This window comes from Cololabis saira, chromosome 11 (genome assembly GCF_033807715.1).
Source record: "Cololabis saira isolate AMF1-May2022 chromosome 11, fColSai1.1, whole genome shotgun sequence".
NCBI classification, from domain to species: Eukaryota; Metazoa; Chordata; class Actinopteri; order Beloniformes; family Belonidae; genus Cololabis; species Cololabis saira.
The window spans coordinates 24,385,237-24,522,701 of NC_084597.1; the positions used below are offsets into that span (position 1 = coordinate 24,385,237).

The 137,465-nt window shown below is 40.9% G+C and overlaps 1 protein-coding gene across 3 annotated transcripts; it reads right to left on the bottom strand.

Annotated features, from left to right (window-relative positions):
• Window positions 1–10,137: 10,137 nt before the first annotated feature.
• Window positions 10,138–118,568, bottom strand: LOC133455191 (mediator of RNA polymerase II transcription subunit 13-like). 3 transcript variants are annotated; one of them, XM_061734108.1, is made up of 31 exons: window positions 117,162–118,568; window positions 93,279–93,516; window positions 50,027–50,111; window positions 42,692–42,775; window positions 31,968–32,113; window positions 31,031–31,237; window positions 29,212–29,376; window positions 27,515–27,671; window positions 27,312–27,416; window positions 26,094–26,750; window positions 25,750–25,963; window positions 24,533–24,611; window positions 24,308–24,429; window positions 24,002–24,101; window positions 23,644–23,858; window positions 23,304–23,482; window positions 21,217–22,145; window positions 19,872–20,051; window positions 19,559–19,788; window positions 19,227–19,425; window positions 17,928–18,198; window positions 17,599–17,851; window positions 17,326–17,514; window positions 16,987–17,210; window positions 15,844–15,986; window positions 15,549–15,707; window positions 15,200–15,364; window positions 14,859–15,022; window positions 13,032–13,196; window positions 12,729–12,838; window positions 10,138–12,591 (listed from the first exon to the last, which is right to left on the bottom strand). In XM_061734108.1, the coding sequence occupies exons 1-31, from the start codon at window positions 117,231–117,233 to the stop codon at window positions 12,459–12,461; spliced, it is 6,339 nt and encodes a 2,112-aa protein (XP_061590092.1). In that variant the 5' UTR covers window positions 117,234–118,568; the 3' UTR covers window positions 10,138–12,458. The 3 variants fall into 3 exon arrangements, with proteins under 3 accessions (XP_061590092.1, XP_061590091.1, XP_061590093.1); XM_061734107.1 differs by having other exon boundaries at window positions 23,644–23,861; XM_061734109.1 differs by lacking the exon at window positions 117,162–118,568 and adding an exon at window positions 117,055–117,157 and having other exon boundaries at window positions 23,644–23,861.
• Window positions 118,569–137,465: the final 18,897 nt, after the last annotated feature.

Below are 137,465 nucleotides of genomic sequence, written 5' to 3' on the forward strand. Positions count from 1 at the left end.
TGTGGGCATGAAAGACATTGCACAATCAGTGAAAAGAAAGTTTGGACGTCATCTCCACCTCTAATCACTCTTTCAAAGTAGGTCTATTTTGTCATCTCGACAAGTTCTGCAGCTTTCAGTTTTATGAATATTAATCTTCAGATTTTCCAATAGTAATAATGTGCACATTCATTTTAACATATTTGACAAATCAAATGCCCATGTCTCCAAATTAAGTGCTTTTTAATGAAAATAACTAATTTACAATGCGGTAATTTGTCAAATAATTATTTGTATTATTATTATTTTATTTATTTATTATTATTCTTTTTTTAAATGTCAAATAAATGTAAAATAATAATTATATACATATATATATATATATATATATATATATATATATATATATATATATATATATATATATATATATATATATATATATTAAATTAAATAAAAAAGAAAACATTCAATCACCAGCAGTACAGTACAGAACAGGCCGTCACTACAGAAAACACTGCAGTTGCTAGGCACCGTAGCAGAAGTGTATAATTAGCAGTGTTAGTAGTTTTCCATCGGTGTATGAAACATTGAAATTCAGAGGGATTCATTCGCAGGTGTGCCGTTGTTGGCTCGCTTTTTTATGTATTTTTTTTCAGCAGCTTCAAACATGTCTAAGCCTGTCGTAGCTGTCAACTTGAACCTACGCTCCATAATTAGTTCAAATAATTAATGAAATACGTGTAATGAAACAATGAGCATGGAGAGGCCATGTTTTACATCTCAGAGGCGTTGATATGCCTCATTGTGATGCTGAGTGTTGGTTCAAAGCAATTTATTCTGAAAAATTATTTCACAATAAGTAAAAGAAGGTTTGAAATTTCTGAGAGGCAATGATTGGTGACTAATATCTAACAAGCATGTTATTTTGACCATGACTCAGCTTTTTGTAAGACTTGAGAAATGTGAGAACTGTAATTGCTTTGGCCAAATGTACTAAAGCTCCACCTCACACTCACAGTGTTAGCTGTTTTATACCATCTATCTCATGGCCGAGTGACTCTGGTTATGATAACAAAGTCTGAAATTCTCTCAAGCATCATTTTTATATCAAAAAGGAGATACAGTCCAGTTTTATTTGAACAGTGTCCATTTGCAGCAAAAGTCACCTAAAGGCCCTTTACACACAGAGTACAAGCAAAAACGAATGTTCATCTGCAGGCAAAGTAGCCTATAGGTTTGTGTTGTACTTTACTTTCATTTCACCATTTTATTTTCTTGTTACCACAAACATGATATCTCTTTGTTTATTTGGTTGGTTGGTTCTTTGGCTAGTTTTTTTTCACATCACAATCCAGTATGTTTAACAAATGCTGTCAGCTTAAATAATTCAATTCTAATTAAATTATTGGAAGTAAACCTTGATGCAGAAAAAATATATCATTTATGCCCCAAAATAATTTCCCAAAAGACAAAAGTAAGTTAACATTTGAAGGAATTAAAACAAAGGGACATTTGAAACTTTGGACATCCCCGGCACAAAAAGCATATTTAAATACTTAGGCTGGTAGAAAATTTGATTTATTCAGAAGATAAAAACGATACATTTTATTAATCATTTTAGTTATACTGCTATTTCTTTTATGGTTTCAGAATCACAAACAGGCTCTCTGAGGGCAATGGAAGTTAAGAAGCTCTCCAAAAGACAACATGGGCTTTTTTCTGCATTTGCTGACAGTAGCTGAAGTTATGAGATAGCCAGGTGCACCCACAGAAACAACTGTCATTCCTTTGACATTCAGTTCCTGCCATCTCGGCCTTAAGGTAGTCCGCTTTGGACCTTGAGGTGTGTTAAGGATCAATATTCTCTTGTAAAAAACAGACTTTTTATCCCTGAAGCTTATTAATAGATAATTCTATTCTAACAGATGTTCTGTTGTTCCATTTAATCTCCTCTTTCATTACACAATAGATAGAGTGGTGTAACACCCTTCCAGGCTCTCTTGGATCATTTGGACTGTATTTTGCAACCTTTCATGGATTTTGATTTGTTTTTCTACCTGTTGTTCCTCAACTGCAGTAATACTCATCCTGTTAATTATTGCTTAACCCACTGAAAACTGAGAAAACAGCTAACTGGAAAACACTTTGCAATCAATGTACCCTCCACCCTCCCAGACGAGTCCTGACAGTGTCAACAACAGCATTTCAAGTAAATCATTTATTCAATAAGTGTAAGTTTTACTACCATAAAACAAAAAAAATACCCTACAAGTCAGTTATTCTCAAAAATGTGTGTAAGATTTAATTCCTTAGTATTTTTTTAGAGCCTTACACCCCTTAACCCCCCGGCCCCACACTCAGACTTGTTGTATTGCTTGTGGCATACAGTCATCAAGGGGATTAATGTCCTTCAAACTTTTATATCCAGCAAAATGACAGATTGTTTTCCCCCAGGCGTTTTGATGTGTGCATGAGAGGAGCATGCAGAGAACGCTTTGAAGTCTGCATAGCTTTTATCTTCCTCTATTTACGCTGGCTAAAGTGTTAAGTGGGGGTCTCATTTGGGTTGAAGGATGTAATACCCTCCAACGACAGATTTACAGGAAGGGAAATTGCAAACTCTGTGGCTTTTAACAAAAACTATTTATGCAAATGGCGGCTAGAGATGGAGAGCACTCCCATAAAAAAAAAAAAAAAAGACAGAAAAAAACAGATGTTTCAAAACTGGCAGCCTTGCTGAGCTGGCAGATGTTCTGTCACTTGAGCAGGGGCCCTTCAAAACAAATAAACAAAAAAATCTGTTGATGGCTCTTTTCGCTGAGTTGTGCTAAGAAGTGCACTGCCACAGAAGCATCCAGGAGGTGGCCGAGGATTTGCTTGGCTGGACATGGTCAACCAGAGGAGAAAATGAGCTCTGATGACTTACCACTGAGATACTCTGTTTATGTGACCAAAAGAGACACTAAGATTTCTCCTTCTTGAATATAAATTCAAATATAAAATGGAGAGTCAACAATGTATGAACACTCAATCATTAATTTGTAAAATTAATTAATTAATTCATTAATAAGTACAGTTAAGGCGTTAGTGAGTTTCGTTAAAGGTGTATTTTGCTGGAATTAGAGAGATCCCCTATAATAAATGGACAGATTTTATATTATATTGTTATTGTACAGAATTCTCTAAAAACAAGATCAATGTGTTTGCAGAAAAATAAGAATATATTTTATCATATATTGTAGAGCTGGTGGCAAAAGTCTATTTACACTTAAAATTAATAATATATATATACATCTATACAATATATGTAGCCTAATTGACATGCCTAGTGGTTCAAATCAGAAGAAATGTTGGGTTTTGAAAATCTTACTGCCTAACCTATCTAAAGCACATTGCACTGTCGTCAGCATAAACCTTGTCACACATCTAATGATAACACAACACATCCCCTCCACTGCTGTGTTCTGGTCAAGCAGATTAATGTGGTTTGAAGGAAAATTCTGAAGTTAAAATAACTCTATTGTTAGATGGTAATGACTGTAAACTCTGTAAAATAACTTGAATTTAAGCTGTTTGAAGTGAGTATAAAATATGCAGCAAAATTACAATTATCAATTTGAGGAAGTGGCCTAAGCTGAAATAAATAATTTTAAAACTTTACAATCTTAATATTTTGCAAAAGGTGAAAAGACACTTATGCTAAGCTGAGCTAAGATTGGCACCTGTAAAATGTGAGGGGAAATTATTTTTTTGTGGAACAATAGACAAACATTCAAGAATATCCTTTGAAATATTGCAACATACTTATAATTATTTATTTTTAGAAATAAACAGGCACGACTTATTGTCATTTCCAAATCAAGACTGCTCAAATATTTCTGATAGCAAAGAAGAAACATCTGGGCCGAGATTTTAAGTAACATAAATAGGATGGATTAGAATCCTGACTGAAATGACCAGGTCACCAGGCTCATTCTAGTCTACACAACTGAAGACACCTTCTTTTTTGTTTTGTTTTGTTTTGTTTTGTTTTGCATTTTGTGTGTTTGCACATTGATAATGAGCCCGGAGTACCCCAAGACATGTACATGACATTTTTACTGAAAACTATACTGGTAGTAGATGGTAGCATCCTGATATCTGTACCACTTGCAGCTCCTGCAGATCCCCAAACTCTCCGTGACCTGCCTGCCTCACCAGAGATCATGCACACAAGACCCACCAAGTTGCCCATCCCCCACATGCCCGCTGCTTAAAGGCTACCATGACAGACACCAGACAAGCAGAAGGTAATTCAAGTAGGGTGTGTGTCATTTTGCCTCTCGCTTTAATCCTTGGAAGATCAGCAGCGGTACAACCATCTACAAAGCAGCGTTAAGCTATGGCCCCCAGCTGCCTCCACTTAAGATGGAGTGGGCATCTCCAAGCGGCACTCTGCCCGGTCAAAGTTATGCCCACAAAGTGTAGACATCTCATGGGTCATCTACAGGGACAGAGCGGTCACGACATTGCCCAGAGATCGACCTCCGCACCGTTTCTGTTGTTTCGTGATTGCTGGGAGACAAACTGGCCAAGTCTTTTAAGATACACATTCACAGGAACACTAAAATTGCAACAGGCATGCTAACAGCGTTCCGTGAAATACTGGAATGAACAGCCAGTTTGGAGAAGTTTGGCATGCACTCATTGTTTCTTTGTGAAATAACAGTTTTGATAATGTTGTTAGGGTTGAAAAATTTAACTTTCTATGCCATCATCTAACTTTTCATGTCATTCATTATCTTTGGTTTATTTTGTTATTGATCAGTAGAGTTTCATATTTTGTGTCAAACACAATATTCATGTCTGAATATTATTTCTCATCTTTTAAATGCATTTAGTGTATCTGCCATCCTCATTTTGTATCATAAATGTGGTCAATGTGTTTTTTTCCAGTTGCGCTTGGCGGATCATGTGTCCAGAACAAAGGACATGTGAAGACAAACGGCTGGTGGTTGTAGTTTAATCTCCTCAGGTGTCACCGGATGTAGTTTATTCCCTTTTCTGGCGGCACCAGATTGGACGAGGGGATGAGCCTCCAGAACCACTCAACCATGAGAGTGGCAAAGTCTAAACCACGCTCTCTCCACCTATAGTATAAACGCTTACGTTAGCCATGTGGTCGTCGTCTTTTTTTCTTTCTAATTTCATCTGATCATAATAATAATAATAATGTTAGACCCTTGATATCAAGTATTCTGTGCAATAAACACTTCTGGTGAATTTTGATCAAATCAGTTCCTCCTTCCAATGTTTGAACATGCAAGCAGATTTTCTGACAATGTCAGTAATGCTTTTGACTAATGTTCCCCTGAGTAAGACAGCAACATCACCTTTTGAACCCTTCAATCAAGGTCTTCCATTAGGTAGTTTGAAATTCCGTCTGTTTGTGTGCATCTAAGTAGATCTACCGTTATAATTATAATGATATTTGGAACCTTTTGTGTTATTCACAATTTCTCAGCTCTGACATCCTGGAATATATTTGATTATTTTCTTTTTAAACATCTATTTTCTGTTTACAATTGTGTACAATATCAACTCGACATAAAATAGTTATAGTACATATTTTATATTAAAAATAAAATACTAAAACATAGCCTAGTGGATACAGAAGTGGACTTGGGTCTGGAGGTGAACAACGGTGGGCCCCCTTTATCCCCCGAATACTCGCTGAGCACCAGAAAAATGGCAGCCCACTGTTCCTAGTGTGACTAGTGATGGGCTAAAAGCAGAGGACTAATTTTGGTGTGTTTCATGAGACACAATATTGACAAATAAAGATTATTATTAATTCAGAACTTTCACTTTATACTTGTTTAAAAGCAACAACAACCTCAGGTCTTCTTGGAAATTTGTCAACAAGTTTTCCTATGAAAGTTTCTCCTGTTTTTCTGGATTGAAACATTGAATACATTTTGACGATTAATGTCTTCAGTGCCTCTAGAGAGACATGTTCAAGTCTCATTGAAGATTAAGCAACATGGCACATATGTTAATTTCTATGCAGATGATACTCAACTATAACTATCCATGAATCCAGATGAACCTGTAGGCCCACTGCGATGAATCGCGTCAAGGTGTGCCAAAGTAATGACGATTAGTAAGAGCCTATTTCCTTAATCTTAGTTTCCTTTCATGGGCGTCTTGGCTCATTTCAAGATAAAGTTAAGAATTCTTCTCAATAAAATTAGATCAAATATCCATCCATCCATCCATCCATTATCTTACCCGCTTTATCCCTTGCGGGGTCACGGGGGTCTGCTGGAGCCTATCCCAGCTCATTTTAGGTGAGAGGCAGGGGTTACACCCTGGACAGGTCACCAGTCCATCACAGGGCCACATATAGACACACAAACCATGCTCACAATCACACTCACGCTCACACCTACGGGCAATTTTAGATCAGATAATACTTTAGTAATCCCTGAAGGGAAATTATAAATTGCTGTAATTATCATTATTCAAGTTTCTTCAAAGATACATTTTAGATAGTTCTGGCTGTGGGCAGGAAGATCTCCTGTAGCAGTTCTATCCCATCCCTGTTATATTAAGGAACTTATAATTCCATATCAATCAAACAAAGCATTTTGTACCCAAACTGCAGGCTGACTTGTGGTTCCTAGAGTTTCTAAAAGTAGGGAGGTAGATTCCACTTTTATCAGACTTTTTATGATATGGCGTAACCAGCTCCCAGTATGTGTTTTAGGAAGCAGACATTATCTCTACTGAAGATTAGTCTCAAAACTTTTCTTTTTCTTTTCATTTTTCACTATTTTTCTGTCATCTCAGACAGGTCATGAATGCTCCCTCCCTGACTCTGACGTTTTTTTTTTACCCTTTTAACTGGGTTTAGTTCCTCTCCACAGTTGCATTTACGCAAACTCCTGTCAAAGCTATAATGTGCCTTTTAGGAACAAAGGCTTTCTGTGTGCATACTATATGATACAGCCCTGGTTTGCAGCGTAGCATATCCCACTGCAAGATTATCAAACCTCACAAAATAACGCTCATTCACAATGACATCTCCGTTTCTTGTCTGATCGAAGCCCTTTGTCTCTGAAGACACCTTTACTGGGAAACCAAATCAATAGTCCCATGTTGGTTCCAAGCATATCCCATTTGAGAATGATGGAGGCTATTGAGCATTTGGCCGTCTTAAATGCTTCAGAAATGTTTTTTTTTGCACTTCCCCACATCTGAGTCTCATTATTTGACTGAGTTTATAGTCTAGTCTAGACACCATCATGTGTGCTTTCTTGATTGTGTCGAATAAATCCAATTAGTCATTGGTCATAAAACTGTGTACTTTATCACTGTGAGCAGAAACTGTTCTAGCTGTTCTGTATATTACATTATGTAGAGACCGTTTGATCTGGGATAGTCTATATTATGCGAAAATGTTTTCACTTCAACTCTCTACTCAGCAAATGATGGAATCTTTTTTCCAACAACGTTGTCATCTGCTTTAGAGCAGCATTGGCAGCAAAACTGTATAAAATGTAATTGCTTTCTAATTGTGTTTGTACTAATGTTATGTCAAGGAAGTCCCTGGCCCTGAATTGTCCAGTCTATAGGCCATTTGGCCCTGAAAAGCACTTGGCAAGCCACATAACAGGTGAATGGCCATGATCTAATAGGCCATCTGTGGAAAACACATTGCAGTCAATTAAGAGTCCACTTCCTCCAGTTGGGATGGCCATTAGACAGGCCCAGCACAACAAGTGACTCTTCAGTGGCTTTTACTCCAATCCTCAATTCATGATGTGCTTGAGCAGTGCGGTCCCTAAAGCACAGTTTTTTTCACTCAATGATTTTATGTGACCCTGATTGTCAAATATAACCTTTTTCATAAGCTCTTTTTCCTTGCATATTATCTCGCATTGTGTCTCACAAAAGAAGCGTATCTCATGTTCTTTTAAGAGGACATGCTTTAGAAGCACAAAATACTCATGCCCTAACCCTCACTCTGAGGACTTTGCTTTGACTTCCTTATATTTATTGTAACCTCTGCTTCCTCAATGGAAGGCATGTCAGTGGGATTGAGTGGATCCTTAAAGTATACCTTCCACCTTCCAACAATGTCACCGGTCAAGGTCAACAGTTCCCCACCCGCACTGTAAACAGTGTTGACAGAGTACTGCTTCCCCTTTCTGAGGCGCCGGAATGGTTTGCCAGAATTTCTTCGAGGCTGACCAAAGTTCCAGACCCGAGTTTTGACTCCTGCGTCAGGAGTCTCACAGGCCAACATGGCCAAATAGGACTACTTCTTCAGTCTGACAGCATACCGTAATCTCACGAACCTACCCCACCACCTGATCTCAGAACCAGAGAAACTTGGGATCTGGACCCATCACAGACTCAACATCATCTTGAAATCTTCATGGAAAGCATGTGACAAATTAAAACTTGCACTTCAACCAGGACGTTAGTCTCATCCTCTATCCTCCTCCTCATCCCAAATCATCAGGCCGGAACTTGTGGATCAGCGTAACAATCCTTCAACAACATTTTCACCCTTGGTCCCACTTTACCTCCCCTCTTTTTCTTTCCGATAGGGGGGAGACAGGATATGCCTAAACCTGTACGGTTGCGACGAACAATTAACCAACCTTACACAACTGATTCTTCTCTCCACTTTTGTCTCTCCCTGCACCACCCATCACAGTACACCTCACAATCCACACTTACACAGATTTGATGAACGCAACACACAGCACTGGGACCCAGAATTATATGTGCTGGCCTTTTCTGTGCATTGCCGTTGGCGTTTTATTTTGAACTGTATTGGTCACTGGACTGGTGCTGGAAGATGCCATTGAGATATCTAACTCAGATCCTAACCCTAACTATCCTTACGAGGGCATTGCTTCGACTGCTTTACATTTATTGTAGCGTAACCATAACCCTGATGTCATCTCAGCGCACACCTTGGCTCTAACCAGGACCCGTCCTGCTTCATTACAACCAGGTTTCAGCTCCCACAACTAATGACTGGTCCTAACAACGTTAGTGATTATTACCAAAGAAGGTCAAGATGAGATAAAAGAAACAAGAAAACATAAAAAACACTCACACATACATTAACAGGAAATCTGTAACTTATTTTGTACTTATTCTAAAATCCTCTAAGCGATACAACGTGCCTGTCAAACTTCAAACGTGCCTCTGGAATTTAATCAGTCCTCATGTGGGCAGGGATGAGTAAAAAAAAAACCCACTTTAAAACCAGACCATCCTGTTGAACAAGTGGAACCGAGGCCTGGTGAATATTTACTCTGTCGCAACATTCATTGTTTTCCTTTGCTCTAATGAACCGTCAATAAACACTAATCTTCCTCAAAGGGTTGCCAATTCCACTTTCAGTCTTATTCACAAAAGAGGTTGTAGTGTTTATTGTAACTGCAAAGCCTGGGAAGTAATTTTCTTGGAAATATGAAAGACAGCTGTTGAAAAACAAGGATCCGTGTCTGTTCACAGGACAGGAGTGTTGAGTGACTTTAGTAAAAGTGTCATCACATCACATCAATCTGAACCTCAATCAGTCGGCACATATCAGCCACTTTCACCAACACTGACATTAAGACTTTTTGACTTTCTCTTGGCACAACACTGAGTCTTTTTTTAGTTTTGCATTGTCATTAGTGAAGTAAATAGGAAAATAAATTAGCAGTGGTTTTATTTTGGGACAAAAGTTTTACTCTTAAATTAAGTATGCAAACATACTGTGGGTGCGAGGTGGAAAATACAATTCTTAAGTGCCTCAATTCTGTATGCATAAACAAATATTGTGTTATTATTGTGTAAATACATGATAGGTTCACGCATATAAAATAAATTAAAATTAAGAATGAAAATAAAACATTTTTAATAAATGAGAATCCATAATTTTCTTTGCAAATCACCAAGATTTTACTCCCTTTAAGCTGAATGTGACATTGAAAGACACTGAAAAATGTTGGATGTGTTTCTGTTGGAAATTCACAATCAAACTGAATATAAATTAAATCGAGGACAAACAAGACTTTGATGACATAAGTCAGTGTAAACATAATTGATTTTCCATTGTTTCTGCTACCTCATTGTCTTCTCCATGAATAAATAAACGCACCAGTGGAGTGAAGTTTGATATCACTGGGTCTTTTCCATGAGTTGCAGCTCAAAAAACACACATGATAACAAAACAGAGACAAAATGTCTGGATTTATATTTAAATACATCCTCGTTACACCGACATCTTTCTGTCTGCATAGTATTGATCTCTTTTTGTTGCAAATCTGCTCTTTTAAATCAAACCATAAAGACACATGTCTTCTGTTTTTAAAAAATGACAGAAAAGCAACATCATTTTCAAGAGTTTTAATAATTTACTAAAAAAAAGAGTGTAAAAGTAACAGATCCCTCCCACTTGAGTGGATCTGTTTGATATTCAAAGTGATGAAAGGTGTAAGAAATTTTTGAACTTTTGAACTTTGAACTGTACATCTGTGTTCACTTACTTTGCATTTGAATCTCTTGGCTGTATTTAAATGGGTTTACACTATATATCAAAAAAGATCAAAGTGAAAACATAAACAAAACTTTGATCAATTACTGAAGCTAGCCAGCATGAAACAGCATGAAACATTACTAAGAAATACAAAGAAAATTAAAATTTAAAATAAAAAAAAGCAACAAAAACACATTTTAACAGTGTATATACAAACATGCGATGATTCAAAGAATGCACAGACTGAGGGAGGCAGAAGAGAGATACCCCTTTTCCACTTAACCGGTTCCAGGGCTGGTTCTGGGCCAGTGCTGGTGCTGATTCACAACTCATTCAACTTGCGAATCAGCTTACGTAAGAGGTTCTTTCCTCTAGCCCAGCAGAGAGTCGGTGCTACCTTGGAACCGTTTTTTCTGCTCCGGAGCCATTTCTTTGTCAGTGGGAACAGAAAGCCCGGTTCGAAACTCGGCACTGGCCCAGAACCAACCCTGGAACCGGTTTGGTGTAAAACGGGTAGAGAGTCCTTTCTAATGTGCGCTTTTACACTAGTACCTACTCAGCGCGACTCGACTCGCCGCGCAAAACAACTGGGTGTCTAAAAACAAACGAGGACAAGGCGAGACGAGGCGTGGCGAGCCGAGTCGCGCTGAGTAGGTACTAGTATAAAAGCGCCATAATAGTTTGCTTGACATCATTTAGGAAAGTCCATGAAATAAAGCATCAATCTTAAATAATTAATAATTACCTTGAAATAGATCAGTCTTTTATTGTCTAAAGTTTTTTTTTCTTTTAACAGAATAGGAACACTTTATAAATATACTGTATACTGTGTCTCCTGCAATTTAAGTTAAGCAATTAAATAAAAAGGTAAAACTTCTGATAAGTGAAAATAAAAAGAACATCTTCTTTGATAAATGTTTATACTGTGCCTATCCCCCCTCTCCCCTTTTCATTAAGTGCCTGCTTGGAAGAGGTAATATTTATGTATGTATATACATTTATGTTGTATATATATATATATATATATATATATATATATATATATATATATATATATATATATATATATATATATATATATATATATATATATATATACATACATATATATATATAAATCTATGATATGATATAATTTGTATAAATATGGCATTTTTACAATTGCATTAAATTGAGACATTTTTATTTCAGCTCCCATGGCAGTTAACCTCAATTGGGAACAAAAAAAAAGGCTTTGCATCTTGTTTTAAATATTAAAAATAAGTATAGATTCTTTGTAAATGTATGCCTTACATTATAAACAACACTTCTTCTCTGGTCAAATATTCTCCGTTGTGTTCGTATCTACAACACTTTGGAAGGTGAGGGGAAAAAAAAAAGTGCCATTATCAAATGCTTCCCCTTTAAAAAAAAAAATGGAAAAAGATTCAGCAACCAGCTGCAAGTCCCGAGAAGCTCAGCAGTGCAGTTCTATACAAAAACATAGAAACATCCTCCATGTAACAAAGCCGCGTGTCTGTGTTGTCATGCTGCTTTGCTGTTTGCGCAATATAGAGCTATGCGGCCCGGCACAGATGTCCCTTTTCACGAGTGTAAAAAGAATCATACAGAGCTTCTCTGTTACTGTCATACACAGATGCTTCAAATGCCACTAAGAGATGCTGCCCATGTGTGATGTGATGATTCTAGTTGGATACATCCGTTTAGCTATCACATACACCACAACAGGCACAGAATTCGTTTAAAGGTACATGCTTCCCAGGGCCTTCGTGATGTCACAATTGATTGACGTCAGTCTTCCTCTTCATTGCACTCCAGCCCTGAAATCATCTCTCCTGCACCTTGGCATTGAATCCGTGCTTTGTGAGGACAAGAGAAGAGCTCTGGCGCTCCCTGGTGGTCAGTAAGAGGCACAGAAAAAGTTAAGGTTTACCATCGGTCCACACCGCTAAAGCATGTTCAGGATGGCATTGTACATCTGGATCAGAACAGCCAGGTGGACCGGCAGGCAGGACTGGCGGTCTTGTGTGGCAGGTGTGCACGTCAGCCAAGAGAGGGCGTTGTACTGCTCCAATACAAACCTTAGAGTGGAAATATGCAATTAAACCAACATGAAACTGATAGGGTTTTCTTCTTTTTTTTTGGTTTTATTTAACCCAAACACACGCACTAATATGACATTTTCACATCAAGTGCTGATTATATATAATGTTTTTACCTGAGCACATCAGAGGTGGTTTTTGAGTCTAAGGGGTGAGGGGCCCTCTTAGTCTTCTCTGATGCTATCTCATCTGACTGTACTATAGAGATGTGATGGTGGAGAGAAGCCTGCGGTGACAAAAACACAAGGGATTAATGTCAAACATTGAAGCTTCTAAGGAAGCAGAGTGCCTCTTCAATCAAACAAAAACTACATTTCTGCATAAATTCTGGATCTGTGCCACAAATGTGCATGTCTATATTTGCGTTAATTTCTCACTCATAAAGGATGCAAGCTTTCCATGTGCAGTATTTTGAATACCTTGAGGAAGAGTGGGCACTGGTTCTCCGCTTGCGGGCAGGAGGCCCAGAACCAGTGAGGAAGTCCATCTGCTTTTGCAGTTGAGATGTAGTAGCCCAGAGCGAGCGGCTGCTGCTTTAGCTCCTCGGGGGGATTGTCCCTGGACAGCAAGCGCTCTCCCTGGCTCTGCAGACACACAACGATGCCATCAAAACAGTTTACCTTCATTGCAAGGCTGTATCATGTATGCACCCATCTACAGCTATATTTCTGAGCATTTTCACTGCAGGATGTCAGTCTTAGAGAACATTTTCATGGTAACGCAAGAAAGAAGTTACAATAAAAAACAATATAACTCTGTATTTTTAAGACACATTGAAAGACATTTCCCGTAGTTAAATACTATTTCGGTAACTGAAAAAGAAGTTTAGGGCTGCATTTGAATCCAGAATCACTTAACGACAGACATCTCTGTGTTAAAACATGCAATCTTTCATCTGGTCTAAAACACTGTGAGCGAAGTACAGGGTGGGTGTTTGGTGAAGTGCAAAATAATTAATTAAGAATAGTATAATATTGGGTTTATTATAAGTGTCTTTCTTTTATTAAATTTAACTGAGCTCAAAGGTATATTCTTTAAAGTTTTACATTTCTTTTGTCACACCTTACTCAGGCATGAACTGTAACATGAACAATTATTTCCTTTTTTTTTTTGTCTGTGACAATGATGTGTGAGCGATTTCGTAGCTGTGGAGCAGGTGGGTTCATTGCTGCAAGTTGCCCATGTTTTATGACTTGCGGTGGAGCAAAAGCTGTCAATGTCTCTCTTCGTCTATGCCTCGCAGACAAATTTCTCAGCATCTATTATAATTGGCAAAAGCATAACTCTGACTTTAGTTTGACGACTTGAAGTGCAGAGTGTAACTAAAGAGCGTAGGGAAGAAGTTCTCATGCTTCAAAGCATGGAGTCAATTTTAAGCTTCAAAAAGTGTCAAAACAACTGTGTAGTTGCTGTGGTAGCGGCTCAAAGAAAGACAAGTGTTGTGTCTACAGGTCATGACTTGTCAGTGGTAAAAGCTAGTTTATACTGTATGTCAACAAACCCGATTTTAATTACAGTACTTTTTCAGATTTTTTTTTTTTTTTTTATTGCTGAGCAAAATAACAGCTTATTTTATTGTTTAAACATGCAATTGCTTCCCCATTTTCTTACGGGCAGTCATTAAAGGAGCTGTATGTAAGAGCAATAATAAAACGAATCATAAAATGACCCCGATATGTCAACAGACATTTAAAAATCATGTTCATTTCAAATACTTATGTCACTGACAACAGCACTCAAGCCAGGATATTCCAGTTTAAAAAGAGGAGTTGCAGCCCTCAACTGATGTTTATGTTGTCATTTTTTGTTTTGGCCTGAAGCTCCACCCTCCTCCTATCTCCCAATCACCAAGTCAGTATTGTTTCTGAAGCTCCACCCTCCACCTATCTCCCAATCACCAAGTCAGTATTGTTTCTGAAGCTCCACCCTCCACCTATCTCCCAATCACCAAGTCAGTATTGTTTCTGAAGCTCCACCCTCCACCTATCTCCCAATCACCAAGTCAGTATTGTTTCGGCATCCGGGTTGCCAGCTCGGCTCTAATTATCGCAGCCATGGCAGCCTACGTTCCTGCTGCATTCTGCAGCCTACCTGGCAACCTCTGGTTGGGGGAGGAGGGGGAGGGTACACGCCGCTCAACAATATTTTGAAAGTGACTGCAGTACCAGTTTTGGTCATTTCTTACAGACGGCTCCTTTAACTTAAAGTAACTGGAGGAAGATTTCCTTCTTCAAGGTCTGACTCACCCTGGTGTGCTGGAAATGTGATCCCATTCCCATCCCGGACGGTGAACCAGGCGAGGGCACAGGCGACGTGTTGGGGGAAGGGTGAAGGTTCCCTGTGATTAGCATCATGTCGTGGCCAATGTCATTCTCCAGCTCATCAGGAAACGGGAGATCAAACATGTCATCTGAAGAAAAAAAACAGAATAGTGAACAGTAGGGAAAATACATTTTAAACACATTCAATCATTAGTTAGTACAAAATCATATTATACTGTATAGACAGTTAGGCTTAGTTTTGTGTTTCTGTCCAATCATAATAATCAACGTTCTTACAACAGCTCAACTTATTCTGCCGTAGTTACCAGTATTGTCCTCTGTAGGGTAGGAGCTGGGTGCCAGCTGGGTGGTGGCAGAAGTTGGGAAGACCAGAATGTGCGTACAGGAAGCATCTTGAGGCGTGTTTAGCTGCGACGTCTGCAAGTTCAAGGCAGTGCTGCGTCCAAACACGGAGCCCATGGTCACCGCATCTGAACATAGAAAATAAGCAGGCAAATGTTTCATTGTAAGAAGCTATGCATGAATAAATATATAGATATGCCATCTGAATGCACAGCAGTGTAACACATTTATATACTTATTCTATGTTTTTGCTTTTGATGCCACTGAGAGAGGTGAGATGACTAAACGTCAGAAAGCAGCCTTGCTACGTACCAGGCATGACCACCAAGGAGCCCTGTGGCTCCATGGCTACCAGGCAGGCACTGAGGATGGCGGGAGACTCCACTGGTGAGATCCCACACATGCGACAAGCATCCTTCAGCTGGCGTCCTATTGAATGGAGGGAGTGTTCTCCAAGGAGGGAGCTCCAGTCTGGTTCAGAGTGACAGTGTGAAGGGTCCGTATGTGAGAAAGCAAATTCATCTGGAGTGAGAACCGGCTTTTCTTTTTTCCAGGAGCCATAAATAAAAGCCAGGACAAGAGACTAAATATATATTGGCTAACTCACCTTTCAGTTCCCCATGGCCCAGTCTGCCTAATCGACCAATGACAATTCTCCATGGCTGTGAGGTCATCTGAATGATACCGATACACCACTCCCACAGTTTCTGAAGGCCCATTTTCCTGGCTGATACCTTGGGGCGCCTTTTTCTGAAGATAAAGCAACAAAACTCCTTGAGCATTACTCCACAGTTACCTAATCCTTTTCGACGCAACCTCTGTCTCCTTCTCTTGGACACGTTCCACTTCCTCACACATAAAAGCAGTTATACTGCATTATCATCCTGATGGACAGAAATATTCCTTTGCCTCAGCTCTTTGACTTCCTTAAGGAACTGGTGTCATAGCCACGTGTCATTTAAGAGTAACAACCAACCCAGAGGTGGGTAGAGTAGCCAAAATCTGTACTCAAGTAAAAGTACTGTTACTTCAGAATAATATGACTCAAGTAGAAGTACAAAGTAGTCATCCAAATAATTACTTGAGTAAAAGTAAAAAAGTACTTGGTGAAAAAACTACTCAAGTACTGAGTAACTGTTGAGTAACGTCAGATTTTTTTTTTTTTAACACAACCATTCAAACAGACAAAAGTACAAAATAATCATCTTCAGGCAAATTAAATCAATAAAATAATAAAATAAATTAAAATTAATAAAAAATAAAAAATAGCTTAAATTAAAATAATCTTAAAGTAAATTCAAGTACTTTAATAAATAATAAAATCAATAAAATAATAACAGAATAAAAAATGAATTAAGCACAAAATGTCAAGCCTTTGTACTATTCTTTTTTAACCAGGCAGAACTAGAACAAACATGAACTCATAGAAACTCTGTGTGTGTTTGAGTTTGTGTAAATGTGACAAAACATGCAAAAACAAACATTTTTCCCAAAGAATCACCCAGTGATGTCATGAGATTGACCCGTACGTGGATAAAAGGGATAAAAGAAAAGTAACAGCTCAACGTAGCCTAATGTAGCGGAGTAAGAGTAACAGTTTCTTCTTCACAAATCTACTCAAGTAAAAGTACAAAGTATAGTGATTAAAAACTACTCCTAAAAGTACAAAATTTCCCAAAACGTACTCAAGTAAATGTAACAGAGTAAATGTAACTCGTTACTACCCACCTCTGAACCAACCATTTCTCACCTGTTGGGAACGTCAACATTGATGATGCAGGTCTCTAAGAGCTCCCCCTGCTGATCAGTGCAGGACACCAGTATCCAGCGCTGGTCATGTGACAGGCAATAGCCCACATAGAGAACATTGTATTTGGGAGGAATTTCTGCCCATATCTCTCCTGGCTCTGGCTGCTTGGGACGAGTCGGGCCGAGAATGAACGGGGGAGAGTAAAGCTGTAGTGGGCTGGGATGCTAAATGGGTGAGGGAAAAAGTTGAAGCAAAGGAGACATGACTTTGAAACACTCCTTTTGTTGCAGAATGATAAGAGTCACTCACGACCAAAGACACTTAAATTTCTTTACTTACCTCTGGACTCTTAAACACTGAACTGGCAGTCGACACTGGGCCAAAGCCAGTGAGAGACTTGATATGTGTGTGCTGGGGTAGCAGTCGCCTGCACTGCGAATAACAGGAGAATGCCAGGGAACGCAGATGTTGCAGGTACAAATGGTTCTCTCCACTTGCTGGCTGGAGAAGATATTGGCACGGCACCACCTGGAGTACAAACACAGGATGGAAAGAGATCAATAGCTCAGTTTAATAACTTGTGGCATAGTGTCAGTTGAAGCATTTTCCTACCTGTAGCACCAGTGCAGATCTCATATTCTCAGGCAAGGTTTGTGCCATCTCTGTGTAGCAGCGAAGAAGCCCAAGCAGCCAGACACTACTGGATTCAACCTCTTCACCCTCCTCCTCTTCTCCCCCTTCATTTCTCCCACCACTTGATGTAATAAAAGCATCCACAATGTAGATTACGATAGCTGGTGGATTTGAATGAGTGTCCACTGAGTCGGCCACAGTCGGGATGCCAATTCTCGACTGCTCAGAGGAGCTAAAAAAGAAAAAAGGTTTATTATAATTGTAGTGGTTGAAACAAGACTTGACATGTGGTCATTTCTTTTCCTTACAGTTCAGCGTTTTCTGCTGGTGCACTGGCTGATGATGTGGAGCTAGAGGGGCCTTTACAATCAGCGGCTGCTCCCTGGCCTGACGTGGCTCCAGTTGGGGTAGAAACGTTTGGGGCACTGGCCGCACCTGAAGGCTGTTCTGCATCAGCAGCAAATGTTTGAGGCTGCCCGGAAGACGCAGACTGAGCCGTGGGTGTGTTGTTAACATGGGGCTGGGCTTTGGGAGGCAACAGAAGACTGCTGTCCAAAGGCAGTGCTGAGAGCTGGGGACCTAAAAAAAAAGGAAAACAGGTAAATTATTGGTATATGGTATAATTTACAAAACAAGGGATCTGTTGGATAAAAAATGTCTGCACATAGTGTATTTCTCTCTTATCATGCCATACATGTCATATTGTGTGGAGGTTTGGGGGAATACGTATAGAACTTATATAGACCCTATAGTTAAACTCCAGAAAAGAGCTGTAATAATAATAAATAAAGTTTCTTATCGTGACAATACGAATAAATTATTTGTAGAGTCATGCATATTAAAATTCATAGATATTGTATATTTAAAAACATTAGACATTTTGTTTCGAGTTAAGAATAATAGCCTTCCTGCTTGTTTTCAGCATTTATTTAAATTAAGAGAAACAAATTATTATTTAAGAAGGCTGTGGGTCTTTGAAAGATGTCGTGTGAGGACTAATGTTAAATATAGATGTGTTTCATTTTTGGGAGTCAAATTATGGAATCAACTTAGTGATGAAGTGAAACTGTGTAAATCTCTGTTGAATTTTAAAAAAATATTGAAAAGTAAAATAATTAAGGATTAATTATTGGATAGGATAAATGGATAAATGATTGGAGTATAATTTGGTTAAGCAGAACAATTTAAAGGGACATTTCTCTTTTTGTTTCTTTTCATATTGCAGATAATCTGGGTTTTCTGTTGGAAAGTACAGGGTAGGCAAATATAAGCTTTGGCTTCAGCCTATTCCTTTTTCGGTTACAGAGTTTATTATTATTTTTTGTGTGAAACTGATGAGTGTAAACTTGTATGAAAGTGTTTTGTCATTTACACACACACACACACACACACACACACACACACACACACACACACACACACACACACACACACACACACACACACACACACACACACACACACACAGTTTGAATTGCAAATACTGTAATGTAACCGAAATAAACAATTCATTCATTCATTCATTAAAATGTTCATACAAGTGCTAACAAAATAAAACAGACTGAATGTGATGAGATAATCACATAAGTCAGCTTGTGTATTCTCACCGAGCTGCTGCTTGCAGGTATAAGCATAGAGTTTAAGTTTGCTGAGGTTGTCGGTGTGCTGCTGTCCAGCCCAAGGTCCAGCCAGCCACTGTTCCACATCCACTTCATCCAGCTTTTCTTGCTCCACTTCCTCCCCGACTCTCAGAAGGCCATCCCTGGACACCTTGGCCAGAGGACGGTGCTTCCCGAGGCGGCATGTCTGGAGAAGATGGAGCCATTCTCTCGTTAGAAAATATATATGTCAACTCCCATTCTGTGCAGAGTTTTAGTTTTAGTGTTCTTTTATCTAAAGGTGGGCAGAATTTTGGCCATTCTCGTAATTTTGACCCTACCTCGTAGACAGCGCTGAGCTCCTGGAAAAAGGATTGGGCTGCAGCTAGCAGGGAGGGACTGTTGGGACACAACACAACATAGGCCACATCCCGCTGCCCTCCATAAGGCTCCAGCAGCAGCTTCTCCCAGAAAGGCAATGCCAACGGGGACAAAGCCAAGAAGTCCCGCTCTCGGTCATAGCCCAGCAGCACAGGGGGAATGGGCAGGGGCTCTGGTGACTCCTCCGAACCTTAAAAACATGAAGATAGTGATATCATTAATGGTTGCATCATTTTCACATCCAGCTAACTTTAGCTTTGAGAGAAAATTCACCATAGGAGCCTCTTCCAGCCATCTTGTGAAACTGCTGCCAGGTCAGTGGGCCCTGTACATGCTGGATGTTTTCCCAGGTCCGTCCTGTCCTCTTCTTCTGGATGGCATCCTGCAGGAATGGCTGCAAAGATAGCAGCATACGAACCATATCCTGCGACGACAACATGCTCATATCCACCACTTTGGCACACACACACACACACACACACACACACACACACACACATGCACAAAGATCACATGAAAAGATGCACAAATGTTAACAAGGTCTTATGTATGAAACAAATAAATAAAATATGCACAAAATGAATCTCGCATGTGGCGTTGTTGGTTAAAAGGAACCCTGGCTATTAAGACATGTAGGTCTTAAAAGATAAATGTTGGTATCAATTATAACAATGTGATATAAAAAACCTTTTTGATGTCTTCGTTTTTATAAAATTTGAAAATATAAATTTAACTCGTAGGTCGCCATTGTTGTTTACATTCTGGGTAGTGACGTCAGACGGTGGCTCCTGCTAACCCCCGTCCACTGTTTTGACACCCAGAAACAGATGAAAACACAGCTAAACAGGTGACGGCGCACCAGAAACACAGATCAAAACACAGCTAAACATTTAAGGTGACGGCGCACCTACAAAAAAGTAAAAAAAAAAAAAAAAAGTGCCGCACCATAAAGCATGAACTATAAAAACACCATAAAACTCAGATAGACTAACCGACCACACGTTTCAACTAGCACGTTGACGAAACGTAGGCGCAGACTTCGCGTCAAATAGGCAAGAACATCTTTATTTAATTTAATGACGCCAGATCTGGCTGGGGTTTTTATTGTAGCATCGGTTATCTGCTAGTTGAAACGTGTGGTCTGTTAGTCTATCTGAGTTTTATGGTGTTTTTATAGTTCATGCTTTATGGTGCAGCACTTTTTTTTTTTTTTTTTTTACTTTTTTGTAGGTGCGCCATCACCTTAATGTTTAGCTGTGTTTTGATCTGTGTTTCTGGTGCGCCGTCACCTGTTTAGCTGTGTTTTCATCCGTTTCTGGGTGTCAAAACAGTGTACGGGGGCCAGCAGGAGCCACCGTCTGACGTCACTACCCAGAATGTAAACAACAATGGCGACCTACATGTTAAATTATATTTTCAAATTTTATAAAAACGAAGACATCAAAAAGGTTTTTTATATCACATTGTTATAATTGATACCAACATTTATCTTTTAAGACCTATATGTCTTAATAGCCAGGGTTCCTTTTAAGAAAGGAAACTGGCCTACATAAAATATTTTATGCAACAAACCAGCTCTGTCAGATTTCACCTCCAGAGGCTGGATCACACTACTTACCGTTAGTATGAGGCCAAGAGTGAAGAGCGCTGCTCCTGACAACAGCTAGATCTACTTTCCCTCCTGTGGGGTTATCCACATACTGCAGCCCCTGCTCCAAAGCGTTGTAACACTCCACGCAGGCATCATTCCCATCCGCCCACTGCTTTTCAGACATCCAGCTTTGGACAAGTGCCCCCTTGCGGCCATGACAGGAGCAACTGAGGGGAAGATGAAGTGATGCCAGGGAGGAAATGGGCTGGGAGCACTGTTCCTGCAAAACCATCATGACTGACGTGGAGGCGGGGACTGCGTCCTCCAGCTGCTTGGCCCTGGAGTCGCGCATAGTTGGGTCCCGTCGACAGAGGGCCAATCTCCTCTCCGCTGCTCGGCCTACTTCAGAGGTCCTACCGAATATATCCAGCTCATCCTCCAGAAAGAGGCCCGTCCCGTGAGCCAGTCGCCTGTTGACGATGGCACTGAAGCCACACATGCAGCGGTACTGATCTTCACAAGTGGAATCTGGGATATACACCCCCACGTCTGCTCCTTTGACGTTCATGTTGCAGGCACAGATGCAGCAGCTGTCAAAGTTGCGGTCCTTGAAGACACTAAGGACGGAGTCTGACAGCAGAAGGACAACGTACAGACTGTGAGCCTCGGGCAGCGAGGGTCCCGGCCGATTTAGGGGCTCTACAGAGCTGAGAGGCAGGCTGGTGGATGGTGTAGAGACCGGTGAGCTGAGTTCAGTGCCGTCCTGCTTGACAGAACCCTGCCCTGAGCTTGCAGCGTTAATCCCTCTTGGGGTACGTGGGGTTCGTGGGGTGGGCACAGAAAAGCGAGGTGTGGCAGGAGATGGGAGGATGCCAGTGGTGGTGCTTACAGAGGCAGTGGTGCCGCTCATTTGGCCGTAGTCCTGGTCTGTGAGGGTGTTGACACTGGGAATGTTTCTGGAAAGCACATACATCAGAAGAAACATACAAAAAAGTAAGACAGAGAATCAAGATAAATCTATCTAGGAAGTAGGGCTGGGCGATATGGCCTTTTATCAATATCTCGATATTTTTAGGCCATGTCATGATACACGATATATATCTCGATATTTTGCCTTAGCCTTGAATTAACACTTTGATGCAAACAATCACACCAGTATGATGATTCTATATCTACATTAAAACATTCTTGTTCATACTGTATTAATATATGCTCATTTTAAACTTTCATGCAAAAAGGGTGAATAAGTCAAATTTACCAAACTGTATTTATTAAACAGTTACTAAGCAGTGAGTGGCACAAACATAAAAAGTTTAATTTCAAAATAGAAAGTGCACGTTGCATCTCTGACTCCCCGTATGAAGAACATCTGCTAAGAACATGTTCTGGTCCTGGTTTTACCTCGTTTTACCAGGATGAGCTGCTCTGAGCAGCAGGGGCCCCTTAGAGCACCTTTATATTAAATTGTAGGTGCAGGGACTGCAATGTTTCATCCTCTCCTCCTTTACTTTGCATCACTTTCACTTATTGTTAGAAATATGACGTCATATAGTCTTGTTTGACTTTGTTTCAATGATAGTGATTGATTTCATGTGGCCACATTTAAGCAACACTAGGTGACGTTTCTCAGTTCTGGAAGAGAAAAGCCTGAATTATTATTATAAGCCGACACCTGCAGCTGGTCGGGGGCCAATGATGATGCACACCTGACAGCACGTGACTGACATGTGTGACAGGGTGCGCTTGTTTTATGTCTCAGAGAAGGAGAGACAAGACGAGAGAGCGAGAAAAGCCTGTAATTTAATGCCCGCTGCTAAAAGCAAAATGCGTGAAAATTTATACTCGAATATGCACGATAGAGTCATTTTGTACATCGCACAGAGTAGAAGCCGAGATACATCGGCTATACTCGATATATCGCCCAGCCCTACTAGGAAGCAGCTCTTAAAGGTCACACAGCTCTTTATGCTCAGACAACGACTTTGACTGATTGACCACGTGGCATTAGGAGCCCTAGGCACCCTCCAATAAACCCTGTCCAGTCTTTTTATATGCTTTATTATACTCACAACTTAAACGAATCCTTCAGAACGCATAACGAATTAGCCACTCACGTGTATCCGTCCTTGGTGAAAGCAGGGTTCGGCGGATGCACGATGGTGGTGAAATGCTCCATTTTGGGCAAGAGGACCCATGATGGACGGTAGTAACACTGATCAGAAAGGTTGAGTTTTGGTAGACTCTGGCTGGGCAGGCAAGGTAGAGGAGCGAACATGGAGGAGTCAATCTGTGGCTGGGCAGAGAAGAAAACATACGTTTGTCATGTTTTGCAAACATCTCTCACAGTTATTGCTCCAGTGAGCAGTTCAGAAGCTCACCTATTTGAAATTACAACACCTACATTTACATTATTGAAGGAGATTGTAGCCACTGAGAGCCGACACCTCTACTCACTTTAACATCATCCTGCCTGGGACTAACCAGGCCCTCCTCCAACTCCATCTTGTATTCGGTGATCTGGGTGGAGGATAATGTTGGCAGGTGGTCAGGCACTCCACTCGGCGCCGAGGGCTCTTGACTCGGGGTGTCCCGGTACGGCGTGATGGGAGAGAAGGCGGGGTGCTGCTCCAGAGAAGGCGGGGTGGGGAACATCCGCTGCAGATCTGCTACTGCTAAATTAGACAGACATGCAGAAGGAGATAGGAGGAGGAGGGCTGTTCAATGTATTTCATATATGATACAACCAAACAGATGTAGACGTCACAGACGGGCATTCTTATTGAGATTTTAACGTGAAATACTCATCACTCACTTGATGGATAAGGTACATTAACTCTCCCTTCTTTCCCCACAGGACGGTCTTCTGTTGACACCAGCAGTTTGGTCGATTGGCCATGGTTCGGGCAAACACTCTACAAGTTATTATGAAAAAGATTAGTTTTAACTTCTATAACATTTTATTCACCAAAATAGTGAAGAATTAAAGACAATGGTTAATCAAACATTATATCAACACCTAATGTTAGTGTCCTTAATTTCACAGAATCAGGAATATGGCTTATGTTTCTGGTTAAGAATTATATTCAATAAATGTAATAAAAAAACTGTGATGTCTTACCCCTAACTCGTCATCATCTTCATCAAATATGTTGTCTAGATCAGCGATGTTGACCACTAGGTCTTTTTCTCTGGTCAGAGAAGGATTAGCTTTAGCTGTGGCATCGTCCTGACTCGAGTCATCTGAAACACACGCAGAACATCATAACAACACTTCCCAAATGCTCAGGAAGAAGTGCACCCAATTTGATATAGATGGTGATGATGTTGGTGATTAGATGCCCACCTGATTTTGGAGCTGAGTTGAATATAGACATTGCATCTTTTCCATCAGGTAGTGAGCCGTTGCTGGTGATCTCATCTCCCTTGAGGATGAATTTGAAGAAAATGTGATTTAAAAAAAATCTACCGGTAAGTTTAATTATATTTCCCCAAAATAAAAAGAGCCCTTTATATGAATATGATGACTTTCAGGCTGCATTTAGTGCAATATTGAATCACTTTGCAGTACATAATATTATGTAAAATTTTGATTTTATTTCATATTTTATGCAATGTGATCACAATTATGTCACAACTTGCATTTTGGAAATGCATTGTATTTTTGTACATACTTTTATCCCCATGAGAGCCCTCAACATATTGGTTTCTAAATATGTAATATTTTACTTACATTTTCTGACCTCTCGTGGGAAGCAGAGACCCAATGTAAGGATGAAACTGGCTCTCAATATTGCTTTCCATTTCTACATAGCATCTAATCCAATCATTTGGTGTGTTTCAACACCCTAACTACCAGCAATTACACTATGCGCTCTCAATCTAGCTGATTTCTACACATCTGGCTCTTGAGCTGCTACTCAGTGCATTTACCAATCAGTCATCAGCTTTGTCTCTCTGCTGTGTATGTTCTGAACAGGCAGGGTGACATATATTCTTATTTCCAAAACTGCGGTGTGCTGTCGAAAAAAAGTTTATCAAGGGGCAAGTGGATAAATCATCAAAACCAAAAAGGCATCAGCTTCTGTCTTCTGCCTTCCCAGCCACTACCCCATACACTGGCAGCATCTGTCACTGGGACAGGAGAGGTTTGACAAAAAGAAAAGACACACCTGAGCTGCTCAAATAACCCTGAACACCAATTTATCAGTCATGAACTGGTCATAAACTCTGATTTTTCATGTCTGCTTGCACCTCTCTGCTAGAGATGAGAAAGGTGGATCTTCCTCATCCTGACTGTTGTCAGGATGAGGGGACACGCCACAAGTGTTGCCATCTCTCATCGTTCCTCAATACGACTGTTTATTTTTCAGAAACAAGTTCTGAGCTCCAACTGACTCAGTGATTTATTTTAATTAAATAAGGAAAATATATGCTATGCCTTTATCAAACACTCAAAGTGTTAAAACTGATGGTGATAACTGTCACATGCAAGCAGCTTTACACTGGTCTTGAACTTTTATTCATTGTTGCATTGGACTCTGAAACAGCGCGCCATCGTACCTTGGCCTTCTTGCTCTGTTCCCGACCTGGACCTTTTGACCTTTTTGAAGTGGAAAAAGTGTACTCAAAGTCTCCTTCCTTAAAGTCATAGGGGTCGTCGCCACTCTCCCGTAGTTTCTCCACACCCGTCTGTTCGAACAGGCCTAAAGTATGGATGTGGTCCCTCAACCTCTCCTCTGAAATTTTAAATCTCTTGTGAGTCTGTGTGTAGAGTCTGGTGGAGATAGAGAAGAAAAGTGAAGCTTTTATTTAATGTCTTGTCTGTCTTTATTAGTCCTTTTCAACTTTACTGTTGTTACTTAGTCCAGTAACAAATGAAGGCAAACATTTCGGCTGTTTCTTACCTCTTGAGCGATGCTCCTTCATTGATTGCCTCTGTTTTCATTTCCTCTGATTTATCAGAAGGGAATTCAGGGGTGCCCGAGTCATTCTTATCAGTTCTAGGAGTCCTGAAACCTCTCCACCATCTGCCCCCGTTCTCCCTCTGCTTCAGGAGAGCTGTGTACACAGCTGTTTCACTGGTAATCACTCCCAGTCCCGAACCTCCATCTGGACACACGGGCACATCCACGGGGGCATCCAGAACCTCTGCGTCGTGCATCTGGGGGTGTGGGCTTAGAGTGGGTGGAAGGGGTGACATCGGGGAATGGAGGAGGGACTCGGGTGGTTTTCGGCCATTGGAGAGCGGCTTGGAATACTTGCAGCTTTGCAGCGAGGCCAGGGGCTCTATGGGTGGCTCGAGTGCAACGAGGCCGCTGATCTGCGGGCCCCCGGGTGAGTCGTGTTCCAAGGGGGTCTCCTGTGTGACGGACAGACGATGGTGGAAGGGAATCACAGCTGGCCTCTTGGACTGTTTGTCCGCCTTATCCGTCTTGTCACTGGTCTTGTGTTTCGGTAGAGAGGCCGGGTATAATGACGGGCCAGAAGACTGCACGAAGTTGACGCTGGTCTGAGTGTTGGCAGTGGATGTGGAAGTCATATTGAGCTTCTGCTGCTTTAACCTGCAACACAGGGAAGTCCTGGTTCTTACTTGCTGCGTTCACAAGACTACCTGTTGCTTTCGGTTCCTTTTGCCAGAACTGAACTGGGCAAAAGAGCCTTTGTTTATTCTGCTCCTTCAGCCTGGAACACATTACAAGATTACTGGAGGCTAACATAGTTAATTTCTCTGAGAAATTTTAAATCTAAATCGAAAATACTTGAGGCCGACTCCATTACATGTACCTGTTTTTTGTGATTTGCTTGCTTTTTTAATTTAATTTTAAATGTATCTTATCTGTTGGTGTTTTCAGTGATTTATAACTATGTGTTGTAATTGCTGCTGCCTATCTTGGCCAGGTCTCCCTTGGAAAAGAGGTTTTTAATCTCAATGGGATTTTCCTGGTTAAATAAAGTTTAAATAAAAATAAAATAAAAAATAAGGAGACACAAACATTTACTTCAAACCTCATCTGGGGGAAAATACCTTTGGAAATGTCAACACATACACCAGCAAGACATCAATTACAGAATCGCAAAAGTAAGAAAATCAAATAAACGTGTTTTATTGAACAGTTTTTTACCTGGAGCACCTGCAGGGCGCTCTTGCTCCCAGATCATTGAAGTTCCAAGTGGTAACGCCATTCGGCAAGTCCTTCCTCTGCGTCAAGTCTGTTGTCTGATTTGGTCTGCAGAGAACAAAGAGAAACCGTGAGGCGACCGGCCTGCACTGGTAATACATGAATAACCACGTCCGGATGAGGAATTAGGCTTGACTTTGACATACATGTGCTGAGCTTGGTTGAGATAGCACTCTCTCCAGGCCTGATGGACCACCTGACACGTCAGCTTCTTATCGGAGTGCTTCGGGCTGATGCTGGTGGTTCCCAGTGTGTTGTCCGGAGTGGGAACACTGGAGATCGAGTTCACAAAGCCACTGTCCGCTAAAGAAGGCAAACGATGGATCAATCACCAAGAACTGTAACATTTTAGCCGTGGGCATATATTTTGGGAGGATTGCAAGGGATTTTTTCTTCGAGGATTGCAAGGGATTTTTTCTTCTTAAACATTTGGGACAGAAAAAACATGAAATCAACCGAGCACTCTCTTTCAGGGGAGGGCTTTTTTTTGAGCAGACACTCTTCTTAACATATAACAAAGCAAATGATGCCTGCCACAGACACTGTGTTACAGTCTCAGACATGGTGTTCTCTTCTTCTTTGGCGCTGCGCACAAGCAGTGAGGTTGGTAACCATGGACGAGTCAGATGGGAAAGGGAAAGAGGAGGGGGCCTATGTGGTTAAGATTTTCTTGGGGAAACTAGAGACTTCAGTAATCAGTCAGCCAAGGAGTTGCAAGACGGGACTCAAATCTGGGACAGCTGTGACGAGGGTTACGTTATACAGCCAAATCCACTATCTGAGCTAACTGGCATCCCAACAGCGGTGGGCTCATTTTTTAATTTTTCCAGTCAAATGAACAAGAGAAAGCAGTTTAAAATCTGCTATACTCTTATATATCAATATTTCCAACCACTGTCATGTATTGATGTTTAACACAATGCAGCATCCTTGATAGCGTAATATGAATGGTTTCTTCGTAAGGTGTAAAAGATCATGTTTATTTTATTTGTTTTTGTTTTCAACTCCACTCTAATGCAATCAATTACAGTTTTTTCATAACATAACTGTTCAAAGAGCTTAAGTGTGTAGAAAAGTTCACAGTTTCCATCCAAAATAAGCAAATAAAAGCCCAGCCTCAGTTCCTCACTAACACATTTTGGGTTTAGAGCTGGTTGATTGTTTTAAAGTACACTGATTAAACCCCTCCCTGGTGTTTTTTCCCTATTACATGATGTATGTGATGTTTACGACAGAGTATTAGGGCCAAACCAAGACAAAAAAAAGGAAATTACGAGAATAAAGTCATAATAATATGAGAATAAAGTTGTATAATTACGAGAATAAAGTCATAATATTTTGAGAATAAAGTCATAATGTTGCGAGAATAAAGTCGTAATAGAATAAAGTCGTAATATTACGAGAATAAAGTTGTAATATTACGAGAATAAAGTCGTAACATTACGAGAATAAAGGCGTAATATTACGAGAATAAAGTCGTAATATTACGAGAATAAAGTCGTAATTTATGAGAATAAAGTCGTAATATTATGAAAATATCATTTATGAGAAATCTTAACAGGAAGAGCAGTCTTCTCCCTGTGTTAAAATTAGGAATATTGAGCATCTTGTGAAGTTATATTTATATATTTATAATATATTTAATATTACGACTTTATTCTCGTAATATTACGACTTTATTCTCGTAATTATACAACTTTATTCTCATATTATTATTACTTTATTCTCGTAATTTCCTTTTTTTTGTCTTGGTTTGGCCCTAATACTCCGTCGTAGATGTTTCACCACAAAGGTACAATAATATTGTGCAGGAATGGTGGTGTATTGCGTGTACATGTATTACCAGAGCACGGCTGCTCAGGTGACGTTGGCGGCGTTAGCGGCACGCTGCAGTGGTTCAGCTCCTTGTTGAGGCCTTGAGCTGCAGGAACAGGGGGAGGCTGTTCCACCGGTAGGTCACCGTGGGTAATCAGCACAAACGCAGCTGGGTAGGTCATCCTTACTCCACCTAAGAAAGAAAAAACGAGAAGAAAAAAAGGAGATTTACAGTTAACGTATGAGCTGATAGGGTGGCTGCAGTTTAAATTAAGCGTTATTGAAATATCAAAATATTAATAAAAACAATAGCAGCTTACACGCAAGTCATAACATTTAAAGCAATACTATGTGTGATACACACAGATAAACAGATAAACGATCATCGGTTTTGTCTAAATGTGATCCCTCTACACTCCTTCTGTTAGTATCGTTTCAAGCTTTCCTATTGAATTGTAAAAGCCACTGGTATCTAGGAATGGGTGATATTTTACCGTTCAGGATAAACCGTCACAAATATTCCCCACGGTAAGAATTTGTCATCTCACGGTAAAAATGATAAATTGAGGAAATGAGCCAGAAAGAAAGAAAGAAATGAGCCAGAAAGAAAGAAAGAAAGAAAGAAATGAGCCTGAAAGAAAGAAAGAAATGGGTCTGAAAGAAAGAAAGAAATGGGTCTGAAAGAAAGAAAGAAAGAAAGAAAGAAAGAAAGAAAGAAAGAAAGAAAGAAAGAAAGAAAGAAAGAAAGAAAGAAAGAAAGAAAGAAAGAAAGAAAGAAAGAAAGAAAGAAAGAAAGAAAGAAATGAGCCTGAAGGAAGGAAGGAAGGAAGGAAGGAAGGAAGGAAGGAAGGAAGGAAGGAAGGAAAGAAAGAAAGAAAGAAATGAGCCTGAAAGAAAGAAAGAAGGAAAGAAAGAAAGAAATGAGCCTGAAAGAAGGAAGGAAAGAAAGAAAGAAAGAAAGAAAGAAAGAAAGAAGAGAAAGAAAGAAAGAAGGAAAGAAATGAGCCTGAAAGAAAGAAAGAAAGAAATTAGCCTGAAGTAAAGAAAGAAAGAAAGAAAGAAAGAAAGAAAGAAAGAAAGAAAGAAAGAAAGAAAGAAAGAAAGAAAGAAATTAGCCTGAAGTAAAGAAAGAAAGAAAGAAAGAAAGAAAGAAAGAAAGAAAGAAAGAAAGAAAGAAAGAAAGAAAGAAAGAAAGAAAGAAAGAAAGAAAGAAAGAAAGAAAGAAAGAAAGAAAGAAAGAAAGAAAGAAAGAAAGAAAGAAAGAAAGAAAGAAAGAAAGAAAGAAAGAGAAAAAGTATTTTTTTTATCGTTATCGGGATAAATGCCAGAAATGATCGTGATACATTTTTTAGTCCATACCGCCCATCCCTACTGGTATCCAAAACAATTTGAATTGTAATCAGGTCAAGCTGATGCCGTGGGATCAGACTGATTAGGCCGTTAGAGAAACTCTCTGAAGTCTGTACCTCAGATTCCCCAATGCTACTCTCCTGCCTTCCAGGCGTTTCCCCTTTTCCACTCTCAGATGTGTTAAAAGGCCGCGAGGATCATTGCAGTCAAAGCATCACACCCAGTAATACCTCTGCTCTAAATGCCTGGGAGTCTTCACAGACTCAAGGTAATCAATGAGATGTTGAACCCTCTCTGCTCGCTTCAGTAGAGCAACATTTCTGCGATCTGAAGTAATTATTCATTCATTACTGTTCACACGCTGAAAGACCTTCAATTTTCTTCACTATATGCTGCTGTTATATGAGGAAAAAACAAAAAAGGAAAGCTTTTTCTGTCGCACACTATATTGTTATTGGATACACTTGGTTTTATGTTTTGAATTGTTTTTCCCTTACCAACAATGACCTCCACTGCTGCATGACTGCTGCGATCATAGACCCGGCCCGCTTCCTCTTTCTCCTTCTCAACACTTCCCTCTTTGTGCTGAATAACCATGGGATAGAAGTAGCTCCACTCCTCCATCAGCTTTCGTGCCGCTGGGTCACTCATCTTGAAGGCCTGACCCGTTAGAGTACCGCTCAGACCATATGGACTCAGGATCACTGCAACAACAAATGAAATTGATAAGATCAAATAAAATCAAATAAAAATAAATTAATAAAAAAAACTGGAAAATGTGACGCAAGAAGAAATTTAAGACATGGAAGGGAGGAAAAAGTAGACAATTCAGCAAATTCAAAGCATTTCCTTAATATTTCTATATTGTGGGACAACTCAGTTGTAGTTTATAACACAGTGGAGCTTGAGTTTGGAGATGAAGTTAATCTTTGAAAAACCAGAACTGATCTTTCTGGATACAAATGAATACATTTACTCAACAACAATACTGAGGCAGTCACTTCATGCTCTTTATTACTTCTGCTTTAAAACTGAAAGAAAAAGGCAATACTTTCAAAAACAAATTAATTTATTGTTTGCACTTAGAATGACGTATTTCTACAATTCACGATTGTGCATGAAATATACCGATAGTGATCATTTAAAAGTTTTTTTCTGTCAGGTCCTCCACTGCCATTTATGTTTTAGATATGTATCTATTCCAAAACACCTCTGAGGGTCTACACAATGTGACAGTGAAAGAAAAATCACAATAAACACACAGTAAAAGATTATATTATCAAGGCTGCTGCAACAGGTTGTCACTATAGCCCAGCGCCAAGAACTAATAATGGACAGTTTATTGTCATTGCAGGATGTATATCTCGTATGGCATTTGATTTTATGTCTGTACAATAAAGTACTAAGAAAAAAAACAACAGTTTGTGGTTTTACCCTGTATTGGTGTGGTGGAGGTCTGCGCAAGGCGGATGTGGTGCTCTGTGATGTGGTACGCAGTCTGGTGCTGGACGATCTCCACGCTCGTGCACACAGTGCTCTCCCCGTGAAGGAAGAAAGAGAAGGAGCATGATAGGTGTTCACTGGGGACAGAATTGGAAGAAAAAAAAGGTAGGAAATATAACCAGAAAAGTACAGAACAAACGTTCAGATAAATGATGCTGTGGAGTGTGTGTTTTGTTTGTAGAACCAGAGTTGATCACAGCTACATGTGGGGAAACATCAGAGCCTCAATTTGTGCAAAGAAAAGGAAAACAAAGCTGCCAATATGATCAGCTGTCTATGCAGGGCCTTAATTGCATGTAAAATATCTAGAACAATCAAATGAAATACAAACTTAAACTTAATTACTGAAATATAAAAACATTGCATGTCTTTTCAATGTTTGGTCTGACAGATACAAGCCGCTTCTTCTCCATATGCCAATTAGAGGAACACACTCGTCTTCTGTCTGTGTACTGTGAGTTATGCTGCCACTGATCTTCTTCATCTGCTCCTTATTGCACGTATAAATACTAATTTAACTTGTGACTGATTGTGGCTGCTGCATCTTAAGAAATGCGATGCTCTCTTTATTACACAATCTGGGCATAGCTCATCACACAGTGCACATTTTTTAATCAAGGAGGAATAATTGTTGGGGCTTTATTGCAACCTATACAGCAGGGGGCGGGCTGGATGTCATTAACTTCCTAGACAGCTTCTGTGATGTATATTTCTAATCTATAAACCTCCCCCTTACTACCTTGGTTTATATATGTATATATATGTATATATATATATATATATATATATATATATGTCAGGATGACAATTAAGTCAGCAGGTACTGTAATCGCCTTGTGATTACCCTGCTGCCTAGGCAATATCCCCTTTGCCCTGAGGGAGTTGAACCTTCATTTGAGCTGTAATGGATCATCAAATTCAATAAAATGGCCAGTTCCACACTCGTAGCTGCCAAAACCCAGTCTTTCTGAGACGCCATTGACCATGACAACCTCCAGATGGCGATGAAAGCACCCGAAGGGAGAGGATGCCAATTTTTTCTGCTTCATGAACATTCCTGATGATCCCAGGTGAAAACATACCCTCTTCACAGCAGGTGGTTTGAGCACAGGTCTACACAATCACAGAGGGAAGAGCACAGCTAAAGTGCATCCGTATGTATGCCTGCGACAAAGTGGCTCTCAAGCACATGCCACCTTCAGTACTACAGGCGCGCACACACACACACACACACACACACACACATGCACACATACACGTATTTGTGGGTACAAACACGGCAGTAGTCCATCATCTCTGCAGTTCACATCTCTACAACACATGAGTCAAAATGCTTTCAATGTCACTGCCCTCCAACCTTGTCCTCGGCACATCATTCCAGCACATGAATAGCTATATATAGCTGCATGGGGAAGCTCAGGGAAACAGCTGCAAGTCAAGGGTACCAGTCTGCTCAGCACATAAACACACACAGACACAACTACCATTAGGGGGGTTCAGAATATTGTTTTTCACTTGCTTCAATTTGATCTGAATCATCTTTCTTTTTCATAAACATAAATAGAAAGCACTGACTTCAAGGTAAGGTGGTACATTTTTAATGAATCTTTTTTTTTTGCGGCTGACTGCTTGAATATTTGGTTTAATTGATCTGAACAGCACTTGCGAAATATAATTTATAAAGCTGTGAAATGAAGAATTGGGTCTAATTCACATCTTCTTCTCATGCTGTTAAGTATATAAGATGTATGACTATCAATCAGTCCTGATGTGTGACTATTACAGAAATAATCTCTTGCTTTGTACCTAACATACTGTATGTGGAACCACATGTAAGTTGAGGGACAGCAAGAAAAAACATGGAGCTGCAAGCTGACCCACCCGGGAGATTGATGCTCCCTGTCCTTTTTCAAAGGGCATTTTCCTGCACAGTAAGCGGGTGTGAGCATGTGGACACACAGGGCTCTTTGCGTCCTCTGGGGCTTTTGTGCAGTCGGCGGACATAAGCGTGTGTGTGTGAAAAAACAGCAGGCAGAGATGTGAGGCAGCTGTGTGCTTGGCTGTACGAGTGCAGGTATTAATAAATGAAGAGGAGTGATGGCTGAGACATGCCTAAGGGCTGACAGTACACGGAAAAAAAAAACTGACCGTGAAGAGGAAGAAAGGAAAGCCAGCAAGAGAAGCAGATTGAGACACAGGGAATTAAGGACATGCATGAGTAAGATTGAGACAAAAAGGGAAACTAGGGGGGGGGGGGATTGAGATGAAATGAAGAAGACAAGGAAAGAAAGACTGAAAAATGACAGCTAAACCAGAGTGTAAGAAAGATGGAGTGAATTATTCAGCGCCACATCGCAACTGCTGCACACATATCGATGAGATCAGAGTTTTAATGGGTAGCTACTGAGCATGATTTTATGGTGAAATCAATCAGGTAATGTATTTACCACTTGTGTACCACCACACCGCTTTAGTTGTGTAGATTTAGGTGAATTTAGTTTAACATCCAGCATTTGTAGCATACGTGTGACATAGATAAGCTACATTATCATAAACATACAGTTACGAGAGACATTGAAAATGCTTGCATGTTTGCTTGTGACATTTATTGAAGCAGGTCTGTGTCGGATTCATGTAACAGTGTGACTTTTCATCCCTCGCAACGCGACGGAGCAGCTAGACAAGCAGCAGGGGAGCTGCTTGCTGTTTCACAGTAAGATGATGAGAATTAACTCTTTTTATTGGGTTGCTCTTGTGTAAAACCTACTGAGAAAAAAAAAAAGAGAAAGAACCAGTAAAACAATCATGGGTTTTAATAGTCAAGGCTTTTTTTTCCCCGGTCAACTGTGAGAATCCAGATAACAGTGCTTAGACAGTAACTAAGTGGGGGTATGATAGCAGTTTTCTCAATTTGGGGGATTAATCAGCTTAATCTGCACCTTAAATGTTCTGTTTGCCACCAGAGGAGCACCAATATGACTCATCCTCTCAGCAACGTGGAGGGACTTTACACTCCTGTAAGCTCTCGTGAACATCAGTTACACACATTGTCTTGAACTGCTCACACTAGCACTGTCACAACTGTTGAATTTATTCGATACAAACAAATCTGACCAAAAACCACCAAACATGCATAATAATGCTCAGGCTTGTGGTGCTACGTGTACACATTCAGCAGTAGACACCGCTGTTAAAGCAACATAATGCAGATGCACTAAGTTTGATGTATTATTCAGCGGCTCCCGGTGGGTGGCTTTAACCAGTGTTGCTATCACAATGTTTGTGCTCAAACACAATAAAAAAAAAAGGTGCCAGGCTCAAGGACACAAACCATGCGCATTCAGGGTTTTCTGCATAAGAAAAAGAAAATTTACCAGGCAATTGAAATTGAAATTAGAACAAGAAAGCCCCCCAAAAAATAAAAACACGAATAATTGTGAACACTTTTCATTCGGCCATTCCCACACAAATGCTGCCAAGTGGAGAAGCCTCAGTAGTTAATCTCAGTAAGATCTATGCTATCACAGGCTTTTACTTCATATCTGCTGCCCTAATTAAAAAACAGGAACATGATCTGGTAGCTGGTCGCTGCTGTGATGCATCACCATCCTCTCTATTGATCCGTGCATTTTCCTCAGCCGTTTCTCACCTGGTATTCGGAGAAATCTGGGGGGAAGTGTATCACATATTTTCCACTTTTTCTCTCTCACAAAAGGGATGTTTCAAAGGAGAAAATGTTAATAACTGGAGCTTTTGTTTCAAACTTTCATTTCACATTTATTAATGAATAAAAGATTAAATTACATTCAACAGTGTAATTCCCTTCGTCGGAAATTAACATTGGGGAATCTCACAGCACAAAAATGTTATGACTTTTAGCTGACATTTCTGTTTTTAGGAGTTAAATAAAGATGTGTCATACCTTTAATTTGCCTGGTTTTACAACATGACATGACAATAAAGAGCATCATGTAACTTCACATTCATCTGAGTAAATGGCATTATTTAATTGTCTCGTGTCTCAGCTCTCCTCACATTATGTGACAAATCTTGCTTTTGAACTGTGTCTTTGTCTTATTTAGTCTCCCTTTAATCATGTATCAAAATCTAATGGTTTTGTCACTCTTCTCTCTCATCTCATGTGGTCCTCTTCTCCTCCCTTTCTCTCTAATCCTACCCGTACACGTTTTATCATTTTGGTTTCAACCTTTACAGTGCTATAACGATCCAAAGTGTCTCTTTTAAATACGTGTATACTCATTAAGGGTGTGCTTTGTTACAAAAACATTTTTTAACCATTAAAAAAAGATCAACTTGACTCCACAATGTAACAACACTCTCCATCTTTAGAAACAGAACACAGCAGCGTCACAGTTTGTGCAGTCCATCAATGAGCCGCTGTGTGAGGTTTTAGCACAACAGCCAACTTCATTAGTGACTGCTGCAGCAGTGTTGTGATGCTTGTTTTCTTTCTGGCAGTCAACAGCCAGCTGCTTCTTAACCATCTTGTCCAACGCTCAATGGATCAAATGAGTATTTTTCTCGTCTGTCCCCGATATAACCAGTCAAAAATCTCAGAAATGTATTACACCATATCTGGTATCTTGCAGCTTCCACTCAGTCTGTTTTCTTGCTCAATCTCACTTTCTCTACAATAATAATAATAATAATAATAAAACAACTATCCGCCTTTTTCTTTCTATAACCACTAGGTTTTCTGTACCTGCAGGCTGGAGCACACAACCACCATGCATGTCCACACACACAGCAATGACCACCAGAGTGATCAATCAATCCAACATGCTTGTTTCTGGAATATGGGAAGAAAGTGGAGTCGTACCCGGAGAAAAGCCACATAAACACATGCAGAACACATGAACTCAAACAGAAAGGACTGAGCTGAGATTTGAATCTTGCTGTCAGAAGACAGTTAAAAAAAACAACCCTCTAACGCCTATCTCAAGCGTTTATTTCTGTATGGTCTCATGGGTTTACATTCTATGAATTTAAAACTAACAATTTTGTTCACAATGCTGAGTTAAGATGAAAAAAAAATGTCTTTGTCACACTCATTCCTACTGAGTCTGAATATTTAACTCTGAAAGCACTAGAGAAAGAAAGAAACACCAAGATCAGTAAAATTGGGTCAGCTGGCATCTTTTTTTTTTACTCAATGACTGCAATTGCTAATTTATTGATGGGTACAGGTGGAAGAAAGGATTTTACAAAACCTCTTCTGTGAGGTTAGGGGAGATTTGCTAGGATTTTTTCTTTTTTTAGAAAAAGGCTGTTTGAACAGGAACAGTGACTTGTTTTTGTTTCAAGGTTCACTAGACTAAAATATTAATATTATTAATGTATGACTTCATGACCATTAGTGAAATGGAATCAGATATATAGAAAGAAAGAAAAAAAACACTGTACACTATTTGGCATACAAAGAATTGACTGAACTAATGAGAGAGACAGTCTCTAATACATCCATTCAGCTGTCTATAGTAATTATTAATTAATGACCCCCTCCTTTCCACCACATTCCCCTGTCCCCACCACACCACCACCCACACCAAGCCTCCTCCTTGCTCTTCCTCTCTCTGATGCCTCGTCTCCCCTGCTCGGTCTGCATCCCTGTAACTCTCACTCGCACGCTCCCTTCAGCGTCTGATGCAATGCGTTACCAACCCAGAGTGCTTTCCTGCCATTCAGACACAAAGAGAGCAGGAGTGCTGCAATGAGGAGGGGAGGGGGATCACTGTGTAATCATCTCCTGGTTGTACCAATCCCCCACTGTTCCCCAGGGACACATACAAGATAAAATGAAGATAAGCCCAACAAAGGCTGCAGTGCCAAGGCGCAGGGGTTGGCACGGCTGTGGGAGTGTGGCATGGATATTAGCACCAAAAGCGACCCCCGTTGGGGATAAAAGGCGCATTTGAAGATAAGACAAAGGAGGTATTGAGGCAGGCGGTCATTGCATGCCTAACTGAGTAATGTTCCCCCCCATAAAAAACACTGATCGCCAGAGACCTGCAGGGGTTGTTAAGACTCACACAACCAACTGTTGGGCAACATTGCGATGCTGAGAAGAGGAGATGCTGTGTGTGTCGGTGTCCTCTGTGAAGATATGTGGAAATATAAAAATTTGCTATGCTTAACTTACACAATTTCATACATGCAAAAGTAGCAGAGAGCTAGGCACCAACATTTCATTTGTGTTTGAGTTTTTGTGAACATTCCTCTGTGTCTCTCCATCTCTCTTTCAATCTTTGCCTTTGGGATGTTCAATAATTCACAGTTAGAAGACCGGGGTAGCCCAGCAGGGGGCGTAGAACATATTCCAACAGTGCTTTTGAAATGATAAGGAATTAAAAAGAAGTATAGGAGTCTCCTACTCCACACACACAAAGCAAAGCATTGCTCTTCACATCTCCACATTGCATTCAACTATTTTGTTGACTTTGTAGTGAGTTTTCTACCAATTTATAAACACTTCTAGTCATTCATGTTTCATTTCCACCTGGGAATTAGTACTATTGACCGTTTAAGGGGATGATATGCGTTATTACATCTCTTTCTGAACTCTCTTCATGGTAGATTTGTGATCGTTTCGCTGTCAAACATCAGGAAGTACAAAATAAATACCCATGGGGAAAAAAAGTTCTCAAAACAAAACAAAAAGTTTAGCGTGGATGTTTGGAAAACAAAGTATTGTTTGATTGAAATTACATTTGATCCAAAGAATAACTTTTAATACTACAAATGTAAACCGCCCATGGTATAATTAAGAGGATTACATCGCAGTTATGTACATTTAATAGGAAAAAGCAGCATGACAGTAAATATTCAAGCACATGGTCACCACTTTGGAAAACTGGAGTTTGACTACAAAACTTTAACTTTTGGTGTCTCAATTCTAGTTTTGACACAAACATATCTCTCATAGACAAACTTTGTAGTGGGACTCCGCTCAGCCCTTCTCTTAACCAGACTCTTTCAAATCTCTTCATCACTGCAAGGGTTTACAATCTCTGGTGTTTACATTTGCTTCCCCATGAGCTCCCAAGAGATCACAGGAGGTGGTTCTTTTTTTTTTTTTTTGTTCCTTGATTGCTGCCTTTCCTCGATAACAATCTAAACTCCTTTCTTGGCCAAAGCTGTTTCAGTGCTGTTTCAGAGCCAGTGTCGTACCCAGAACCAATTCTATTAGTTTTACTGGCTCTAGATCAAGAAAATTAAAAAAAACAACACGTATACCTGTTATAGACATTATAGACATGCTGTGACCACCATATTAAAAAAACAAAACAAAACAAAAAAATAAAACAGATGTACTACTGTATATTTCTTGCTTAATCTAAGAGATAATCATAAAAAAGCAAGCTTTAAAATGGATACGACACGGAAGTGCATGAGCTCATTGAGCTCATTGTTCCACTCATTTTCCTACTGATTAACGCTTTAATAAGGCCATTAAGTGTCTGTGAACGCTAACCTTGAGGCATTCACAATTGCTGTTTTACATACTTAATTGATAAAGGCTTTTGTAGATTTGTTTATAAATATTGTCATGCATTTATTTTAATACCACCAGCTTCTATTAATACATTTGTTTATAAAAATTGACCACGTTGCAGCGTTCAAACTAGCTCCGGCAACATCAAAGATGCTACTGAGAAACCCTCAGGCCAAATCTTCTGTATACAACAATGTAAAACATAATAAAACAGCAATAAAGTTTGCAACAGCCTTACCACACAGCTTTTCTTTTCTCTCCTTACTTGTCATTTGTATCTGTGAGCGTTGTATCATGGTACTGACTGAGTGAACAAACTTTCAGGATTTGCTCAACTGAAAGAACATTATGGCAAGCTCCTAATGAGGAAGACAAACCATTTTTAGCTGGTTTGTGAGAACATGGACAACAGCAACACATTTGATGCAACTTTTCCCAAACATTTTGGAACAAACCTTCCAAACAACATTGCCAAATGAAAGCCAGATGTGCTGAGTTTTTTTTCCATTAAAATGTGGAAATTGTAAAATACATTTTTATTTCGGAGAACATAAAGACATTACATTGACAAATATGTCAGTTTCTCCTGGGGCCTCATCTATAAAGCTTGCTTGCGCAGAAAAAGCGCCTGAAAGTTGCGGAAGCCGCCATCTACGCAAAGCCTCGGATCTAAAAAGAAAAAACTAACCGAAAAATCTGCTTATCTTTACGGCAACTAGGACCCTCCCGTAAGAATTTACTTAAGACACGGGGAACTGGCGAGGCAGGCTGTCAGGTGGTGAAATGAAGCCAGATTCATGTCATACTCTTAATAATGTCATCACATATCACAACATATCAGACTTAATAAAATAGCGCTGATCGTGTCCCTCTGTGTTTGAACCTCAGCGTCAGTCAGGACTCTGCTGCTGCTGCTGCTGCTGCTGGAGCTGCAACCTCCTCTTCACCCACCGCTTTAGGACAGAACAAATGAGGGGCTTCGTAGAGCGTTTAGGGGCTCCACGGAGCCCCTCATTTCTTCCCTAAAGGGACACAGATTTTTTTATATATATAATGAGTTTTACGCACGCGTGAAACCTTTAGGAAACCTTTAGGCTTAGGTGTAAGCCTAAATTAGGGTCCCGCGTTAAAACGACGCAGAGCCTACGGCGTAGGGTACGCAGCGACGCGCACCTTCGCCGTAGGCTCTGCGTTGGTGACGCGGAACCATAAACCTTCCCTGAGCAGGTCTGAGGGGGGACGGGAGGGGAGGAGGGGGAGCGGGGGGTGAAGCGGGGCTGCCGGGCCCTTCGCACAGGGTGTGATTTGCAGTTAATGGCTGATCCTACAGTTAGTTTTTAAACTATAAAAAGTGGAGGGGACAAAAACATGATTTTGAAAAGACGGGGAACATGCCCCCCCCTGTTGCGCCGGGGAACTCACGGCGTTCCGCGCAGCAACGGCGTGCTGCCACTCACTCGCTGTATTTTATACTATTTATTTTTCTACTTTTACTGTGACCACAAAATAATGTCGTTTTCCTGTCCTCCACCTCATCCACAACATCTCAATCTCAGATCTCAGTGAAATTCAGTGGCACGGTGGCTGGAAACATCTCATTCATTCTGAAGCCAAAAAGGCTGCAGGAAGCCACTGCGCATGCTCAGCAGGCTCATTCATATGCAAAAACATACCATTTTTGGTATGAAGTGGGCGTGTAGAGGGCGGGATATGAGGCGGATTCAGCTGCGCAACCTTCCAGCTGGACTGTGATTTATAAAGAGAACCTTACGTGGAAGTCTGCGTGCACGCGGTTTTATAAATCCGGATTTTCTTTTGCGCCCGCCATTTTCGGCTTTTGGATGTACGTGCACTTTTAGTATCAATTCTACGCACTCCATTTTAAATGAGGCCCCAATCCTTAAAGCTTTACCGCTATGATATTCTCTCACTCTTTTCATGAAAGGAAAGGAAGATTGCAACTCGAGGTTAGAGTTTGTGCAGGAAGTTGATGATGTAGATTGTAAGCCAACATGAGGTGATGGTAACACTCTGTGTGCTCGTTAAGATATGTTATCAAATATCTAAAACTCAAACTGGAACGATGAACTTATGCATCTGTAAAAGTTATTCCCTCATTATATGATGGCAGTAGAGAACTTTTGTATTTATCAGAGCATCACGGATTCAGATTTGACATCTTATTCTGGTTTCTTTCTTTATTTCATCACCAAAGCCTGCAGCATAACAGGGCTTTTCTGTACGGAGGTGTCACAATGCTACCAGCTTCTGAAAGTGTCAGACAGCGTGCCTCGCTGAGGGAATTCCAGCTGCTCTCAACGGCTAAACCTGAATTTGCTGCTGCACCTGCGTCAGAAACTTTCCGCAAGTTTCCTGTGCGTCTTTTGCAGCACATGCAAATGACAAAGCAGTTTATAGTTTCCTGTAAAAGCAAAATACAAAGTACATTTCAATAAAAGGGTGTGGAAAAGTGAAATAGAGATTTCTGAAATGAGCCATCTCTCAGCAAAGGGGTTTCCTGAAGTGGTTTCTTCAATGGTCAGCATCTGACCGTCGCTACAGTCTGTTAAAGACGTGATGTAGCATCCTCACCAGCAGGAAAAGCCAAAGTGGGAACTATCATGGCTGAAGCAACAAGTGGAGCTGTCATCACACCCACCCCTCTGTTTCGGTCACTCTGTCTGTCTCCCATGCTGTCAGCACAGCTAGCGCTATGACTCCAACACACGTACACACACTCAGACACAGAAAACAACCCTTCCCTCACCCACAGAGATGTATGAGCTCAGCATCGCTCTCACCTCTGGACACCAGTCACTGCTCTGCTCTTTAACGGTCTCACAGCACCAGTTGGCTGCCAGAACATCACGTAACAAATGTTGGATCACAAGAAGGCCAGTCAATCTGTCTCCATGTGTCACACTTGTAAAAACACACCATCAAGAGTCTCACATGCAATAATGACACACACACACACACACGCGCACGCGCACACGCACGCACACACACACACACACACACACACACACACACACACACACACACACACACACACACACACACACACACACACACACACACACACACACACACACACACACACACACACACACACACACACACACACCCATGTTGCTTTTACCTGTTGCTCAAAGACTTTCCCTCCAGCTCATGTGGCTTGAAGAACCATTTTCCAATTCTGACAAACCCCTTATCCATCAGACACCTGTAGCATTGCAAAGAAGAAGAAAAAGAAGTAAGCATTTGAAAACATCAGTCAAAAAAATAACTTCAGCAAAAGGAATTTCATGAGCTTCAGCTGAAGAAAATATATAAAGCAAAGAGTGAAAGAAGAAGCCTTGAAGACAAATTATTAAGTTTACTTATAATTTTTTTTAAACTTATAGAATACAAAAAAAGGGACTTTTTTTATAGTTGATTTGAGAAAAGTAGGAAGGTATATCTGTTCATCTACTTTCCCCAAAACGAGCAGCACTTTCACACATATGTGTCTTCCATCAGTTCAAAATGTGATCACATTAAAGCCTGGTTCAGTCACTGGCAGACTCCTCTTGCAAACCAAACACAGCTCTCTCAGAAGTTTGACTTGTCTTTGTTTGCAGGTGCCAGTGAATCACTGTTTGAATTCTCTGACCCAGGTAAGGAAATTACAAATTATTTTTACGGAGTCATCTCCACTCAGCCAAACTCAGCTATCCAGAGCTTTCAGTCTGCAGCTCTGTCATTTGTAGTTAATTTTTATCAGCACACTTTCCATTCTGACCACAACAGCTCAGTGGATATAAGTGCTCACTTAATTTATTTATTATTGTCATTGAAACAGAATGGCCATCTAATAAGGTCATTATTGTCTCCCTATATGCTAATCTGCTGCATCGTATCAGTGTATCTCTAATCAGCATCCCTTCACAAGCAATTCAAGACAATATTGCCTGGGACTTAACTCTGCACTACTGCGGATCATTGAGAAACTATGTAACACATAAGCATTGCTGCAAACATGTCAATGTGTTCAGTCAAATTGATGCTACTTGAGGTGCCAAAAAAACACCTGCAAAATGAGAACTGGGGACTCATGTACATCTGACTGAAGTTACATGGTATACCCATCCTCACGATGATTGTCATTAATGTGCAAAAGAACATCTCACTGCTGTCACTCAGCTCAAGGCTGACGGACATGAAGTTACAAAGCAGCAGCAAGACCTGTTTACATCAACTTAGCTGTGTTTAAACGTGAACATTAGTCATTAGTACTTTTTTGCTGATAATAAATCTAATTACAATTCCACATGCTTCTTCTGCAGTGCTGTGTGTTTGACTGTATTTTGACCCTGCACAGTAAAAAATAATAAAATTAGTATGGAGTTTTACCATTTAATTTAAAAAAAAGTGAACGGTTTGGTTCTCAATCAACAATTTTGCTTTGTACTAGGTTCCCTTGAAATATTTGAAAAAAAAATAAACTCATCCATGCTGGGACTGATTCTGCGGTATACCTGTTATTACCATTATGTTAGACTACAAAGGGCCACATTCAATAACGTCACAACATGTGGTGATTGCATTTAGATAGTACCAGAGGCAGATCATCCATTTAAGCAGATGGAGCTTCACGACAGACCAGCAGTGAATAAGTGAGTAGAAACAGCAGCACTGACTGGCTACAAGTAGAAATATTTGAAACACAGAAGTTTACTTTGGTTAAATGTATTTCAGTTACAGCGTTCTGATTTCAGGATGACTGTCGTTTGATCTCAGGTTTTAAAATACCATCGAGAATCAGGTGGATATTTCTAGGTATCACACTGATATGTGTTTTTGTCTTCTTCAGCGTGATGGTTTAAGTAGCATTAAAAAAAAAATGATGTCATCACACTGTGCAGGTAATGATGTAAATGGAACAAAAAATTATTCGCCTGTTGTAACCGACAGAGGTCGAGGTTGACATGTCAGGCTGCAAGTCATGATTATTTTCATTAATTATCTGACATTTATTTTGATGTTTTTCCCCCTAAGGTGACAGATTGAGTGAGAAACATAATAATAATCTCTGAGCTAGAAAACACCCGATCCCATTTGACTCATCTTAACAAAGAAAAGTGATTAAGAAATGTCAACAAATTCACATATGAGGAACCAAGACATTTTTGTATTTTTATTGAAAATAATAGACTTAGAGAAAAATGATTAGGAGAAATAAAACCAAGATTATCATATCTAAATATGTGTAAGATTGATATGTTTTCTACATGTCGGAAATTCCAAAAGGCAACTTATTTTGAAAAGTAATTAAAGCCCAGGAAAAACAAATAAAGTTAACAAGTGCGATATCTCCTTGTGAAAACAGTGAATATTAAAAGATGTGTACCTACACTGCAAAAATAGCCCTTTTAGAAATAAGCATAATATTCCATAAATCTTGACAAGAAGATTTAAAACTAGCACAGTAGTCTTAAAAAGTCTTTTAATTTTCTACACTGGTTTTATTTCTTACTTAAATACGGGTTTTTGCAGTGTAAATCTTTTGAAGCACTGGACATAATAGAAAATAATTATATTCTTTCATTGTAACTTGTCAATATGTTTCCCTAAACTTCAGCAGAAATCTTCCCTGAAGGGCTTACAATTGAACTCAAACTTATTCTGGCTAACAATGATATATTTTGTATTTTACCGCATCCCTGAGTTGCCAGTGGATATCATCACTATATAACGTACACATTTATGTACATTTTCTTTTAAAACAATCCAGAAGACTTAAGCCCCTTCCATTAACGTGACAATAACGAAATGTGAAGGCTTTCTATCCTAATTAGCACCCTGGTCATTTCTTTTGAATTTTTATCTTAAGTTGAAAGGGGTCTGCCTCAGTAATAATCATGCATCACCTTTAACATGGCCCAACTGGGAACTGCATGTAGTTGCATTAACGGATAGGAACGCACAGTAGGGGTAGTTCTTGATTTGGCCTATCATCTCCTCTTCAAAGGAACAGATTGCATCACTGAATAAATCTTTAACCAAAGCGCTGGTCAAATTTTTTTGTACTCCATGGTTTTCCTCATTATCGGTCGCAGCCCCTGATAAATGTTTCACAGCGCCTGAGTGAAATACGCTAAAAGAAAAAGCATGCTGATTGTTGTGTGAATGTTCTGCTTTTTGGTTTAATTTGTGGTTATGTTTTGGACTATGATGTCTGACACACACACACACGTGCGCATACGCAGGCACACACATACACATACATACATACACACGCAGGCACACACACACACACACAGCCCCCAGCGAGGAGACTGCAGTGGCAACAAGGCAACCAACATGAAGTGAAATTTCACATTCTTCGAGAGATTGTCTTGTCTTCTTCTATGCTTGAAGCAGCGGAAAGGAAAACCCTCAAAAGTAAGAAGCAAATGACAGCTTTTTATCACATCACCTGTCAACAAGCTTTCAAGCGTTGAGCAGTGATAAGGATGCATGTATCTCTTAATGCAAAATACATTATCCTGCCTCTTGAAGAGTTACAGAAGGAGGTATAAAGATCTCACCCCGCCTCCTCGGTGGCACGTTCAGGTTTGTAGGTGCTAAATGCTTGACTGATCATCATTTTCTCTGTTTAGATTATTACGATTGTAAGCTTATGTCATAAAAATGGCTCTGTATATCTGAAAACAACACAGATGAAACCGGTGAAGCTCCATGCCATAAATATAAAACAAGGAGGTTCACGAAGCGGAATGGAGGTGGGAGCTGCAGAGCAATAATTCTGTCTTTGCTATCATGTACAAATCATTTCACCATGTACACCATCTAAGCAACTGACTCCTGATCCTGATCCAACTCGGCTCACGCAGTGGTTCTTTTTATTTTATATGCAGATGTCTGCAATAAAGCAACTTGCCATTTAATAGGTTTTTAAGCAGATATTTCCCTGTATTGTGGAAACCCTGATCTGTAGCTAACTATACATATCTTTTGTTGAACAAAAAAAAAAGGTTTGCATTGTTTCTTTTTTTCTGTGAACTGGTTATCTGGTTATTCTCAGCTGTTCCCTTTGGTGATTACAAATAACAGCATATTTGGTGCTTGTTTGTTCATCCTCTCTTAAGACGCATTTAAATTCAAAGTCTGAATCAGGCCAAAGACACATTAATAAAACTATGATACTTAACTGTGAGTTCTGTATTTTGCCTTTAATATTAACATATTAGCATATTAACAAAATGAACAAAAAAAAAGAAATGAACCCCCAAACAGAATGCAGATTTTAAGTCACACACTTTTCAAAATTATCTGGCATATTTAGCTCTTAATTACTCTTAATCCACCCGTGTGGCTCAGCAGGGAGGGATCCTTAAAGCCACTCTATGTAGCAGCACCACTTCTGACCACAAGGGGAATAAAGAACTGCTGTGTTTACAAAAAAACACTCAGTATGTTTACATGCACTAACAGTAATTGAAATTGTTTCTTTAATCCGACCGATATCACATTTTTAAAAAGCCATGTATACAACTTAGCAGTGCCGTAGTCAAACCGAACTGAAACTCTTGAGATCGAGCTATTAGTGCCAGATAATGCAAGTCAAATTTGAGTTATTCCGGCATGTATACGCAACCCATGCTTAGCCGAGCTACTGACTGGCCCGGACTCCCCCTTCCGGAAGTGACGACACTGCAAAAGCCATATCAACACAGTAGGAGAAGAACAAGACGAACAACAAAGGAGGATCCGGAAGAACGCCAACGCAAAAGTGCGTGTGGTGCCACCTAGCAGTCCAACACACCTCACTCAATAATCAATCGTCTTCTTGCGCATGTATACTTGGATTTCTTGGAAACTCCAGTTTAATCCTTAGCTAGATTGTTGCCAATAGCTTATTTTAGATGTGCATGTAACCACACTGACAGACAACACTGTTCAAATGAGTGGGGACAGTCTTGTAATACAACTTTGTCCCAGTAGGGGCGGACTTTGGTGTCTCTTACACCATGGTCAGAAGTGACATTGCTACAAAGCTGACTTTTGAGCTGACCATTGATTTTATTAGACTGAATGTTATTATTATTGTACACCTTTTTTTTCTGTCCACTCTAAAACCTATGCTGCTACTGAGTGTGTATTTGTATAGTTTGTACAGAATCTGAAATTGTTTTAAATGTGCTATAGAAATAAACTTTGACCTGACTCGATTATGGCTATGAAGATAATTTACGTTTACTAATAAATAATAGCAGGCTATCTTTTTAAAAGCCAAGCGGCAGCAGCAGGCTCTAAATCTAATTCGGTAAATCATGAGGAAGACAGCTCACTTTCTTGATTCAGCGCACAGACACATACACAAATGCACACACATAAATAAATAAATAAATAATTAAGTAAATAAATATCTGTATCTAATTAAGTGATTTCCCTGCACTTCTTGAAGTTTCTATCTACCGTACTTTCAGTGTCTAACACCTCACACTTATCCTTGATATAGTTTTCTACTATTTTGCTCATTTGTCTTCATCTTGTTTTTGTCAAACTTATTAATGGACAATACAAGAGAACTTTCCTGACAATATAAACTATTCAGATGGGAACAAAAACCCAACTTTGGGATTAAGTGTTGCTCATTAATTTATGAAAACACTGTTGACATTAATATTAAATGAGTAATAAATGTAATAAAATAAGTAAATGTTAGTTGTCTGACATTATATTGTTTTATTCCTAACAAATAAAGTATCTACAAACGCTAGTTTCATCATATTACCAACCCGAGACAGATATCATTTTTATCTGTACACCTTGAAAGAGGAAGTGAAAGTGATCCCTCTAGTGTTGAAATAGTGAGCTATAAAAAGAGTCAGCTTCAAGGTAATAGGAAGGTTAATTCAGCCTGCCCCCTATGATGATCACTGATGCTTAACTTAATAGAGAGGAAATATGTGCTGCTTCATTTAACAGATGGCTTCGACTCAGAAAGGAGAGCTTAGGGTACTTGAGCAAGTGATTCAGCGCCCAGATTATATTTTCATTAAGAGGAAACTTATGACAAAAAACCAAGACAGTGTATCCATTCAGCTTTTAGTTGTTTTGTTTGGTGGTTTCTCTTTTAGAAAAATCACTGCAGTTTATTGTAAGACAGAGGAAGAACTTGCAGCCAGTGGCAGGTACTTTATGTCAAAAATGTAGTTAATACAGTACTTTCTTTAACACCTTGATTTGGCTTTTAAGCTGTGAATATGTTTGAATTTCAGACACTTTTTGTCATCAGTGGAGGTCTTCTAGTTGTTAATACATTTGTTAAAGTTTCCGTAATGTCTCCATTCAGGGGTTCCTTATTTCATTTTATGGTTCTACCGGACTGAGTTTAAATATTACGTTCAGTAATAATATTATTTTTCTCATAATGCCCATTGCTACAGCACTTTTTGTCAGTTGTTTTAAAAATGCTTCATGTTCATACTTTCAGACCCTCCGCATGAAAATGCAACTATACTCCAACTGCTGACTTGATCCCCAACTTGTCCTTGGGCAAAATAATGCACCCCACATGGGCCACATGGGGTACATTGTTGAGATAACAAATTTGTTGAATGAATATCATGTTAATGCAATGTTGCTCTTCCTTGTTGGCGTATAATGCAAATAAGGCCCTGTTTACACGGGGCAAAAACGGAGGCGTTTTCATGCGTTTTGGCCGTTCGTTTACACGAAAACGGAGGTCAAAGCCCCCAAAAACGATAATTTCTGAAAACTCCGGCCAAAGTGGAGATTTTCAAAAACTCAGTTTTCACGTTTGCGTCTAAACAGAGAAAACGGAGGAAAACGGAGATTTACGTCACATTATGCGACAGAAACGTCACCAGCAGCGTCATGTGTGCGACCTGTGTTTACAATTTGTTTGGCCACCGTCAATATTTTCTTTTATTTTACCTGTTTTAAATTCTCTCAGACTCTCGTTCCGTCTTGGAAGTAAAGCCTGAATTATGGTCCCGCGTTAAATCGACGCAGAGCCTACGGCGTAAGGTATGCGGCGATGCGCGCCGTACGGTGTGCGTCGCCGCGTACCCTACGCCGTAGGCTCTGCGTTGGTGTAGCGCGGAACCACAAATCAGCCTTAACTGGAAGTTACACGTGTCATTTGTTGATGTTTTTCCAGGATTCTGATTGGCTGGCATGACGTTAACAGGGTTTTCATGCGGGTCCGTGTAAACGAGGATATTTTTGAAAACGTAGAGGGGAAAATATCCGTTTTTGTAAATACCCGGCTACGTGTAAACGTGGCCTAAATGTCATAGTGATATCATGGAAAGAAAGCCTGGATGATGCATAAGGTTTTCCACATGTGTAAGGTGATTTGGGAGGCAAATAACTTATTCTGATGTGAACTTTGGTTTGCAAAATGTTTACACAGCATAGCAATGTTTTGTTTTTTGTTTCTGTTTAATAAGATTTGTTTTACCTTTCCAACAGGTTATGGATGGCCTTGAACAGAAGGGTCCTGCACTCATAGGTCAGCCCACACTCCCAAAACCCTTCCTCGGCCACTAGAAGAGAAAGAGGGGGAAAATAAATTGTTACCATTACTTTAAGAAGCAACGATCTTTCTGTGAGAGCAGAACATCTGCACACAAAACCAAGATCCAGCGCCAGCTGCGTGTTTTTGTGGTTAACAGTCAAAACATGCTGCATGTGCTGATGAGAATATTTACATGTCATTTCAGAAATCAAGATGATGCTCCTGCATAAATATGTGTGCGCGCTGAGGCTGCTTGGCTGTACAGCTGTCACATCGGCTGCAGCGACAGCCCAGTCAAACCCCATGCAGTTGTCAGCCCCTGTTAGCTGGAGAGTGGGAGTGTGCCTGCATCTATACAGCCTGACACACATGCCTGCGTACTCAGGTTTACACATGCAGTCACTGTTTCACCTCAAAACCATTTTTTTTGGCTTTCAAAATTGTGCATCAGGAGACAAATGTGTTGAAATCAACTCAGCCCAATCCTCCAATATGTCAGGCACTGCTTTGCATGTGTCAAATACGTTCCAACAATTCTGGTGTCGAGTGCTTTTTTTTTAAACAAAGAAAATTTCCCAGGCACAAATGTCCTTTGCACTCCTCCCAGAAATGAGAAAGACACAGACAAATGCCCAAATAACGGCCAGTTAGCAGTGTTTTTCTTTGTTCACTGCCTTATACCTGCAGGGCTACTGGAAGAAGTGAAGGATCGTGGGTGGGTGTTGTGTTTGCTTATAGGGTGGTGGCAAACAAACCAAGCTTCACAGAAATACACAAGAAAAAAAAAGAATGAGAGACAGGGGCAGAGACAATTTGCCTGGGGGATGGGTGGCATAAACCCTGTTAGATGTTCATCCTTCTTCCCCATTTTTCCTCTGGATCTTTTTATCTCCTCCTTGTTATTACCCGGTAGTTGTGTTTATTTCTAATTTAATTTATTTAACTTAATTTAGTTTTGTTTATTGTTGTTTTTTTGTTTTTTTTTGGGGGGGGGGGTATATTCCTTTCTCTTCTGTTGATCTGTTCTCTCCTGTTATTTTTTCTTCTTCTTCATACCAGAGTGAATGAAATTTCCTTACTCGCCAGAATTACCCTGTAACTATGGAAACGCTGGCGGTGAGAACATGGCGCCCTGGCGTTCAATTTCAGCACTGGTCCCTCCCGCCCTTCACCCTCCTCCTTCCCCTCCTTCTTCTGTTCTATTTCTTCCAACACCCCTCAACCACCCCCTCCCCTCATTTACTCCTGCTTCAGGGCTCAGACAGGAAGCTCGCTCGAGCCAGCTCTTCTACAGAGGAGAGAGATATAGCGTGCACCATGAGCAGAATGCCAAGTCTCCAGAAGAATCCAGCTCATTAGCTCTCTGTTTCTCTATTTCTTCTTCTTTCTCCGGCTCCTAAAAATCAACTAACTCTCCATTCTCTCACCTCCCCTACAAGTCATCTTCATTCACTCTTTTCATGACCAGCGTATCAGCCCACCCCCAAATTGGCTACTACTCTGAAAGAATGTCACTGATTCCTCACCCCTGCATCCTTCCAGCACCTCAGCCCAAATGTTGACAAAACCCACTGATGCTGGCCCCCGAGGGGACTCAAAGATTTGCTCTCCCAACTCCTGCAGAGTACAGCGTGTGTCAAACTCAGCAGCGACAGCAGCGTATTTATAGGAGCCCGCAAACATGCAATCCACATCAGAAGCTGGTGTTTACACTGTAGTGTATTTGTCAAAGAGCCAGCTCACTGCACCATATCAACACTAGGTGTGACAAATCACTGTAGCAAGAAGTCAAGGTCAGGCATTTACAGAAATAGAGTGTGAAATAAAACATTTATCAGATATTTTAAAGCAGTGGCATCCCAAAGGGCTGTGAGACACACCATGAAACTGACATTTTACCAGTAGTCAGCCAGTTAACGCCATGTTTTGAGATTTTGCTGCCAGTGAATCGGAGGAGGAGCACAGATGGCCCAAAGGGAAAAGCACGCTATAAAGACTAAATGATTATTGCAATAGGGCTTTAAACCATCACAATCCATCGTTCATTATACCCTGAGCTAAAAAGAAAGTGCATCGACGCTAAATTGTTTTCAAGGAACAGGATGAATCAAATGTAATTATTATCACCTTTGACATGTGCACTGAAAGTTGCACTGAAAGTTGCATTACAGATTAAACCCAAGACTAATCAATCTGGGTTTAGTTTAGGTGTTAAAAATGATTACGTCATTCAATCATTAATTTTTTGAGACTTCTTGCACATCGTTTGAATGTGGGTTAATCAATCCTTTGGGATGGCTCATACCGGTAATCTGTAACAGATCTGCAAAAAGGCCAGCGTCTATTTGGTTCACTTCAAAATCTGTCTATTTTGAGGCACATTTTAGTAAAAATTGATGCTGAACCAGAAAGAAAGTGAAGAAGATTGACAAAAACAGCGCTCAGTGTAGAAAGAAAAGTTTTTACCCACTGGTTTGCGGATTGAAGTTTTGAGACCTTGACTTCGGTATTTTGGCTGTTTGCTACCTTGTTTACTTGGTATGGAAGGCAAAATTATTTGAATGACAGGGAGGCGATGGATGGAGCGAAGAGTGGATCTGACGGCAAAGCATTTTTAATTCATAGGGATAAATAAATAAATAAAAAATCTGCTTCATACAGAAAGAAAGGAAACTTCCAACCCATAATAATGGCACAATAGGTGCTACAGCTACAAATTGCCACAATTTAACATTTTTACGGCCTGTACTGAAATTGGAGATTGACTTTATTAAAAGATTAAGTACTTTTCACTCACAGTTGCAAGACAACAAAAAAACAACACAACTATGAAGAGTAAAAATAAAACCGGAAAGTTTATAGTAATGGATATTAAACTATATGTAAAAGATTTGAACATTTATTTTCAAGTAATAAAACATTAACAGAAATAGCATTAAAAGCAAAAATTAACGAATATAAACGAAATGGTTTAAAGTAAAACACAAGAAAGACAACAAGGGACATCTGGAGGAAGCAGAGCAACAAGAAATTGAGTTCATTAGCAGATTTGTTGTAATTGACTGTTATACTTCATTATTCAGAGCTAATAAAACTCTATGTAAAGTAAACAACATTAATTTATTTTGTCAGAATTCCTCGGGTTACAATTATTGATCTTTTCTAACAATAATTGATGATGACAGGTTGAAGGAGATGACTTCATATGGATGACTTCATATGGTTTATTTTAGCTGGCCTGGCACAAAACTAATAAAGTGTAAAAGGATATAAGGCAGTGAATGTTCACATTTGATGGAAGCTTAACTGAAAGTGACTGGAACAATCAATTTGTCAGAAATAAAGCCACTGATTAATAATGACGATCTACGAGTAAATAAATCTGTTGCGCTCCAGTATTCCTGAGCATGTGCAGTGTGAACAGCGTTAACTTTACGTGCAGAATGTGCTCAGTGTTGGTTCCCTGGGTGTCCTCACATGCATCTGCTGCGCTCATGTGTAGCCTGCAGTGCGTGTACAGTGAGTGTACAGTGAGGTTAGGTTTGCACAAATGCATATTTCTTTTACACACACACACACACACACACACACACACACACACACACACACACACACACACACACACACACACACACACACACACACACACACACACACACACACACACACACACCACCTCCCCACACATCCTCGTGCCACAATGCTTTTAAGTGCTGCGCCACCCCAAACACAAACAAGCAGTGATGGAACTGGGTCGCCACTACCACTCTCTTATGTATTTCCACCTATCCTCCTTTCTTTTTCATCCTCGGCATCTACAATTCCACCTCTCCGCACTTTTCTTTCACTGTTATCTTTCTCTCGCAGGTTCCCTGACTGGGTTAGCCACTAGAGGGACTGACCACTCGCCGTCCATACCCTGCGCAAGCAACACAAAGAAGGTATTGATCTGGGAGGCAGCGAGCGAGAGAAGGCGGGAGGTTAGCTGTGACAAACTCCATCTCGCACATGATGACCCCGCTGCACACATTTCCTCATCTCTATCCCTCTTGCTCTCTGTCTCACTTGTTCATTTGTCTCTGATCAATAGCACTGGCAGTTTGGGTGCCCAGTCGTGTCTTTGCATGCATGTGAGCTCTGACTGGGCATTGTGTGTGTGCATGCGTGTGTGTGTGTGTGTGTGTGTGTGTGTGTGTGTGTGTGTGTGTGTGTGTGTGTGTGTGTGTGTGTGTGTGTGTGTGTGTGTGTGTGTGTGTGTGTGTGTGTGTGTGTGTGTGTGTGTGTGGGCATTGCAGATTTTAAACACAAGCCTGCACTGCCACTCCACTAATGAGATGCCCTGCTACTTGTCTGAGCAGAGGCAGGTTTCTCTTTGCTGCTGGCACGAGCGTGTATTTTTGTGAGTAAAGGAGCAGCAGTTGCTTCTGGGAATACAGATCGGTGTGCTTTTTAATTTAGTCCATTCATAAACCCCATATTCATATTGCAGTTGCTGAAGCCAAATAGTTTTTTTTTTTTTATTTATTTGTTTTTGTTTTGTTTTTTGGCATTGTGTCCAATAAAGCTCAAGCTACATTTTTTCATTACAGTCAAACTGATGAGCATTTGTGGTTCACAACCCCCTTAGGCACTGGACGAGGTTTTAAGGTGTCACACAGAACAACTTAGAAGCCATAAAATCTGACTGTTTCAAAAGCAGAAAATAAGCCTGCAGTGAGCTTTTAGACCAGAAAAAACACAAATTAAACCTGCAAGCAGCGATGAACGGGCCCTTGCGTGTGCAATTTTCACCAATAAAGGTGAAGGACTCAAAACTAAGTCTGATGACACCACCCATGACTCTCTATGTCAAACCATTCAAAAGTTATGGTAGAAAAAAGGAACTATCAAATATCGACCAATCAGAAGAAGGGGCAGGGGCCGGGCTAATTTCCACCAATTATGGTCAAGGACTCAAAACCGAGTCCGATGACACCACCCACGACTCTCTATGTCAAACCATTGAAAAGTTATGGCAGAAAGTAGGAGCTATGAAATATGGACCAATCAGATGAAGGGGGGGCGCGCTTTTTGGCGTCTAGCGTCGCCACGGTAACGCTTTTGACTGAGAAAAGTAATGCACATCGTTGCAGGGTGGAGACGCACATTTTGATGTATAACACACCTGGTTGCACATTACGGTTCAGGCCGCATTAACGGCCGAAGAAATGGCATAAATTGCGCCAAAATTACACGATTAATTCAAAATGGCCTTTATTCCTAAAATGTACTGATTAAAACAGTGACATTTAACAGCAGGGGCTCAGTACCTTCCTTCAGTCATTATAGCTGTTTTGGTGATGCAAAATGAGGCCGTTTGTAAAAGCAAATCTCTACCAGGGCAAAATGTATATTTAATACTCACATGTACAATTCAATAATAGAAAGAAGCCTGCACATGGACAACCAAGGAGCCCAGGGGGTCGGTACTTAATGCAAGGGATCCAAAATCTTGGTGGTGGTTAATGTGGCATTATTATTGTTAAAATAAGATTACAGAGCAATAAAAAAAAAAGAACACAGACAATATACACAGAGAAATGATATTCATGTACAGGAGGAAAACAGAAAACAGAATCTCCCACTGGAGGCGTTAATGAAATGACTGTGACGTATTTTGGTTAAAAAAAAGAGAAAAAGGCCAGAGATCCATCAGCAAAGCTCCCTTTTCAACAGGTTGCAGTCACCTACTTGGCTTGGACTTGACCCCTCTCTTTCAGGGTGTTCATCTTTTGAAACTGTAGTCACAGCTTTGAGCAACCCACTTCAGCTGAAGTTTAATTAAACAATAATTTATTTTGTGAAACCAGTTAAAACCTGCTAAAACATTAATATAACACACGAACATGGTGAAGAATGAAAAACAGTCATTGGCAATAATTACTGGAGAATAAGAGTTATATCAGTGCCTGGATTTTAAGCTTTATAAGAAGACAATTGCTTATGCCAGATATGCCATGTCTGCAGCAGAAGAAACGAGCAGAGCGCAATGAACTCCTATGAAACTCATCAACCCTATTAGTGCTATTTACAGCAGAAATACATGTGGAAATACATGTAAAAGCTGTGACAGGCTGGGGAGGGACCGGTCAGATTTGATTTCTGGACCTGAATTAAAAGTGTGCCTAAACTAACAATTCAGGAATTTCATCTCCACTTGCAAAAGACTAAACTGCTTTTAATTTAGCTGCTCTGGCTGCAGTTCCACAGTTAAGGCATTTGTAATTTTTTTTATAGGTCTTAACATTTTAAGATCACCAGTTCTTGTTGACCTTTAAAGGAGACCTATTATGGCATTTAATGTATATTTTAAACAGGCCTTGAATGTCTTAAGTAAGTAAGTAAGTAAGTAAGTAAGTAAGTAAGTAAAGTTTATTTATATAGCACCTTTCACAGATATACAATCACAAAGTGCTTTACATTAAAAGAAGGCACACAAATTAAAAGAGATTAAAAGAAAAGATACCAATAGTATACATATATATAAAAACCTAGATAAAATTAACAAGGTACAGAAAACAGCACTGGGCTGGCATGTTAAAAACATAGTCGCAACGCATATTAAAAACATAGCAGCAATGCAGAGACACAATAAATGAACGGTTAACCAAAAGCCTGTCTGAATAAAAACGTTTTCAGCTGCTTCATAAAGCCTTCACATGATTCTAGAAAACGCAGTTGTGAAGGGAGAGCATTCCATAATTTTTTGCGCAACAGCTTGAAAAGCACGGTCACCTCTGGATTTATAATGTGTTTGAGGGACAGACAGTAATGATTGGTGTGCTGATCTAAGAGCCCGATTTGGCACATAAGGTAGGAGGAGGTCAGCGATGTATTGTGGTGTTTGACCATGCAAAGCTCTGAAAGTTAGCACCAGTATTTTAAAATGGATGCGAAATTTAATGGGAAGCCAGTGAAGAGAGGATAAAATTGGAGTGATGTGTGTTCTCTTACTACTACTAGTTAGAAGCCGGGCTGCTGCATTCTGGACAGTTTGGAGACGATTTAAGGGAGGTCTGATTTAAACAGGTAAAAAGAGAATTACAATAATCTAAGCGAGAAGAAATAAAAGCATGAACAACCATCTCCATCTCAACCTTGGTAACCACGGATCTTAATTTAGCTATATTCCTTAATTGGAAAAAGCATGAACTCACAAGATGATTGACATGATTGTCGAGTGACAGAGATTGGTCCAAGATGACACCTAAGTTTCTTAGCTTATGCTGAGCACAGGCACTTAAAGACCCCATATATTGTTTTATGTTTGGGATATGATTTTCAGGAGCGACTATAAGGGCTTCTGTCTTGTCTGAATTTAATTGAAGACAGTTATCAACCATCCAAATCTTAATTGCATCCAAACAGTTGTTAAAAATGGACAATTGGTTAAAATCGTTTGGTTTAAAAGAACAATATAACTGGATGTCATCAGCATAAAAATGATAAGAGATGCCACTAAAACCGCTAATAATCTGTCTTAAAAACAATCAAAAACTTGTTTATTCTATATAAATCAGAAATTCAGCCTCTGGGCCATGTCTTTATTTTTACCGCTTCTAACCTCCTTCTCTATGAGGGATTCTGAGTGGGGGAGGCTATGATAATGAGGCTCTGTGCTGATTGGCTGCCTGAATGACGTGTAGCAGGGGAGGGCACAAAGCCTCCGGGCAGAAGTGAATCCCGTCGTGACTCACGACGGGAGCAGATTCTGAACGGCTCGTAGAAGTCACATGACACTGGAAGGATCCTCCGGGCGGCTGTACAGACACTGCAGAATTTGGTTGCTTTCCTCCTTCTCTGAGTTGGCAGGGTGAGGGGAGACCACTTTATATATGTTAAAGCAAGAAAAAACGTGTTTTTCATAATAGGTCCCCTTTAAGTCAAAATTATCATTTTTTTATATTTATTCCCAGTTGAAGAAAAATGTTTTAGAGAAGATGTGAAAATTCCTTTTCGCTCAATATTTTGATGTCACCTGCCTTGTTGTCTTTCATATCACAGATTGTGCTACAGTCGTTATTGTCTTTTAGCTATATCATTGTTTTTATTATTCATTGCAACATTTAAACTGTCAAAGCAAAGATTATCCTTTAGATCACCATCTAGATTGAGTATTGATGATTCACTGGGTTGGAACACAAGGACATTTGTGACACTGGACATACTACAGACCTCCGTGGTGCAATCAGTCTAGCTAGTGGAAGCTACGCTTTGTAATCAGATTTCTCTTCAGGATTAATTTCCAACAGTATGTGTTACATAACTGCAGGGAGTTTTTGCTATCTATTTGATTGAGTCCACTCTTTCAGGCTACAGCTGATAGGAACCTGTAAAAAAATAAAACTAAAGAAAAAAAAGAAAAGCCTGTGTACTTCTGCGTCTCCATGTGGAATAGCGGAAAACAAGTAATGTTGCCACTAATGTTTTACTGTTTTCAATTACATTCTGGATGATCTGAACAAATCCATTATAAATATGAACAAGTTGCAAATAAGGCAAGACAAACAATTACTATCTAACATACAAATACTTTGCATCAGACTGTTAACCAGTGCTGCACAAGAGGAGATTTCTGCCTTTTAACAGTTCAGAGAGATCTGTATCTATCCATATATCTTTATTTTATGGATTAACTTCAACTTGAACACATCCAATAGTAACAAGTAAGTAAATAAGTAAGTAAAAAGCACTGGCTGGTAAATCGAACACCAGCCATTTATTTGTGGCTGGCTGCTCCTGCTCTCTTCCTTAGAAACTGTTTGACAAACAGGATGCTTTAAATATCCACACTGATGTGAGTGGTTAACTAAGCCTTTTTTTCACGCAATAACTTGATTTTACAATAAAACACAGCAAGTCTTTCCTTTGTCTCTCTCTGTGCATCCTCTAGCACTATCTAGAAGAGTTGGGCCAAACAGAGTTCTGATATGACTTCAAACACAGAAATGTGACAAAACGATTCATGGGTAGGAGAGAGGAAACACTGTGGGATTATGCAAATATTTACTGCCCCAAATGTTTTACTTATGCATTGTCTTCTATGTTGTACCACTGAAGTCTATAACATCCCCAAAAATTGCATGGCAGAATTTTTCTTAAATTTGGACATGGATAAATTTGGAGAGTTTGGGCCCAGTCCTCTGGTTCTTCTCACTTGGTTTTACGACTCCACAGAGCAATCCCAGCACCACCAGCAGATCAAAATATAAAGCATTTGAGGCAAAAGCTTGATTTGAAAAAAAAAAAAAAAAGTTTCCTTCATGCTGCAGCACAGATGCAGATCCAGCTTTGCAAAACGTATCATCTGGATTTCTTTTTTCCTTTTTTGTTCTTGTTCAAAAGCATTAATCCAACGCAGCCAAGGAAAATTGTTGGAAAAAGCTCCCAAAGGGGAAAAGAGGTTATATCTGGCAGTAGCTCAGGTGGTATAGCGGGTCGTCCAATGATCGGAAGGTTGGCGGTTCGAATCCCGCTCCCTCCCAGTTGCTGCCGTAGTGTCCTTGGGCAAGACACCTTACCCACCTTACCCAACTTGCCCACGTGTGAATGTGTTTGAATGTTTGGTGGTGGTCGGAGGGGCCGTTAGGCGCAATATGGCAGCCACGCTTCCGTCAGTCTGCAGGTCAGCTGTGGCTACAAAAGTAGCTACCACCACTGGTGAGAATGTGCATGAATGAATAATGATCTCTGTAAAGCGCTCTGGGTGCCTTGAAGGGCGCTATATAAAACCAAGCCATTATTATCATTATTATATCTGAAAAATGATTCGGTCTGTCAAAACCAGATATGACTCACTGCCATTTATTCATTAATTGATTAATTTATTTTTTAATTACCTCCTAAAAGCAATTGCTACAAATGATCATCTATGCCTCTGACTAAAAAAAATTATAATGTGTTTTGCTGATTTGTATTTATTGACAAGATGTTGCAATGAGTAAAAACACAGCGTGTTTTCCCTATCAGTGCCTACATAAAAGCTTTTAACGTGAGTGTTTCTCAGGGCCACTATGTTGGCAATGTGCTAATACTAGGTCTAGGTTATAAACAATGAATCTTATTTATTTATTTATTTATTTTGTGCCACATAAAAACTATTTTTAGGGAAGAAAAACTAGACAATTGTAAGCAACATCTTCAAACGTCTTTGTGCATGAACGTTTGTGTACATGTAAATTATGGGAAACTAGAGTAAATATGCATTTGGCAGGCACTAAGACCCAGACGGCTGCAAGTGGTGGAGAGAATGAAAAGCAGCGTCTATGAGCGGTGGTGACAGCAAGGAGGAGGAGCCCATGGTCTCAGAGAGAGAGAGTGAACGGATGACGGAGAAATCTGGAATCAATTAGGTGACTGAGCTGCAGTTGCTTGCATAGTTGTGGGGGTGAGTCAGGCAGAGAGGAAAGACAAGGTCCCAACTCGTGTGCATTTTGCCATGAGTGTGTGTGTTCATATAAACACAAACTCAACATAAATAACTCTAGAATATTCCTGATCACTTTGCAGATGTGAATCATTTTATCTGTTATCATTTCTCTCTTCTGACAGCACCACTTGGAGCAGCGGGGTGAAGTTTCAGCCAGAAAAGCGTCACCTCTGCTTGGCTGAGGTCAAAGTGAAGGGTAAAAACGGATGGCTGGCACCAATCCAGGCTATGTCAACACAGCAGCTCTCAATATTTCCTTTCACAACTTCCCCTCGTTACTTCTTTGCACTAAATCCACAGCACTTTGTTGTATTTCAGTGGCACTATAAAGTGGGGACCTTTGCTTGGAAAAAAGAGGATAAAACACAAACAGGAACTGTGGCCCATATCTTGATTAAGGCTCTATGATTTTCATAGAAAATCTGAATTTGCAGGGAAATGCACAAAATAAATAAGGTTAGAGTTTGAAAAGGGGCACAATAAGTTTTTGTATTTTCTCTTTTTTCCACTAAGCTATATATCTGATGCATATAAAAGCCTGCTGTCATTTCCAAAGCCCTGTCCAAACAAACTGAGGTCATTCTCCCCACAGAGGACACTGCTCCTTATAATGAGCACTCTGCATCTTCTGAGGTCCAAGATGTACAGTATAAGCCCAAATCAGAAGAAAAATAAATAAACACAGCGTATCTTACATTTACTTTTATTGTTATTTCATTGCAGACAGTATGAATCTATAATACTTCATGTTTTCGTCACCTTCTTTTAATTTATTAACATACACTAACATTAACATTCTAGGCTTTTGCAGGGCGACATGCAAAGACTTGCGCAAAATACTCAAACTTGAAAGCAATTGCACACAACATGAGTCAGCGTCTTATTGGTACACTACTTCACGAGATCTGGCTAGAAATGTGCAGAAACCTCTGCTGTTATCCGAGGGACATAGGGGAGGTAGAGGATGAAGGAAATACACGCAGTAATTCTCTCAGTTTGCATATCAGGAGGCTTTAAAAAATGATTTTTACATCATTCATCTTTCATACATCTTTCCAGTCATGAATACATTTTTGTTTGTGTCAAGAGCAGACCCATCGTCAAGGGTTTGCAGGGAATAAGGAAGAAAATGAATAATTGAAAACAACGAAGAACAATCTTGAAACGTGCAAGCCGACAACTCGAAAATAGCAGCTGCTCACAGCTCAAGTTTCTCATGTCGAGTAAAGAAGACAGACATCACAGAGGGATAATTGGCTCCTTCTGCAGATTTCTACATTTTCAGTTCATTATTATTACTTTTGTCATTCATGTTTAATTTGGTAAACAAAAATGACACAAATTCTGTTATTTATTTAGCATTTATTTCACCAATTAGCTTAGCATTAAAATGCCCTAATGTCGCGAGTGATTCCAAAGTTTTTTTTATTAAAGAGAGCATGTTGACAGATTCATTTATAATTTACAGGATATTTACTGTAATAAAATCGAGGCAGTTGTGTAATTAGAGAGACCAAGGCTATATGTGGGGCTGTTATGTGAACATCAAAAGCTAAATGAGATTAATCTGGTCTGTAATATGACCTGCCGTGAGTCAATGTACGTAAACAGAGAGTTTTGATGCATTTGTGACAAGAAAGACAGAAATGAAGATGAGAAAATATACTAAAGTGGTGTCAGTAAATGTGTAACAAGATTAGTTCTGTGTTATGGTGAAAGTGATAAAAGGAGCATGTTTCTGTGTCTCTCTCTGTGAGTGCGTGCGCTGGCCTCTCGCCAACCCTGCCAATCAAAAAGTGAGCAGACTACACAGAGAAAATCCTTACATAATTTGACAATCACTTAGTTCATTCAACCCAGCATGCACGCACACATGCACACTCACAAATGCACGCAAAGCAGCACAAATCTTTTGATGTCTGGGATGCTGCAGATGGATAGCCACTGAATGATAAGTGTTTTCCCAGAGGTCACTGGAAAGTAAACAAAGGCGCAAACATAGCGTTTCTCTGCACACAATCTCACGAAACCACATTCGTCACAGTGGACTCAAACAGTTACACTTAGCTTTGTGGATTTCAGCACAGAAGAATAAAAACGTGAAAGCTGAATTGAAAATGTTGTGAAATAAAGGATCAATTTCTCTTCTAAACTTTACTGGAAATAGAGAAAAAAAGTTTTTTTTATTTCTTTCTGGAATCAAAATTCCATTTACGTGTGTGAAGTATTTTAAGATTATTTCTTCTATATTCACATGGATCTGCTAAGTATTAAGCCCTTAACACCTGATGTATCATTTGATATAATACAGGTCTGACAGTGCTGTAATATTCAAAGCAATAAAAAAAAATGCTTTATACAATTAAAAATATTCTAAAAAAATCAAATAAAATTAAAGCTGCAAGCAGCGATGAACGGGCCCACGTGCGTGCAATTTTCACCAATAAAATTCAAGGACTCAAAACTAAGTCCGATGACACCACCCATGACTCTTTACGTCAAACCATTCAAAAGTTATTGCAGAAAATAAGAACTATCAGATATCGACCAATCAAAAGAAGGGGCGGGCCTAATTTGCACCAATTAAGGTGAAGGAGTCAAAACCGAGTCTGATGACACCACTCATGACTCTTTATGTCAAACCATTCAAAAGTTATGCCAGAAAGTAGGACCAATTAGATGAAGGGGGGGCGCGCATTTTTGGCATCTATCGCCGCCACGGTAACACTTTTGACTGAGAAAAGTAATGCGCATCGTCGCAGGATCGAGACGCACATTTTGATGTATAACACACCTGGGTACACGTTACGGTTCAGGCGAAGAAGCGGCCGAAGAAATGGCATAAATTGCGCCAAAATTACACGATTAATTCAAAATGGCCGACTTCCTGTTCGGTTTCGGCCATGGCGCCAAGAGCACTTTTCTTTAAATTGCGACATGATACAGGTGTGTACCGATTTTCGTGCATGTACGTCAAACCGTATTGTGGGGCTTGAGTCACAAATTTTTCTAGGGGGCGCTGTTGAGCCATTAGGCCACACCCATTAATGCAAACCATTAAATATCACATTTTTTGCCAGGCCTGGCTTGCGTGCAAAATTTGGTGACTTTTGGGGCACGTTTAGGGGGGCAAAAAGGCCCTCCTTTCGTCGGAAGAAGGGAAAAAAGAAAAACAAGAACGAGAACAAGAGCATTTCCTAGAAGACACAATATGGCCTTCACACTGTAAGTGCTCGGGCCCTAATTACCCAATATATTCATAGAGATACAAAAGACATTCATTAGAAAACAGTTTGAGATGTTACTGCAAGTATTTTTAATTTAAACATAAAATAAACATATATATACATATACATATATATACATTTATATATATGTACATATACATATATATATATATATATATATATATATATATATATATATATATATATATATATATATATATATATATATATATACTTATAGTTAATAATATGATATATAATATAGTTAATGAAAATGTATATATGTATATAAATTTCTGAGTATTATTTTATATATCAGGGATCAAGGGGTTAAGAGCAACATGCAGTGACTTTTCCCAGAGAACTGTGTATACCAGTGTAAGTTGTATTACTTTTTGTATTTCCTCTTTTCCCTCCGGAGACAAGTCAGGCAATTTTGGGCCGATCAGTTCCTTACAGTTATTAGACAACCGGGCACCAATTAATCCAATTTCTTTCCTCCTAGCCAGTAAAATGCATCAGCGCTGAGGAATCTGTGGGTCAATAAATACATCATCTTACTGAGAAATCCAGATTTTTTTCCGGTCGATACACACTTGATGCTACAGTCTCTGGCTGTTTTCCAAATGGAGTATTTCCCTGAGTTTACTCTAACATAGAGCACTTCATACAGGGCTGTTACATGCATGCCTTTGATGATTGTGATGTTCTGTGTGAGTACAGAATATCTAAAGATAGTAGTTTGTGCAACCTGCATTGTAAAAATAACCCACTGAGGTACAAACAACAAAATTTTGGGGGCAACCAGCTTGGACGATCGTTTAAATAGTGTCACACTTCCGAGTCAAATGTTATGAAGTTCGCCAAGGCTAAAAACATAAATAAAGGTCATGTCACACCTTGTTGATGGAGCCGGGATATGCAAACATGTGAAAAATTTGGTGAATAGGCTGGCATATGTAGAATAAATTATAGGTAGGTTTTGCATGAGTTAAGAGCACGATAAAGCACAATTTTATACGTTTTAGTGTAACAAGGTCAATGAAAATATTTGTGCATTCACAAATTGTCTTGACGTATGGCAGCGCATGGCTCATACATCCCACATACGTGTCACATGTGTGGGCCATAAGTTATGCGATCGTTGACAGGTTCACACATGTTACTTGTAAGTTAATCTTTAGTGAAATACATCGAGGCAATGTCAAAGGCACCCAGAACGTATCTCTAATCAATGAGTAACATGCTTTGAACACAACTAACCATTGTATCTGTGTCTCTCCTCTCTCTGTCTGGTCTCCCTTTTCCTGCTCTCTCCAGCTGGCCTTCAGCAGGAGGGACCCCCTTATGATCCAGGTGTGCTATAGGTCTCCTCCCTCTTAAAGGGTTTTTTTTCCTTGCCACTGTTTGGCTTAAGGCTTTTTCTCCCACTTCCAGACAACCACAGAACTTAATGAACATGTTTTCAACTTATAGCTACCGTATAGTGGCATTTTGGCAGCATATAGGGTCATTTTTGTATAAAAATGATAGTTCACAGGAGGAACTCGTCGGTACTCACCTCAAGACTATGGTGAGCAGATGGTCATCCTAGAGATGAAGGATCCAACAAGTATGAGATGAGTACTAGCTGTCCTCCAACATCAAGATGGCCTCATCAAATTGAAGCTGTATCAGTTGTATGCCAATAAAGGCAGGAGAAGAAGTGAACGGAGGAGAAGGAACTGGGTGAGACCATGGATTGGGAGGTGACAGCAGTTTAAAATGTATGGCTAACTTATGGTGGAACTCCGTTGGCTGTGGGGGGTGGAGGTCACAGACGCAGCCACTTTTTATAGGCTACGGCAGGTAATAGTCAGCGATGCGATGCTGCGCGCTAGGGCTGGGCGATATATCGAGATTTTAATATATGTCGATATATTTTCAAACACGATATGGTACGAGACAATATCGTTTATATCGATTTAAAAAAAAAAAAAAATTAACATTTTTTTTTTTTTACATTTTTTTTTTAATGATTTTGATATAGCTTATTTTGTGACAAATTGACTTGAATGTTTTATTTGAGATTTGCACAAATGTTTTGTTATTTGCACAACTGTCAACCTCAGTGGAAAAGTCTGCCTGTTACTGTCTACATTGTATTAATTGCACAGTGTATTTTAATGTAATTGTTATGCAGGAAAGGGATATTTGTTTTATTTTATTCAAGAAGCATTTTTATTATATATATGCAGGCAGTTTATTTTTATTTCATTTGTTTCATATATTTTGATATTGTGCAGACCTCTGTTAATGGGCCGCTCGGTGGCGCAGTGGGTTAAGCAGCGGGCCATATACTGAGGCTACAGTCCTCCTCCTGCAGCGGTCGCGGGTTCGAATTCAGCCCGCGCACCTTTGCTGCGTGTCTTCCCCGTTCTCTCTCTCTCTACCCCCTTTCCAGTCTGCATCTCTCTATCGCCCAGCCCTACTGCGCGCTATAGATAATTTAGATTATCCCTATAATTTGGTATAAGTTGTGAATGCTGGCAACACACAAAGCATTTTATTGGTATAAATCGTATCGTTATATGTTATCGTAATTTTCTATGTTAAGTTACTAATATCTTTATGTATACGTCCAACAGTATAAGCTCTAAATACACTTTCTATACACACACTTATACAGCCTTTGCTATCCTTCACATTATTGTATATTTATATTTGTATTATATTCCTGGTAGGAAAATTGGAATTGACCAAAATCAGGATTGAACCGACAAATCTTTCAGAATTGCAACCGATGCAATCGTTCAGTTTATCAATCAACTCTAAGATAGAGGTGTTTTAACCCCACAGTCATAAAGTGCAGCTTTGCTTCAGCAGTCACTTCTAAAATATTCTTCCACAATTGTTTGTCTGTGGATACAGGAAGTAATGGAAAATGTGCATTTCTGCTTACGTAAATAAATGAGGTGAGGAGGACAATTTGTTATCTATGTTAGCAGATGTTTCTGAGTGACTCCAGTGGTGGTCTTAGTGAGTGGGTGTCCCAATGAAGGAATGTCAGTTTCAGAGGGTTAAAAAAAGCACAGCCATATGACCATCCACAAAGTATCTCTGACAGAGCAGATGAGCAGCTCAAGTATCAGAAGTCCAACAAAAACAAAAAAAAACTTAACTGGACCATAATATGATTTGAAACCCCCAAATCTCCAAACATCCACACCTCCTCCTCTTTCATCTTGCTTTCATGAACTCTTTCTTCTTTGTCTACCTTTCCTAGACATGCACATGATCCTGTCCCTGCCTGTTCATACTTGTTAAGTTCATGCAATTACAGGAAGGTGGACTCACATGGAGCTCACACCCTTTTCACTGCCAGTCGTCGCTGAATACCAAATCACAGACGTACATTAACAAACCATCGTTTGCTAAGTGAGATGCTGGATAGTGACTGCAGCTTAAGTGGCGTTTGTTTGTGAGTAATGCCATTTCAAGTGCACGAGGTCTGTTCAGAGCCTCGATGTTTTGAGTGTTGTTCAACGTGAGTGAATTGATGACTCCTTTGATGCCTAATCACCGAGTATACCTGCAGATGTCAAGTGTCAAGCAGGAAAATGCAAATTACAAGAGCGCAGTGAAAGAAAACAGTTCATCTCTTTTTTGTGCTTTGTTTTTTCAGTGATCAAGATGCTGAATAACGTGAGCTTAATGTTGTGTAAACAAGCTGCAGAGAAAGGCTTTGTCCTGTGCACAGAAAATAAAGTTTGGCAAGCACGGTAGTGTAAGCATATTAGAATAAATCACTTGCAGATTAAAACATAATAGCGCCTTATCACGGATGTCTTTTCTCAGAGTGTGTGTGTGTGTGTGTGTGTGTGTGTGTGTGTGTGTGTGTGTGTGTGTGTGTAGGGGGGGGGTGCATTGCAGAGTAAAAGGGACCATTCCTGTGTGTTGACCCTGATGTTAAGCCACAGACACTTAAGCACCTCATTAGAAGTGAATGGGCCTCGAGGTGGGCGGCACGGCAGCTATTGAGAGGCTTAGCAGGACTCCACAGGGCTTCCTAACTGCCTCTATAGGGAGACGAGAAGGAGCGAGGGAGAGAATGTCAGCAAGTTGCTCTCAAAGATAACAGAGAGACGGATGGTTCTCCTCTCTTCCCAGGCAGACCAAGTGGCAGGCCACTCATGCCAGTGTGCGTGTGTGTGTGTGTGTGTGTGTGTGTGTGTGTGTGTGTGTGTGTGTGTGTGTGTGTGTGTGTGTGTGTGTGTGTGTGTGTGTGTGTGTGTGTGTGTGTGTGTGTGTGTGTGTGTGTGTGTGTGTGTGTGTGTGTGTGTGTGTGTTGGTACCCGTTGACCCTCAGGGCGCTTATAAAGTACAGCAAGAGGGCACAATTTTCAGCAAAGTCTTCCAGGCTAATAGTTAAGAAATCAAAACAGACAAGTGGAAAACACATCTGCTCTCCGACATCACCAGGTTATGATCCATTTTTCTGAAATTTAAATCACCAAGTACACATGCTTTAAAGATAAAATCTTTTAAATGGTATCCATCAATCTACTGTAATGAGCAAATTTTCAAATTTTGTCCATTATTTTACTTTTTACCAGGAGCAGCAGTTGGTTAATGCGGTGCCACTCCCATTAAACTCTCCCATGAAGAAAAGCTACTCAAACATGTTCAACCAATAGTAGATTAAACCTTATAACTCAAGAAGTTAAAATTGTTTGATCATAACAAGCCCCTGGCAGACATTCAGCGTGAATTTTAAACTTTCCTGAATAGATCAAATAACTACAAGTTTTATCAAGTTATCAATCTGGCTTGTGTTACATATTCTGTGACTGCATTAAGCGAGATGTGATAGTGGAAGCTGGGCGACAATATCTGAAAGTTTCTCAGCCTTCTCAAGATGCTGTTCTCGCGTTGGCTTATTGTTGACATCGATTGCTGCAAAGAAAATCAGCATTTACATGTTTATGATAAAAACGCTGAGGGAAAAAAATCAATGTGGCTGTTGCAGTCACTTGACGAGGGCCGAGAGGGCTCCAAATCTGCAAATATCAAAAGCTGGCCCATCTTCAAGAACAAAGTTGGCAGGAAACAAAAACAATATTCAGTGCATTAATTTAAAATATAAGCATTTAGAGCTTATATTTGATCTTTTTTTATTATTATTTTATTATTATTATTTTTTTATTATTGTTAAATCTTACTTAAGTCTACAATTATAGTTTTTTGTCCTTAATCATGTCTTGTAGTTCCTCTTTACGTATTCTTTAGTTTTTGATGATTTTTTTTCACATGATAAAAAGTATCATCAAACCCTCAGTGACGACAGAAGGGGCAACTTTTATATCTTTAAATGAAAAGACAGACTAGTTTGGTTGGAAAACAATGTCTGTTCTCTCCGATGCAGACACGTTTATTGTGCAAAGGTTGTTGTGGGTAAAACCGTCAACTGGAGTGAAATTGTGAAACAGAAGTGTATTGTGGGTGCCAAACTGTCAGTCTGAGCTGGTATTAAAATCTGCCCACGATCTGTATGCCTATCTCAAACATCAATTTTACATACATGCAGACAAAGGTGGCGCTGAGCCGCTCTTCATAGTTCCACCATCTGTGCTTCTTCTTCCAAATCGTTGTGAAAAAGGCCGCTGCATTTCAACGGCCATACGCTTTCAGTCCAGACTACGACTACATTGTTTACGCACTTTAGGGCTGGGCGATATGGACCAAAAGTCATATCTCGATATTTTCTAGCTAAATGGCGATACTCAATATATATCTCGATATTTTTTCTGTGCCTTAATTGGGGTTTCCCCCAAAGCATTATAGCATAGCATCTCTGTTAGCTTCATTTTTTTTTCTGAGGCAAACCCTTAAAAAACAGTCAGTTTTAATACAAATCCTCGTGCCAAATGTCACACAGGTAAATTTATTAACAGAGGTCTGCACAATATCAAAATGTATAAAACAAATGAAATAAAAATAAACTGCCTGCCTATATAGAATAAAAATGCTTCTTGAATAAAATAAAACAAATATCCCTTTCCTGCATAATAATTAAATTAAAATACACTGTGTAATTAATACAATGTAGACGGTAACAGGCAGACTTTTCCACTGAAGTTGACAGTTGTGCAAATAACAAAACATTTGTGCAAATCTCAAATAAAACATTCAAGTCAATTTGTCACAAAATAAGCTATATCAAAATCATTAATTTTTTTTTTTTTTTTTTTTTTTAAATCGATATAAACGATATTGTCTCGTACCATATCGTGTTTGAAAATATATCGATATATATTAAAATCTCGATATATCGCCCAGCCCTATTTTGTAGTAAAACGAGGATACCTTTTTCTGGCAACTAAGGTGATCATTGCCTACCCACCAACTTCCCCAAGTGGTTGTGTTCAAAGAGAGAAAAGGACCATTTGAGAATTTTGCATGAGTGAAAATCTTATAAAAAACAGATTTGCGTCTTGTCTTCTTAAGAAGCTGTGCAGACAAAATATTAGGGAAAAATCTAAAGAATTGAGTAAGCCGTGTAAGCCCTGTTGATATTACTGATGACAAATACAAAAGTTGTACTCTCTCTCTCGTTTCCCCTCTTTGCCTCACACTCTCCTCTATCTTCCGTCTTACAGTTTCCACCACTTCTTTCACACGTTTTCACTGCCGCAGCCTTCAGCAGTTACACAGATTTGCTCGACTCTCTAATTCGCTCCTGAACTCTGAAATTCTCTCTGTGTCTCCCATTAAACTCTCTTCCTGTCTATCCCTCAGTTTGTCTCTTCATCTCCTTTTATCTCCCCTTTTTTTCTCTCTCTAAAACAGTCACACAAACACTCACAAAGCTCTCATTCTTTCAGTTTGTGACTTTTCTTTCAAAACTGAAAGCTTGTGTGGGGAGACGCGTACACTCCCACCCCTCCTCTGTGCAGCTGGGAAACTTCACCCCTACCACTTCTTTTTCTCTCTCTTACACACACACGCGCGCACACACACACACGTGTATAGACACACATTCGCTGCACAGGTTCAGGAGGTCACGGGCCACGCCTTGACAGCCCACAAGGGGTGGAGAGAGAAAGAAGAGGAGGGAAATCAGAGATTCTTCCCCACAAATTTACAGACAAATAAACATTACTGAGGCAGTTTTTTCCTTTTTGTTCTTGTTCTCTCAGCTAATTCTCCTTCTTCTCTTACATGTGCATCTACCCCTTCTGTCAAAGAAAAGTTTATTCCTACGCAGGAGCTTGTTTTCAACCTTGCGCTAAAGGAATTTGTAACCGAATTTCCCATCATGTTAGAAAGAGTCACAGCTAAAGAACAGGCTGATATTCTCGTACAGATTTGAGACGAGAGAGATGTGAACATGGGGTGTGAAATGTTCAATTTTCAAAATATGTGTGTTATTTTGACTGGCAACACAGCTAACAAGAAACCAAGAGGAGGAAACATGTGCAGAACACCACACCAACTGCGTATCAAACTGCCTAAAGAGAAATCGCAGATGTTCTTTTTTCCCCCTCAAAACAAACTACCTCTTTTCTTCTTTTTGAAGCCCGAATTCCCGTCAAACACAAACACACGCTCCCTTTCTTCCTTTCTCTCACATGTATCTCTGCCATGGCTCTGTCCCCTCCCTCTTCGTTTTCCCACTCTTCTCATCCCTCCTCCCCTCCATTTTCTTGTTCATGATTTTTTTTCACTATCATTGCATTGCTGCTTTCCACATGTGACTCAGTTTTTCACCAACCTAAGCCAGAAAAAGGAAAAGAGAAAAAAAAAGTCAAAAGCATGAGTCTTCTCTCTGCCTCTCAGCCTCATTAAGTCCCTCTCCAGTCCCTTTAGGTGAAGAAGCATTCCTTCAGGGGGCTCTTATAACCTCCATAGGTCCCCCTCTTTCAAAAAAGTTATTCCCTATTGAGCCATGTGTCAGCCCGTGACCTAGTTCCTGAGTCAAGCAAAAATTTGGGAGGCTAATTATTCATTCCCTCTGTTTGAGTTTTGCATCCGAGAGCTGTTCCAAAGACAAACCCTGAAGGAATAAAGAGGAGTAGGCCTTGATTGGCAACCATACGCCCACACCTTTTATTTGCCAAGGAACTGAGCGTGCTCAAAGACATTCACCACTCTAACATAACAGAGAAACCCCCAAAAACAAGGGAGGAAGGAAGAAATAAAATAAAGCAAAGCAAAGCGTGAAAGTAGGAGGGGTAGTAGGAGGAGGGGGCGTGGGTGGGGTGGAGAGGGGGCTGGAAGAGACGGGCATCAAATGTAAGAGTAACTTCACAATGTGGGTTATAAGGATCACACTAACACACTGTTTTTAAAGTCGCATGTGTTGAAATTCTGGGACATTGTCAAACTAAAAACTCTACAAATCATATTCAAAGCGAGAACTGATTCACTTCCAGGGAATTTACAGAAAATGTTTTGTGACAGGGAGGGGGGTTATAATTTAAGAGGAAAATATAATTTCAAAAAACAATGTTTTCATTCTAAAAGGAAAAGCATGTGTATCTCAGTTGTTGGAGTGGATTTATGGAATGGGTTGGGTGATGGGTTGAAGCAATGTACAAATATAAATCAATTTAAAAAACGGTACAAAAAGGAAGTTCTGGGAAGTTATTTGGTTGAGGAGGAGTTATGTTAAGGCAATATGGTGTTTGTTAGCTGGTTAGGTGCAAAGGCACAACCAATGGGAACATTGGTAGCCTATTAGGTAATTGCAGCTATTCATTATTAATATTTATGTTTAATTTATGATAGAGGTAACAAAGGGGCAGGGTTAAATAAGTTTTACTTCAACCTGCTCCTTTTCGGACACTGTTTTTTTTTCCCCTGTTTGTATTACGTTTTTGTTGTTGTTGCTTTTTTTTCTGTATGTTTTGAATTTGTTTTAAAATCTTATATTTTTTTATGTGTTCGAAATAAACAATTCAATCAATCAAATCAATCAAGAGTGACCACCAAGAAAAATCTGTTGATACCAGAAAAAAAAGGGTCAGTCATTTTAGATTAAGGCTAAATAGTTGTATTGGCTTTTTAATATTTTTTTTAATTATTATTCATTGATGAAAGGATACGTTTCACTTATAAAACTGAACAAATGGAAAAGGCCAATGAATGTATTTTAAATCTATATATTGTAATATATTAAAAGGAAATTGCTGCCCTCACCATAAATATTTCTCTTCTAAATCAGACATGTTTCTCACTGACACTGACTTTCTCTTATTCAGTTTCAGCCTGCTTTAAATTGCCCTGATTGACCTGTGTTGACCCATGTCTTGTTAATCTTTAACACCGGCCAGCATCAGCCAAGCCCTGTTTACCAATTTATGACTGCAAGTCAGATCCTTAAATGCTTTCTAACAAAACCTGCGTGGAAGGAAATGATCACTTTCACCCACCACATTAGGCAGGTCAGAAGTTACACATGCTCACTTCTCCAAATACTTTTTTGGAGAAAAAACATTCGACAAGCATCCTTGGAGAACTACTACCGGTAGTTTATTTATTTTGCACACAATATCACATTTTTTTTCAGTGCATGAAAGAATCGTAGCGAGAGCTCTCTTAACATCAGTCGTGACACTTCGCTGCAGCTGTTAATTTTCTACTATAAGTGATATCACTAACAAGTGTTCGGCTAAAAGGAAACAAAATGAGGAGATGGAAGAGATAATGATACCTGCCAGATCTTAAAACTCTACATGCTAAAGATGGACCAAAGACTTAGTGGAGTCTTGCTGCGATCAATTAAAGATCATATGGTTACAGCTCAGCCTAGAAAATAAAGAATACGCACTTCAGGTTCATCAGCTTGAATATTGGCAGCGATAATCAAGGATGCCAAGTGAACACCAGTAGCTTAATAACTGATGCTGAGATGCACTCCAGTATTCAAAACAGCCATGAGGAAAAGAGTGGCTACATTATAACACGATCACACAGGATGTAGCGGTGATAACAGAGTTAAACTCCAGGTGAATTTGTCGTATTTATAGTTAGTGAGACCAATACCAAGGGTAATTAGTCTGCCACGTGGCTTATTAAGACTGTGACAAGAATGATTTAAAGAAAAAAAAAACATGTTGTATTTTGAGGTTATCATCATGAATAATGCATCCTACATAAACAAGTAAGGAAACAACACAGGAGAGAGTTTGTTTTTACAGTATATGTTGAAGCACTTCTTTTCATGGGCAGATTTTCAAAAAGTCACATTTATATTTTCTGCACGTCACAGGGCCCAAAAAGGGAGAAAAAAAAGATTTAAAAGAGCAGTAAACTAATTCAAGGCAAGTCATATTGTTTTCCTAACCCTAACCACAAGGTGCTTCATAGCTAAAGCCGTCTACGTGACTGGTATGGAGCCAAATCAAGGCCAAAAGTTTTGCTAATTTGAAAATAAAATTTGAACCTGAAAATTATTTTTTACAGTTTCAATTTTATTTTTTTCAGTATCAGATCTTTTTTTCAGTTTCAAATCTTTTTATTTCAGTTTCAAATCTTTTTTTCAGTTTCAAATCTTTTTTTTTCAGTTTCACGTCTTTTTTTTCAGTTTCAGACTTTTGGCCCGGATCTGGCGTGGGGGGCGTGGCATCAACTGAGAGGGGCGTGGCATCATGAGTGACAGCAGAACAGAGAAGGCGGGGGACGTTCCTCAGTCATGTTGCCTTCAGGAAACGTAGGTTGTGTTGTGGTTTGGTTTTTAAAGGACCCAAGTGCAGGGAGAGAGAGGGAGGCCAGAGGCAGGAGTTCTCAAAAACAAAAGGATTTAATCCAAAAAAGGCAAAACACAAGGCGCTGCAGAGCAGGATAAACAAAAACCAGGAACAGGGAAAACCGACGAGGAGACATGGAGGGAAGAACCAGTACGGACCGACAGGGAACCAAGGAATGACAAGACAAGATATACTGAGGGGATAACGAGACAAGACGAGACACAGGTGCGGACACAATCAGGGCAGATGGGACACAGGCGGGGCAAGACAGAAACTGAAAGTTACAAACACTGGGGGGGAAGTGTCAAACCCTGACAGTACCCCCCCCTCAAGGGACAGATCCCAGATGTCCCCAGGGTCCTAACCCAGGGTGGGCGGAGGGGGCCTGGAGGAGGGCCCAAGCCACACACGGCCAAAGTTCCGGGGGCCGACCTCAGGACCGGGCAGACCAGCGAGACAGCTCGGGGGGGGCGTCCCCGAGGCCTAGGCCTGGGTCTTGGCGGGGGGCGTGACGGGGATTCTTGGCGTGGCTCGGGGACTTGACAGGGCTCGGGAACCTGGCGGGGCTCGGGAACCTGACGGGGCTGCGGGACCGCCTCAGGAACAGAGGGCTGCGGGACCGCCTCAGGAACCGAGGGCTGCGGGACCGCCTCAGGAACCGAGGGCTGCGGGACCGCCTCAGGAACCGAGGGCTGCGGGACCGCCTCAGGCACAGAGGGCTGCGGGACCGCCTCAGGCACAGAGGGCTGCGGGACCGCCTCAGGATCCGGAGTCGGGGCTGACAGGAGGCGGGGAGCCGGAGTCGGGGCTGACAGGATGCGGGGAACCGGAACAGGGGCTGACAGGATGCGGGGAACCGGAACAGGAGCAGACAGGATGCGGGGAACCGGAACAGGAGCAGACAGGATGCGGGGAACCGGAACAGGAGCAGACAGGATGCGGGGAACCGGAACAGGAGCAGACAGGATGCGGGGAACCGGAACAGGAGCAGACAGGATGCGGGGAACCGGAACAGGAGCAGACAGGATGCGGGGAACCGGAACAGGAGCAGACAGGATGCGGGGAACCGGAACAGACAGGATGCGGGGAACCGGAACAGACAGGATGCGGGGAACCGGAACAGGAGCAGACAGGATGCGGGGAACCGGAACAGGAGCAGACAGGATGCGGGGAGCCGGCGTCGGGGGGCAGAGGATCCCCGGAGCTGCCCGAGTGGGGACCCGGGTCCGTGGTGCTGGCTGCGGGGGTACCCGGGTCCGAGGTGCCGGCTGCGGGGGTACCCGGGTCCGAGGTGCCGGCTGCGGGGGTACCCGGGTCCGAGGTGCCGGCTGCGGGGGTACCCGGGTCCGGGGCGCTGGCCCCCCCTCAAGGGACAGATCCCAGATGTCCCCACAGTCCACATCCAGGGCGGGCTGGGGGGGAACACGGGTCCTCGGAGCTGGCTGAGGGGGGGCACGGGTCCTAGGAGCTGGCTGAGGGGGGGCACGGGTCCTCGGAGCTGGCTGAGGGGGAACACGGGTCCTCGGAGCTGGAGCAGGAACAGGGGTCGATGCGTCCAGGACCACCGCTAGAGCAGGAACAGGGAGCGATGCGTCCAGGACCACCGCTAGAGCAGGAACAGGGAGCGATGCGTCCAGGACCACCGCTGGAGCAGGAACAGGGGGCGATGCGTCCAGGACCACCGCTGGAGCAGGAACAGGGGGCGATGCGTCCAGGACCACCGCTGGAGCAGGAACAGGGGGCGATGCATCCAGGACCACCGCTGGAGCAGGAACAGGGGGCGATGCATCCAGGACCACCGCTGGAGCAGGAACAGGCTGGGGCTGGCGCTGGCGCCGTCGCTTCCCCTGGGGCTGAGAACCCCCGGGCCCGCCTCGAGCCAGGCGTGTTCCCCAGAAGGGGGGAACAGGCTGGAATGCGTCCAGGACCACCTCGGGAACAGGAAGAGGTGCGTCCAGGGCCCCCACCGGAACAGGCTGGGGCTGGCGCTGACGCCGTCGCTTCCCCTGGGGCTGAGAACCCCCGGGCCCGCCTCGAGCCTGGCAGGTTCCCAGAAAGGGGTCCCCATTTTTCTCTGCCTCTCGGCGGAAGAACTCAAAAAGAGTAATATACTCTCCCGCTGGGTCCATGTTGGTCGGTCCGTTCTGTTGTGGTTTGGTTTTTAAAGGACCCAAGTGCAGGGAGAGAGAGGGAGGCCAGAGGCAGGAGTTCTCAAAAACAAAAGGATTTAATCCAAAAAAGGCAAAACACAAGGCGCTGCAGAGCAGGATAAACAAAAACCAGGAACAGGGAAAACCGACGAGGAGACATGGAGGGAAGAACCAGTACGGACCGACAGGGAACCAAGGAATGACAAGACAAGATATACTGAGGGGATAACGAGACAAGACGAGACACAGGTGCGGACACAATCAGGGCAGATGGGACACAGGCGGGGCAAGACAGAAACTGAAAGTTACAAACACTGGGGGGGAAGTGTCAAACCCTGACAGGTTGCAGAAGATATCAGTAGAAGTATGATTCAACACTGTATATACACCATATTCACGTGATTGGCAGTGGAAAAAACTGATATTAGTGACACATTTCTGTTTAAAAAGCTGTTTTAGACCGTACTTGGTAGTATGTGGAAGTGGGAAATGTCAAACTTTAAAGTGTGGCTGTTGAACTGTACAGTCTGGCATAGTTTATTGCTTTTATACTGCGATTGTTGCCAAGTACGGTCTAAAACAGCTTTTTAAACAGAAACGTGTCACTAATATCAGTTTTTTCCACTGCCAATCACGTGAATATGGTGTATATACAGTGTTGAATCATACTTCTACTGATAACTTCTGCAACCTACGTTTCCTGAAGGCAACATGACTGAGGAACGTCCCCCGCCTTCTCTGTTCTGCTGTCACTCATGATGCCACGCCCCTCTCAGTTGTTGCCACGCCCCCCACGCCAGATCAGGGCCAAAAGTCTGAACCTGAAAAAAAAATTTTAAACTGAAAAAAAAAGAAGTGAAACTGAAAAAAAAAAGATGTGAAACTGAAAAAAAAAGATTTGAAACTGAAAAAAAGATTTGAAACTGAAATAAAAAGATTTGAAACTGAAAAAAAGATCTGATACTGAAAAAAATAAAATTGAAACTGTAAAAAAGAATTTTCAGGTTCAAATTTTATTTTCAAATTAGCAAAACTTTTGGCCTTGATTTGGCTCCATAGACTGGGAGCTTAAACGTAAATAAACAGAAAGTGAACGTAAGCAGCGAGTGAAAACAAAAACCATAAATATGCACGTATACACCTGGGGTGGTGGTCGAAATCAAACAGTCAGGAGTCAATTGGGTTTTTTTTTTCTATAAAAGCCAATAAGAACAGCATTAGCCTATAGTTATGATGTGAACATTTTTATTTTACTGTAAGAAGAGACGTTGCCAAAAAACTTCTCCAGCCAGAAAGGTCAGAATCACCTGTTGAGGAATAACAAACACAAAGCCTCATCATGAATTCTTTACACATCAGCCCCTCCTCCCTTAAAACCTTCTCCAGATTCACAACTACCACTTAAAACGTGAGTGCGTATGCCATCATGTACGTCAAACAATCGCAGATCAGTAGCGCACTGCCATTGATCATCAGTTTGCACTAATCCACGGGCCACCACATAAGGCGGTACATCCTTAACCTGCATGTCCATTTGTGGAGCGAAAAGGGAGGACATTTTTCCAGAAGCAGTGATGCAGGTAATTTTATCTAAAGTAAAGCAAAGCAAAAAACTTTGCTCTTTGTTTTGCTTTGCAAGTAGGCTACAAGTATGGCAGGGGCCGGCATGGCACAGGAATGGCGAAAGGTGACTTAGGCCTAATTTATGCCTCCATGTCAAATCAACGGCATTGCAATGCAGATCCTCTCCACTGACCCAAACCCCCTCCGTAAAGCTCTGCATCACCTGACATGCACCCCCAAGTCAAAATGTCAGAATGACAAAATGACATGTAGTTCAAAAACACAAGCGTCCAGTTACAAAAGTGAAAACAATTTGAGTATGTAAAATACCTTTATTGAATAGATTAATTTTTTACATGTTTGGGAGCAAAAAAGAAATGTTTTCATGTTCGCATTTAGTATTTCTTTATACCTTTTTTGATTCTGAAGAATAACGCGCAAATGTTTTTTATGATGCAGAGTTACTGACTGGCGAAGCCAATGTCTTTTTAACAAGGAAACAATGTCAGGCGTTTATAATAAGAACAAATCAAGCATTTATCTGGTGTAGGCATAACCCCCGCTCAGTGCGATAGTACTTGACGCTCATTCTTCTGCTTCACACACTGAAAAGTACCCTCAATAAAAACCCTGAGCTTGCTCTGCATGTAAAATGTAAATCCAAAAGAGTCAATCTGAGCTGCAGAATAAACAGGAAATGATGTATGGCACTTTAATAAAAGGCGCTTCCTTGCCAGCAGATCCACAACAGTAATAACCACAATCTAACCTGTATTTCTGAAGCAGGTGGCAAGTGGTGAAGCGAGTTTGTCTCCACAGGGCAGATTATGAGTTCACAGCCAGACGTGGACAGATGGAGGCAGAGGTTAGCCTTTCCTCCTGCAATCTGCTGCACACACATGCATTTGGCTTCCGCGTTTTCACAGGACAATTATCTTGCGACCTCTGCCAGCCCACACGGGCTCAAAGACAAACGTGTGTACGCTCAGACGATTACAGACACACTAAAGGAATGATAACAGTCGAGCCACTCACACTACTTGTCATGGTGTATACATACAAACTCTGCAACCTTCCAGCTCCGTGCAGTTTGCTCTGTTTCTGAAGGGCAAAACAACCTACTGCAGCGTCTGCACCCAGAAGACACACTCAGTCACACTCAATGCATTTTTTTTTGTTTGTTTGCTTGAGTCACCTTGTTTAAACTTGTCAGCAGACATTAGATCCGTATCTCTTCCTTTATCTCTGATTCATTTATTATAAGTATTGCTGCTCTACTCCACTTTATTTGTCACATATCTTTGTTGCACCGGTCAACCCTTTGAACTGAAAATGAATGAGGTGTGCACATATACAGGTTTTAATTCACTTTGAGCTCATATTTACTTGACTCTGTGATGAGAGCACAAGTTTACAGAAAGATGCTGAGAAACACTTTAGAGGTAAAATGATGAGTAAAACAGGCTTCACATGTCGATGGTTTGTTAAAGTATTTTACAAAGATGATGCCCTACATTCAGAAAATTGCATATAATTAATTCTGTATATTTCTGTTGTTTTCTTCCTATTAAATTTGCACATAATTTCCTTGAGACCGTGTAATTAAGAATACATTGTCTCTGCCGCAGCAGTGACCCCCAGCCAGGACTGATTCTAGTTAGTATTTTTCTTATTTTTTTCCCTCTGCTTTGTATTCCTCCCAGCTGGACATCAGTTTCAAGACAGAAAAGGGAAATTCAGGGTCAAACTGTAAGTCATAGCAAAAAAAATTGGTATCTGATTTGGATGCACATGATAAGTACCTCTGCTGTCTCTGATGAAACAGTTCTGATCATACCGTGCAGATTAAATTGCAAACAACAGCAATGCACGGGTTAGAAAACAGACCCCTAAGTCTTCCTCACTCTCCTACAGTCACCTTGCCCACATGCTGCTGTGGTGACACACAGGAGCACCATCTATAGTTTTATCAAAGTCATCAGCTTATTGTTGTCTGCACCAGAAACTCCAATCCAGAGAAATCTATACCCACGCTTTAAATTTTATTATAATGATCTCATATTGTCAATTAAACACATTTGCAAAACAAAGTGACATTTCCACTGTAGTGATCAAGCAGATGCTTTTATACAGATTAATTTGTGAGTGGAACAACAGAATAATTTGAAAATCATTAGTCACCAACTCACTGCTTCAGTGGCTGCTCAGCACATGTGTAACTCATTACATTGTTCTTATATAAAATTGGGCATCTCCAGCCTAAAAGCAACTGAGGGGGCTGTATTAAATTATTACTTAGATTACAAAGTGGTTTCTGTGACAAAATATAACATTGGATGTTGATACCATTCTTTTTCATTTTTGGAAACCATCATTTCTTTTTCTTTTTCAAAAGTCATATCTACCCATAAACAAGGCTATATAAAGGATCCCCTTTCTGTTTGACAGGAGGAGGAATGCCTGCAGCATACAGTGGTGGATGTAGCCCTCTTTGGGCGAGTGAGATCATCACTGTGATGTCAGCCTCACAGATGGGAGCACAGCTTAGCAGAGATGAAGCTTTACCAGATCCCATGTGTCATATTCCCTGCTGTCAAAGGATGGAGTGAAAAGGTAGTCTACTGTAAGTTATGTAATGTGAAGAAACAGCCAAGGACTAACCCTGTGGCTACAAAGAACAAGTAATGTTTGCTGACTTGAATGTATCTTTTTATTGGCTACACCTGCAGCGCACACACAGCGTTGGGTTGTATGATTTGCAGGAACAAGGAGGCTGTAAGTTTTTGCTTTTGGAGTGCGCTGCCTTCTGATTTAAGGCCCAAGGTTGTATTATTTGACATATAAATAAAACAACAATAGTGCATTACAGTGGACCCTGACAAACCCCTCTGTCCATATAAATGAACCTGTGATTGATTCACGCAGCACAATTGACCAGAAATAAGTTACAATGCATATTTGTATAATTTCCTTCTAAGGAAAATGTTTACTTTTTTTCAACATATTTAGGCTTGTTTTTGTTGTTTCCTGTAAACGATCAGCTGTCTCTGGGGAGTTTGTTGGAAATGCCACTTTGCTCACTCTTCCTTCTAGATTCTCTTTGTGTGTGGCGGCAAAAATGCAGCCACAGTGGCAACAACCTTCAATTGAGTGGAACCGATTAACTATGAATGAATCTAATTGTTGCACATATGTTATTTTGCATGTAACACGCAGTTTTGTTTCGAAAGCAATAAATTACAGGTTTCCTTTGAAGGCCAAATAGGTTGTTATTTGTTCTAACATGTTTTTTGTGATGTGGCTGCTCACTGCAGGTTGACTGCAGCCAGCTGTGACTAAAGTGTTGCTTACTCCGGACAGAGCTCAGGCAGATGTTTTTTAATGTCTCTAAATAGATAAAACACTTTGATATCAACCAACGCCTCTGTCTGTTGCAGCTCTTTGCAGGACTATGCACCAACATCCTCACATGCTTACGGTTTATCCTAGTGACCTCCAGGATCTGTTTAACTCCTTTGATCGCATCTTTAATCACTCTAATTACACTTCTGTCACCGAAGATGTGTTGGTATGTCAGAGTAGGAAGAGCACAGATGTAAGTAATCACATTAAAGATGGCTGCATTCCATTTAGGTGCATCAATGCCAGAGCTCTGGCATAAAGTCTGTTGGCTCACCGTCAAGGCTTCCTTGTGCATTCCAAAAGATTTTATTGGATGAACCTGTGTTCTTCCTCCCTATAACAAGCTAATAAACATCATAAATGAAAAGCTGATTAAAATTTTCTAGTTTCCTCGCACTGTTTTTGATCACAATCAAACCATACTCCTAAGAAGTAGCTACATCTAACTCCAATGAACATTGAGTAATCTTGTTGGTTTGTTAGTTATATTGATAGTAACAGCTTAAATGTAACATTCAAACCCTTTTATGTGACTTTTTTTGAAACTCCATCCACTATTGTACTTTTAAAGATAAAAAGAAAAGGATGCAAATTATCGATTATTTCATTAATTGATAGTTGATAACCTTATCGATCGATCATCGATTAGTTGATAAGCAGCGTTTTTCCCCCCATCTGAGATACAAACATAATTTTTTTTGCTTATATAAAATACAAAGGACATTTTAATGTATTCCTTAATCAAATATTTATTTGATACAAAAGTAACAAAAAGACATTTTTGTACCACAAGGAATATAATATAAAGTGCACTTCAAGGCTATTAGTAGTAGCAGCAGCCATAATAGTGTCATTTGTGTCAAGCAAATTTTAGGTTCTAGTTACGTTTTAAGTTAGAGTTTCTGCAGTGTTCAAAATAAAATGATGAGACCTGCTGTATTGGAGCACATTTTCTTTTAGTTAAAACTGTAGCGGGGACAGATGTTTAGAGAAACCTATGTATGTACCGGGTGAAGGCTGATTTATGGTTCCGCGTTACAACAACGCAGAGCCTACGCCGTAGGCTACGGCGGCTGCTCTGCGTCGATTTAAGGCGGAACCATAATTCAGGCTTTAGGGGAGCATATCGGAGAACAACCAGAAGAATATAGAGTGGATTAAAAATAAAAGTTAAGCACTGAGCTACATGTGTCTCCCGTCTGGGCCATTGCAGACTGTCTGAGCATGATGTTACTAAAACCAAACATATCCGCAGTCTCTTTCTTCTAACTTTATGTGCGCGCCGTGGCGCGTTGTGTCGCATTAAATGTGGTCCGGGCGTAATACCAGCTGGTGAAATTAAACGAAAAAAATAAATAAATAAATAGATTAATTGTAATCGTTAATTTTAATCGGGTAATTTCATAACGGCAATTAATCGAATCGATTAATTATTAACATCCCTAAAAAGAATACATTTGTTGTCGAGTCATTTCATCATCACCCATTCCTACAAACCCACAAAAAAGGAGAAGTCCGTGTTTTGCCTCATGTTGTGACAACACACACCCCCGTTGATGCTTCTGTAACATATTCATCAGGTCCAGATTGTGAGTCTCGTTGTCATTTTCACTTCTGTGAGTACGTATCTGTTTGCGCATTCATATTTATAACTCCATGTGAAAAAATATGTCACTTCCTCTCTGTCCGTGCTGGCAGCATGGTCATGACTCAACCCATTCAACACAATTATCCTATTTCCTCGCAAACTGTACTGAGCTATCAACATATTTTATTACACTGCAAACAACATGGGATGGTGCTGTCTCATTTTAAGAAAGTCACTCACAAGTTGAACACGATGCTGTGAAAGCTTGTTATTCGACCCACAACGACTTCTAGGAGTGATGGGTAACAGAGTGAAGCCTGGCTTAACGCTGTCGACACTATCGCCGAGCCATGAGTGTTCTGAGTGTAAACACTGTTAAACAAACGCAACACAATCACATTCAACATTGCCTGAGCTGTTGTGATCTGTACATTTAAAACAAATGCACTCAAGGAAATCAACCAAACACCTCATCAAGTGAAAAGTGGACCACTTGATTCCATTGAAGAGTGGAGAGATAGTAGCACAGCCAGGCCAGGAGAGGTCTTTGCTTTGGTAAAAGGGTGAGGTTGTCTGAGTAGCCAACAGTGGCAAAGCTGGAGCAAATATAAATGTTATAAATATAGATAAATATAGATATAAATAAAAAAAGTACTTGATTAAGAAAGTAATTTCAATACAGTAAATCATGGACAATTTTCTGCATTTTTTCACTCCTGACTTCTCATATACTTCTAAATACTGACTCTAGGTCATGAACGTCTTTTCCGAAGGCACTGGTAAGTCCCAGAGCATGACTAGCAGGGGGTGTAGAGTTTCCTGAGTTGGTAACAGTGTTGAACTGTGTCACCATGGGAACATGGAAAGTTTCAGAGAAGCTTTCCTCCATCTTGTTTTTATTGAGTAGTTTACACCATTAATCATGTTTGCCTAACCTGAACCAAGTACGTTGATTGTACAGCAATGCAACACATCAGAAGGCAATCATTTAAAGTAAAGACCAAAAACTTTTAAGAGAAAAACAGCAGTCACAACGTCAGACTTGAACACACTTGCTGGATGGACATCAGGTTCCCATGCTTGGGAGTCTGGTGTCTGTCCTCTCCTCCCCTCCTCCTTTTACGATCCCCTCACACGGTCTGTGTTATTTCTTGAAATGGGAGAGTAGAAGTTATACTCCCACTATTTACTATTGGCACTGGTGGCGAATAACATATGGATGCGGAAGCATAACCAACGATACGCCGTTTTAAAGCTGTTCCCTGAAACTAAGAGCTCTTGATGTTATATGGTCAGTTATGCCCATTCATGCCATGAAAAAGTTTCCCTCAGGAAACTGTTTCCGTAGCCTTTTTCTTTCTTCATCGGTACAGAATGTACCAAGCAATAACAGCAGAATGGGGTTCATGTGATCATCCTAGAGCCACTATTAAAAAAAACAAACAAAAAAACTTTCAAAACAGAGGCAGTTTTCTCTAGATCCAATTACACTCCTAAAAATCAAAGTCAAGTCCAAAGGAACCAAAATAGTTCCTCAGATCAAAGTGGAAAACTATCAGAATGGCTGGCCAGGTTTTCTTGATGTGGCATCACTGTGAAATATTTGAAATAAGAAGGGATGAGCATTTAAAATTAGGGGTGTAACAATATATCGTGCCACGAAATTTCGCGATACAAAAATGTCACAATACGTGTCGTGGAGGTGACAAAGTGTATCGCGATATTGGATTATTAATATTAATCTATTGTGTTGACTAGAAACGCGCATCCGACCGCGGCCGGACCGCGCGGACCAAAATCTTCCTCCGCTCAGGAGAAACTAGTCCCGTTTTGCAGTCCCGTTTTGAGGTCTGAACCTTTACTTATGTAAGTCTGGTGTAGAGTTAAGCCTTACCTTATTAAATTAAACCTTTTTGGGGTGGTGAGTAGGATAAACACGGGGACAACTTCTGCTAAGTTCCAGTGTACTTCAAAGTCCGCTCAACAGCGTAGGATTTTAGAACATCAACACAGCACCTAGTGCTGTATCACTCCGCCCAATCTAAAACAGACTAATCACTACAGATAAACTGACTAGTAGTGTCTTTATAGTCCCTGATTTACAGAATATAAAGAATATATTTATAAAATAATGAACCCTGAATTAACAAAATAACTTTAACAAAAATAAATCTCCTCTTACACTTATAAGGTGAGCATGAATCAATCTTTTTATGATGTAAAATTGTATGTATTTATTTACTTGTATTTATTTATTTAATTTTAGTTGTTAAATTTCTGGAAAAGAAAAAAGTTAAATCATACATGAGAGAAACTATTCAGTTTGTGGCAAAATATTTGTACTTGTATGAAACTGAAGATGCATAATGCAAACCTGACATTTACTTTTAGTTCAGTTTGTGGAAAATGGCTTTCTCTTTAAAACTTAAACAGTTATAAAGCATTACAAACTGTAATAATAGGGCAAACGCACAGCATTATTTTGTATTTTGTGTCTTTCAAATAAAAGACAATTTCCTCATGACTACTTCATTCAAGGTTGTTAAAAAAAATACTGCTATATCGTATCGTATCGTTATCGTGACCTCAATATCGTGTATCGTACCGTATCGTGAGATTAGATTACACCCCTATTTAAAATATAATGTGTAAACATAAATCAGTTAACTTGAATACCAACCAACCGAATATGTCAGGTATATGGGGGGGTGGTAGTGGCTACAGCTAGTAGCTTCAGAGGTGTGCTTGGGTCTGGAGGACCCAGGTTCAAAGCCCGGAATGGCAACCAAGATGAAGCACCTTGGGCCCCTGAGCAAGGCCCTTAACCCTAATTGCTCCATGGTGTGTGTCTCAGATGTAAGTCGCTTTGGATAAAAGCGTCTGCTAAATGACAGTAGTAGTAGTAGTAGTAGTAGTAGTAGTAGTATATGTGACATACAAAGGATGGCTGCACGTATTGGAGCTTCTCTTTTCATATCTTCCGAAACTTTCTAAAATCATGGAATTGGTTAGCTGGTCTCTCAACGCAATTGACCAAGTTTTCTCGACGAGAAGACAGGGCAGAGGGGAGCCCTCTTGCCCCGATGGGACATTTGCTGCTGGATACATGATGGACTCCTGGAAGACATGGAGGATCGTGTGTCTGTCTATATCAGAGGTCACCAATCCTGGTCCTCGAGGGCCGGTGTCCTGCATGTTTTACATGTTTCGCTGCTTCATTGCACCGTGATAAAAGTGACTGTGTCGTTAAGAGAATTGTGCAGACCTCAATGACAAGCTGATGACAATGATTAATTAGAATCAGGTGTGTTAAAGCAGAGAAAACTCTAAAACATGCAGGACACCGTCCCTCGAGGACCAGGATTGGTGACCCCTGGTCTATACTGTCGGTCAAGGATGTTGAAGATGCCTGCATAATTGGATTTCCGATAACAGGATTTCTGCTTTTCGGAGCCGGCAGTTACCTGGCATATCGACAAATTCGGAAAAAGTCGACGGCAATTCTGGCCATTTTAGAGCTGCCTGGCGTGACTGAAGGGATAAGCTATGCAACCAACACTCAGACACAAACGTTGGGCAAGCAAAATCGCAAACTGGATGCCATTCTTGAACAGAATCGTAGGCTAGCTGTGGTTTCGGAACTCATTGGCAGGATGGAAAAGACCTTGGAGAAGTTGGAAGCTCGGCTTGGCAGGAATTGACCACAAATCTATCTGTTTGAAGTCGCCATTGAGATGAACCGGAGAGACTTAAGGCAGATGGAAAATTACTGGAGCCTGCCTGACCCAAATGCAATTGTTGAGACTACAATCTGACCTTGACAGAGCGGCTTGACAGGCCGGTCTGGTCACAACCTCCCTGGATGAATGAAAACAAATCATCTGCTCCAACTTGCCCTCCCCTCCCCTCAGGACACCTGTGGACCTAAATCAGAACAATACCGAGTCGCCTGATAACATCAAGGACAATGGCTGAGAAGTAGCTCTGGAATTCATTAACATCATGACATGACGCATTAATCAACTAATGAATTGGAATAAAGTAGTGTCATCTTCATGTTAAACAAATGAAAACAATCATTCTCTATAAAGGGCTCTCAAATACACACTGCCAACTGAGATAAAAACAACTCAAGATTTTAAGGTTTTTACTAAAAATGTCAAAGACTGGTTGAAGCAAAATCAGAAATGTACGCATTTTTAATCACCTGTAACCACTAATAGGGTGCTCTCTTGCAAGCTGAGAATTGTAAATAGGATATAGCTTTGCATGTTGAAAATTGAATGTATTTTTGTATTCTTTTTCTCCTTTCTTTCGTTTTCTTTTACTAAAAGCCTAACTAGGGACAGGAGATGGAAACTAGCAATAGCTATAATCTCTGTATGCAGAACATCAGTCACATTGGCTTGTTTGTAATGAGTGAATGTGATCACATGTAAACCTGCATTGTCCCTATTAAATAAAATAAATGAAATGAAATCACAAACTTTGAATAAATAGTTTGATGGGTCTGAATGTAACTTAAATCCTGATTACTTATAATACTTCTCATTATGACTGCAATGATAATTTATTGGAATTCGAGGTATATTGTTCTGTGTTTCATGAAAACCAACATTTACTACAAATAGGTCACACCTTTTACATACTTAAACATCTTTTTAAATAGCCCCCAACTAGCACACTGTAATATAAAGATTGATATGATTGATTGCTATGAGATAGTTTTTTCCTGAGATGAGCTTTTTGTTTTTGCGGTTAACCCTCACTGAATCTCCGGCATCATTTTCAGGGTGTATTACAGTCATTCGACGTTGCACTTAGAGAAGTTAGGTCCAGAATCGTATTGGCAGCTATTTATTAAGCTGTTGTGTAAGGCATTTGAAGATACATCCTCTTCCAAATCAATACAAGGCAAACATATGTTTTAAAAGTTTAAAGACAGCACAGCAGTCTTGTGCTTTTCATACTGACAAACAATTTTTCTTGTATCTCTCAAAAACAAAAACAAAAAAAACTGTTTATTATTCACATAGCGACAGCTGTTGCTGCTGTGTTAAATGCATATGATATGATCAATAAGCGCTTATGAATAAAGGAGCGCTTCTGAAATGAACACCCACCATTTGTTACAGATTTTGCATTTATTAGCAGCAACATTCATTAATTTGATACAACCGGCCTCATATTATATCATCTTTCTTTATCAAAAGGAAAATAATGAGAAGCAACTGATGCAGCTCTCTCTTAAATGAGTCTATAAAGTACACCTCAAGACAATCTTTTTCCCAGATACATCAAATAAAGGCTTGTAACCTCAGTGTGAAATCCCAGATCAGAGCTCATGTGATTCCCTCGTCAGCTGACAGACACAGACATGGGCAGCAGCTGCAGAGGAAGGACCAGTCCATGGACTAAGAGTGAGACCTCATAAGTATTTGGGGTGACACTTCTGTACAACCCAGACTCATGTCATAATAGGAAGAATCAGTTTCCTAATTTACACTGTATACTGTAACCCTTCAAGACTTCTTATTCGCTCTTGGCATGAAGGAAAAAGGAGCCAGCAACTCAGACAAGCTCAGCTTTGATTTTGATGCTGAGACAGGTAGAAGTTACTTTGCCACCCCACAAATTCACATTACAGTTACATTTTTAGACAAAGTTTGTTTTGGTGAAGACATCAGCATCTCAGTCTCCTCCCTTCTGACTCCAACTCCACTTTGACACACCAATCCATACTATATGCCATAGCTCCAGACAAATGCCTTGCATTAGTATTAATACAATTGTTTTGTTTTTCTGATATAACGCTCGCTGACATCTGCCACCAAAACTGTTGATTTCCACTGAATCATAAATTTGCCAAAGCATTCATTGATGCCAACCAAACATGGCATTTCTGCAATTGTTCTTCTGTGTATTTACATCACTTTAGAAGCATCATCCGTTTACAAGGGAGTCTTGAGGAAAACATAAATCTAAATGAGAACGTGAACAGCCTCATTATAGGTTTTGTTTTCACCAGGTGTTCACATTAGGACGTTGGAAGGACGACTGAAATACATTTTGAGTTCCATCATGTGACATGTGCTGCTGTGTTAAGACTTGGCACCAGTGTTGATTTGGTTTAATGAACATTTTTCGGCCCTTAACTCAGCTCTGTGACACATTGAGACATAAATGCCATAACACATTTCAGTTTCAGAACCGGTTTTAGCTACTAATCCAAAGTAAAAATAAAAAAAAAAAGCTTACCGTAATATCCGTCAAAATATAATTTATATCCCCAGAATTTCTTAAAATCTCGCTCAAAAAACTCCATAGTCCATAACTATGTCCATAACATATTTCTATTTCCTTTTTTAAAGGGAAAGTTCGTTTTTTTACAACCTGGACCTTATTTCTGGCATTTTTTATGGTCGTATACTCACCGTCATGAGTTCAGAGGTCTTGTTTACAAACTGATTTATTTGTTACACACACAGCCCCGGATGTAGACAACAGGTCCTGGAAGCAGATGTAGTGATTCATAAAATAAATGAACGAGTTTCGCGGCAATCATGTGTTATTTAGACGCTGTATCGTCTGTGTCCTGCTGTGCCCCATTCACTACCATTATATGGAGAAGCGGCTCGCAAAAAAACTCCTAATATCTTCCGAAGGACTCCAAATGACACCAAACTTGCCTGGGTGAGTATACGACCATAAAAAATGCCAGAAATAAGGTCCAGGTTGTAAAAAAAACGAACTTTCCCTTTAAGTCTTACAAGACAGATCAAGCTTTATCAAGCTAAAGACTGTAACGGAGAATGTACATCCTGAATCGCTATAATTTGTCACTAAAAGAAAGAGGACAATTCTGATGTGGACTGGCGAGTGTTTTTTTTAGGATTTTGTTGAAAGTGATAGAAAGCAAATATGTCACCATTTTAAGACTTCCACTTACATGCATCCTAATTTATTTTCCTCTTCTTGAGAATGGCTCTCCGGTTCAAACATGTACGACTGAAGTGGCAGAGTAGTATATTTATAGATGAATGAGGAAAAAGCTGTAGTCATACCCAAGATATTTTTGCAATGGGATTTTTTTTTTTTTTTTTTCAAAAATTGAAGATGTACAGTCTTGAGGTGCACAGGGGCTGAAGGGGATTATTAACTGTTGAAGTGGGACTTTAACCTTGTTTGCTGCTACACTCCTGTGAAAAACAAGCAGTGATTTTCAGGAACTTGCTGCTTTATTGTTGCCTTAACTTTGGTTTTTAAAGTGAAATTTTCACTTCCAAAGTTGTGTTTTAAAACACAAAAGTCACATAATAGTACAAATAAACAGATTGAAACAGTGTTGGCTTTTGTGTGATTCAATGTAAAAGGACAAAAGAGGCTTTTCAGAGAGGGCACATAGTTTTAGCTGGCCTTTGGAAATGCCTAACACCAACGTAAACTGGTTAACAAATATGTAAATATCAGCCTCGCCAGCCACACTCATTCATTTTTACTTTAGCATCATATTTCATTTAGAGCTTTGATTAGCTGGTATGTAGACGTCGCTGCTGTTCGATTTTTTTTTTTTATTTGAAATCAACCATTTAAAGCCAAAAGTACCACAGTAGAACACATTTTAATCTGCTGTAGTTATTTGGATTCATGCAGGCCCATAAAGCAATAACAGACAAATTTCTGAGACGATAACCGTGTGCCAGCACCTCATAAAACCATCCTTCCAAAATTCAGAAAAATGAGCAAAGGATTTTATTGCACATCTGCTTTTCAAAACAATCTGAAGTATCAAAAGATAGCATAGCTCTTTATTTGTCACTTTATGCATCAACATTCCCTGAGAAAACTGGCATTTGTGTATTATGTTTATGATCGCTATTATAATTCATTGTAATTTGGAGGACATCCAGCTTTACTGTAATCACCACACTATTGTCACTCCATAAGTATTGTTTTTATGTGTGTGTGTGTGTGTGTGTGCGTGCGTGCGTGCGTGCGTGCGTGCGTGCGTGCGTGCGTGCGTGCGTGCGTGCGTGCGTGCGTGCGTGCGTGCGTGCGTGCGTGCGTGCGTGCGTGCGTGCGTGCGTGCGTGCGTGCGTGTGCTCACATGTTAGTGTGGGGATTCGATAGGTCATTTGCACTGTCGGTTCAAGTTTAACATTCAGCTACACTCAAAGTTCACCATGTTTGCAGTGTCACAACAAGCATGGCTCCTTTGAAAGCTGCGGGTCTGAAGGAAACTTCAGGATTGTTAAGTATGTTGCAGTTTCATGTCGTCTGCCATGATGTACCCGGCAGCTCCATAAGCTTCTTTCATCATTGCTGGGATGTTGCATGGTACCGTAAACCCAGCGAGAGGCCAGAGTTACTACTGTATGGCTGTTTTTTTGCAAATAGCAGAGATGGAGACTGCAAGTTCCTAAAATTAAGCAAATACTCCTTCAAGTGAAATCTAAACTGATTTAAACATGGAAATAAAGGTTATGTATTGAGTATTTTCCACAATTTCTTGATATGTGATGTGCTAAATGTGTTCTTTATTTGGTTTTCTATTCCGATTCTTTTTGCAATCATTTTTTTCTTTCATTTGCTTTAGTTTTGTTTCATTTTCAGTGTATTACACAGAGATGTGGGTAGTAATGTCCTATAAATATTGATTAACTGATTACATCTTCATGTTCTGCATGGATAAATAGACAAATAGAGACACTCAACTTAAAATAGTGACACAGCTGCAATAGTTAGAAATCAATAGCCATAAAATGTAATTGAGGAGGCCGCATTATTATCAAGTTTATTGGACCTTGGTGTGAGACACCAGGAAAGATACAATCAATATTTTAGGCTGCCTTTAGCAGCGTATAAATTGGTGAGGTAATTCTAAAATTTCTCGTTTTATGGCTTGGTGTAATGAAGTTTTAGGCATGAAAACCTAATTGCCGCCAATGTTCTCCCCACTTTGGCTCAGTGTGTTTTTGTGATCGTTATTAGCCTGTCTAGCTCTTAAAAATCAATGAAGACAATCAAATGCATTATTCAGAGAGGCCATATCATCAGAGTTAGATAATAGAGTGATGCAAAGATAGCTCTCTATCACACGTTTGTGCACAGACAAGCCCTTTCCTCAGATGGCACTAAGAGCTGAGACTTTTAAGTCAACTTTAATAAATAACCAAAGAAAACCATCCTCCAAACTGCTGCAACTTCTCAAAGCAATATTCCTGCTTTAACCCTTCCCGACCGTTACAACTCCTGTCTCCTCCTCTGCTTGTCTACTTGAGGCTTAGTCAATTTGTTGGACATCCACACACGTGCAGAGAGATAATGCAAATGTCTCCATAAACAGGGCCTATATTGCTGACAGTAGCACTCACTCAAGTGAGACATCTCAGTGTTATTTATCCAGTAAATACTTGCAAGAAAGGAAGGATTTACCCAACTACTCCGTGCTTCATAATAAAGATACTTCTGAAGCAGCGCACATAAACGCTCGGTTTGCAAAGCAAACACATTTCAAGAAACGTGCAATATGCTTCTCAAAACCAGGATTTCGCCGCAGAAAAACAAATTGAAGCATCATATATGTCCTGAACAAACAGCACACAGCTCAAACGTGCATTAGACTAAATAGCTTGTATATTGAACTCTGCAATATGTTTGCTAGAGCAGCTTACATATAATGTACGGATGCTATCACACACTGTAAAACCTCAAATCCATTTGGCACTCGTACAGCTCAGATCTGTGCCTTGCATCTACTTGTAATACACAATGCATATTTCCCTACTTTGACTGTTTTTCATAAAATCCACTAAGAGCAGGGAGGTGACTGTATTCTGTGTAATAATTCCCCTGTGTGTTGTATATGATCTACTGCGGCATAATAACGCATAGCCATCAAATTATGCAGGGTGCACGAGCACCCAACCAAAACTCTCAAAGCATGGTGGAAGCAGAAGTAAAGACTGATAGCATGAAGAAATCATTGAGATGATAGAGCAGAGAGGCGGGCCTCATCCTATATCTCTGTCATCCTGTTTTGTTTTCTCTCTCTCTTTCTCTCTTACCTTCAAGCTCACGATGAATGACATCAGAGAGGTTGGGCTCTTCGCCCCACCAAAAGATCCACAACTCCTTGGCATCTGGCTTGATTTTTCGCCGCCATACGCACAGCAGGTTGGCCTGCACACAGCGCATGAAGCTGCGCAGGACCGGGTCATCCTGAGCCGGGGCTGAGATCAAGGGCCCGAACTCCCCACCGCTGCTGAAGCTGTAGCAGCGCCATTTAATGCCCGTCAGATCCGCCTGGAAAAGGAAAAAAACGATTAAGGAAGTGTAGCAGTAAAGATTTAACCATTCAATAACTTTGAAATGATTTCTTGTTAAGTATTGTTATTATAATTGTGTGCGTGCGTGCGTGCGTGCGTGCGTGCGTGCGTGCGTGCGTGCGTGCGTGCGTGCGTGCGTGCGTGCGTGCGTGCGTGTGCTCCTATAATGAACAGAATAATGCCCTACGTGAGCCTGAGGAGCGAAGCAACCACACACACACTCATACAAAAACATTGCTATTTTGGATGCAAGCACAAAAATAAATATTTTTTACAAAAAAAAGGAAGAAAGTGCTGCCTGTGAAGGATGTTTCATTAGTTTATTGCGGTCAAAAACAAATGTAAACACAGCCAATTCTACAAACGTGGAATAAATAACCCAGCAACAGCCAGATGTTGTCATTTGTAGATAATCCGTAATGCTTAGTTTGTGTATGTTTGCTGAAGGGCAGGATTACAACGCTTGCACCGGCCCCAGTTCTGCTGTTAACCGTGAGCCAGCCCCCCAGGAAAAAAAAGCCCCAGATATGCAGCCTCTTTAGCAAGGGCAAGTAATGGCGTTGAACAGTTCACATCAGATCCTTTATGCAGTTGACGACCTGACACTGGGACAGCCCTGAGCCCTGAGCCCTGAGACACAGCTGGTGGGGCCCTTTCAGGCAACTCCAGGGTACGATAGCTAAAAGGGGCCCCACTTATGGGAGAGGCTTGCTAGTGAACTGTATAGTGCCTTTTTGGTGAATTGGGGGGGTTGTCATCATTAAATGTGCCAATACCAGTGGCCAGAAGGGGAGCAGTGCTTTGTTGTGACTGATTCCATGAGAATTGTGGAGAAAAATTAGGTGCACACAGTGATTCCTTCCTTTAAATGTGGACTCATGAACACAACTCCACTACTGCTCAGTCAAAACCCCGTCAGCAGCAGTCACTAGGACGTCAATCAGCGGTCACTCAAACAGAAATAAGGACATGTATTATCTGCTTCTATTTGGACCAAAGCTCCAGGATTTACCTTTTTGTGCCACTGAACAATCACAAGATATTTTCAGAGGGAAACAGTAAAGACTATTTCTATTTGTTTGTGTAGAAAAGAAAAAAAAACAATGTCTAATTGATTGTAAATGACTGGAAAACAAACTAGCTTAAGCATTTTATTTCTGAGCCGAAAAATAAATCAATAACCGTAATGTTAAATGTCTGTTTACATTTAGCCATAAATAATTATTCATGAAAAACCATATCAAACACTGACAGTTTTAGCTGATAAAGTTACCAAATGCAACAATGATTTTTAACAGATATTTACCTCACGAACCGTAATAAAACAGTCAGTACACAAATCCATTGCACATGCATATTATGTTTGAAATGAAAGAGCCCCATCAGACAATACTGATTTGATCACTAACTGTACAGCTGTTGTCCATTTATGTTATATTTTGGCCCTCTTCCTGTTTACACAGCTATGATCCCCGTGTAAATGTTTAAAACCATTTAATGTCTCCCTGTTGTGTGTTTAGGACCTCGCTAACATCACAACTTCACTTCTCTTGCTGTTGCTGGTGTGAGGGTACAATAAAGTGTGTGTGTGTGTGTAACTACCGCAGAGAAATGAGCTTGAGAGTGACAGCCAGACATAAAATATGGCCTTGAGGGGAAAAAAATACATGAATGAAGTACTACAGGAGAGCCAGCACTGAAATACACAGCGAGCGAAGAAGTGAGAAGAACGGCGCCGGGGTCAGTGGTTGGAGCCCGCCCCAGCGAGTCAACTCTTCCTCTTTAAAATGACACGCTTCCTTCACAACAGAGCCAGAAAACAGATTTTTTACCATGCTTTTTGCAGGCTTGGATGTAAATAAAAGCTGCCATAATAAAATCTGTGACCCTGTGCCACTCATGTATCCTTTTGGAAACTTTATTTCATGTTTGCTTGTGTCTTTGTGTTTGCATTTGTGCATGAATGAGCCGAGTGCACGGAGTCATTGTTGAGCGGGAAAGAGATTCAGCAGGCAAGTGTGGAGTGGGGGTTGAAGGAGAGGGGTTGAGGGGATCTTTCAGAGCCGCTGACTGTCCTCGTCTTCTTCTCGGTGCTCACACAGCTGTGGGGATCATGTTAGGCAGACTGGCACCGAGCCATCCAAGAGCAGCAGAAAGAAGTGAAATACTGACCCCTTTAACACAGCGACAGGTAGAAAGGAGCAGCTTAAAGGAAATTTAACCCTGCTTTGATTACTAAAGCTGGGCATACACTGTGCAATATTTTTAAATCGTTTGATTCAGCCCCATCTCACTGCACGACTAGATCGCTGAGTTCAAAAGTTCGCAGCCCACGAGTAATGGTCTCACACTGTACGTCCCGATGCTCTGATGCGACCCGTCTGCTCACACTATACGTATTCTATACTATCCAAAAATTTGTCGCACGAGTGGAAAATCGGTTCAAAACGAGCCGACAATCGCACAGCGGCTTAAGGTGAGAGGCACTACTGATGCTTATGTGACTGCTTAGTGTGCGTTAAAAAAAATGTCACCAGAAACGAGTGTAGGAGTAAATCTGTGTTTGTACTGAAAGCCAACGTTCTAATCAACAGATCCACATGACTTTTTGTCACAAACTTCAAAGCATGCAATGCAGCATCTTAAAAAGTGAGCACAAGCTGAAAGTATTTGCACGGCACCCACGAGCAAACTGCAGAATGCATGCATAATTACTAGCATGTCCATTCTGTAATGACAGCGTGCGTAATGGAAGATATAAACATTGGTGCTGTGATAAGCCGAACCCTAAAATTAGCCATGACAAGGTCAAGGATGCTGTTTTGTCCCTAAGCAAAGAGGAAGACATCTGCTCGCACTGCCTCATCACTCCTAGTCAATGTCAAAAATTCTTCCAGTGTTTGGCACAGCTGTCTGCTGTTCCTGAATACAGAGCGACGATGGGGAGAAACAAGACGTCAGAAAATATATTCACAGTGAAGGCTTCCAGTTGTGTCGTAAAGCCAAACATGCTCTCGCTTATGACCTGAATGATGAATTGGCCCCAGTAGACACGTTTAAGACGGAAAAATAGTCAACTTGGAGTTTTTATTTCCACGAAACGACAAAAGATTGGAGTGGAGAAAAGGAGAAAAAATTATTTAAATGCCAACTTCTTTCTTTCTCATTAAGAGAATCTGCGCATGTACAAAAATCTTTCATTCGGAGTCTTTAAGTAAAAACCTGTAAGCTTGATACCTGATAGCGATTGACTAGCAAACAACGTTTGACATCTCAAAATATCTCTCTTACAATACACCCAATGCATGTTTAATGACGGCAGACATTCTTCCCCCTTGCAGTACATGAATATGAAAGAACCCTCATGCATTATTCTGCACTGTCAAGGAGCAATGAGTTAAACACATTTTTCAACAGAGAGGGACTTTAAGCCAAAATCTGTTCACTTTTTTAGCAGGTTTAGTACGGTTTCTCAGCTTATTCGTGTTTCCTGGTTAAATCGGTGGCCAAAGGCTGTCCAAACACAGGTGCTTGTGTATTTATCGGCCATGTGGAAAGCACTATCCTAACACCCTGCTGAACTTCTGTGAAGGATTAGTTGTGGCACCGTTGCAGGAAAGGGAAACAGAGCTGCAGTTACATGCTCGCAGGCGGATCCAAACACATGCCTGCATGCAAACACACACACACACACACAAACACTGATGCACGCCCACGTTGCGTAGAGCAGCTGTATAAATGTGCAGACCAGAAGTGCTTGAAAATAGTGACATGCATCAGGAAGCAGGCATATGTTCTTGCTGATGTCCGGCTGCGTTTCAGAGAAGACAGCTAAAATCTGCCCGTCTATCTGTGTGTACTTCTCTGGGACTTTTAGCTCTACACATGCGTTTTAGTATTGTATGAATGTGTCACTATCAGACCTCTGAAGTCATTAATACCACCGCTAACAAACAGCCAGTTGTCATATTATTTAAGAATAAATTATCACTTGTAACACATGAGAGAAAACATGCAGAGAATTTGAATTCCACAAATACCGCAGCTGAATCAAAACACAAAACTGAAGTATTGCATCTTCAATGCTCAGAGGCAAACCAGTGCTGCGAGTAAGATAAATAGAAACAACTTTTAATTCACTGTCGTATTGCTACTGAAGTGCAGACTTTAATCTTGGATTAAACGGAGCAATCTGAGAATGAATTATGATGAACTGGCTATGTGAGTAGTATTCAGCTTGGTAAATGAGGCAAAATTGTGAAAATATTATAATGGAGGTGATAAGCTAATTTTGCTCTCATTAATCTGATTTTAAAATAATAATAAAGAAAGCTCTTTACATACACTGTGTGTATGTGTGATGTTTAAGACAACAAAGATCAAAGCAAACATCTATCCAAAGCTGCAAACTGCTCATCTGTGCACAAAAAATAAAAAAAAAATAAAATATAATTTTCCATCTCTTTAAAAGGCATTAAAGGAGAAAAGAGTGAATTTTGTTTCACTGTTGGTAAAGCCTGCATTCGTGCGAGCTTCGTGTTCTGCAAGTTGGCCGGTGCAGTCTCTGATTGAGTGCAGAACCAAAAACAAAAGCGTTTCCTTCAACTGCCAAGACCGACCGAAGCTTTGACCTCCTCCTCACCTCTATTATCTTTCTCGTCTTCACTCTCCCTCTCATCTCTCGGAGCTCTCTCGCTGTCACGGATGCCAACTGAATAAACCCGGGAGTATGTCGTTGCTCTCTTTTATGCTTTTTATTTCTCTCTTTATCCCCTTTTTATCTAGTAAACAAAAAAAACTGTTAACTATGCAGTATGTTCTCCACACATTTGTTTTTTGGGTTTTTTTGCATTAACGCAGAGGATGTACAGATTGCATAGCCTGCTATAAATAGTACTCCATTAAAAACCCACAGCATGGAAATCCTTCTTTCACTGAGTGTTTATTATTCTGTGTTTTTCTATGTTTGAAAAGTGCTCTTAAACCTGAACTCCAAAGCAGAGTGTTAAAAAGTGTTTCCTGGAAATAAGGTGAGCTGAGTCCAGGCTTGGAAAACATAATCTTGTACCCCAACCAGGGGTCAACTCCAGTGCAGGATACCATGTGCTTATAATCAAAAGAAAATATGGAAGTCAGTGCTTTAATCTTTGGCAAAGATTTGCTCAGAAGTTCTGAGGAAAAACTAAAGCATGTGGCTCGAACAGAGAAGAAGAGCCCATTTAACAATGAAAATATTTGTGATTCTGCAGCGGCTGGAACATGCACAGAGTATATGCTGCACATTGTTTAAAGCCCATGAGCTGTGTAATATAAAGGAAACCTTTATTACTTTGACAGCAAAGCTGGGAGGAAAACCACACTTGACATGCACCTTTCAGGAATTCCTCTTCAGACTGAAAAAGGGTTTCGCTCTCCTCTTTTTAACTCTCTCCAAAAAACTGTGCGACCTTTTGAACTGAGCTCTTGAACTTAAACATGAGGCTAAATGTATGTTTGTGTCTAACTTTCCAGCAAGAAAACACAGGCAGAGATGCTTCTTTTGCACATCTGACACTGCTGAGCTCTTCAATTCGCTTTCATTACAAATGGCTGTCAGTGTAAGAGTCAAAAGTGCATAAACGTAACAAAAAATAAAGAGCAAATTTAAAAATGCATGCAGGACATGTGGAGAAAAACAGATGTGCTCTGGTGATATCAACTGCTGGAAACACGTTTCAACCAGGAATGCAGCTGGTGCAATCCTTTGAGTTTGCATCTAAGTGGTTATGCGGCTAATGCAGTGATACAGTAGGCAGATAGCGTGTGAGAATTGTTGTCTAAGAGGCTTGTTTGTTCTTTAGAAACCTCACAACAGCATAATAGCCCCACAGTCTGCCAAAGAAGGCACTTTAGGCAATTGAGAGACACCTTGTATCAGCAGTTTCACCTACTCCAGCACATGCAAAACACTCCCCACGTCAGAGGGGAATCACTTTCTCAAAAACGTCAAATCTGTTTAAACACTTGAGGGGCTGCTTGGTTCGCTTGTCAGACTTTACATTACAATTGTCTTTTTGTTTGTCATGAGCAGAAAACTCCAGGTTTGTTTATCGTGTCCAAGCGCATTTTCAGGGGCTTGTTGCTAATAATTGTGTTTGAAGTATTTTTCACCAGTAATCAGTGTGTTTAGATTACACTCTGTTATCTGAATCTTCATTGCTCATGGTTCCACCAGAGTCCAATAAATGTTATCTCACTGATATGAGCCCGACTGTTTTTCTGTACATCCTCTTGGAGACTGCTCTTAATAAAGTCCTCACACAAACATAATTTCATTGTGAAGGAGACAAAAGAAAGTTAATGCAGTTGTTCCACTAAAATCTATTTACATCCATCCATCCTCAAAGCGAGATGGCCGCATGAAATCAGGCTGCAGTTTCTTATTGACTGTTTAATAAAAACCTGATGCAGCAGTTGCGTCTCCCTTTTGTTTGCCCGCGGAGCAGCTATACGACTAAACCAGACTGTCAAAGTAGCCATGCAGTCAGACAAAAAAGTAGAACTGCCCCAATTTTCCTTTCAATGAAAAAGGGTAGAGTAAAAATATAAGCAAAGAGAGCACAAGCTGGGTGGCTGTGATTCAAAGCCACCGCTGAGAAGTCACCACTTAGAAGAGCCGGTGGCAGAAATCAGAGCTGGCAATAACTCCCCACTCATCAATTAACCCGCCGAAATCAAATTAACCCACAAGGAGTCGTACTTCCCTCTGGCATTTTATAGCACAAATGAAGAGCGATGCACATTATGGCACTTGCGAGGTAGCAAAAGTGACACTCAAAAAAGCACCAAACAGGTGTGGAAAGGAAGCTTCTGGGGCTGCAGACACTAAACAGGTGGCTTTTCTCTGCTTTCTGCCATCATCTTTACAAGTCCCAACAAAACAAGAGACCGTCATTTGATCTGTGTTCTGCTGTAGCATCCAGCTCTGGGAGGTGAGCAAGCCAAGCGACCTAATTAGAGCAGCAAGAGTCTCAGGGGCTGAGTGATGGATAGACCTGCCAATCATGCAGCAGAAAGCCTCCACCATGCTACAACTTCTCACCTGACACAAAGAGAAGCGGGAGGTAGGAAGTGCAGCTGTGCAGGACCAAAAAGGATGGCAGGACATTGTGTGTGATGGCACTGCCACAGCTGAGGGACGACATCCCAGCTGTCGGCCAAATAATACAGTGCAAAGCTGCAGCGTCAGGCTGCTTTTATGGCACTACGACGTGGGCTCTGGTCCTGCTAGCTTGGAGTATGAATTATTTACATGGAAATAAAGAAACTAGTCCTTCTTTACTAGTATCTCTGGTGTAGCTTCATTAACTACACGTTGGGGGGAGATTAACAAAAGACAAAGACAAAAACTCTAAGAAAAACAAAGAAGAAAAACAACAGACAGAGATGAGTCAAAACAGTTGCTAGGCAACGAACAACATATGTAAGAATTCAGTATGCTCTTCAAGTTTAGAGATTGCTGTCTCCAGGGTTACAGAGAAAATATAAGATTTCTGGCTCCTCTGTGGTCCTTACTGTACTCTAAAAATCCCAACCAAACCCGTGTGACGTTTCCCCAGAGCAGAACTCCACCTTCATTTGTTCCCTTCAGCCGGAATTTCCGAAGTCAAATTTGGCGCTTTATACACTAAGATTAGTCAGCGAGCACAGTAAGAAAATCATTTAACCCCTGCTAAAAATTATTCAGTGCCGTAATTGTACAATTAGCACTGCACGGAGGCTTCTGAAATGGTCACAACTAGTTACTGGTCCCATCGTTCTTGAAAAAATTGAGGATAACCTTTAAGAAGAAAAGAAAAATCTCATTTGACTCCTATGGGGATGTTATTTGGGATAAAATGACAGGCAAGCATAATTAATTTGGTATTTTTCTTGCCTCATCTCAAAATACGTGAGTCAAGTCCTGAAAGGAGAAATTAGAAAGATCAAACCTCCGTGTGTGAGTATGTTTGTAGAGATCATTTAGGGCCAAGCTGACAACTTCTCCTGCAGGTAGAACCTGAGCACGTTTCAACTTGCACCTTAACCGACTGCTGTCCTAAATTCATGGTTTGATTTCAAATAGTGAAGTAATACAAGTCCTACACATGGCAACGCAAAGGTGCATGCCCTTGAACATCTTATTATCTAGTCCAGCTGAAGCCATCATGTCATGTCTATTCATAACAGATAATGTCCTACATCTTTCCCACGTCTTTTACCCCCATATCTGCAGGCTGAGTCAGTCTTGCCTAGTGAACACTATATCAAACCCTTTTTGCGTCACTATTCTACTGCAACATCCATTTATTCCACGAAGAGAGCCAGGACTGAAATTGAGCTGCACAAATTTTCATTAACATCTGAAAAATCATGAGTGTCTGCCTAATTCAAGATGAGAGGGAGCTCCGTTTGGCTGAGCGAGGAGAATCAATGCACCACAAATGGCTGTGAATCAACAGTCTGCGCATAATGTGTTTGTTCTCATCACGTATCTATCTGATTGGTCGCAGATAATCTCTCAATGGAACATGAACACATAATAATTAGAATTTACAACGGTGCGTCAGACTGTTTATGTTTCCCCCTCTCCCCCCTTGTCTTGCAGTGCTGAGAGGCACCCTTTAACCTAAGCGTACTCTAACTGCTGTTGAATCCGAGCCAGGTATGATATTGGCGAAGCTGTCTGGCCAGCGGAAAATATTTGCCGAGCTACAGGCAGGGCAATATCTCCCTTTAAAGAAATGTTCTTTGTCAATATGCCTGCAGTCAGGTGAAGAGATTGCAAACAGATCTCCTCCAGACAAACCCAGCAGCTACTCCTGCACAGTGGCACGGAGACCCCATCTGCGATTCTGGCTGCAGGCATGAGGAAAGGTTGCTCACTCCAGAGGCTGCGTAAAAATGCACGTCCAAAGTGCTGTTAATCTGAGGAAACGCAAAAAGAGGGGCCTTTTCAGAAAAACTACTACTACTACTACTACTACTACTACTACTACTACCATTTAGCAGACGCTTTTATCCAAAGCGACTTACATATGAGAGAACAACACAAGCACAAAAATCACATAGGAGGGTCCTGCTGGATAAGTGCTGGTCAGACTGCTGAGAGTCCAGTTGGACACAGGAGCTGTCAAGCCAGTGCTAGAATATCTTTATTTTTATATATATATATATATATATATATATATATATATATATATATATATATATATATATATATATATATATATATATATATATATATATATATATATAAAAAAGCTACATCAATCTAAGAAGACAACATCTTGACGTAAGTGCATGCATCTTACTAGATGCCGAAGTGCTCCTTAAAGAGCTGGATCTTTAACTTGCTCTTAAAAGTGGGTACAGACCCTGCAGATCGGACAGAGTTTAGTAGGTCATTCCACCATCGGGGAACAATGGAGGAGAAGAGTCTGGCTACTGATTTCACTCCACCTGGTCGTGGAAGCATCAGGCATCTTTCACTGGCTGAGCAGAGCTGTCGAGATGTGTAGCTCTGAATCAAGTAGTGAAGGTATTGAGGAGCCGTTTGCGTAATTGTTTGGTAAGCCAGAAGCAGAGCTTTGAACTTCATGCGTGCTGCAATTGGAAGCCAGTGGAGAGAGATTAGCAGAGTTCTCTTGGGTTGGTTGAAGACCAGACGTACTGCTGCATTCTGGATCATCTATAGAGGTCTAACTGAGCACGCAGGAAGGCCGACCAACAAGGAGTTACAGTAGTCAATACGTGACATGACCAGAGCCTGAACCAAAAGCTGTGTCGTATGTTCTGTCAGGTAGGGTCTGATGTTGTAGAGAGCGAACCGGCAAGACCGAAATACCCAAAACTTGTTACAAGAAAGCATACAATAGGCCTATTTGGTTATCATCTGGAGGGGTGGGGGGTAAAAATCCAGTAAAAGTAACAACAGCTTCCAAGTAAACATGTAGTAAATTGCATGTTAAAAACAACAACAATAATAGCAGTGGTTCAGTAAGTCAGATAACATCCCAGCTATCACAGGCACTTGATGGCATCCGCTCTGCCACCCGTTCCTGCCAGTCCTCCGATCCCACTCAGCCTTCTGTCGCCCTGCACACATGCTACAACACCAGCGGGTGCTAAGAATAGAACACAGCTGGCACTGCGGGGCTTACATATTTCACACTCGAGCCACCGTGATCCAAAATACTCCATCCCATCCTTTCCCGTTTCCAGCCATGGCACCAGCGGTGGTTCCCTCCCCACCCTCCTCCTCCCCCCCTGTCCGTCTTTGAACTGTTCTTCACCTCTGTGACAGGTCTCTGACAAGCCTGCTGCTCAGATAAGATCCATGACTGCGCTCCGGAGAATTTACTAAGGAGGAGCTGTGCAGTAAAAACAGGAGTGAGAAGATCCCGGCCTTCCTGTTCCCAGCTTACACTTCACCCTGATTCTATAACTCATGCTCGCTTGAGAGTCTTTTTTTTATGTCTTTGTTTCTGTCTCTGATGCACAGAATGGCCACATGCAGGTGAAATGCTGTCGGGATGCGTCCTGATGTAGTGACAAGGAATTCCCAAAGCAGGGACACGGGCGGATTACAGGGACTGCGTGGACTCAAGACGAAGCCAGAGCTACTGTTGCAGTCTGGAACTGTGAGCAAACCGAGCCAAAAGCACAGGTTGGGCGTAGGGGGCGGACTGTTTAGTGAGAATCAACCAGATGGAGATGCTCCATGGGGCATGCTACAGAAAACATTGCTGCTGCCTTGGAAACCTGTGCTCATCCTCTTCGTGATGCAATTTTGGCTTCAATGACACCGTTAATAAAGACCACAGCAGCTTGTCCAGCTAAATTCAAACAGTAAAGTAACTCATCTTTTCAAGAGGGTCTTGTTATAACTTAATTTTCATATAAATCCAGTCAAAATAATAAAAACAAATGTTAATTTCTACTGATTAGAAAACTGAACTAATCTTACATACAAAACATACAGTGTACGTCTCAAGAGAATCTCAAAGAAAGCTTCATAACAGAGTTTTTTTTTATTGTAAAGAGATTTCATTTTCAATACACCTTCATACATTTGACTGGCAAAGAAATAGTGCTTTAGGATACTGGAGAAAGGGAGTTTAATATGATGAAATGCAGGGATTGGGGTGGTTTTGAAGGGCACAAGTGCATTGGCAGAGTTAATAGATATATTAACTTTTTTAAGATGTCCTCTCTTGTTCTTAAGTGTTATACAGGTGTTCTTAACACAGCAAACACAGGAGCGGAGGCCCCCTCTGTTCCCCTGACTGAGGGGGCCTCATCACTGCTCCTGTCCTAGTGGAATTGTAACTGCTCCTCAACATCCTGTCCAATTAGAGAAGCAGAAAAGAGATGCACTCACTCTGGACTGCAAACTCTCAACAAGAGAGGTGGCGACGCTGCCATGGGGAAAGAATGGATCCACCCGCCCCGCCGCTGTCGCCGTGAGAAGACAGCACTGTCTCCTGGTCTCGGGTGGCCTACATCCCAAGAGCAAGAATATAATAAACGGGAATGACCTCTTGGGAGGCTCCGCTGATGCTCACATTAGATGAACAAATTAACTCCACGCTCTTGATGGCGGAGGTGCTTTCTGCAACCATGTTTCTTTTCTGCCATTTTTTGCTGTTCCATACTGGTGTTGATGTACACAAACATGTATTGCACTCCATATTTTGAGAGATTTCTTCTAGTACTCCAAACACGGGGAAAAAGAACCACCTGAGTATTCATTTTGCATAACACAGCAAAACCCTGTACAATGACATATAGTTGCCTTAAACTCTTGTAGAACTTTCCAGTTAAATTATTGTTTTATATAAGTGAGAGATGGGACGATTGTTCTCTTGTTTATTGTGATCATCTTTGATCGCCGTTCTGTATGTGGAGGATGCACAGTTCGCCAGAGCGCAGAGGCTTTAGGGGTTTAAAAACGTTTAAGTTTCGTTTACATTTTACCTAATTGTCAGGACCAGTACGCTTGTAAACTAATAACGGTAATGTGTGAATGTTATTGTGTATGTGTGGCAATAAACATTTAAAAGAAACCGGATTGTATCCACCTTACCTGTCCTGGCGACCCTTCCAGAGGGGAGTTTATTAAACTATAGTAGTAGTTTGGGAAAATCTGGACAGTTGTAAACCGCTGTCGGAGCCGTGCCAGTGGGTGGGCGAGACCGGAGAGCGGACAAAAAAAATTAAAAAAAGACCGTCGCGGGGAATAGAGGCAGGAATCCCAGAGCCCGAGAGGAGGCGGTTGTCAAAAATCCCATCACTACGGAGGAGCCGGAGCCAAAAACTAACGAGGTCGTTAAAGGGCAGTAAGTCACCAAAAGATTGAAAAATTTCCACAGTCGTAGATAAGGCTGTGTGGGCAGTATGAAAGCCACAAAGCTAAAAAACTGCCTGTTTTCTTGGCTGAAGTGTACGAGATATCGGCTAAATTGCTGGACTAAAGGAAGCTAATAAACAAGTCCCTGGTTGTAAGATACGAATATTTTGAACGGCTCTTTCTACCCAATTCAAATCTTTTGAACAACTCTTTGCTAGAGTGATCCTACTGATTCGAAAACGAAATGATTCTAGAGGTTCGATTCACCTGGGCCAAACAATGATGGAAGACAAGTCAGAATTAGAGAGACTTAAGCAGAGGCGTTCAAATGCACAATGAAACTTCACAACACGAATAAACAGACTTAAGCTTGAGTTATGGTTCTGCGTCAAAACGATGCCGTGCCTACGGCGTGTGGTACGCGTCGCCGCAGACCACACGCCGTCACTGACGCCGTCACTGACGCCGTCACTGACGTGCACCTCCTGAAAATTGTAACTACGGGTCGAGGCGACGCAGACCACACACAGACGGAGAGGGCTGTGATTGGTTCGCTTGGAAGCATCGCATTTCCGGTTTCCGGTTTGAAACAGTCGTGAACATTAAGCGCTCTTTTCTTCGTGTATGTGTGATTTTTTTTGTTTTGTTTTTTTTGCACAATAGTTGTCCTTATCTCTTTGATTCACTGTGACCGGAAAAAGTCGGATAAACCATTCAGGAAAAGATCGCGAATTAGCGGTCACGGGGGGTACTGCAGCGTGGCGAAATGGAGTGACGGAGAAGTCCAAAGGGTTCACGACGGCGTCACGGCGACGGCGTGTGCTCTGCGTTGGGTTAACGCAGAACCATAATTCAGGCTTTAGTGTCAGCGCTGGTCATTTACGTGAAGGTGATTTATTTAACGAGTTAACAAGATTGAGGGACGATTATAACAAATTAATCAATGCCAGTAATGACTATATTAATACACTGGAACAATTAAGACCCAGCAGGTGATGAAGCTGAGATGCAAGATGCCCTGGCGAAGAGAGACGCCAGCGAGAATAAGTTCTTGAAGCCGAGGACACAGGCATGGACATGATGTGGTCCAAGTATGCAATGCCGGACATAGACACTCTACAGTTTAGGTTGGCTTTTGATCAGGCTGAGGCACTCGAGAAAGACAGAGAAGTGTCATGGGGGTCGAAACTAACAAGCTGGATAAAAACTCCATAAAATCAGAGGCACCCTGTATACCCGGAGAGACTATCGGCCACACGGAAAGGACAAATGGATGCTCTATTTATCATTGGTAGAAGATAAGGAGCAGCTGATGGATTAGTGGACATGCCTACGTGAAAATTAGCATATTAAAGTGGACAGTACAGCTGATGATGGTAGGGGAGGTGAGGAGAAAAGGTCGAAGACTTGGGAGGTGATAATGCAACCGGTGGGCATATCATATCAGCCAGCAACAGCCGTACAGTTGCAGATAACATAATTTATACCCAATCAGTAACTCCTGCTATTACCATCCCACCTGTTAGTCTGCTGTTGTTACTCCGCTCGTTAACGGTCAGGGAACCGTACAGGTCACAAGCCCTCTGTTCGTTTCTGCTCACAGAGCAAGCATCATTACTAGCTCTCCCCAACAGACATTACATCCCACCCCCCAGTCACGACAGTCTGACAATGGACTTAAAGTCAGTTTCTCTCTACCTCCAACCCACGCCAGCATACCAAAAACTCTGAGCACTCCCGCTGCTCCGCCCAACAATCTCAGAATGGGACAAGGGAATAGCGCACCTTACAGCAACTCTGGTGCGTACACCGGGGTTGATAACAGCTCTCAGTGGGCCCGGCCTAAGATTAGACTCACGCCCATAAGCCTACCTAAGTTCTACGGGGATAGAAGGGACTAATGGCGATGGCAGGCTAAGTGGGAGAGTATTCAGGCACAAACGGAACCAACGGGATCAAGTGAATGCAAGAAACTTCATTTACAGTATAGACAGTATAGATGAGACTGTGAAAAGTAAAGTCAGACTGCTATGTTGTAGAGATGCAAACAATATCTTCAAAGAACTAGAAAACTGTTATGGTGATAAAGCTCAAACTGCAGAATAGATCGCGTTGGAGCTACAGTCGCGACCTGCTGTAAAGAATCATCAGCCACGAGAGACATTAAAATTGATCCTAGCGGTGGAGAGAGCTGCATTGGACCTCATGGACCTTGGGTGTGTAGATGCTATACAGAATCCGCTAGTGATTCGTTCTTTGGAGAGCAAGCTCCCTAATGTCATGAAAAGAGAGTGGCTCATGAATGTAAGAAACCCCAACAACCAGGAAACCGTTTCGATAGGCTCTTATAGTTCCTGTGAGACCAAATGTCATTACCCATGAGGTTGGAGCAGGTGCTACCCAGTAAGCCATGGCCTGCTAGCAATCCTGAGAGACCAAGCTACAGGGAGAAGCCAGATGACAGGAGGAAAGAAAGGAAGTTGTTCACTAAGACTACAGCCAGTGAAGTGAAAGGATACTCTCAGCAGATGCCATGTGCAATGTGTGGAGATGGAAAACACAGAAGAAAACTGTTTCGCTGTAAAACCTTCAGGAAGGCCGATCTGACGGAAAAGAAAACTCAGGTCAGAAAAGTAAAAGCATGCACAAAATGTCTGGATGTTCACAGGGTCGACGGCATTTGCACTCCAAGGTTCCTCTGTCTGAGGGAGGAGTGTAAGAAAGGTGAAATGTCAACAGATCACCACTATTTCCTTTGCCCAAAGGCATCGATGAAGAAGGAAGCTGCTAAGGGGGGAAATAAAGTGGAGAAGAGGGAGGTATCTTGTGGTCCAACAGAGGAGCAAGAGGCTGTGTTCGCCAAGTTAGGACTGACCCCTCACCAACTTGAAGCTGTCCGCAGAGCCTGCACAAACAAGGTAACGTCAAGTGTGTGTTCCGGCGAGAGTCTGATAGGACAGAGTGCCTTAAAGGAACATCCAGTCCTTATGATGCTCGCACCAGTCACGTCAAAGAGAGGAGACAGCCTCGATACCTTGGTCGATCTCACTTCTGACATTAACTACATTACACACCAAGCTGCGGAAAGACTCGGACTGACGGGTGTGGACCTCACGAGGGACCTTGAAGTTCCACGAAATTATCTGCTACGGGTTGGAAGACATCGCCAAGGTGTATCGTGTGGTGACGTTGGAACGGCTGGAGCAGTTTTTCCCAGGGCTTAAGCTGGGAGAACTGGCCCGCCCAGAGAAGATTGATCTACTGATCAGTACCCGAGAAGGCCGATTAGCTCCACAGAGACTGCAAAGGGCCGGCAACTTAGTCCTATGGGATGGTCCTCTGGGCAAGATTGTGAGTGGTACGCATCATTACCTATTCGAGGGAGTGGAGGTGACCATGCAGCACTCAAAAACACACTTCGCCCACTCGTTGAGAACATTATTCGTGGGAAACACGGGGAGCGGTGTGGAAGTCCGGGCAACAGCAACTAGCAATACAGAGGTCCTTGAATGGCTAAAATGGAACAGCATTGGAGCTGCCTGTGTCCACGACTGCGGAGGGTGTATCTGTGGAAAGTGCCCACCGGGAGGAAAGGAGATGTCCTTGGCTGACGAGAAGGAACTAGAGGTAATAAGGGCAGGCCTGACCTTCAGAGAGAGTGACACACAGCAACCAGCCGCACTGGAATGCGAAGTACCCATGGAAAAAGGATCCAGCCTCTCTTCCCAATAATCGGAAAGCTGTGGAAGCTACGTTCCTTAGGATGGAGAAACAGCTCATGAAAGACCCCGTGTGGAAAGAGGCCTACGTGAAACAAGTCCATGACATGGTAAGGAGGGGAATTTCTGTCAAGCTCACCAAGGATGTGATGGACATCTGGGGTGGCACTGTGAGGTGGGTGAGCCACCTAACCATACCAAACCCTGACTCAGTGACCACGCTTGTGCGCCTCGTCTGTCCCACTCAAGGTTTCGAGTATCCAACTTACCCCGCCGTATGACTGAGAGCCATCCACATCTAGGTCGACAAGTTCTGGGAGCGGTGGAGCCAGCTTGTGGGCCCAGGCTTCTTTGTCGGACAGAATTGGCACACACCTTCTAGAAATTTCACGGTAAGGGACCTGGTGTGGCTAGCCAACCAGAACGCGTTGAGGAGCCGGTTCAGGTTGGATCGAGTCGTAGAGGCATGTCCCAACAAGAAAGGCGTGGTACGAGACGTGAAAGTGAGGACATGCCAAAGCATTCCGGTTTTCGGTGGACAGTCCAAGAGAGGTGAACGAGTGGAGAACTGCCCCTCCACTATTCTCCACAGCGAGGTGAGGAGACTGGTGGCCCTACTACCTGTGGAGGAGCAACAAAAGACTTCCCCACCACGGTGTATTTCGGTTGGTAAAGGACGGTAGAGGATCCCGACCATGGTGTGTTTCGGTTAAGGGTCAAGACCCCCCCACTACCATCCTCCCCAGAGGCTGGTGGTGTGTTTCGGTTATGGATGTCACGATGTTGTCAAGGGCAATGTGTGTTGTTTATGGACATTAAGGTTACCATAAACCTTTAGTTATTAATATTGTGATGAAGCACATGTTTATATCTGAGAATGTAATGTTATGTGCCTGGTTATGGGGTGAATTTCACGTCTAAAAGTTTAACTGTTTGGACTGTTTATTGTGGCTTACTTGGAATTAAAGAAAATCAGTAGACCAAGTGGGAGGTGTAGAACTTTCCAGTGAAATTATTGTTTAATATAAGTGAGAAATGGGACGATTGTTATCTTGCTTATTGTGATCATCTTTGATCACCATTCTGTATGTGGAGCATGCGCATTCACCAAAGCGCAGAGGCTTTATGGGTTTAAAAACTTTTTCGTTTCGTTTTCATTTTACCTTATTGTCAGGACCGGTACGCTTGTCGGTTTACAACCTAACTAATAACGGTAGCGTGTGAATGTTATTGTGTGTGTGGCAATAAACATTTAAAAGAAACGGGAGTTGTATCCGCCTTACCTGTCCTGACGACCCTTCCAGAAGGGAGTTTATTAAACTATAGTAGTAGTTTGGTAAAATCTGGACAACTAGCATTGAGCATATAAACCATAACTCATCTCACCACCCTGACTATCTCTGAATAAATGTGGATCATTGATAGCTTAAGCAGTTTCACTTTTTATTATACAACTTATATCACACAAAGAACTTTAAATATGTAAGATGCAAAACTGAAGTCCATAAATCAAGCTAAATGAATATGAAATTGCCAGTTTTGTAACATAGAGCTGTGGCTGTTCATTTATTACCTCTTCATTTCTGACACAGACTAGTATTTTTAGACTTATGACCTGATCTTTAAAACAGCCGCTATCTTAAGTAGCCTATGCATAAAAACCTGTTAATGTTTAACATAAATACAGGACATTCAGACTAACAATATACTGCCCACAACATTTAAAGGGCAGTTTGGTTGAGGTCAGACCGCTGGAATAATCTGATAGCTCTTCTCATAGGGTATTGTCATAAGTGTACATCTGCATGTATAATTCTGTTTGATCAAGAGTCTCGTGGTGGAAAACTGTCGCTGGAGACGGCAAAAAACTGTACTTCCTCAAATGTCCACCTAAAGCTGGCTTCAGAAGACGTCTGTCATAAAAGCCTCAAATTTACAGCAGAATAAACATGCTTACAGTATACGAAAACAAGTTTTCATACAGCTAATTCCAATAACAAAAGTGCAGGGCATAAATTTATCAAAAACTCCATTTGATCTCTGTGAAGATAAAACTATCACACATCCTGCAGCGTCACTGCTTTTTCCTGAAACTATAAATCATTTAGCCATATATAACACTGGGACTAGGATTCTCACACAGCAGGAAATGTACAGTTGAAGACCAGAAATTTGGACATTTCTCATCATAAGGTGTTAAAAAAATAAAATAAAATAAACCCCCACACCTTTACTTTAGTTTCAACTCAGATATTGCATCAAGACTAACATAAAACTGCCCTTAATGTTTCCCAGCTCTGCATTAACTCCGGGATGATTCATTGGCTCAGCAGACCACAGCACAGACTCTGTCCAGCCTCTTTCTCATCCCTAAGCATCCTTTCACCATCCCCGACCATTAATAACGAGGAAATGCAAACAGGCTATATTAAAAAGGCACCACTCCTGATTACCTGCTTCTCCCTACAAGCCATGGCCCTTCACCTGCCATAAATCATAACACTGCCGCTATCTCCCTCTGCACCATCTTTCAGCTCTTTATTTCCACACCAGAAAGAAGCATCGTCGTTATACAAGCAAGATCTCGATTCGAATACACTTTGGCTAATGAGCACCTCTTAGTTGATCACATTAGACCTCTACTTGAGGACACTTAATTACCAGTGTTGCACTCACGCGCCTCTGTCGAGGGGACAGGAGAAGTCCCTTAATTAAGGTCTCTGCTTTCTACCTATGTTTGCACGAGCCCACATCGCTGAGATGCTGGATGTATTCACAGCCCAAATATAGGCGATAAGACACGTGCATGTGAATCTGGGTGCAAGACAGTGTTGTGTTTCGCATTTCAGATACATATGTTTGTGAGGGCATCACGGTGTTTCCCTCTCTCAGCGTGTGTGCTTGTGTTTGTGAATGCATATGTCTGTGTGTATAATGTGATGGGTGTTTGAGGACTGTCTCCTGAGTCTGTGCGGTTTACAATGTACAAACACACACACACACACACACACACAAGCGTCATGTGTAACTGTCTCCTCCTTCCCTTTCATATTCAGGCTGGGACTCAGTGTTAAAGGAAACTGCCCAGTCCACAGAAAGATGTCTGTTTTCTCTCGCTTGTTTTCACTGCCTTCTCCTGCTTTAATTTTCTCTCTAGCTCTGTCTCACTCTTTTGCTCTCAGTTTCCCTCTCAAATCGGCTGAGGCTTGCAGTCAGGAAATGCACATCAGTCATAATACTTTCCTAAAATGAAAACAGATTCTGCTTTCGTCCTTCAGCCTATGACTCTCGGCTTAAAATCTCCCTCTGTCTCTGCTTTCGTCCTCCACCCTTTCCTCCCTTTCAGCTCACCAGCTCGGCTCGTTTCTCCCACTTACAGGGGTCTAGTTTGCGCTCTGTCACAGACGGTTGATCACCGCCACACAGGACAGTTGTTTTGGGGGTTTCGCGATCGCAGTGATCCCGAGTATCTGACACCAGCCTTGCGAAGCGCTCAACAGTAATCTGCTCTGCCCCTTTATAAAGTCCCACACTATGAACACTTGTGTTTTCTAGTAAGCCACTTTTTACTATTGCGGGTTGCAATGACAGCCAGCAAATCAGTGTGAGCGACAAGGTTAATGCATGCTGGAATGCTGTTAAACAGGCTGTCAGATCAACAGTTAGCCACAACCCCTTTACACAAGAAAGCAGCCTTTATGACCTAGAGTAGAAGGTCAGAGCCTGACTTCTTCTAATTTATGGCGCTCTAACAAACATCACATTTCTAGACCTGTTTCTTGACCAACTAGGCATCTAAGCAAAGCAAACTTTTTTTTTCTTTTTACTATGGCTTCTGCTGATGAGAAAATGTCTTGAATAAACAATAACCTTTACATGCAATTTTGAGTCTAATGTTTCCATAGTGGCATAAATGTGGGATTTTAAAGACCAGTTGCTGCCAACTCGAAGCTTACATGACTTCATGATGGCAGCAGCCGTTCAGGTCGATATAAAATAAGAAATTCCTGTTAGAAGGTTCAGTTTCCAGTATGAAACCATGTGGATTTCTTTTAAGAAGTCAAAACTGCTTCATACAGACACTTGGACGGCTAAATGATACTTTGGATTCGAACAGTGATGTAAGCTTGAATCCAGTCAGAAAAACAGGGATGTCAAATAAGATTTTTTTTTCTTTCTTTCTTTACTTTCTTCTTTTTTATAATTTTGCCATCATAACAATTGGTTATGTTCTCATATTGTTTACGATAGCCAGTCATGTGGAAAAGGAAGTATACTAGTTTGAAAACTTTTATCTTATTATTCAAGATCATCTAATAACACCTGCAAGTTATAAACCAAGCTTAAAAACTCCCATTTGAACTGTGAATTTGCAGGTAAAGACTTAAGTTAATGATAGTGGATTTTGTTTTATTTCATTTTACTGACAGGTGGCTGTTATACAAAAATCAGATGTGATAAATGTAGATGTTCAGCTTTTTATGGCTTTGTGCTTTTCAGCAGAAAATGCTCACTGGGGGCATTAACATTGCTTCAATCTGCACCTCTGAACCTTTCTGTGTACACCTCTCATCATCAACATCAGTACGCGTTTCACATCACCTTGTCTGTCTGGGTCTCTGCCGTATCCTCTAACCAGGACACTCGGAGTGTCATTAGTGCTTTGTCCTGTCTAGGACTTCCCTGTAGGAGCCCTGCCAGTGAGTAACCGCTGAGGCACTCGCCAGTCATAAATATTCTCAACAAGCCGGCTGATGGATGGTTTCTTTCACCCTCAGTTTGAAAGGGATGTTCACGATGGCCAATAAAGCCCCAGCAAGTGAATGAGAGCCTTTTCCACAAGGGAGTAACCTCGAATGAAATGGTGACAGAGAAGCAATCACTGTTTTCTATTGTGTCCAGCTAAGAACATTTAAGATGCATGATGCTGGAATGCTGGTGGGTGTGTTTCAGAGTCGCTGTAGAGAAATGCAAGATGCTTTTGAAACATATCATTCTTTCTGCTTATTCACCAAAGGATCAGGAGCTTTATTTCTTATCTCTGTCATGTTTAAGTAGCTCTGGTGTGACTTGTGAACTGGAACAAGGGCTGTTGCTGGTCCACAACCTGCATGATCACCTGAAAAGCCCTCAGGACCCTGATGTTGTTATGGTTCTCAGCAGCCTGCGTCTGAGCTCAGTCTACCACATGCCTTTCCACTCGACTGCCTGTTGTGGTAAGACAGTTAACTCGCTGATTACAGAATGAAAACTGTGAATATGTGTTGCTGCGTGTTCCTTGTCCTAAAAAGCAGTATATTCTGCAAAAAAAAAATCACCACATCTACAGTCCAAAGCATCTTTGTTTTCAGATAAAATGAAAGTGCAGCTTCAGTTGTGTTTGCTCATGTGAAAAACCTCAAGCTGGTGAGTCTGTCTGTTTGTGTGTCTGTTTGTAAGTTCATGTTTGTGCACAGATAAAAATTGTTACTAGCTGAGGATGAGAAAATATTTTTTGCATAATTATTTCACAAAGGCAGCAGTGTGTCTTCTTTTCCAAACAAGTTGCTTGGCAATGCAACAACATTCCAGCAAAATTTCCAAATGAACTCTTTCTTTTAATGGGAGGATGATTTTACTATGGAAGACGACTGCAATTCTGTTGTTTCAGATGCTCAGAAATCAAACTGCATGTCAATAATGATTGGTCAGTTAATTCTGGGTTACGGGGTTTGTTTTGGGCTGAAATTAGATGTCACATTAAGAGTTATTACTGATTAGCCTACCAAAATATCTCAATTTAACAGGTTTATTGGGGAAGTACCGACATCCTGCAGATGCCTACTGTCAAACCTGAAGTAACCCACAATATTAACTCCTCTCTTAAATCTGGCATCTTTCCCTCTGCCTTCAAACAAGCCCGGGTCACCCCACTGCTAAAAAACCCACACTCAACCCTGCCCAGGTTGAAAACTAACGGCCGGTCTCACTGCTCCCGTTCCTGTCTAAACTTCCAGAAAGAGACGTCTTCAGTCAGGTCTCACAGTTCCTTTGCAACAACAGCCTGTATGATCCACATCAGTCTGGCTTTAGGCAGGGCCACTCAACTGAAACTGCTCTTCTGTCAGTTACTGAGTCAGTACGGGTTGCCAGATCAGCTGGTCTCTCCTCAGTCCTCATACTGCTTGACCTGTCTGCTGCCTCTGACACGGTCAACCACCTCTCCACTCTCAACGCTTGGCATTTCAGGATCTGTCCTCTTGCGGTTCATGTCTTACCTTGCAGAAAGATCCATCAGAGTGTCATGGCAAGGACGAGTCTCCAGATCGCATGAGCCGGGACCAGGGAGACCACAGAGATCGGTGCTGGGTCCTCCTCTATTATCACTATACACATCTTCACTAGGTGAAATCATCAGCTCTCATGGCTTCTCCTACCACTGGTATGCCGCCGATGACACCCAGCTCCTCCTTTCCTTCCCACCTGGCAACACGGCTGTCTCAATCAGCCTGTCTTTCTGATATCTCTACATGGATGAGCATGGACAGCTAAATCTGTCCAAGACTGAGCTTATTGTCTGTCCAGCCAGTCAACCAACCCAAAAGAGCTCATATCACTCCGCTGCTAATCACCCTGCACTGGCTTCCAGTTGTGGCGCGCATCAAGTTCAAAGCTCTGCTTCTGACTTAACAAACAATTACCCAAACGGCTCCTGCCTACCTTCCCTCCTTCATCCAGAGCTACACTCCCTCTCGACAGCTCTGCTCAGCCAGTGGAAGACGCCTGGTGCTTCCACCACAACGTGGTGTGAAATCAGTAGCTAGACTCTTCTCCTCCATTGTTCCCCGATGGTGGAATGACCTACTAAACTCTTTCCAAACTGCAGGGTCTGCACCTACTTTTAAGAGCAAGCTAAAGGCTCTTCAAGGAGCACTTCTGCATCTAGTAAACTTCTCTGCTCATCAGAATTAGTTGGAAGATTTGTCCAGCTGCATGCACTTATGACAAGATGATCGTATGATGGTGTCTTTTTAGACGTAGCTTTCTTGTATAAAGGGACTGTTGTGTTGGGCGGGAAGGGAACAAAAAAGTAAATACTTTTTTTTATTTAAAAATGTAAAAAAAAAAAACCTAGCAACAAAAAAAATAATAAAATGTAAAAACATTTTCAAAAATGCAAAAAACTCCTAGCATGGCAGCACAGTGTCCAACTGGACTCTCAGCAGTCTGACCAGCACTTATCCAGCTGGACCCTCCTATGTGATTTCTTGCTTGTGTTTTTCTCTCAGATGTAAAAGCAACTTACTGCTAGCTGACAGTAGTAGAAGTAGTAAGTATGGCGTTTTGAGATGTTTTTATTTCTTTGTCTTGTTTTTTGTGGGGGTTTTAAACGCTCACTAGCCCCGTGTTAATAATTGCCTAATAACAACATCAGCAATTGGTTCACCTTTGTACAGCAGACACACATTTAAGTGTGCCTCCCACGGTCTTGTGACTTGTCGGTCGCCAGTGCCTCGTGTGTCTGTGCAGAGCGTGATTTATTGAATACCGTACCAGAGAGAAGATGTTGGAGTGGCAGTCCTCAAGGCTTGCGCCGTTAGCCACCCAATTCGCCGATGCAGTCATAATTGTCCGCCTTTGGGGTCGTCAGCGCATGGCATGTCGAAATCCTACATCGGTAGCAAACACCGAGCAGGGGAGGAGGAGGAGGAAGGTGGGAGGGAGGGGGACAAATGGGTTCCCTTACGAGGCTGCCAAGACAAGCAGGCTTATATCCTTAGGTCCGGATAATAGACTGGTCGGCAGAGGAAAGGAATGGGCGTATTCAGACAGAAGTGCAGAGCGCATCCATGGAGCCCCGAGCATGTATGTTGGAAAACCTACTGTTGGAAATCCAAGCCCGTGCTGGGGTGGGAGGGGGTCACAACATTGTTACAATCCAGGTCAGGCGCTTCCAAATCTGATCACAGATGTATCCATTTCGATCCTTGCACACAAGAAGGTTAGCCCAAACCGGATAGTTTCATCATTAAAACACCATAATCCACGAGAAAAATAAGGATTCCTCTTTTCCCCCCATGCGCTGCGGACCAGCCCCCCGAAAAAGAGATAAATAAATAAATACACAAACCAAAACAACAAGGTAGAAGTCAAACTTCTCTGAAGCCGAGATGTTTACATGCAGGATATCTGATTCCGTCTGCTCCACGAGCTTGATGCACCACTTGTGATAGTTTTCGAGAATTGCATGGGCTATTTTTAGCCTTCTTTCTTGCCACAACCGTTCCTCTCACAATGTGAGCCAGTCTGGCTCTGCGAGCAGGAATGTTTAATCCCTCTGTTGCTCCTCAGTCAAATGCGCCGCACACACGAAATTAAGAAAAGAAAAAAAAGGAAAGCCCCCGATGCTCCTCTGGTTATATTTCGGGGGAGGGGGTTTCTTTTCGTTTTTCTGTCTTTTTAAGGTGGACAAAATAGAGCGGCTTCCCGGTAACAAACCCCGATCTTCTCAAGTCGAACCGTCCAGGCGAGAAAAACTATTCACTAACACTCCGTCAGCAGGAAAACGGCAGGCTGTAGACGGGGCTTTGAAAAAATCCTTCCTTCCTTTTAGTTTGATATCATTACGAAACGTCCTCACACGGGTACAGTCTCAGTCTTGCACAGAAATGTCACACGGAGGAGGGGGGGTGGTTGAATGTGCACTTCAAGCAAAAGTGGCCAGCCCAGTCTGACATAAAGGATACGATGCATGCCGCGGATTTGTCCTCAGAGAGCGAATCCTCCAGTTTGTCGAGAAATGATTTGATTGCTGGTTTAAATCCTCGTGCATGTGCATGATTTCCTCCGCCGCGGCTGCTCCTTCCTCATTGTTTATGTCTCGGGTTATAATACTGCTGGATGGGCGTGCGCAGCGCCTGTACGTGTCACCCTGCTGAGTGAATGTGTGTGAGAGAGAGAGTGTGTGTGCGTATGTGTGTGTTTGTGTGCTTGTTTTACGCGAAGGACTGTAGTGTTTTTTCAGGCACAATGGTCCAACCCACCACGCATTGTAATGTAATGGCGGTCGGAAAGCGTACTACCGACACTCGCCTTTCTGTTTGGCTAAGTTTGCGGTCACGTGACCAAAGTCTGGGTTATAGTACTGAGGTGTCTTTGATGAGAGGATGCGACGATGGAGAGAGCGGCAGAGCTGCAGACGGCCAGCACTCACTGGGATTCCTTTATTGTAATTTATTTATTTATTTATTTATTTATTTATTTGCACAGTGATAACACAATATTTTTTTTTATCATACAAGGACAAATAATTTGTGCAGGAGAGGAAAAGAAGCCCGAAGGGCTTATAAAAAATCCTCCCCTCAATACAAAATCACCAAAACAAATCAGTCAATAGCAAAAGAATAGAAAGGAAAAAGAAAAGGTAAAAGAAACAAAGAAAAATACAATAAGTACACAAACAAAAATATCCATGAAATGGCAATTTCATTTCAGTAAGAATAGCCTGTTAATTTTGTCTAAATAAAAGATACCCCACCAAGCTGGTCCTAAACATTTTTAAGGATGACGCTAACTTAAGAGATCTATCTAAACAGTTCCAGAGTTGAGGGCCATGGAATTTGATAAAGGATTGTTGACTGCAGGTACGACAAAGAGGTAAATTAAAGTTCTTCCCACCTCTAACTGAATAAGAATGAATATCTGATGATAACAGAAAAAAATTATGAAAAGTGCCTGGAATGTCTTGTTTGAAATGAATGAACTTAAACATAAACAGGCATGTTTGAAACTTGTTAATAGAGAAAATTGATAATCATTTTAATTTGCTAAATAAGGGTGCAGAAGGTGCTTGATGAGAAGAATATGAGATCATTCTCAAGAATCTTTTCTGAATTAAAAATAATTGGTTAAGGTACGAAGAATAAGAAGCGCCCCAAACAATGTTGCAATACGTCAAGTATGGATAAATTAGACTATAATATAATATCATGAGACATGACTGATTAACAAAGAAAGAAACTCTTCTAATAATACCATAGGATTTCATAATTTTTTTATAATTTTTCATAATTGTTCTGTGCAACAACAAGCCAATAATAATGATTATGCGTTTTTGTTTTCGCTGAATCTATTAAGGTGTTAGGAGAGAGGGATTCTTGTTTTACTCTCTTTCAATCACCCCCTGTTGTCATCCTGTGATGCAATGGTTATATAAGTCACTGTTCTCACAACAAAGTGTGTGACAGAATAGAAGTCACTATATCAAACACTATTGCATATAACAGCATTATCATCTTATATGATAAAAATGTCAGGGTCCCAAACACCCACTACGCCCCAGGACAAGTAAATGGCAGCTATTTGAGTAGGCAGCTTTTTCTATATGTTTTTATACTTAAAACTGCGCAAAATCCCATGCAAAAAATGTTTTTTATCTGTGCAAAAAAAATATTTATATTGTCTGTTTCTTGTTTTGTTTTTACATAGCCTTTTACATATGTACACTTTTATGGAGCTGCTGCTTAATCTCATTATACTATAATGACAATAAAAGCTTTTTATTCTATTCTATTCTAATAGGTGGGGAATTTCATTGTTTTCCAGTTTGCTTTATTTTATTTTTATATCTATTTTTTTCTTTACTTTTACTGAGCAAAATAATGTGTTTACCATTACTTTACTGTTGCACAAGGGGATTTTAGCTTAGAGGGTCCCCCTGTAGGTGAGGAGGTTGAATTGCTTAATTGACACTGCTCTAGGTTTACTCGGTTGGTCTCTTGCTCAGGTCACCGCTTATTTTTCCATTAATTTCTTATGGCTTTTAGTCACTTAAAGACATAAGAAATGAATGGCAAAATGAGAGGTGACCCAAGAAATAGACCTGAGCCTTGCCATCAGTTCCATTAAAGCTCGCTGAGCTAGTTTTAATCATTGTTTATCTGTGACACACTCCTGTAAAGTGATGTTGTCACAAGAGACAACCAGGACGGGAGTCCCAAGTTACATGTGGTTTTTCCCAGTAGTAGGGACATGTGAAAATTAAATTATACAATCAATAATAAAAATAAAAATATTCTTTCAAATTATTTTTCATCTGGTATTTTACCATGAAAAAAACTAATTTGTAATACTTTAAAGACAAATTTATGGTTATGTGCACAGCTTTTATTGGCTTCTTCTGGTATGTCAGTGAAGCGTTGTGGGTGTTTGGAAAATAGCAGCTTGGGCTCTCTCCTAAAAAAGCACTGATCGTATTGCTCAGCTTCTCTGGTTTTTGTGTAGTTCTATATTATTTAATTAGTTACTGAATCAGGCTTATGTCCACTCCGTACAGACAGTGTGCACATCTATCAGTTTTTGAGCTGCATACAGAAACCAGTGCACTTTTCCTGACCTGATGAAAAATATATTCACAGGATCCTATAATCATAGGTTTAGCTTGAAAGTTCCCATCATAACAGTTGGCAAAAATTGACATGCAGCCTTTCAGTTTCTAAAGGGGCCTATTTCCATCTCTTTGTCACTACATCCTGAGTGCTCAACAACCTCCTGACCTTATCCTGCCTGCTTCCTAATTGCAGTTCATAAAACTTAGCAAACCCTCTTATACTGTCCGAGTATTAGTCGAAAAGTGTTTGAGAGTATTTTATTTTGAAAGTACAGTCCCAGCGGACCCTATAGTCTCATGTTTCCGTGCTTCCAGGGCAGATAGGTCGCTGTAACGATGGTTCTCAATGTCGTTCAGCTGTTCTTCACTGAGTCTCTCATTCTGCTGAAATAGTATAACTATAGCAAGCTCAAACTTGTCTTTAGCTACTGAGCTAGATGATCACTTCAGCCAGAGACCTGGACTCATGGTTCACATATTTCCTTTTATCTTTGGACAAGAAATAGACGAAGGCAATCCTGGATTTCATTTATTTAGTGTAACTCTATGAGTTCAATCAAATCTGAGCCACAAATGGCCACAACCAGAAACAAAAAACAAGACTAAATTATGTTGATATTAAAACATCTCCACCACAGCTATCCTCCTAGTTGAAACTCATATCCCTGGAAATTCCTGGAAATATGGTCACCATTTCTTTGGTGGCGCCTATGCATGGTGGCATCACAGTTGAAGCAGATTTTCTGTATTAATTGCATTTTATATAGCAAATATATTCCCATAATATATCCTGTTCACTATCCTGTTAATGTTAAGCACAGCGGTGACATTTACTTTACGACTATATTTTTGCAGGTTTTGCTTATACAAACTATAAACAAGGACTGCTGGTTCTTCCAACGTCCAACATTGTTGGCGGCGTCCTGTGAAGCCGAAGGACAAAGGAGTATTAAACCACCCTTTCCTGATGTAGACTGCTGGAATCATTCAGGAATCAGTGCATCAATTATTTGTGTGATCATTAAGCATTTATTAGAACAGTTTTTTAGATGCCACAATATTCACAAAATTCACAGCGATTTGTCATATGTTTGGATAGCACATATAACAGGATTTGTCTATTCAGGTTTTTGCAGAGAGAGTTTTATAAATGTGTGTTTTACCTCAATTTCTTTTTGAGGAAATGTATTACTGAACTTTGGCAAATGAACCTACCGGCATTTGTTTATGTTCTCTCAAGGTCCTGCCGCATCATTTCACATGGCTTTATCACCTTGGTTCTTCTCTTTTGCAGTCATTCTGTTGTATTTGCTCATGTTTTTGCTGTAATGTTTTTGTTTCACAACCCAATTTTGGCAAAGATTAAGCCTGAAATGTACAAAAGTAATAATAAATTAAAGCTGCAAGCAGCGATGAACGGACCCTCGAACCCTTGTGCACGTTCAGGCGTGCTGCAGTGGAAGCGCTTGTATGACTTCCATGTAGATTCTTCAGGCCTGGACATTTAGCGGATGACACCAGCCACGACTCTCTATATCAAACCATTCAAAAGTTATGGCAGAAAGTAGGAACTATCAAATATAGACCAATCAGATGAAGGGAAGGGCGTGCTTTTTGGCATCTATCGTCGCCACGGTAATGCTTTTGACTGAGAAAAGTAATGCGCATCGTCGCAGGATCGAGACGCACATTTCTATAACACACCTGGGTGCACGTTACAGTTTGGGCGAAGAAACGGCCGAAGAAATGGCATAAATTGCGGCAAAATTAAACAATTCATTTAAAATGTCCGACTTCTTGTTCGGTTTCGGACATGGCGCCAAGAGACTTTTCTTTAAGTTGCGACATGATACAGGTGTGTACCGATTTTCGTGCATGTACGTCAAACGGTATTGTGGGGCTTGAAGCAGGAAGTTTTCTAGGGAGCACTGTTGAGCCATTAGGCCACGCCCATTAATGCAAACCATTAAATATCAAATTTTTTGCCAGGCCTGGCTTGCGTGCAAAATTTGGTGACTTTTGGGGAACTATCAAATATGGACCAATCAGATGAAGGGGGGGCACGCTTTTTGGCGTCTATCGTTGCCACGGTAACGCTTTTGACTGAGAAAAGTAATGCGCATCGTCACAGGACCGAGACGCACATTTTGATGTATAACACACCTGGGTGCACATTACGGTTCGGGCGAAGAAACGGACGAAGAAATGGCATAAATTGCGGCAAAATTACATAATTAATTGAAAATGGCCGACTTCCTGTTCGGTTTGGGCCATGGCGCCAAGAGACTTTTCTTTAAGTTGCGACATGATACAGGTGTGTACCGATTTTCGTGCATGTACGTCAAACCGTATTGTGGGACTTGAGGCAGGAAGTTTTCTAGGGGGCGCTGTTGAGCCATTAGGCCACGCCCATTAATGTAAACCATTAAATATAAAACATTTTGCCAGTCCTGGCTTGCATGCAAAATTTGGTGACTTTTGGGGCACGTTTAGGGGGGCAAAAAGGCCCTCATTTCGTCGGAAGAAGGAAAAAAAAACGAGAATGAGAAAAATTCCTACAGATACAATAGGGCCTTCGCACTGTCAGTGCTCTGGGCCCTAATAATAATTTACTGAGGAAGGTGGCTCGGTTGGTAAAGTACTCGCCCATGAACCTGAAGGTCAGTGGTTCGAGCTGTGTCCACCAAAGTGTTGACAACCAGTGTGTGAATGGGCGAATGTGTGCAGTGTAAAGCGCTTTGGGGCTGTAGGAGTACAGCTGGAAAGCGCTATACAAGTGTTTACCATTTACTGAAATTTACTGAAGACTAAAAAAATCAGGCATAGCTTTCAAAGCAGAGTTCAACAGATTCAGAAAAACAAACTGAGGAAAGTTGTCTGGATAAAAATGACAGAAGCCTCAATGTCATCACTTGTTGCACAACCTTTTGGGATATTCACTGTAACAAGTGATGTCTGTCATTCTCAATGAGACTGATGGACCTGCTCAAACTGTCTCAGGTTTGAAGGGTTTCTTCTCCAGATTGCATGTTTCTACACATATTCAATAGGATTTAGATCACGGCTCATAGAAGACCTCCAGACTGTTCCAGTGTTTTGTTGTCAGCCATTCTTGGTTGTTTTTTGGTTGTGTGTTTTTAGTTGTCATCCTGTTGGAGGACCCATGACCTGCAACTTAGACCAAGCTTTCATTTTTTTTTTTTTTTTATAGCTTGTCTGCACACATATTAATGGTTAATACCATGCTGGTAAGAACCTAAGGCATATATATGTGCATTGTTACTATATTTAATATATATACGGGGGGGGGGGGGGGGGCTAATCCAAGACGCGAGAACACACATGGAGGCGCACATCGAGCACTGGAAATCTGCAAAAAAGCTACCGCGATTAACTAACCCCAACTGCAGCGCATGCAGGTGAACGAGCCGATGTATATGTCTATCAGTGGCGATTTTGGGGGCCTGGGGTGGCCTGGGCCACCCCTGAAATCTCATTGGCCACCCTGTGGCCACCCCGAGACCTGAGTGCTTATTGGGAACCTCTTTGTCAAGGTTGACATTCCCCCCTGCCTTCAGGTTCTGTTTTGCCCCGCCTGTGTCCCATCTGCCCTGATTGTGTCTGCACCTGTGTCTCGTCATGTCTCGTTATCCCCTCAGTATATCTTGTCTTGTCATTCCTTTGTCCCCTGTCGGTCCATACTGTTCTTACCTCCATGTGCTCCAGGTTTTTTATCCCTGTTTCTTCATTTCTGTTTTGGAACCTGCTCAGCAGCGCTTTGATTTTTGTTGTAAATAAACCTTTTTGGTTGCAACTCCTGCCTCCAGCCACCCTCTGTCTCCTGCACTTGGATCCTTAAATAACCAAACCATGACAGAATGGACCGACCAGGTGGACCCAGCGGGAGACTACCTCACCATGCTGGACTTTCTCTGGCGTGAAGCGGCTAAAAACGTGCGCTGGGCCGAGGAGGATTATTATGACCCCTTTTGGGGAACACGCCTGGCTCTGGGTGGACCCAGGAGCCTGCAGAGGCAACGGCGACGGCGTCAGCGCCAGCCCCAGCCTGTTCCGGCTCCAGCTCCTGCACCTGTCCCTGTTCCGGTGGTGGTCCCGGACGCACCTCCCCATGTTCCTGTGGTGGTCCCGGACGCACCTGTCCCTGTCCCTTTTCCAGTTGTGGTCCCGGACGCACCTCTCCACGTTCCTGTGGTGGTCTCGGATGCATCAGCCCCTCCTCCGGTGATGGTTCCGGACCCCCCCCAGCCGGCTCCGAGGACCCGTGTCCCCCCCCAGCCGGCTCCGAGGACTCGTGTCCCCCCCCAGCCGGCTCCGAGGACTCGTGTCCCCCCCCAGCCGGCTCCGAGGACTCGTGTCCCCCCCCAGCCAGCTCCGAGGACCCGTGTCCCCCCCCAGCCCGCCCTGGATGTGGACTCTGGGGACATCTGGGATCCGGCGCCCCTCGAGGGGGGGCCAACGCCACAGACCCGGGCACCCCCGCAGCCAGCGCCCCGGACCCGCGTACCCCCGCAGCCGGCGCCCCGGACCCGGGTACCCCCGCAGCCGGCGCCCCGGACCCGGGTACCCCCGCAGCCGGCGCCCCGGACCCGGGTACCCCCGCAGCCGGCGCCTCGGACCCGGGTACCCCCGCAACCATGTCACGTTCCTGAGCCATGTCACGTTCCTGAGCCATGTCACGTTCCTGAGCCATGTCACGTTCCTGAGCCATGTCACGTTCCTGAGCCATGTCACGTTCCTGAGCCATGTCACGTTCCCGTCACGCCAAGCCCCATGCCAAGACCGCCAAGCCCCACGCCAAGACCGCCAAGCCCCACGCCAAGACCGCCAAGCCCCACGCCAAGACCGCCAAGCCCCACGCCAAGACCGCCAAGCCCCACGCCAAGACCGCCAAGCCCCACGCCAAGACCGCCAAGCCCCACGCCAAGCCCCACGCCAAGCCCCACGCCAAGCCCCACGCCAAGCCCCACGCCAAGCCCCACGCCAAGCCCCACGCCAAGACCGCCTAGCCCCACGCCAAGACCGCCAAGCCCCACGCCGAGACCCGCGTCAAGACCCAGGCCTAGGCCTTGTGGGCGGCCCCCGGAGCTGTCTCGCCGGTCTGGTCGGCCTCGTGGATGTCCCCCAGAGCGTTCTCGCCGGTCTGCCCGGCTTCGTGGGCGACCCCCGGAGCTGTCTCGCAGGTCTGCACAGTCCCCAGGACGGCCCCCGGAACGTTGGCCGTGTGTTGGCCTGGGCCCTCCTCCAGGCCCCCTCCGCCCGCCCTGGGTGGTAGGCCGAGTGGGACATCTGGGATCTGTCCCTTGAGGGGGGGGTTCTGTCAAGGTTGACGTTCCCCCCTGCCTTCAGTTTCTGTTTTGCCCCGCCTGTGTCCCATCTGCCCTGATTGTGTCTGCACCTGTGTCTCGTCATGTCTCGTTATCCCCTCAGTATATCTTGTCTTGTCATTCCTTTGTCCCCTGTCGGTCCATACTGTTCTTACCTCCATGTGCTCCAGGTTTTTTATCCCTGTTTCTTCATTTCTGTTTTGGAACCTGCTCAGCAGCGCTTTGATTTTTGTTGTAAATAAACCTTTTTGGTTGCAACTCCTGCCTCCAGCCACCCTCTGTTTCCTGCACTTGGATCCTTAAATAACCAAACCATGACACTCTTATTGTTCTTGACTTTAAAAGTTTATAGAAGAGTGTGTTGTTGTACATAGTGTATTTTTATCATATTGTGTTTGACTTATTTATCATTTATTTAAAGAAATATTCAAATGAATCATTACTTTTGACCTGTATCATTTTTTAATGATTATACATTATACCTGATATTATCGGCAGATTGATTTTGTTGAGGACTTTAATGTTCTACAATGAGAATGGCTCTGAAAATGTGTAACTACCATAATAGGTTGAAATGGAACAGGAATAGAAAACTGTCAAATGTCAAAACAACAGTCTGACAGTTCAATGAATGCTAACATGAGTTGTAGAATTCAATTATTATACATATGTGTAGATGTTGATGCAAAGCAATGTGATATTTACACATTTTGATCACATGCCATTCATAAAGGTTCTCCCGGTATGGCCACCCCAGTCTGGCTCTGCATGTGTCCCATCTGGGCCACCCCAGTAAAAAAGTCCTGGATACGCCACTGATGTCTATATGTGTGTGTGTGTGTGTGTGTGTATGTATATGTCTGTGTACCTGTATGTGTGTGTGTGTGTGTGTGTGTGTGTGTGTGTGTGTGTGTGTGTGTGTGTGTGTGTGTGTGTGCGTGTGTATATCTGTGTGGCTATGTGTGTGTATGTGTATTCTGCCAGCCTTTATTCGAGGTTTGAAAAAGACTTCGCAACAACAGGCAAGCGAGTGATTATGTACATTCACTGAGTGAATATTATGAAAGTAAAATATATATTTCTCGCTAGAAATGTAATCAAAACGCATTTTTATGCAGAAACTAACTCAAAATATTGATTTTATTCACTAAAAAATAAGAAATATCCGCCATGTTTTTTTTTTTATTCAGTCCGCAAATGACGATGAAAAGCATTCTGGGAAATTTTTCTGGCCCTCGGTCAGCTAGTGTGCATCTGAAATCCCTAGCTCTGAAGGGCTAGATTTATGCCTCCTAGCCCTCGATATGTGCACTCCCCCTAGATGCAAAGAGGAATTGGAACACCACTTCCCTCACGGGAACGCACAGAATTTAGGGGTAGGGCTGAAAAGTAGGGGTAGGGGGTGTATTGGGACTGGGCCTAAGTATCCTTGTTAAATGTATTTATTAAATGTTGAGTGTGCGGTGTCTACGGTGTTATTAAAACCGTGGGGCGGGGAGTACCCCCCGCCCCCTCAAGCCTATGTGCGTGTGAATCGTGTAGGGGGGGCAGGAGGGGGAACGGAGGCCGAAGCCAGGAGGCAGGGCCAGCAGAGGTGGCCCCGGAAGGTGCCCACACTCCCCCGCCGGCCATCCAGGTTAGACCAAGCTTTCTGACACTGGGCAGCATATTTGGCTCCAGAATTGCTTGAAGGTCTTGTGATTGTATTTTATCCTGCACAGATTCAACACACCCTGTACACTTTGCATTAAAACAACCCCAGAACATAGCTGAGCTATATGCCTGTTGTATGATTAAGATAATGACTATTGGATAAGTTTTGGATTGATGATGATGATGATGATGATGATGATGATGATGATGATGATGATGATGATGATGATGATTATGAGGATAGTTATTGTGGAAACTATGCTATGAGAAAACACATGATAAATATAGTCAGTATCACAGGAAATGGTGTTGTCTGTTCTTTGACAATGATCAGACAATTGGGATTTTGAGGGTATGAGGTGTTTTATGTGTGTTTCTGCGTGTTTGAGCCTATGTGTTGTTGGAAGGATGAATGTATAGGTTATACCTCTAACATTGATCAGTTAGGAAATGAAAATATGATGAATTATATGAAATGGATATGAATGATGATTTAATTTTTATTTAAATTATTTAAATTACCTAAGAAAGGGTTGAAAGTAGCTCACATAAACATATGCAGCCTTAGAAATAAATTAATAGGTATTTGAAATAACTTGTCAGAAGGAGACCTACATATTTTAGCAATATCAGAGACTCATTTGAACTCTACATTTGAAGACACTGTGCTGAGTATTCAAGGATATAATATATATAGAAAAGACAGAAATGCAAATGGAGGTGGGGTAGCTATCTATATTCAAGACCATATACCTGTGAAAGTAAGAGTGGACCTCATGTCATCAGAGATCGAAGCGTTGTGGCTTCTGGTACATTTTCCCTATTTGAGGCCCCTATTAGTGGGCTGTTGCTACAGGCACCCAATGCAAATTCCCATTAGATGAATTGTGTAATATGATAGATAAGGTATGTTATCATGTGAATGAGATATATTTTCTGGGAGATTTAAATATTGATTGGAACTCAGCATATTGTCCACTGAAAAATAGACTACTCTCTATCACAAATGCATGGGGTTTAACACAATTAGTAACTAAACCAACTTGAGGGTGTTTGAAAAGAGATGGATCAAAAACATCAACCTGTATAGATCATATTTTTACTAACTCAGCAGAGCTTTTTACTAAAGTCATATCAATACCAGTAGGTTTCTCCGATCATAATTTAGTAGCAATAGTGAAGAAAATGAAGGTTCCTAAAGCTGGTCACAAAATAATTGTTAAGGGATCCTACAAACATTTTAATGAAGACTGTTTTAAAGAAGATGTAAGAAATGTTTGTAGGGATAGTGTTTTGATGAAAGAACATCCTAATGAAGCTGTTGAAGCTTTTGATAAATTATTTGTGGAGATAATTAACATGCATGCAACTGTGAAAAAGAGAACTGTCAGAAATGTTAGAGCCCTATGGATCAACGAAGAGCTGAAGGATTGCATGATACAGAGAGATCAAGCAAAGAAAATGGCAAATAATTCTGATTATGAATCTGATTGGCAAGTTTACCGCAAATTAAGAAATTATGTTACTAAACTGAATAAGAGGAAGAAAAATATGTACTATGAAAAAGTGATAAAATGAGGTAAAGCATGATAGTAAGAAAATGTGGAATATGTTAAATAATATGATGGGTAGAACATTTTAATCTACTCCATCATTTTTTGAATAGGAAGTAAATGTCATAATTACGCCATTGGATATTGCTAATCATCTAAATAATTATTTTTATGACAAAGTGAACAAACAATATGGAGCAAGCAAATAACATACAATCATATGCTCTGATGACAGATAAAATTATGGCTGGTAAAAACTGTAAATTTGAATTTGCTAAAGTGACTGTGTACGACATAGAAAAGTTACTTCTTGGATGTAAAGATAAAGCGTCTGGTATGGATCATTTGGAATCAAAACTATTGAAATTGGTGGCAAACATGATTGCCACTCCACTTTGTCATGTGTTAAACCTGAGCTTAGAAAAATGTGTTTTCCCACAATCTTGGAAAACTGCAAAAATTGTTCCATTACCAAAAAATGCAGCTTTGCCATTTTGTGGCTCAAATAGTAAACCTATCAGCTTGCTGCCTGCTTTAAGTAAGGTTAATGAGGGAATTGTTTTTGAACAACTACAGTCTTATTTTTCAATTAACGATTTGATGACAAAAATAGGAATTTGGTGGAGCTGTTCTTTTAGATTTCAGTGCAGCATTTGATACAACTGATCACAATTTAGTAATAGAAAAATTGAAATGTTATGGTTTTAGTCAGACAGCAGTGGTTAGAGAGTTATTACAAACAGGAAACAAACTGTTTTCTTTAACAGAGGTTTTTCTGAACTAAGATCAATAAGTTGGAATTCCAGAGGGAAGCTGTCTGGGTCCATTGTTATATTCTGTATTTACTAACGAATTACCTCTAACCTTAAAGAATGCAAAAGTAGCCATGTATGCTGATGATTCTACAGTATATTCAGCACATTCTACGATCAATGAACTTGTAAATGTTTTGAACAAGGAATTCAAATCAGTAGTGGAATCGGTAGAGAACAACAAATTGGTTCTTAATGCCTCTAAAACTAAAAGCATTGTATTTAATAATTAAAAATATGTTAATGAGTGTGCCAAAAATGAGTTTGTATATAAAAGATGTGGCAGTGGAACAAGTTCAAGAAACCAAGCTTCTTGGTATAATAGTAGACAGTAAGTTGCATGGTCTAAGCACATTGACAAAGTGGTGGGTAAAATGGGCATAGGACTTGCAGTTATAAGGAGATGTTCCAGTTTTTTACCTCCAAATGTTAAAGGAAATGCCATAAAAACACTAGTTTTATCTCAGCTGGACTACAGAGGTCTGGTCAAGTGCTGCCACATCAGTTTAGTTTAGTTTAGTTTATTTTGTTTTGGTCATTTACATTTTAAGATGTTTGCATATACACCCTGTATATGTACAGTATACACACAGGTATAAATATATATATATATTATATATATGTACACGTTTCCTTTTTTTTTTTTTTTTTTTTTTTTTTTTGACCAAAAAAGGTATAGGCTGAAGCCTCATGGCTTATTTTGCCTATCCTTTTCAACAAAGGCAGACTTCAGAAACAAAAGATACTAATAAGAAGAAAATGATACGAACGAACAAAACAAAGAAAATAAACAAAGAAGAGAAGAAAATGAATGTGGTCACTCACGATTTGAGGATAGCTGCAGGAGGAAAGTTGCATAATTTAGACAGTTTAATATGAAGAGAATTTATATTTGTGTTCTATATTTATCCATTATTTTAGATTTATAATTTTTTTTAAATTTATAAATTTAGCTACTTTTTTTTAGTTCCTCATCCAGGCGGTTCCACAGTTTCACCCCTTCGACACTGATACACCTTGACATTTTTTTTGTTCTTGGCCATTTCTGCTCAAAAATGCCATAGCCCCTTAGGTTGTGCCTGCTTTCCCTCACCTGGAACAACTCCAGGATACATCACACATAAAGAAATTACTAATCGCTCAAAACAAAGCAGCAGGCTGTTTACTTCAATGTTCATATAGAACTCATGTGAATACAATGCATTATTCTTTGTCCTGGTTAAAGGTAAAATACAGATTTACTGCCTCATTGTTTAATTTTATTAGAAATATTTCAGTGACGAAATTGCAAGTGTATTGTACAAATGTTTATTTTGCAGTTCTAATGAAAATGAGCATAACACAAGGCATGCAACTCAAGGCAGATTTACACTACCTAAGGTAAAAACAAACATGTTGAAAAACACTGTAGCGTACAGAGCCATGGTTAAATGGAACTCTCTACCTGGGCACTTATTCAAGAAAATAGCAAAAAAAGATTCAAAAGTTTACTGAAAAAACATCTCTTAGCTGAGCAGAATTCTGCTGATATTTAGCTGATGCAACCATCTAAATTAAAAATATACATGCTAAGGTCTGACCATTGTTGAATTATGTGAACCTCTATATTCCAAGTATACTGTAAATTAGAACTAGGTCCTATGTTGTGTTGTTTTGTATTGTATTGTATTGTTTTGTGTTGTGGTAACTGTTGTTTGTGAACGGTTGTCGGTTATGTTTGATGTGTTTATTGCTATGGAACGTCTTAATGTGTATACGTTTATGTTTTGCATTGTATACAATACAGTTATTGAGGTGACCTCCAGGAAGAATAGCTGTTGCTCTGGTCACAGCTAATGGAGATCCGAATAAATGAATGAAATGATCAAGTCAAGTCATTTCCCCTGGAGTACTGCTCCAAATCATCAATCCTTTCTTCGAGCAGTTGGATCTTCTGATCTTTAAGTTGGATTGTGGCCTTCAGCTCACGGACTTCTTCCACTAGGCCCAACAGGCTGGCTTGCTGCTTAACTACTTTGCTGATCTCCTCAGTCATGAAATTGAGTGTTTTTTTTAATCTCTTCCAACTCCTCTGCCAACTTTTTAGTTGTTGTTGCCATGTTTTCAACCTTTTTTACAGTACAGTATGCTCCAGGAAGCTTGAAGCTCTGTTGCTGGTCACCATGTGCTCTCAGACCCCTTTCAAAAATCCACGGTCAAAAGCACCAAACTGAGCAAATGTCCTCAAAAAGTGAACCAAAAAAAAACACTTTACTATCAATAATGCTTTCATAGCATATGGATGGCATAATATTTTGGTGACTTTAGGCAGATTTGCAAGGAGACTCTCCTTGCATGAATGAACCTCCTCCATTTTTCGCAGTAGATAAAGCTTTTTTCATTTGAATTCTCCAGTTTTGAATCTGTGAACATATAGAGCTGATGTGACCTCAAGTTTTCTCTTATCTGTCTCAAAGGAAATTCTCCCAGAAGCTTTGTAGCCGATCAATACATATTTTGACAGATTCTAGTCTGGCTTTTTTATGAGTTGATTGTGGACTCCTCCTCGGACATCCGCTTTGACTCAGACAGTGACAGATGGTGTGATCTGACACTAATGTACCTTGACCTTAGAGTTCATCTTAAATCTCTTTGAAAGTTGTTCTGGGCTCTTTGGTTACCATTTATATTATCCCTCCACTTAGTTTCCCATCAATTTTCCTCTCGTGGCCAGATCCAGCGAGGTGGATCCCATGGACTCTAAACGTCTGAATCAAATTTGCAGCTGTAGTTATAGGAACATCAACCTGCTTAGAGATAGTCTTCTAGCCTTTGCCTTTAAGATGCTTGTCTATTGTTTTCTTTGTGATGTCCTCAGACAACTCTTTCCTTTGCTTTTTCTGGTCCATGGTCAGTGTGGTGAACTCCATGAAACCAAACAGTAGAGTGATGACTTTTCACCCTTTCAGATAAATAATCAGACTGATTGCGAGAATGAAGCCACATGTGATGTTAATTACAGGACACAGTTTAGTTTAACATGTCACTATCGTCAAATTATTTTCATTTTCTTCTGGTACCAACTAATTTATCAAGGCAAGTTTCATTATTATTTTCTTTCTTTTTTTAATGATGCTGTTGAACCATAATTCAAAACCAATGTCTGATTTTTATTAGTTAGTTTCCAGTAAATTATTATCTTATAGTATTTTTTTCAGTTCTGAGTTATTTCAGTGACCATAGTGGGTTTTTCTTTCTTTAATGGAAGGTTTCCAAAAAGTGTGTCCACGTCTAGATAACCTCTCCCAAACTGATGGGCAGTGATAATTGCTTCTTTAAGATAAACGCTGACGCCTTTTCTCTTTGGCATTGTGTTAAAACACATCTGAAGACTTCAGACCAGCACCCTGCAAAAACGTCTTCATTAATGGTCACACTAGATAATCGATTGATCTAGAGCATTTGATTACCAGCACTTTACTGTGTTTGCTCTTTTAGTTCTCATGGAAGCAGTAATGGTTTCTCACACACTGCTGTGCTTCTTTTTTTACATGAACAAGTGTTGCTCTTGCTCATCTGAAATGCATTTTATTTCATTATAAGAATTTTTGGGATTATATGATTTTGTATTGTGTATTGATACATAAAATTGTATAATTAAAATTGGATGTTCTTACCTTTCATTATGTATTTTCAATATCCCAGTTTACTAACACATACAACCGATTAAATGTCAGTAAACTGAAATATAGTCACACACTTTTATGTACTGAGAAAACAGCTTATAGCTGTTGCAAACCGCCACATAGCTGGACACTTCAGCTGGTGAGTCCTTTATATCTGCTAAAGTGGGGAATGGGGAAGAGAGAGGGTGGTGAAGATTGTGTGACAGATATGAATCAGATGGATGAACGACGGCTTAGGCTGGTGGTTATTGATCCCTTTGCTCCAGGAATGATCCAGAACTCATTTAGACACTTTTGTCCCCTTTTGTTCGATACATCCTAAGAGGCTTTGCAAAGACTTGTGCACAGTTTGACACTCTTAGTCTGGAGCTGATAACGTGAGATGCTATCAGTATGAATAAATCTATTTCAATATGCTTAGTGTTTCCACTCATCACACCCCTGCTGACCTGATGTGGGAAAGGAGAAAAGATGCATTGCTGTACTGATTAAAGATACTATCCAAATACGGTAATTTGTTCAGAATTGTTCAGGCATTATTATATGTGTCTGGCTCCGTTTCAGTATTTGTGGACCTTTAATTTAATCATTTGTCTCCTGAGACGTGGCAGTTCATTTTTGTCCCATATGGAAGATTTAAGTCTGGGGACTCTTAGTCAAGCAGCACTTATAAAATATTTTTTATTAACCGTCCTTCTCTATATTAACCAGGAAATTCTGGCTTTCAAGTGAAATCACATTTCTTGAGGCTGGAATAAATCGCACAGGGAATACAACATTGTTGTATTTTCAATATGTAATAATCAATAATCAAGTCCTCAAAATTAGTCTTAACTTTAATTCAATGTAATTTCATCTAGTATTTCATTCAGAATTGAAGCTGAGGAAGCAGACATGTTCCCCCCGACGGACCTGGTACCGGGTCGACCAGCTATATGCACCAGTTCATGTGTGAAAAAGTACTCAAGTGCTGTCAATGTATTTTATTCAACTGTTTCTCAAATAAGAAGCACTAAAGCCAATAGGCTATGTCAAAACTCCAAGTATGTTTTGTCAACAGAGTATTTGATATTCCCGTGGCTTTTGGGAATGTACATAAACTTCGTTCACAATTTACGTGTCGTGAGTTTTCAAATGATATATTACACTTGAGGCTTCATCCATCAGGCGTCTACCTTTGAGCGTAAACTCTGGAGCGCCGTAGCCATCTTAGATCATCGATGCACGGGTGCACAGTGCATAGAGCGAGAAGCACCGAGAGACCCGCACCCACAGACCTGCACAGAGCGCAGTGATTTTGGATTGAGATTTTATATATTTACGACAGACACTACAAGATTTCAGGAGAGACCTCAGACAACTAAATACGCCATCTAAGAAGTTCTGGAGGAGACACAGTGTAATGTGGAAGTATGAAGTTCCGAAGACAGCAGCGATGCCAATGCTAACTATGATTCAGAAGAGGAGGAAAAGTTTTTGTCCAACACTGACCCAGGTTATGAGTAAGTATAGGTGTTTCCTGTATTTTGAATAACTGCAGTATAGTTTTGCTAGTTTTATTGATATTATAAAAGTTTATTTTTTTAGTTCATATTACTAATTATGTTACTACATATATATGATAATGCTGTTAATTTCCTGTAGCCTGTTTTTTGTTGTTTTTTCTTATATCTTTTTTTCATAAATCATATAACAGATATTATTGTTGAATTCATCATAGCCAAGAAGCCAGAGACAAAGAGGAGCCCCTGGTGTAGTCCAGCCATCAAGTATAGCAGCTGCCCAGCCTCAAGCTGAATAATCTCCTCCTTCAAGGTTTGTGTATTGAGATGTTTTTTTAGTTTCAGACAGCAGCACATTTCAGAAGAATGTTCTCAATTTTTTTAGGCAGTAGATTTTTGAGTAACATCGATACACCCCAAAAGAACCAGGGAGAAAGGGCATGGAGCTGCAAGTAAGCACCCGAAAAAGGCTGCATATGGATCTTCTGATTTACTGTAAATGTGGCATAATGCATTTGATAGTTTATATAGTCTATTGTTGAAATAAATATATTCACTTTTGAACAGCTAGATGCTGCGTTGTATTTTCGTTTAGTGTGCATTTATGCACTTATAAGTACTTACGTACTTATTGTTAGATTCATTGTTTTTTTTACCATATATTGCATTTTGCTTTTGTGTTTATTTTTTATATAGTTGACAGTTTATATAGTCTATTGTTGAAATAAATATATTGACATTTTAACAAAAACGTCATTGTTCACTCGTTTTTTATTGATTTTGTACTGTGCACAATAGTAGAAACTGATGCTACAGTGGCTAAATGTCAAAGCCAAAGGGTGCATCGTATACACACAGTTTCCTGTAGTAGAAATCAGTATTTTATAGCCAGATCCCCTTCAAAAAGGTAAAAAAAAAAACACATTTGGCACATTTTGGCACAGTGTAGGTACAGTAACCAAGTGCCCAAATGGAGAGTCAGCCTGGTACTATCCACACTAACACCTTTATAAAATCTAAATGAAAAAAATGTGCTTTAAGCTATTCTGGTGTAACTTGGTACAGTTGTAGACAAGGAGTTGCTGAATTCAGGCTATGGTATCTTTATGCATAGGTGCATTGCTACCATGGTGTTTTCCATTGTGCAAACTAAAAAAAAATTAGACAAGGACAAACATTTCTTTTTTTTTTTCCTTTGGTTTATCACAATTTGCACAGGCATGGGAACATTCACAATGTTTCTGACACTGGAAGTGTATGCTGTGGGGTCTTTGCTATCCAATGAGACCAGGATTATGCATATTGTCCTTATAATTGTGTAGATATTGTTGATTTAATTTGGATAGGCCTGTTTAGGCGAAATGCATCTCCAAAATCCCTAGGGGTTAACAGGTTAAAGTTCTACATGGCTTTTTTCATTTTTGAAGTGAGGTTTTACTAAGCAGAGACCAGGAACTCTCCTCCTTTTCTGTGTATTGACAATAGTTTGAGTAACATCAGTAGTCACCCTGTACAGATTTATGACAAGATAGCAGGTACCAGACATGCTATTTATGTACAAACACAAAGTTGAAATCACCTTGATTGGTCTGAAGAGATCCTATCCAGACAGTCATTTAAGTGGAATAACAAGTTTTGAATCTTATCAGAGACTTAAAATACCTATTATTTTGATGTAGGTCAATTGTCCCCAGTGGTAACATTAATTGCATCTTACTGCAAATATATATATATATATGTATATCAGAATCAAAATCAGAATCAGAAAAAGGTTTATTGCCAAGTTTGTTAAGAAAACACACACAAGGAATTTGTTGTGGTGATTAGTGCAATACAATACAAGAGCAAATATATAATGAAAAGAGTGAAAATGTACAACATGAGGTTTTTTTAAAGTGCCGGGTATGAGTCTGTGCAAAAGTGACCTAGGATGTGCGTT

Excerpts from the sequence above, each read along its gene's own strand:
- LOC133455191 (XM_061734107.1), bottom strand. The coding sequence starts at position 117,233 with ATGACTGCATCGGCGAATTGGGTGGCTAACGGCGCAAGCCTTGAGGAC. Across the intron at positions 20,052-21,216 it reads CTCTTGGCCTCATACTAACG|TGGTGGATATGAGCATGTTG; the intron begins GTAAGTAGTGTG and ends TGTGTGCCAAAG. Across the intron at positions 15,023-15,199 it reads CCCTACAGAGGACAATACTG|ATGACATGTTTGATCTCCCG; the intron begins GTAACTACGGCA and ends TTTTTTCTTCAG.